At 35.5% G+C, this 144,179-nt stretch overlaps 8 protein-coding genes and 1 long non-coding RNA gene across 18 annotated transcripts; 6 read left to right on the top strand and 3 right to left on the bottom strand.

Annotated features, from left to right (window-relative positions):
• Positions 1–8,429: 8,429 nt before the first annotated feature.
• LOC100264929 (uncharacterized) lies at positions 8,430–12,942 on the bottom strand. Its single transcript, XM_002272626.4, has 4 exons — positions 11,945–12,942; positions 11,344–11,496; positions 11,034–11,239; positions 8,430–8,775 (listed from the first exon to the last, which is right to left on the bottom strand). Exons 1-4 carry the CDS (start codon positions 12,416–12,418, stop codon positions 8,568–8,570), a joined length of 1,041 nt encoding a protein of 346 aa, XP_002272662.1. The 5' UTR covers positions 12,419–12,942; the 3' UTR covers positions 8,430–8,567.
• An 11,255-nt stretch (positions 12,943–24,197) lies between these two features.
• Positions 24,198–41,301, top strand: LOC100249410 (ABC transporter B family member 26, chloroplastic). Of its 3 annotated transcripts, XM_002272024.4 has the most exons (18): positions 24,198–24,868; positions 25,401–25,528; positions 29,417–29,459; positions 29,911–29,955; positions 30,081–30,203; positions 30,291–30,394; positions 37,162–37,216; positions 37,307–37,377; positions 37,572–37,674; positions 38,050–38,260; positions 38,568–38,641; positions 38,737–38,793; positions 38,875–38,949; positions 39,855–39,929; positions 40,011–40,292; positions 40,364–40,428; positions 40,503–40,563; positions 40,779–41,301. In XM_002272024.4, exons 1-18 carry the CDS (start codon positions 24,404–24,406, stop codon positions 40,857–40,859), a joined length of 2,118 nt encoding a protein of 705 aa, XP_002272060.1. In that variant the 5' UTR covers positions 24,198–24,403; the 3' UTR covers positions 40,860–41,301. The 3 variants fall into 3 exon arrangements, with proteins under 3 accessions (XP_002272060.1, XP_010646763.1, XP_019073887.1); XM_010648461.3 differs by lacking the exon at positions 24,198–24,868 and having other exon boundaries at positions 25,402–25,528; positions 29,380–29,459; XM_019218342.2 differs by lacking the exon at positions 24,198–24,868 and having other exon boundaries at positions 25,406–25,539.
• A 2,408-nt stretch (positions 41,302–43,709) lies between these two features.
• LOC100259633 (uncharacterized) lies at positions 43,710–66,594 on the top strand. Its single transcript, XM_059736304.1, has 19 exons — positions 43,710–44,475; positions 45,735–45,783; positions 46,632–47,072; positions 49,943–50,319; positions 50,403–50,603; positions 50,686–50,883; positions 51,068–51,142; positions 51,231–51,297; positions 51,418–52,573; positions 52,668–52,724; positions 57,757–57,831; positions 57,996–58,031; positions 58,367–58,406; positions 58,544–58,840; positions 59,828–60,168; positions 63,149–63,401; positions 63,482–64,255; positions 64,389–64,635; positions 65,048–66,594. The coding sequence occupies exons 1-19, from the start codon at positions 44,077–44,079 to the stop codon at positions 65,491–65,493; spliced, it is 5,529 nt and encodes a 1,842-aa protein (XP_059592287.1). The 5' UTR covers positions 43,710–44,076; the 3' UTR covers positions 65,494–66,594.
• Positions 65,782–66,594, top strand: LOC104878311 (uncharacterized). Its single transcript, XM_010648459.3, has one exon. The coding sequence runs from the start codon at positions 65,782–65,784 to the stop codon at positions 66,385–66,387; it is 606 nt and encodes a 201-aa protein (XP_010646761.1). The 3' UTR covers positions 66,388–66,594.
• A 322-nt stretch (positions 66,595–66,916) lies between these two features.
• LOC100247658 (inorganic phosphate transporter 2-1, chloroplastic) lies at positions 66,917–70,599 on the bottom strand. Its single transcript, XM_002271840.5, has 3 exons — positions 69,640–70,599; positions 68,276–68,467; positions 66,917–67,965 (listed from the first exon to the last, which is right to left on the bottom strand). Exons 1-3 carry the CDS (start codon positions 70,345–70,347, stop codon positions 67,141–67,143), a joined length of 1,725 nt encoding a protein of 574 aa, XP_002271876.1. The 5' UTR covers positions 70,348–70,599; the 3' UTR covers positions 66,917–67,140.
• A 9,180-nt stretch (positions 70,600–79,779) lies between these two features.
• Positions 79,780–85,196, top strand: LOC100242640 (protein PAL OF QUIRKY). 3 transcript variants are annotated; one of them, XM_019218343.2, is made up of 4 exons: positions 79,780–82,029; positions 82,150–82,463; positions 83,211–83,278; positions 84,957–85,196. In XM_019218343.2, the coding sequence occupies exons 1-4, from the start codon at positions 81,861–81,863 to the stop codon at positions 85,174–85,176; spliced, it is 771 nt and encodes a 256-aa protein (XP_019073888.1). In that variant the 5' UTR covers positions 79,780–81,860; the 3' UTR covers positions 85,177–85,196. The 3 variants fall into 3 exon arrangements, with proteins under 3 accessions (XP_019073888.1, XP_010646760.1, XP_002271639.2); XM_010648458.3 differs by lacking the exon at positions 84,957–85,196 and adding an exon at positions 83,839–84,750; XM_002271603.5 differs by lacking the exon at positions 84,957–85,196 and adding an exon at positions 83,836–84,750.
• Positions 85,197–119,484: 34,288 nt separating this feature from the next.
• Positions 119,485–120,770, top strand: LOC100263052 (ethylene-responsive transcription factor ESR2-like). Its single transcript, XM_002271742.4, has one exon. It carries the CDS (start codon positions 119,524–119,526, stop codon positions 120,766–120,768), a length of 1,245 nt encoding a protein of 414 aa, XP_002271778.2. The 5' UTR covers positions 119,485–119,523; the 3' UTR covers positions 120,769–120,770.
• A 2,267-nt stretch (positions 120,771–123,037) lies between these two features.
• LOC100247775 (uncharacterized) lies at positions 123,038–124,096 on the top strand. The gene is made up of 2 exons (XR_009466550.1): positions 123,038–123,402; positions 123,612–124,096. It is a non-coding gene; the product is annotated as an uncharacterized LOC100247775 (long non-coding RNA).
• Positions 124,097–138,756: 14,660 nt separating this feature from the next.
• Positions 138,757–142,708, bottom strand: LOC100267978 (BTB/POZ domain-containing protein At1g67900). 6 transcript variants are annotated; one of them, XM_010652160.3, is made up of 6 exons: positions 142,515–142,571; positions 142,190–142,353; positions 141,777–142,039; positions 141,612–141,681; positions 140,212–141,477; positions 138,757–139,580 (listed from the first exon to the last, which is right to left on the bottom strand). In XM_010652160.3, the coding sequence occupies exons 3-6, from the start codon at positions 141,833–141,835 to the stop codon at positions 139,083–139,085; spliced, it is 1,893 nt and encodes a 630-aa protein (XP_010650462.1). In that variant the 5' UTR covers positions 141,836–142,039; positions 142,190–142,353; positions 142,515–142,571; the 3' UTR covers positions 138,757–139,082. The 6 variants fall into 6 exon arrangements, with proteins under 6 accessions (XP_010650462.1, XP_010650472.1, XP_010650467.1 ...); XM_010652170.3 differs by lacking the exons at positions 142,190–142,353; positions 142,515–142,571 and adding an exon at positions 142,580–142,708; XM_010652165.3 differs by lacking the exon at positions 142,190–142,353 and having other exon boundaries at positions 142,515–142,581.
• Between the last annotated feature and the right edge of the window lie 1,471 nt (positions 142,709–144,179).

The following is a 144,179-nucleotide window of genomic DNA, read 5'->3' as shown; positions in this document are numbered from 1 at the left end:
CTCTGTTTGGGTTTCTAGGTTGCTTTCGCCTTTCCCGTTTCTTAAATTTCGCCATAATTTTTCTAAACTTTCCTGGCTTGTTTCTTTATGGATTTGATCTGATTTTTACCCTTGATGTTCTGTTATTGTTTACTAGCTGATGGTTTTTTCATAATTTGGTTGGGGGAATGAGTTTGCAGTTGTGTATTGCATAAATGTATGTTGTTGTTGTCTCTGAGTGCTTGGTTATTGTTTTATATCATTGTTGGTGGCATCAATTTTTGGAAGGTTTAACATTGGATTGTTAGAAATATCAGTTTCTACTCTCATGATTAGAAATTTTACCAACTTGTTGATTCTTGAGTTTTCGATAATTTACAAATTGAATTTCAAATTCTGGACTTCTTCTTTCATTGATTTCTCTGATTATCTACGTTTTTGCAGCTACCAAATAAAGCACAAAGTTCAGTTTGATTGCCTCAAGTGCTTAAGGTGATATGTTTTGTATAGATAGCATTATGGGGTTGTGGAGTGGCACTATGTATAGTTGGCTAATTTCAATGGTTGGCTGCTGTTAGAAGTTGTGTAAACCAACTTAAGGATAATCAAATCTATAGTTACTTTTACCTTAGTTTTGATACCTATTTTTACATTTTTATCTAGTCCTTTTTGGTCATGTATCTCTACATTGATCATAGGATATATGTATGAATTCTGCATATTTCATTGAAGATAAATGAGTGGTTATTCAGAGGGCAGTGCACTGTAATAGCAGCCTCCATATCATCTTAGCTCATTCAAAACATTGAGCAATTTATTATAACATACTTTCTAGTGCAGGATTACTAGCTAGAGAGAAGAGTTCTTGATACTGATATATGTAGCACACCTCTGATAGGAGTTATTCTAAAGAGACCCTCTTCTTGTTTTTAGAGAGGAAGAATATGGTGTCACTGATATACTTTATGCTACTGCCAGGAGAAAGAATTGTGAGGTTTTTAGGCTTGTTTTTTATTTTGTAGTCTCCCCAAAGGTGGAGAGATGGGGGGGAGCAAATTGGGGAGATCCCTTCTGTTTTTAAGTGGGAGATGATAAATAGAGTTGTTCATGCTACTGCCAAATGAGGAAATTTGGAGATTTTGAAGGAGCTCCTTAGAGAGTTTTGGCCGAATGTAAGATCGAAATATGTTAAAATAAAAAGTTACTATTTTTTATTTTTACAAATAAAAAATATTTTATATTGTATATTTTTATTTTTACAAATTTAATTTTTAATTTTAGATTTAGAAAATCCTTTTTAATTTTGAATTTAAATTTTATATAGTAGTTTTTTATTTTTACATTATATGAACATATTTTATTTCTAAATTTTGATTCTGAAAATCCTTCTGAATTTTTTTAAGAGTTTTTTATTAGCTATAAATGTTCCCTTGAAAATAAAAAATAGTTATTACTCGTATATTTTATTTGTATTGCATGAGGAAAATTTTATACATAAATCTTATAATTATTAATAAAAAAAAATAATAGCAGAGACTTTTTATGAGCAATGTTTTATGTCGAAAAATTCACGCTTTTCAACAGTTTTTTTATTGGATTAATTTATTTTATTATTCAACAAATTGATAACCATTTAAGACAAATTGTTGATTTTATTTTCCTTCCATTTTTCCTTGACTTTTTTTTGTGATTAACCAAACAAAAGAAAATGAATTCTTTTTTTTTTCCCTTGAATTTTCCATGGATAACCAAACAAGTAAAAAAAATTATATTCCTTCCCTTAGCTTTTTCTTTCCTTCCATTTTTCCTCCCAATTTTCTTTCTCTCGCATTTTCCGGGAACCAAATATAGCCTAAGGTTTTTCATCTTTTCTTCATTGTTTCTTCTTTCTCTCTATTTCTTATCTTATAATTTTCTCTACCATAAAATTTATTCCTTTTTCATCCAAATATTTTTTATCTTTTTGTATTTATATTTTAGTTTAATTTTCATTTTTTATTTTAAATTTATATTACCCTTTCATTTATACTTTTCTCTTATTTTTAATTATTTTTTATATTTTCTACATTAACCATATTTTAAAAAATTTTAAAATTGACTATCACTTCACTTATATATATATATATATATATATATATATATATATATATATATATATATATATATATATATATATATATATATATCCTTTTAGCTTTTTAATTTTTAATGTTTTTATTTTAAAATTTTTTAAAAGATAAATTTATTGAAAAAAATAACTAAGATATAAAGTTCTAATATTATATTAATAATTTTTCTTATCTAAATAGACTAATACAAAGTATTTTGACTCACAACAAGAAAATTGTCAATACAATTTTTTAGTGAAACTTTAGAAATTAAATTTCAAATAAAATATATTATATAAAATTTTATCTATAAATTATTGAAAGTGGTATTTAATTTTTTTTTATTGACTTTTAAACTTATCTAATTTTTTACTTGAAAGGTAATAGAACATGTTTACAAAAAAAAAAATTTAGTTTTTTATTTTTTAAATAAATGAGTATAAATATATTAAAATAATTAAAGATAATTTTAGTAAAAAAATTTGATAAATATGATTATAATTTTAAGTATAGATTCATTTGGATAAAATTTCACCAAAAAAAATAGTGGAAAAAAAGAACATTACTAAAATTACAAAAACTAAATATGCAATTACAAAATTTTGATGATGAAATTTAAAAATAACATTCGAAACAATTCTTGAGTGAGAGAATTTGAGTGCAAAAAAATCCTTGAGTGAAAAAAAATGGGAAAGTTTTTCAAAATCACTTGAAATTCTTAACAAAAAGTTGTCTTGTACACCCTTGTACAATTAGTAAATTTGTCTTGTTATCCTTGTACAATAACTCAAATTTCATACATCATCTCATGAATATCTAACAATAAGTCGGTTAACCATGTTTGCATTAGTTTTGTTTTAAAAAATAAGAAAAATTGTTGTATAATTTTGTTTTACAATCATCATAAGTGAGGTACCTATTCAAATGATCATATACAAGTTAAATAAAGTGTATGAGATGAATGTATGTTTAACCAATGTGTATAAAGAATGTCATCTATCCTCGGTTAGGAGAAATAAACAAACAAGTTTTTTAGAATCACTTAAAATCTTTCACAAATAATAGTCTTGTACACCCTTGTACAGTTAGTATATTTATCATGTACACTTAGTGTAAATGCCTTGTACAGTGACTCAAATTCCATATACCCCTTATAGATTAGTTAGAAAATACCAAAGTTATTTATTTATTTCATTTTATTTTTGGAATTAAAGAAAAAATAATAAAAATTTTATTTAACCATAAAAAATATTAATATGAGATATGTTAAAAAATATAAATAACCCCAAATTTATTTACTTATTTCATTTAATTTATTTAAATTAAAAAGTCATTTATTTTAATCAAAATGTGCACAATTAATCTATTACTTTGTTAATTATGGATATATTAAAATTTTCTATTAGACAAAAAAAATAAAGAAAATAAAATTAAAAAGAGTCATAAATATATATAATTTAGTTATTTAATTATTTTTCATGTAAAAGATAGTCACACAAAAAACACATAATTGACAAATTCCTTTGTTTAATTGTAAACATACTATTTTTTATTATTATTATTAAAATAACTAATGGAAAAAAATAAAAATGTATTCAATGAATAAAATTTAATTCTTTTTATTATGCTCATATAAAAAATAGTACTAAACAAGGTTTTCAATTTTCATTTTTAAAAATAGATTTCATTTTTTAATTAAATGTTTTTTCAAAAAGAAAATATAAAAAATGTAAATCATATTACCATTTTTTTAGAAAGTATTTTTTAAAATAGTTTTTGAACATAATTTTTCTTTATTTATAATTTAAAATAGAAAATAATGCTGATTTTCAATTATTTATATAAAAACATTTTAAAAACAATGAAAAAGCCAAATTGTTAAAATAGAATTATTATGGTTGCATGAATAATGGTGTGAAAATTGTTAAAATCTAAATTTTTAAAAAACTTATGTAAAAGGTCATTGGGTATTTAAGTCTATCACTATTTTATATCCTTAAAATGTAATATATGGAAATTTGAAGGGTATATTGGTCTCTTAACATCTTATATCATTTCTATTAATTATGTAAGTTATATGGATCAAATGTTAATTTTTGGGGCCCAGCGAAAAAAAACACAATTGTCCCTATAAAAAATACATCGATTTGGTTATAATTGCATCTTCTTATTTTTTACTGCATACATTCTATGTTTTGCTTAACAATAAATGTGCAATTATTTAAGTTATGTTTGGCTCCCAAAAAATTTGAGGGAAAAATATAAGGGAAAAAGAATATAAAGGAAAAGTAGAAAGGAAAAAAACAAAGAAAAATAAAAAATAAATTAAAATTCAATAAATTATTTTTATTTGCTACACCAAATTTATTTTATTTGTTTTAACTAATCATTATAATGATTCAATAATTTTAAAATGTATAAATTTCTAATTAGTTTTAATTATATTTGATTTTCTTTAACATTTTTTATAAGATAAATAAACACGAGAAAATCATTTTTTATTAAAAAATGGGTCTCTTTGCAAATAAAAAAAGAATCCTATCTCTAATTAGTGATTCTACCCAACTTCGCTAAAACTACACAATATAGTTGGGGGATTATAGGATGCACACATCTTTACAAAGAGTTATGTTGAGTTTGCCTCATATGGCGCTTCCCATATTGGAGGATAATTGTAATTGTTTCATGTATAACTTTGACCTTAACAATAGGGTATTTTTGTCAAAATTGTGTGTAGTTCAAGATAATATGTTTTACCAATTTTTGTAACTATGGTCATGAGAGTGATTACATATGGGTTATCCTAATAAATTACTTCCATACGTACCACTCCCAAACAATTTACTAAGAAGTAGGTTGGAGGTTCTCTTATTTTAGTAAACACTCCTCTAACAAGATTGATTAACAAAAATTTAAAATCTAATCAAGTTTGAACTAATTAGCATTTTGTTCCCATAAGATTATTATTCACGAGTTTGATGAATGGAGGTATGAGATCTGATCAAGTTTGAACTAATTAGCATTTTGTTCTTCATGAGTTTGATAAATGGAGATATGAGATTGATTAAGTTTGAACTAATTAGTATTTTGTTCCCACAAGATTATTATTAATAAGATTGTTATTAACAAAATTATTATTATTATTATTATGTAAACTTTGTTCAATATATTAGGTGTTGTAGCAACTTTATGGCATTGCTTCCCTAATATTTGTTTAGTTGATCTAGATATTTAACAAACGATTGTGTCACTTTTATTTTTTGATATTATTAATTAGTATCATCTTGAGTATGTGTTACAATAGTTTGGATTCAAGCAAGGAATTCTCCCAAGATCCTCCATAGAGACAAAGCTTTACTTCATAAACTAACATGATCAAGCCCAGCATAATTGAAGGTAGTATCATTAGCACTATGTGGCACTGTGGGATGTTAGGGAGGATAACATACATTATTACCATTGAGCCCACAACCTCTTAGATATATTATTACGCATTGCACATGGCATAATACTATATTGTATTACATATCGCTTTATTACACCTATGAATTATGTTAGACCTTTGTATTACTAGGTTATTGTTTTATCTATTGACTCATTGGTATGTGTTTTGTTTAGTATTATATCAAATTACATATTACATTTAGTAGTTATTTCACCAAATATTGACATGTCATTTTATGTGATAGTTTAAGGTTAATAACATTGATGGTCAGTCATTAGATGACACTATTGATCATTTAAGTTGCACAACCATTCATAATATTTATCGAATTTTGATTGATTTTATGTGTCTTATTAGGGAGAATTATTACACCTTATGAGCATAGGATGGACGAGATAGCTAACTAGTACAACTAATAATTGCTCAATTATCATTTGTATTCGAGGTTGAGGAACATCTTAAGAGAGAGGTAGATATATTAGTCATCGGCAAGGTCATAAAGAAAGTCATCCATTACAACTTATTACCACTTCAAATCCATCCTCGTTATAGTTGGCCACCTCTATACATCCATCATTAGTATAGGTTGTCATATCTTCAAATCCACCTTCATTGTCTTAGTTAATATTACAATTTTAGGGATGTTTTTAAATGTACAAGTTATTATTAGCCTTTGGAAGATAAGTTTTACTATCTAATGACACCAAGAGATCATTAAAATGACCGTTTTATATGAAGTAAGATTAAGGAATGGAGTTATCACGTCACCAAAGTACAAATACTTATCTAACAACTTCAATCCCTTTCAACACCTACTCCTCATTATCGTGCAATTATGATATATAGAAAAGTTTGCATTTAATATCATCTATTATATAATGTTTTTATTGAGAATTAAACTTAAGCATTTACTTCTAATAAATTTGTTTGAGCTTCAATTCACTATTACACACAATACCTCGAAGGAGATTTACAAGAAACACATCCCAACATTGTCCTACAACTAGTTTCTCAATTAAAACTAAAGGTTCACGATTGTCTGGGCATCAATTCACTACTACACACAATGCCTTGAAGGAGATTTACAATAAGCACATCCCAACATTGTCCTACAACTAGTTCCTCAATTAATGTTAGAAAGTGTCTCAAATTCCTAATTAGTATAGATTCATTTTTTGTAAAGAATATTATATAGAATATTTCTAGGTTGATATATTATTGTAATAGTAAACTTCCTTATAGAATAAGGAAGGTTGTTGAAAATATCTCTATAAATATTCTAGGTCATGAGAGGAAAAAGTTATGAGATTGAGATGGACCTATAAAGACTATACAAGGTGGATAGAGATGTGAGGAAGAACAGGATGTACTCGGTAGAGCGAGAGAGCTCGTAGTAGGGTATGAATACAAGAAGTGGGGAAACAAAGGATGTTTCGGGAACCCAATAGTTGTATCTGGTTCTATCCTCTGTAATATTCTCTATTATATAGTAGAATCATTATCTCTCATCCCTGGACGTAGGCATGGTTGGCCGAACAACGTTAAAACCTTGTGTACCATATGTATAATTGTTTTATCTTTATGTTCTTGAACTAACATTGTTAGCGTCAAAGCTATCGTTGGCATAACAATTAAAACTAAAGGTTCGCCGAGCCATCCCCCAATAGACTACTTCAATGATAATGCTTATCCCTCTAAAGCTACAAATTGGATGAGGCTTTAAACAACTATAAAAATAAGATGACCTTTCATGTTTGAATTCATACTACAACTTCTAGATGTGGTTTTTAAATTTAAATAGAAGCCATAATTTTTAAACACCACTTCTAATTTAAAATTAAAATTGCAATTTTTTAAATGTAGTTTCAAAGAATCAATTTGAAGGTGATTTTAATTAAAAGGTTTTTTTAGTTTTTAACAATATTCAAAAGTGACTTTTGAATAAATAAATAAATAACCACCTATCAAATGATTCTCTAAATTTTAGAATAATTTTTAAAAATCTGTGAAATAGGTTCACTCTATAAGAATGCACTTCTAAGTATTTTCTAACTTTATCAAAATCACTCACAAAGAAGGTCTAAAACATTTTTAAATATATACTAAAATCATAACCATAAATACAATTATAAAATTTGAGCTGAAGTCGCGACTTATAAATGCACTTTTTTATAATAAAAAAATTCCAAAATTTAGATATTGTATTTTCAAAATGCTATTTTAATTTAATTTAATAATAATAATAATATAAATTTGAGCTGAAGTCATGATTTAATATAAATTTGAGCTGAAGTCATGACTTGTAAATGTACTTTATAAAAAAAAATTCTAAAATTCAGAAATTGTATTTTCAAAATGCTATTTTAATTCAATTTAATAATAACAATAATAATGTGACTGTTACGGCCATTAAAATGGCTATTTGATAATAAGTTTCAAAACATACTTACGTGTTATGATTTTTTGGCCAAAAGAGCCCATTTTGGCTGCAGCTCAAGTTTAGAAAAGAAGCACGAACTCCGCAGCATCAAACAATATTGCTTGTACCAAAGAGTCGAACCCAAATAAATCAGCATCATCCCACATTCATGTCGTTACTGCATTGGAGCAATTCATGGTGATACACTCAAAAGACCAAAATGGAACCCTGTCTAGGATCAGAATGCTAACTATAAGAAGCAACAGAATACAATGCTCATCTGTTCCCATACTTTAGCAGGCTGAAACATAAAAATACTCAGGCCTGCTCTATTCAGTTACAATCTGAGCTGTGAACTTAAAGAGTAACACAAAAACAGATGATCGAGCGAAGGAAAGAAACAAACACAAGGTAGTTGGAGGTAAGATGAAGTTCAGTGTCTCTGCTGTGCTAAGTAATAATATGAACACATAATAGCTTTATGAAAAACGAAACAGCTTTTTCTTCTTCATGCATACACTAATTTCACAATGACAACAATATTATAACAATCTAAATTTACAAATGATCATGAGTCTCAAGCTGGCAGCATAATTTCAGTATATATTTTCATGATTCATATTTGAAGAAAGACAGCAGCTCCTACTAAGCCCAGCCATAAAGTAAAAGCTACCCAGAAAGCTCGATTCTTCTCCCATCCAACTGGCGGTCGCCAAACCAGAAAGTCCCCTATATAATCTCTGGTTGATGGAAGCTGATTGGTTGTTGACCAGCTTCTCTTTTCATCCTTGTCCTTGTATTTATCAGTCCATGTAGCGGCATAACTGCAATATGCACAAACAGCCCTATTATGTTATTTTCATGTTGTTTTCTTTTTCCTTATTTGTACAGTATCACAGCAGACAGGATCCGAAATGGCAAATATATGTAGTGTAAACGCATACACAAAGTGCAGCAATAAAACAGAGAGCAATGCTAAAATCCAATTACAACATTGTGCACAACAGTTTTAGAAAATAACTGATATGGTAGCAAACAGTGGGCCTTTAGACAAGTTTCCTCATAACTTCTTCATAATAGAAGTAATTTCCAAAATAAGCCACTTCCCATTTATGCAGTAAATCAACCACTGTGGAGGACAAAAAAGAAATAAGTTACCTTGCAATTTATAACTTACAACAATTTCATGGGAGTAATTCCCAAAAGAACCCACTTTCCCATTTGTGCAGTAAATGAACCATCGTGGAGGACAAAGAAGAATCAATAAAAATTTGGCTTAAATTATTGGCACAGAGAATGATATTGGAAATATGCAACAGTATATAACAAAAGCATCCAATTTTTGGAAGTTGAGGCTTAAGTTTAACTAAAGGAACTTTCATACATTCTAGCAGCCACTGGAAAGTTTTTGATGCTTTAAATTGTAATGGTTTTAGTGTCTGTCTATGGACACAGGTACAGAAGTTGTTGAAAGCATGACTAATAGTGATTCATGCGGGAAAACCTCCAAAAGACACTAGCAATCTGATATTATCTAGTCGCAGAAATTGTTCGAGAGTCAATAATAACAGATTCTCACAGAGAAATGACAAAATGTTGAGGCAGTCAGTCAATGCAGAAAAAGTTCATTTGTGTTCTTCTCATGTATAGAGAAAGAGAAAACATCTAAAAATTGTCAAAAAAAAGGGCAGCCACTGTAGAAGCAAAACCAGCACAATAAGGGGGGAAAAAGGGAGTCCAAGTCAATGCTACACATTCAGTAATCCTTCTAAGGGGGTGAGCATAACACAATCAAAGGACCAGACAAGATCCTGTCAGGTGGTTTAGGCACTACATGACTAAATTTAGGAGGAATGCCACTGATGTAATCTAATAAGTAACACCAAGGCTGAGAAAAAGCCATCACTGATAAGATATGCAAGGTCCAGAATGTTCACATGGATTAAGAAGGGATTTAGGGTGAACACACTCTGCAAGCACCTCTCAAGTTCCATTGGCTTCAATGGAAAGCAAAATACAAAATATTGGGAAAAAAGGATCCAATTTCCACTGGATTAGATTCATATCATCATAAATTTCATGATGTATCATCATAAATTTCATGATGTGACATCAATGTCATGTTGTTGAAGTGTTAGAACAATACAGATGAATGAGACATGGAACAGCAGATGATTGCTTTAAAAGTATCTCAAAGATAAAGGCAAGCTGTTCTCCTTTATGATTACTTGCATTGTTATGAAGATGGTAGTGCAAATCCTCTGCAGTGTCCCCTGATGTAGCATGTAGCCTTGGTAGGAAGAAAAAGATCAGTGGGACTACCGTGTTACACTTACTAGTTAATATACCCCCTCAAAGGAGGAGAGGGGAAAAATAGAAAACAGGGGGACGATGGGGAATCTCTTTTCAGAGATTTTGCAGTTGAAATATGAGTTGTAAACATATAAAAACATTATTTTGAGTTTTAATATTTAACATAAGGATTTCAAATCATCAAATCATATTTAACTGCTGTTAATGCTCTACACTATAACTTTGCTCCAGTATTTCAATTAGTCGTACTAATCTCCCCCCCAAATGATGAATGTGTAATTGAAAATAACCATCCAAGTAATTATATGCACATAAACATAACCGCACAAAAGAGTGAATGGGAGTCAAAAGAGCACATTAAGCAGCCACCAACTCTCCTCTGACAGGGAAAATCCTAGGCAACAGAACCATGAACAATTCATGATATTGGAAGAGGGGTAAATAGCCTCGATGGTATGCAAACAAAATATGCATAGATGAGCTGGTGATTATTTTGTTAAATTGTTCTAACCGTGACATTATTTTCCAAATTCATCAACAGAACACTTGCATTCATAAAAAATGGTTTCATAGAAATCAGCTCTGCTATGCGGCTTCAGAATACTTGTAAAACCCGTCCACAGAAAAAAAAAAAGTCATAAGATTATTGATGCATATTTACATTTGAAAGTCTGTGTCATTATATTTAAATTATGTGATATACCTTAATGATTAGCTAAAGTAACAAAAGAGCAATCATTGCTTCACTAAAAGGCAAAACCAAATTTACCTGTCATAACTAGAACCAATCAGTGGTATGGTTACCATCTCCTCCTGTGTTATCTTGAGCTTAGGCGCTTGCAAGATATAGCGAAGGTCTGCAGCCTGCCGTCTGATACTGACACTGGGGTGCTTTCTCTCTAATTGTTGGTACAGGGCAATGCAATCTGCATGGCGGTTATTGGCCTCATAAGCCATAGCAAGCCATATTTGTATCTGACAACCATAACCAAGGTTTTTTCCATTAGTATAAAATCAAACATCTACTGGTAACAAAGCAAAATGCCTGAAACAGATCCCTTTCTGGGTAGCACACCAACCTCACCGCCAAACAATGTGGGCGGAGGAATTATCGTGAGGGCACCTTCAAAGAATTCAATCGCTCGGCTATAAGTGCCCTTTCCATAAGCCCTCTGACCTAAATCAAACATTAACTGAGCTGTCGCTCTCCGTTCTGCCTGCTCCTTGGCCACCTGCTCACCCATACCAAAACAATAGATAAGTACCTCGATTGTTCCTACAAGCAAAATAAGATGACAGTAGTAAGAAATCAACCACATATCCACTCAGCTCAATCATTCAGGAAACAATCATGTCCCAAATTACAACAACTGAATTGTAATTGACATGAAATAGCATCCTTGCGCCACTCAACTTACATCTCTTATAAGAAACCTTCAGATAAAATAAACATTATTCATATGTATGTATATTCGAAGAATCTATAAAGAAAAATGAATTCACTCTGGAAATAGAAACAAAGACCATGGTACTATGGAAGGGGCATTAAGGCTCTGTTTGCGTGCTCATGAAATACAGGAAATATATCATTCACAGTACTATAAGTAGCTGAAAAAAGAAGTTAAAATCATTACATCTAAGTATCCAAACAGAGCACAAGTGTAAAGAAGTAGAACAAACCTTTTCGAGCTCTTTTCTGACCCTCATCCTCTTCTCTTCCTCGCTCTCTTCTTGACCCTCCGCCACTCGACTCTGCAACTCCTCAGCTTTCATTTCCAACTCTTTCATCTCCTCGATCTCTTTCATTCTCTTTCTCATCGCCTTCTCCCAATCGAACGTTTCCTCATCTTCGTCATCGTTCCCATTCCCGTTGCCATTGCCTTCCTCATCGCTCGACCCGGCATCAGAATCCACACCATTAACCTTCGAATTCGCTTTTCCACGCGCCACGACTCTGTGGTTTCGAGCTTCTCCGTCCGACTCGAAGCTCTTGGTGGCGAGAGATGCGTAGGCGTTGGTGCTATGATGAGAATCTCTCTTGGATAGGTTCAAAACGACTTCGTGGCTCGCCGTTCGAGCCTTCCGGTCAGGAATTCCGGTGAGAGGCGAGGTAACGTCAAGTAACAGAGCAATGTTTCCGAGAACTACGGCCATGTCGCCGGTAGATGAAGGAGAGAGAACTGAGATACGGAGTTTCCACCGAAGAAACTCCTAGTGGAGATATTTTGTGGTCCGGAAAGGATAAAAGACCAAGATACCCCTTATTCATCTCTAATCGACTCTCAAAAGAATCATTATGAGAAGTAAATAGGAAAATAAACTAGGGGTGATATTTGTAAGAAAAATGTGAGCGTGGCGTTATGTGGGAGATGGTAGGTGTGGCAGCCGCAGAATCGTCTAGTCGTCTCACGGAACTTGAACTATTGAAGCTTGATAAGTTTGACACGTCATTGGAAGATCTCATCGACAAAAGGATGTCGTTTGCTTCCCGTTGGTCTTGCATTGTGGACTACTCATCATTCTCCACCGTCCAAAGAGACATCCAACGGTGTACAAGCAGTGCAATGTACAGCTTCTTCTTGTTCTTGTCACATAGGTGGCGTTTTTTTTTTTTTTTTTTCCTTTTATTTTTTATTTTTTCCTGTTTTAACTTTCTTTCATTTTCTTTCTTCTAAACACACGTGACCCAAAATTACATTTTCATGGTGTTTTAATTTGCAAAGGAACAGTCCCCTCGGACAGTGACTCTGGCGTGTTTAATTTGGGTCGGAGGGCTGCGTCAGAGATCGAACAGAATAATATGTATGAAAAAAAAAAAAAAACAATCCTAATTAATCAGTTTCTTGAACTTTTGAAACTTTTTTTTTCTTCTTTACTAAACATCCTTTCCTTTGGAAAGTAGTTTTTCTTATTAGAATAAGTCCTTTAATCGAAAAAAGTCACCATTATTTATTGATAAAATTAGGAAACTAAATTTTATAATTTATTAATATTTAGCCAATTAATTTAAAAATCTTGACTAGTGACTATATTTTCATTATAGAAATTTGTTAATAATAGATTTTTTTAAAGTTTTTTTATTGTTGAATATTTGTTTCCTTTATAAATCAATGAGAAAATACTTATTTATTTTTAATTCTTTTTTTTATATGAATTAGAATATTTTATTTTTAATATCAAATTTTATAGTCTTTCCAAATTTTATCGTATGTCACATTTTTAATAAATGTCATGTGTCACATGAGTGTATGTATCACTCATCAATTCCAAGTTTTATTGAATTAAGGAGCTAAAGGTCAATTTAATGATAATTTATTTCACTAAAAATTTTTATACCTACGATACTTTCATATAATCATTTAAATTTGATTATATATTTGAATGATTTAAATTATATATTTGATAAATACTAATAGGGTGCCTTAAGAATTTTTCTAATGATAATGTGAAGATTAACTCTTTTCATAATTATTGTTTTCGTGAAATTGATGCTTCTTAATGTTGGTTTATTATTGTTATGTGAAGCGTCGAACCAGAGTGAAATATAAGTTAGTGTGTTTGGTTTTTGATATTTAAATTTATGAATAAAAATAATATTTTATACATTATTTATATTTTTTTAAACATATGAAAATTATTTTTTATTATATTTTATTTTTAAAAATTATTTTAGAGAACAATTATTAAATCATACAAAAGGGACCTTTAATTTCTTCAAATCAACTCTTAATTTTTTTTTCTTGTCATTTTTTTATACTTCTTTTCTTTCAAGACTTAATACAAAAAAGGGGATGATGGAAGGGAAAGGAAAAAAGTACGCATAAAAGGTTGGGGTCAAAAGAGGTTAAGACTGGGTTTTACGGGATTCTTGAGATTTTTTGGAAATTAAGAGGTTAGGTTTCACAGGATTTGAGTTTTTCGGGATGAGAGGAAGATGTGGTTGATAGAATTCTTAAGAAAGAAGATTCTGAAGAGAAGATAGTGGAAAAGGTTATTGGAAGATTGACAGAAAAGCTCTGCTCTACACTCTGTTTTCTCTATTGTATTTCTGCAGCTTAAGTATTGTTACAATCTGTTACAATCTGTTAAGCATGAGCTGTCAAGGTTAAACCAAAACTAATTCTTAACTGATCCTAACTAATCTTCTCTAACATCCCCCCTCAAACTTAGGGTAGAAAGGTTTTCTATCCTGAGTTTGTGTCTGAATTCAATAAATTGAGTTGAGGAAACTGTCTTTGTCAATACATCTGCAAGTTGATCAGCTGAGGGGACATGGCGAACTTCTACCTCCTTCCGAATGACTTTTTCACGAACAAAATAGAGATCAAGCTCTATGTGCTTTGTTCTTGCATGAAGAACGGGATTTGCAGACAGCAAAACCGTGCTAAGGTTATCACACCAAACCAAAGGAGGCTTAGCTAGGGGAAGTTGCAACTCACTCAACAATGACCTTAACCATGTGATTTCAGCTACCAAACCTGCAAGACTTCGATATTCAGCTTCAGTGCTAGACCTTGAAACAGTATGTTGTTTCTTGGATTGCCAAGATATCAAATTTGGTCCCAAAAATACACAATGGCCTGAGGTTGAGCGTCTATCATCCAAATCAGATGCCCAATCAGCATCACAAAATCCAATTAAATCAAGGTTGGATGATTTCTTCAAATGCAAACCATGCTGCAAAGTGCCTTGTAAATATCTCAAGATTCGTTTCACAGCCTTCCAATGCTCCTCTGTAGGATTCTGCATAAATTGACATACTTTGTTCACACTGAAGGAGAGCTCCGGCCTTGTGATGGTCACATACTGAAGAGCTCCTACTGTACTCCGATAACCATGTAAATCCTCCACAGGATCACCATCTCCAGCTCTCAATTTTAGACCAGTGGGCAGGGGAGTTCTGGCAGGTTTGCAATGCACCATTTTTGTCTTTTGGAGCAAGTCTCGAATGTATTTAGTCTGGGATAAATGTAGTCCATTATTGGTATGAGAAACTTGTATTCCTAGGAAATAATGTACTTCCCCGAGGTCTTTCAAGGAAAATTCTGAGTTCAATTGAGCTATGAGGGAAGTAATTGCAGCTGTGTCACTACCAGTGACCAAAATGTCATCAACATAAACCAAGACATAGGTAATATGACTAGGAGTGAACCTTAAGAATAGTGACTGGTCAGACTTGGCGGATACAAATCCAAAGCTCAATAATGCTTGATGAAGTTTCTCAAACCAGGCTCGTGGGGCTTGTTTCAAACCATACAAGGCCTTATGAAGTCTACAAACCAAATTAGGATTTTGCTCATCAATAAACCCTTGTGGTTGTTGCATGAACACCTCTTCTTACAAATCTCCATTGAGGAACGCATTATTTACATCCAGTTGCTTGATTGCCCAATTCCTTGAGAGAGCAATGGTGAAGACAACTCTTATTGTAGAAGGCTTAACGACTGGACTAAAGGTCTCAGTAAAATCAAAGCCAGCTTGTTGGTGAAAGCCTTTGGCAACCAATCGTGCTTTATACTTCTGAACAGTGCCATCTGGATTTTCTTTAGTTTTGTAAACCCATTTGCAACCTATAGCTTGTCTACCAGCGGGTAAAGGAACTAGTGACCAGGTGTTGTTTCTTTGTAATGCATCATACTCAGCCACCATAGCCTTTTTCCACTCATCTTGTTGAAGGGCAGCTGAAACACTTGAAGGTTCTCTTACTGCAGCAATAAAAATTTTGGGTTTAACAATTCCACTCTTTGCTCTAGTAATCATTGGATGAGTATTATCAGCATCCTTGGCAATTGTCCTAGTCACACTTGCATCTGCAATGGAAGAGATAACATGCTGTACAGGAGTAGCAACTGGATTAGAAACAACTTGTGCAGGTGTTAGAGTAGTATCAGCACTATTAGGTGCATGTGGGTGAGTGGAAACAATATTATCCATTTCACTTATTGGTCTAGCTGAAGAAATGGGAGAAGTAGGAGCTGGCAGCATTGTTGGAGACAATATTGGAGGAGAGGCTGAAGGAGACAAATGAGAAGTAGAAGGGGAAACAGTGGAAGGTAAACAAGATGAAGCTTGAATAGTTTTAGAATAAGGGAAGGAGGTTTCATTAAAAATGACATCACGACTAATATAGACTCGACCATTAGAAGACATACATTTGTAACCCTTGTGTTTTAGACTATAGCCAAGAAAAGTGCATTCTTCACTCCTATATTGAAGTTTATGGGTGTTATAGGGACGTAAGTTGGGAAAACAGGAGCAGCCAAAAACTTTGAGGAAGGAATAGTCAGGTATGGACTTGAACAAGACTTCAATGGGACATTTGTGATGAAGTACTGCAGTGGGAAGCCTATTTGATAGGTAAACAACAGTCCTAAATGATTCATCCCAAAATTTAAGGGGAAGAGAAGCTGTATGGAGAAGAGTTAAACCATATTCAACTATGGTTCTATGCTTCCGTTCAGCAACACCATTTTGTTGTTGAGTGTGTGGACAAGAAACACGATGTACAATGCCATTTTCAGCAAGATAAGATTGAAAAGCACGAAATTCACCTCCCCAGTCAGTTTGCAAGGACTTGATTTTTAAATCAAATTGCAATTCCACCTGAGTTTTGAAGTTAACAAAGGTTTTGATAGCTTCAGATTTATTTCTGAGTAAAAATATCCAAGAAAATCGTGAAAAGGCATCCACAAAGTGAATATAATACCTATATCCACTATTAGATAATACCGGGGCTGGACCCCATAAATCTGAATGAATTAACTCAAGGGGTTTGGTATAAGTTGTATGAGACAAAGAGAAAGGAAACCTATGTATTTTACCCAAGCAACAAGAAGAACAGAAGTTGGAGTCCATTTTATTTATATGGGCAACATTACATTTGGACATAACATTTTTAATTGTTGCAGCCGAAGGATGCCCCAACCTTTTATGCCACAAATCAAAGGTAGATGACAAAGAAGCTGTACAAACAGAAGGAGACTTCGATAAGCTTTGAGTTGGTCTGAGAGCAAGATGTGAGGAGTCAAAAGCATACAATCCATCTCTAACCTTCCCAACCATTAGAACAGCTTGGGTTACCTGATCCTTGACAAAACAGGAATCAGAATGAAATTCAAAAAATACTTTATTATCCTTTGCAAATTTGGAAACTGACAAGAGATTTTTGGTAATGGAAGGTACATGAAGTAAGTGATTAAGTAAAAGAGGTTTAGATGAAAAAGGAGATAAGAATTCAGATTGACCAATATGCTTAATGGACAAACCTGTTCCATTCCCAACATGAACCTGATTTTGCCCAGCAAACTCAGCACTTTTCATCAGATTTGCAGGATTAGGTGTCACATGGTTTGAAGCTCCAGAGTCCGGATACCAATTGTCATCACTAAAAGCTTCAGAAGTTGGGATAACACCATTTATTTGGGGTGAAAAGCTGAAATAAGCCCGAGGAGAAGGGTTCCTGCCTGACAGATTCTGTGGTACCTGGAAAGTATGGTCAAACCTGTAATAGCACTGTGCTACTACATGACCTATTTTACCACATAGTTGGCATGCTGGTTTCTCATTCTGATTATCAGAGTTCCAAGGAGGTCTTGCTTGAAAATTACCTCTGTTTCCTCTACCACGAAAACCACCTCTATTGCTTCTTCCATTGTAATTCCAATTGAATCCACGACCACCATTGAAGCCACCTCTACGACCAAAGTCTCCACCTCGTCCAAAACTACCATTGTAACCTGAATGATTACCTTGAGAGTTAGCAGCATAATAATCTTGCTTAAAACGATTCCCTTTTTCTACAGCGTTAGAGCTTGCAACATGAGCAGAAGGAGAGAAGTCAAGAGAACTGTTGTTCTTCTCAACTCTGGATTCATGAGCCATCAAGAGAGCTTCAATTTCTTCAACTGAAAAATCATCATTCCTCAAAATGACTGAGGTAACGAAAGACTCATAATCATTGGGTAAACCATCAAGAATTGATTCAACATGATCTTTGGTTGACAAAGAAACACCAACAGATGCAAGTGAATCAACACAAACCTTGATCTTGGCAAGATATTCATCAATTGTTGAACCTCCCTTCTTGGTATGCTGAAGTTGAGTCTTGAACTGTTTCGCCTTGGCTCGAGTCTGAGACGCAAAATATTGCTCTAATCGTCCCCAAAGAAGAAAGGATGTATCACAGCCAACTAATCGAGGAAGTATTGACTCAGAAACAGATGAGAGAAGCCAAGAGAGCAGTAGTTGATCCTGTTGTTCCCACTCGAGGAATTCCTTAGTTGCTTTTCCAGATCTCGCATCTTCTCTGGTGAGAAATTGAACTGGTACTTCATCATCACTAAACACAAATTTCTGTAGCCCATAGCCTCGAATCGCAGAGACGATTTGTTGTTTCCAGATCAAGAAATTCTTGTTATCAAGCTTCACGGACAGTGAGTGATTGAAGTTAATTGGAACAAAACGAGTGGAAGACAAAGCATTAGGGTTTGCTATTGCAGGACTGATATTGGCCTCCATTGAAGAAGACTCACCGCTCTGATACCATGATAGAATTCTTAAGAAAGAAGATTCTGAAGAGAAGATAGTGGAAAAGGTTATTGGAAGATTGATAGAAAAGCTCTGCTCTACACTCTGTTTTCTCTATTGTATTTCTGCAGCTTAAGTATTGTTACAATCTGTTACAATCTATTAAGCATGAGCTGTCAAGGTTAAACCAAAACTAATTCTTAACTGATCCTAACTAATCTTCTCTAACAGTGGTAAAGATTAGGGTTTGAAAAGGAGATGAGCACATGGAGAATTATTTGTTAATTTTCTAGGTTCATTGTACGTGGAGAGAGTGAAGAGAGGGAGAAATGTTTTAATTTTTTTTTTTTTTTCACATGTGGCCTGTGGCTGTGGGAGAGTTGCCCGAGAGAGCTTAGGTGGCAACAGGAGGGCATGCATGTATTAAAAACCACATCAATTCAAAGCGCATAAAATCCAAATGGGTAACTTTGAAATTGAAAAAGTTGACTTCTCAATTTCATGATATTTACATTTTACATAGTAAAACTTTTATAAAAGAGTACTTTTTGGATTAATATAAATTATTATCTTAACTCTATGTTTCTACGTATGTGAAAAAATATATTAAAAATGTGTATGAGCACTGTCAAACATTTTTAGTTCAAATCGGTTTAGCACCCTACCATTTGAAATCATTCGGTGTACTTCGCTAGAAATATTCGAAATCAATATTATATTGATGTTAGTCATTCGATATAATTGAGTAGAAGCATCTAAAGTCGATATTCTATCGAAGTTAATCGTTAGCATCCAATAACAGTTATAATATAGGTTTTGAAACAAGAAGTAATGTGACACAATTATAGGGACATAAAAGTGAACGTGTCCCCAAAGCACACAATTAGAACATGCCTCTATATGTTCACTGGTGAGTCGAGATGATCAATTGTGTACACTAGTAGGTCGAAATGATCAATCATGTCTCAAGATGATTAATCGTGTAATCATAACCATTTGCCTATAAAGGGAATAGAATAATAGATTGTGGACAAACTAAATTTCATTAAGCATTGAGTGCACCAACAAAAGACATAATATGCATTTAATAGACAAAAAAGATAAACAACTTTAAATGCATAGACCAAAAAAAAAAAAGAATGGGAAAAAATAGAAATTGTAAAAAATTGTTCATTATTGTCACTATTTTTTTAAATATATTTTATTAGTTGTTAACTTATATATTTTGTTGGTACTTAAAAAATAAAAAATATTATCTTATATATTCAGTAAGATTATTAATTTAATACATTGACTCAAATTAAAATCAAAATATTTTATTATTTAATTATTATCTTATATATTTGGTCAATTTGTTAAATGAAATATTTATCATAAATGTAAAGTTATCATCTTTCATATTTTTGTTTGAATAGTGATCAATTTTTAATATAAATGTCTTTAATTATTTCAAATATTTATACCATATTTTAAAATAAATAGTTATTTTTACAAGAAAATAATAAGAATATTTTTATTAAAATGGAGTCAAAAAATGATAAAAGATTAGATTTTCAAAATTGGATTTCCAATAAAATGTTTAATTAAATAACTTTTTTTTTTATTGGATGTGCAAAGGTTAAAACAAACGAAAGCAATAATGATTTCATAAATTCATATGGCTTGTTCAAAAAGGCTCAAGACTTGAAAGGAGTGTATATTTAGTCAAAATGCAAGCAAAATAAAACTTCCCTTATAATATAAGATACAAAAAGTAGGTAGTGATTTTAAAAAGTGTTTATAACCTTTGTAACACTGAAAATTTTCATTATTCAAGTATTAAAAATATTAGAAACACTTATTTTAATTACTATCAAACGCACTCTAAGAGTATGATTGACAGTAATTTTATGAAATGTTTTTAGTATTTTTAACCATAAGAAAAATTTTATCTTTCAAATATTAAAGGTGTCAGAAACGTTTACTAAAGTGTATTTGATAATAATTTTAAGTACTTTTAGTATTTTTAACACTTTAAAAAAAATTAAATATTACACAAATTAGAAACACTTCCAAGAATACATGTGAAACACATTCAAAATCTTTCTTTTAACTTTGTAATAAATTTTTATCCTTGAGTCGTCGACAAGAAAAAGGAAAAAATAAAAAAGAAATAAAAGTTAGAAAGGAAGGCAATTTAATTTTCAAGGAACTTTGCCAGGAGCATTTCGGGAGGCTTGTCGTGAAATTAGGATTTTATCAGGGCCTCCAAACGTGACGTGCTTGACTACCAACACCTCTATTGATCCCAAGTTTTATTGAATTAAGGAGCTAAAGGTCAATTTAATGATAATTTAGTTCACTAATACCTATTGTAGGGACCCCTCCTCCTGAGAACACGTGCCACGCACCTCATGGTAACACGTGGCACGCATTATCATCCGGATCACCCCTATCTGGATACACGTGACGCGCCTCTCATATCCGGACTGCCTCAAGGAAGGGCAAACGACACTTATAAGCATAAAACATGCGGACGACTTTCACAATACATCCGGATGACTAACATAGGTCATCCGGATATGATTGTCCGGGTCATTGACTGAAGTAAAACAAGTCTTACACGTTATCACAACAGTCTGCCATGACCCACGTTCTGCCACCTGCAAAGTGAAGGGACAAGATGAAGTGACAACAAGTCACTTCCCGCGATCATTTCACATGATCACCTACTACAATCTCTGACAGTCGCATCACCTACCACGATCTCTATCAACCGCCCGTAGGGTGATGATGGCCCTGCCACCACCTAGTGTCATCATGACAACACAAAATATCTCCCCACCATTAAAGGAGAATCAAAGCTTCTGATACTATATATATCAACCTTTACACAAAGAGGAAGGTAAACTTGCTATACCTAGTAAAAGGCCAACTGATTTATCTCTCTCTCTCACCATGGCTGACAAAACCATCGGAGGGTGCGTCCGAACACCCCGTCCGGACGCCTTTTGCAGGTGGAACGACCGAATCAAGAACCTATATTAGTTGAGATTGTGCGTCCATCCATTCGGCAACTACGTGGATCACCAGCGACGCGAGGCCTCCACACCTATGATACTTTCGTATAATCATTTAAATTTGATTATATATTTGAATGATTTAAATTATATATTTGATAAATACTAATAGGGTGCCTTAAGATTTTTTCTAATGATAATAATAATAAATGTTAATATGAAGATTAAATCTTTTCATAATTATTGTTTTTGTGAAATTGATGCTTCTTAATTTTGGTTTATTATTGTTATATGAAGCGTCGAACCAAAGTGAAATATAAATTAGTGTATTTGGTTTTTTTATATTTAAATTTATAAATAAAAACAATATTTTATTTATATTTCTATTTTCTAAAACATGTGAAAATAATTTTTTATTATATTTTATTTTTAGAAGCTATTTTAGAGAACAACTGTTAAATCATACCATCAAAAGGGACCTTTAATTTCTTCAAATCAACTCTTAAATTTTTTTTTCTTGTCATTTTTTTTATACTTATTTTCTTTCAAGACTCAATACAAAAGAGGGGAGGAAGGAAGGGAAAGGAAAAAAGTACGTATAAAAGGTTGGAGTCGGAGAAGAAAAGATTAAGGTTGGGTTTTGCGGGATTTAAGTTTTTCGGGACGAGAGGAAGATGCGATAAAGGTTAGGTGGCAACATGAGGGCATGTATGTACTAAACCCACATCAATTCAAAGCGCATGAAATCTAAATGGGTAACTTGAAATTGAAAAGGTTGATTTCTCAATTTCATGATATTTACATTTTATATAGTAAAACTTCTATAAAATAATATTTTTTGGATTAATATAAATTATTATCTTAACTCTATGTTTCTAAGTATGTGAAAAAATATATTAAAGATGTGTGTACGAGCACTCTCACACATTTTTACTTCGAATTGATCTAACACCTTATTATTTAAAATCATTTGGTGTAGTTCGATATAAACATTCAGAATCAATATTATGTTGAAATTAGTCATTCAATATAAGTACGTAGAAGCATCCAAAGTCGATATTCAATCGAAGTTAATCATTAGCATCCGATAGCAATTATAATATAGGTCCTGAAACGAGAAGGAACGTGACGCAATTCTAGGGGCATGAAAGTGTTCCCCAAAACATACAATTAGAACATGCCTCTATACATGCACTAGTAGGTTGAGATGATTAATCGTGTACACTAGTAGGTCGAGATGATCAATTGTGTGCACTAGTAGCACGAGATGATCAATTGTGTAATCATAACCATTTGCCTATAAAAGGGAAAAGAAGAATAGACATAATATGCATTTAAGGATAAATTCAATTTATATAGAAAGAAAAGTTAAACAACTTTAAATGCATATCTAGACCCAAAAAAAAAAGGGAAAAAAATATAAATTGTAAAAAATTGTTATTACTGTCACTATTTTTTTAAAATATATTTTATTAGTTGTTAACTTATATTTTTTTTTGGGTACTTAAAAAATAAATTTTTTTAAAATATTATCTTATATATTTAGTAAGATTATTAATTTAATACATTGACCCCAATTAAAATCAAAATATTTTATTATTAAATTATTATCTCATATAGTTGGTCAATTTGTTAAATGAAATATTTATCATATTTGCAAAGTTATCATCTCCCATATTTTTGTTCGAAAAGTGATCAATTTTTAATATAAATGTCTTTAATTATTTTAAGTATTTATACCATATTTTAAAAGAAAACGTTATTTTTATATGAAAATAATAAAAATATTTTTATTAAAATGAAGTCAAAAAAATGATAAAAAATTGGATTTTCAAAATTGGATTTCCAATAAAACTTTAATTAAATAACATTTTTTTATTGGATGTGCAAAGGTTAAAACAAATGAAAGCAATAGTGATTTCATAAATTCATATGGCTTGTTAAAAAGGCTAAGGACTTAAAAAGGAGTGCATATTTAGTCAAAGCACAAGCAAAATGGAACTCCCCGTTCTAATATGACACACGAAAAATATGTTTAATATTGGTTTTAAAAAATGGTTGTAGTATTTAAAACACTGAAAATTTTCATTAAAATATTAAAAAGTTATAAACACTTCTTTTAATTATTATTAAATATATTTTAAAAATAGGTTTGACGGTGATTTTAAAAAGTATTTTAAATATTTTTAATACTTAAAAAATTTTATTTTTCAAATATTAAAGATGTTATAAACGTTTTGTAAAATGTGTTTGATAATGATTTTTTAAAATATTTTTAATGTTTTTAATATTTTTAAAAAAATTAAGTATTAGAAAAATTAGAAACTTTATAGAATTTATGTGAAGTTAAAGAAATTTTCATCCTTAGTCGTCCAAGAAGAAAAATGATTTAAAAACAAAAAGAAAAAAAAAGAAAAAATTTCGAGGAACTTTGCCGGGAGCATTTCGGGAGGCTTGTCGTGAAATTAGGATTTTATCAGGGCCTCCAAACGTGACGTGCTTGACTACCAACACCTCTATTGTCTCCTCTGCGCAAAATTACAAACATATGGCGCAGAAATTACACTCCACCGATTAGCTTTATCCGTTGAACCCTCTGCTTATTGCTATTGCAATGGCTATGGCTATGGCTATGGCTCTGGGTAATCCATCCATGGCTCTGCCCCTTCGCTCTCCTTTTCACCGCAAACACGCCTTCAACAATACTATCCACGGCATTTCCCGTTTCACCACCAATACCAAGCTCCCTTTCTTTCAATGCACTTCTCCCCCTAACTGCCGCCTCAATTCCTTTTCTACTCCCAAATCGGCGTCTGTCAATGGATTCTCCGTGCATAATAGCAATCCGGAAGGGTCTGAGAATGACCAGGTTGAGTTCCCCAAGAGGTTCCGAGAATTGGTCCATTTTATTCGATCAATTTGGCCCGGTGGAAGTTGGTGGAGCTTATCCGATCATGCGGACTTCATAATGACGGCAAAGCCGGTGACTGTGTTGCGTGCACTTCAACGGATGTGGGGCTTGGTTGCTAAAGATCGATGGATCATCTTTGCTGCCTTTTCCGCCTTAGTTCTCGCTGCGGTGCGTGTTTTTTCTTTGTTCCTGTTCCTTCTAGAGTGATTAGAGCATTATATTATGAATGGGAACTGGGAAATTGTTGTTATAGTAATTAGAGTACGAACGTCTTGTACATATTATATTTGAAAGATGAACATCACTACTTCTCGTTCGATGTGATGTTAGTTTCCTTACCAAACATACCCACTAGTGCAAATCATTTATTTCCAAATCACTGTCGGGAGCAAATCCTTCAAATACTCGGAGAAACTGGCAAAGCAACATTAAAAGTGAAAAGAAATACAGCCTTTAAAGTTAATTAACTGCGGTCGCATCAAAGTAGTGTTCTAGAAAAGAAATTTGGTTTCCTACTTCACTGACAGATCCATTTGGCACTAGGAGTAGGATGTAGGTCATGCCGAATGGTACCAGGCTTTGTGTCAAACTGTGTCGAAATCTTTTTATTATGAATTATATTAGCAGGAAATGAGCAAGAACTTCCTGCTCGTTTTCATACTCTTTACTAACTTGCTTAAATTGCCCTCTTCTGGTTCAGGTTTCAGAGATCTCCATACCTCATTTCTTGACAGCATCAATCTTCTCTGCACAGAGTGGTGAAATTGTGGTGTTCCACCGGAATGTTGGTCTCTTGGTTTTTCTATGTTTTGCTTCAGGAATATGCAGGTTAAAATTTTGTATGGTCCTTCTCTAAAGTGCAAACCATAGCCTGAATCTCTTTCTCTAGACTCCTTTTTCTGCTCATTCCTTAATTTGAAATTGATATGACAGTCTTGCATTCATCTCTTTGTATAATCAATATATAGGGTCCTTGTAATCCACTAATTTATTCTTAGCGTGTCACCATATAGTCCATACCCACTATAACCTCCAAGGATTAAATTATAAGACCCTTTAAATACTTGATTTACAATTTTCATCTACACCTAAATATTTATGCTTTCTTAGAACAAAGAAACTAAAAGGACACTCCTAACCTCATAACAATTTAATTTTGGGAGTAATTCTTATCTCTAAGTTTTGAAGAACTGAAGGGTATCCTTGTTTTTTAGTCTTCCATCTTCTTCCTTTTGCTATACCTGACCATGAGAGAGTAGGAAAAAGAAGATCAGAAAGAGAGAGAATAAAAACCAAATCAGAGAGAGATATGCATCAAGAGGGAAGCGAATAGATTTATTTTGAGGAGCTTACTAATCTTGTCTATTTGGTCTTCACCAGGTGGTCATTTCTCCCCTTCTATATTACTTTCATTATTTAAATTTGTGTTTGTATACATGTTTAGATTGACTTCACTTGTCTCTCTTTTGATTCATGTCAGGATGAACTCATTTCCATGTTAGTCTAAGATATCACTTGAGTGCGTGTTCTTCAACTTTGATCAAATTCTTTGTATGAAATTATTTGCATGACATGTGTGTGTGTGTATGTTAAAGTTTTAGCTGCATGTACATGTAAACATTTCCAGGCTTTATAAGTTTTTTAAGTGATATTATAAAAAATCGTTTTCCTTGTGTATGTTTGTGTATACTTGTTTGTTTTGATACTAGAAGAGGTGCATACAAGATTGCCATAGAATGATGTGTGAAGTCTAAATAATCCAACCCAAGTAAATCATCTAAAAGGAGTGGGGGTTGAATTGGGTGGTGAATTTTTTTTTTACAAAATCTAAATTTAATGAATGAAAATGACAAGAGTAGGTGATAATAAGCATTTAAATCAATAATAATGATGTAAATACAAAGAAAGGAGGAGAGATGTAAACACAAGTTTATTATGGTTTGGCCCAATCCCAGCCAACGTCCACTCTTTTCAATCCTTAACCAACCAAGTTGAGGGTTTCACTCCTTCAAGGCTTCAACCTAAGCCTTTGGCTTCATAGAATTGGATTGTGGTTCTAATGAACCCTTTACAATGCTTCCTTAAGTGCATCCTCACACATGAATTCTTTTCTCAAGGTTCTCAAATGAAAGAATAAATCTATTCAAGTTTTGTTCACAAATTACAATAGACACTAGGATTGAAATAAGGGGCATTATGGGTTTTCAAGTTGATGATTAAATGCACTAGAAAACAAGTTATGAAAGCTTTTTTGTTGGTAAACAATAAATACATAATGCTCTCTATATCAGTAAATGCAAGTTTGAGCTGATATATACAGGTGGGAAGCTCAAAATAGTTGTTAAGCACAGTCAAGGTTTGATCAGTTGAACTTCCAATTGGATTAGTTGACTAGTTGTTAAGCACTTAATACAATTTCAGGTAACCGTTAGGTTACAATGCTCGACTGATTAAGAATTCGGTTTGACCAGTTGAGGTTCAGGCCTCAATCAGTAAGCACTGCCAAGAAGTCCCATTTCAGCACTCTCGACCAATCGATTCCAATCGGTTGACTGGTTCCCTTGTTCCTTGAATATTTTATGATTTTGCAAGTTTAAGACCAATTTGTGAATGATGAACAATAACTATGCTTCCAACACATTTGATAAAGCCCTTTAGAATTGATTTTGAGAACTTTGGAGTTCAGGTTTCATTTAAAACTGAATTCATCCATTTTCTAAAAAATTGATTCTAATTTGAAGGATATGGATGAGTTAAAAAATGTTTAAGTGCATGGATTAAATAAAATAATCCTAGTGCACCATGAAACGTAATTACATAAAGTTCCTAGGGATCTTCAATGCAACCAGGTCTTCATCCCGATTCTAATTTGTCCTTGCTTGGCACTTGACTTGTTTTAATTTCCTTAAAAATTTAAACATTAAACTTAATAGAACCATTAGTACTTTAACCTTGTTTTGGTATCATCGAAACATGATTAGGGGAACCCTTGGGCAAACATGCCAAATTTGGGTAAGTGATGGAAGGATTATGCGTATGAGTAAACTGATGCAATAAGGCTATCGTGTACCATTTGATGAGAAACCCTAAATCCTTGAGCAACACCTCAGGTGTGGGGTGACATCTTGGTTGGTACAAGAGTGAGAAGAGAGGGGGTAAATTGGAAAGAAATATTATGGAATTAAAGGAAGCAGGGTTGCAACTTTTGCCTTCTTTGAAATATTATCTTGGATATTTTAGTTATGGGTTTTGTGTAATTCAAGTTTCTATTTTAAATTTTATTTTTGGGTGGTTTCAAGTTTGGTAGCTTAACATGATAATAGACTTTGATTAACTAGAAGTTTCAAGTTTGCGTCTTCCTCCCATTTATCTATTTGTGATCGCAAATTTGTGATTTGTCTAGCTGTGTGGTTGTCTCTCCATTTGGGACTGTGATTGCAAATTTGTGATTTGTTTAGCTGTGTGGTTGTCTCATACCATCCATATGAGGGTATGAGACTGCGTGTGAGGGTGATTTACCTATCTGTCAACGTGTCTTCCCATGTGTGGGTATGAGGCTGCACATAAACGTGGGTGTTAGCATGATCACAAATTTGTGATTCTCTTGGTTGTCTATTCATCTTTCCTCATGTGGGTATGAGACGACATGTAAAGGAGGATGTTAGCATGATATATATTATGGGTCCACTGCCTAACAATTGAAGCTCTAATAAGTGACTAGAAAAGTAGGTAGCTTAAAAATGATAATTCAAACATTTTGTGATTTGAATATTCAAAAAGTTTTGAGTTAATAATGATTTATGATTTGATAATGTTAAATATATTATTTTATTTCAAAGAGAGATCTACCTGCAACAAAGTGACATGAATATCTTTTATTCTAAAAATTGTTTGGATTTAATTGGAATGAGAACCAAATAGTTGTCAATTTTCTCTCTCAAACGCTTCTAGGGGGTTCATCTTTTGAAAAGGGAAAAAAAAAAATCCTTACAATCCATTTGCCTATGGGTCAAGGACTGAATCATTGGACATGGGTTGGACTGTAGGTAATGCTAAATTTGGGGTTTACAACCATTTCTTCTTGTATAGTGGCAACTTTACATATGTTTTTGGTCTTTTATTCTTCATGGCTTACCATTGCTAGGTAACTCAATGCCAGATATTTATATCTGGGGGAGCGTTGACATGTCTATGCAGGCATAGGATATTTTCAAGGCTGGGCAATGATTTGTCACCACTATTATTATCATGCTTTGAGTACTTAATTTACTTTGATTGGATAATAAAGTTGCATCTAGTAGAATGTTTAGGAATGAATATGCAATATGTGAATGATTTGCCAGTATGTTGGTTGATGAGTTTGGACGAGAGCATCTTATTTTTAATACCCATAATGGGAATTGAGAAATGGTTGTTTGGAGTCTTCAGGAAGTCAGTTAAGGCTCAATCTCAATCTCAATTCAAGGACCTTTCTATTACATAAAAATACTGATGAATGACCAAGTATGAGCTTTTCTTATTCCCATGCATATGTTTTCTTGCTGAAAACATGCATTACAAATATGATATTTCAAAGTAAATGCATGTCATTTTATGTTCATGGTTTTAAACATTCTTTTCATATCCAATTTTGTACATTTGTAAGTGGAATTCGGCCATCTGCTTGGACAATGTGACAGAGCTGCTGACCCCATGCTATGTTTATTTGAACTTCAGTGGTCTTCGAGGTTGCTGCTTTGGCATAGCAAACATGATCCTTGTGAGTTTCCATATCATGTTTTCCCCCCTTTTTCCTTTCGAGACTTTCATTATTTAGAAAACAATGATGTACCCCCATGATATGAGATGTGTATGCAGCTGCCTTTAGAATAGTGACTGAAGTATTTTATATTGACTCTCTACCTAGTCCACCTTTTGAAATTTGCTTGGATGGATTGAAAGAGTTCGAATGTGATTTGTCCTATACACTGTGTTGGGGTATGTGGATGTCCAGATTATTTGTAGGGTTCTTTCTCGTCCTAGAACTAACCAACATATGCCACTGTCATGCTTGTTTTATGGCTGTTGCATGCAAACTGCACAAAACTAGTGCTTTCTTCAACTGCAGACCCCTCTTACGAAGTTTTCTTGTGTAAACATTGTATTTTAAATTTTGAAAAAAAAGAAGGAATAACTTTGATACTGATTGCTGTTTCAATAACATTCTGCAGGTCAAGCGAATGAGGGAAACCTTATATTCTGCTCTACTTTTTCAGGTTCTGAAATATTTAAAGAGTACTCTTCTGATACATTTCTTTCTGTGTGCATTTTTATGTGAACTATATATAACCAAATTTCTTGGTGTCTTAATTAATTTATATTGGTGTTGCCTCCTATACAGGACATATCCTTTTTCGACAATGAAACTGTTGGTGATTTGACCAGTAGGCTTGGGGCAGATTGTCAGCAAGTGTCACGTGTTATTGGAAATGATCTTAATCTTATTCTGCGCAATGTTCTTCAGGTTGCTTTTCAAATATAATTACTAGTTCTACTGTTTAGTTTGCCAACAATTTAAGAAATTAACTTGTTTTTCTATTATCCTTTTTAGGGGACAGGCGCGTTGATATACTTGCTAGTCTTGTCATGGCCGCTTGGTTTATGTACAATGATGATATGTTCTACTCTGTTAATAATTATGCTATTATATGGCAGGTAAGACTTCATATAGTTCCTAGTTTTATGATTCATGCAAGTTTTCTTGTCCCAAACTTGTATTTGCCTTACTGAGAACTGTTTATGCATATCCTCAATTAGAAATGAATCAAACTATGGGAAATATTAGGCATAACCAACAGAGATGAGATCAGAGACCAGGTGGTTTGTTTATGTGTCTAAACTGGTTCTATTAGCAATGATACTTGAAATGGATGCACTGTGGGAAAGCATGGATAATAACAATTAAGGAAAAGATGAGAAAAAGTTGGAATAGATGCTTTAGTTGTGTGTTATGTCTAATGACGTTCTATTAGAAGTGTAGTTCAAGTTGAAGGCATTACACTGATGATCAGGAGGCAAAAAGAGAATAGGCAGAGGTTTAGTGAAAACATGATGTCTTATGACATTAGAGAAGATATTGAATTTGATAAGGTGGAGTGGAAACCTGTAAGATATTGAGTTTGATAAGGTGGAATGGAGAAACAGGTTCCTTATAAAAATTAGTGGACCCTAATAATTTAGAATCAGGGACAAGGCTGTAAGGATGATCAAGATAAAAATACCATTTTATCAATTTATATATACTTATATAGTAATATTGTTTTTGCTTTATTAATTACTATATGTCTTGAGATGGTTTTAAGATGACTATTTTACTAGTTGATGAAACTAGAGATTATTTTATCTTATTTTGTCTCTATTATTTGTGGATTACTCTTTGATAAGAGAATATTTTAATTTTCTTTTCTGAATTAGCAGAAATACTGTAATTGATTTATAATAATGGACAAAGTGTTAGAGACTCTTTAGGATAGTTTATTATTTTGAATATTGTGTAAATATTTTATATCATCTGTTTAGGAATCAGTTTATTATTCTTGTAAAGTAGCCACCATAATTATAGGAAGTGATATTAGAGAGTCAATTGTGTCAAGATCTAGACATTTCTTCGTATCAATGAAAAATTAAGAGAGAGAAACCTTTTTCAAACCTTGCATTCAACAACCCAATTTCTACACAAAGATCAATTATTTCTTTTAACATGGTAGCAGCGCAGGCCTCAAACCTAAGGCTGCTCCAAGCCTCCAACCACCATGCCAAAGCCACTGTTCCTAATCTCTCTATACACAGAGCCTTAAACCTTCATCACCTAGCCATCAGTTTCTAAATTCTCTGTCCTTTATCGGTGGTATCTTTCTTTTATGACTATGACATCTATGGTCTCTTCTGGAGCTGGCATTTCTATTATAGTAGTTAAACTTAATATAACCAATTATATTTTATGGTCAAAAGCTGTTGAGATCTATGTGATAGTACAGGGCAAGGAGAAATATTTCAGTAAGTTATTATTGTCTAAAGATTTAAAGGAGTTTACTTTTTGGTGAAAAGAAAACACGATGGTGATGACTTGCCTCTGGAATATTATGGAGTCTCATATAACATCTACTGCTATATTCATCAACAGAACAAGGCAAATATGGGATGCACTAAGACAAGCAAGGTCAGGCTCAGAATATTTCCAAAATTTATGATATATTCTGCACGCTTTGCTTGTCAATAGGGTGATAAATCTGAGTGAACACTATGGGATCCTAGAAGGATTGTGTAAAGAACTCAATGTTTTCCTAGCTGTCTTTCATTCTCTTATCAATAATCTTGAGATATTTTGTAAATGTAGAGAAGAGTTCAGAGCAGCAAAATTTTTGTCCAATCTAATTCTAGTATATGAAAGTTCCAAAATAGCATCCTTACAGAAGCAGAGTTGTCATCATTTAATGATGCATATGCTCGTCTTAAAGAACAGGGTTATCCTCCTTTGTTTTCTTAGCCTGTGAGACAATCTCTCAAAAAGGCTCTACACTCTTCTTTTACGGTGGTCTTGGAAGAGGAAACTTCTGACATGGTCAAGGATTTGGTGGAGGCCGATTTCTTTGCAATTACTATGGGTGTAGTAATCACCCACTTGAGAAGTATTAGGTGAAATTTTGTGAGCCAGATTGGACTAATCAGACTTATTATAATATTGGGAACGGTCCATCTATATTAGTGACTCCTGCATATGAGAGTACTGGAACTGTCTTTGTGCTCTCCTATGGAGATTCAAATCAATCTCTTACTCAAGGTAACCAGCTAGTCAATCCATCCCCCATTGCTTCTCTTGGTACTAGGACCATATTATTTTTCTCCTTGTGATTCTATGACATCCTTAATTGATCTTGGAGCCTTCTCATATATGACTGGATCTTTGTTGGAGGAAGATGATTGGTGGAGAGTGTGAGAAGAATGTAGCACATGTTTAGTTTGGTATCATATCCACAATATGTAATATCTTTAGCAGTATCCCTAACTCGGTGGCACTATAGATTTGGACATCCTCCTCTCTATTATTTATGATAGAATGACATTTATTTTTTGTAATATGTAATTCTTCTTTTCTCTTTCAGCTTTCTGATCATATTTCCTTTTAAATTAGGAGAATATTCTATTTTTCTCTTTATTAAAAAAATTATTGTCCTTTTCCTGAACTAAGAGAATTATTCAGCAACAATGTACATGATTTAGCATAATAAATGAAAATTAGTTCTTTCTTTCAGTGGTAACACCTCTTCATGACAACAGGAGCACCAAAATACTGTCATAGTGTTGTTACATGACCACCTATTTTACTATTACCAATTCTTGCATAATATCAAGGTGCCGGAATACTCCATGATTTTTTTCTCAGTGGTCTTTACCCATTTATGAGCAATTTCAGAGTTTCTCAATAACATCATTTTTGGTTCCAAAATTTTGTTGACATTGTGGTTGTATGGAAAAGAGGGGGTATAAATTCTTTTTAATGGTTTGAATCATGGTAAATCAAGAATCAGAAGTTCCCATCCTTTCTTCAAAATGTCTCAACTATGCAAGAATTATTCATTTTCTTCTGTTTCAATTGAATGACTTATGGTAACCATACAAAGCCCCTATCAATCATATAGACCATGCTATCCTTGCTTCACTTTTATCTACTGAGTTTTTAGTAGCTAATCTTGGTCGAATGTGTGTCTATATATACATCCCTTAATCTTACTTCGAAGTTTGGGAAACACTTAAAACAAGTTGGTCCATCATTTAATCCTGTCTGGATTGCTCTATAATAAAATCTCTATAATCAAGATGTTTATTATCTCTTAAGCACATTGCGATGGAAGTGTTTAGAGCTATTTTGACCAAAGACTTAGCAACTTCTTAGATCATTCCTAGATGTATAAAATTATAATCTTTCTTATGTCTTTCTATAAATCTGCTATTCAAAAGTTTTATACTTTGATTTTGTTCTAAACTTATGGTTTGTTCAATTGTCTTAATTATCTAATCAGAGAAAAACTTGGACGATCCTTATATTTTTCTTGGTTAGAAATCTTAGGTAGTTTCCAATCATCTAAATCCTTTTGGAGGTGAGAAAAGTTTACCTTTTCATCATTAACAATGGTATCTTGGGGATCTATGGATCTCCTAGACATAGATTTGAATATTGAACTCATTTCAAAACTTAATCTAAAGCCTATTCATGGATTTACAAGCCTAATTGAGTAATCACCAGAAATCCTACCCTCAAACACCTTTTCCTTCGTCTAAAACAAGCTCCTTTGGATCGCCTTTAGGCAAACCATTACTCTTAGGATAGATGAAATCCTAAAGCAAACTTAATAACCATTTCCATGGATCTGATACCCTCAAGCACCCAAGACAATGTGGTACATAGTGAATGTGGCTAAAAGATCTTTAAAGAACTTTAAAGAAAATGAAAACAAGATTCAAAACTTGAATAGAAAAACATCTTAATATATCATAAAATAACAAACTTACATGGAGAAATAACTTACACTCACACACATAGAACTTTTCTAGACCAAAAACTCCTTTGATTACATTTAAGGGAGATGGAGAAAGAAATGGGGATAGGGAAAAAGAAAGAAGGGGGGAAGAATTGTTGATGGGCTTTTCTAACCCTTACAAGAGTCTTAAATACAAATCTTAAAGATCACATGTGAGTGAATAGTGAAGATTCTTTTGAGATGAATGGTATGCATGTGAATGAATAGTGAAAATTCTTTTGACATGAATAGTACACATGTGAGTGAACAATTAAGATTCTTTTGACATGAATAGTGCATCCTCGAAATGAATAATGTCTTATTTATCCAAATGATTGAGTCACATCTTACTTTCGACTAAAAGGGTGAGGCGAATCTTCTTCCTTTTTTGATTTTGTAGTTTGTAAGATATTCCTTCAAAGTCTTAGTGACTACAAGTTGGACTTGGGTTTGCGGCTTCTTAATAAGGAATTGAGACATGGCTTCCAATCTTGGAACCTGAGGGTGAGACTGAAAATACTTCTAGACTATTGGTATTGAAGCATCATTTTTTAGATCATCCCACCATTTGGTCTGAAAAGTTCTTCTTAGGAAAGGGAGCACTACTAAAGCTTCTTCAATGATAGCATAATCCCATTGGATTATCTAGGCTAAATCAAATTCATTGGAAAAAAAAAAATCTAAGGAAACACTGAGAGTTCCTTGGGAGGAACAAAATTTTCTTGAAAGGCTTTAAAATCTCGAAGGATGGGTTTCGGAAGAATCTTAGTGGTTGGACCAAAATAGCACCACCAACTGTTGAACCAATATGGCAGGTTTAGCTTAAATTTGGATTGAAAATAGACCATCCATGAATGACAAAGGTTCTTGTTTTGAATGAAGAAAGCATTATATCAGGCTCTTTGGTAATCTCAGTAATTATAAAATCTAGGCTTATATGGTTGAGAAAATTCTCTTAGGGTGTTAGAATTTGGTCCCCACTGAGAGATTGTAAGGATCTTAAGGACATGACAAGTGGAGTATCCAAACTTCGAATTATCAAATTTATATGGGTGATGATTATTCTCGACAAAGTCAATATCAATTAAGATAAGTTCATAAAATTGCTAAGTTTTAAAGAGATCATTGGAGCGATAATGAAAATTTTTACAAAAGGTTTTCTTAGCAATCTCTCTTGGATCTTTGTTTAAAAATTCTCTCTCAATAACCATAATAGGCTGCTTAAAATCCTTATGCCAAAAATGAGATTTTTGGAAAATTGGGGTGGGGTTGGGAACCACTGCAACTTGATTCTTAAAACTTGATAAACTCTAAGCTACTTCCTTTTGAGACTTCAGGAAGTTGCTTTTCTTTTTCTTCTTTTTGCTCAACTTGAAGACTCTAAGGGAGTTTTTTGGTGCTTAAACCAGAAAAGGTTTCCTTAGGTTGCTCTAAAGAGATCAGAACTTTCTTAGAAGATTGGGGAGTTAATTTAGATGACTTGGTTGCTTTTTTAGGGTTTAGTCTCATGAATCCTTCAAAAGTTCATAGGTTAGGAAATTAGGCTCTGAGTTGTTTTCTCCTTTAATATATTCAATTTGAAAATAAAAAGATACTTAAAATCGTTAAAATAAAAAGATATTTAAAATCGTTTGTCATATAGCAAAAATATGTTTAAAAGTTATATTTTTAACATCTTTTTACAAAATTGATTTTGTTGATTTGTAGTCAACATGGATTAAAAACTTTTGGTTAGAAAGATCATCTTGAAATTTTGAGATGCATAAAACAATGCTTAAAATTTCCTTTTTGACTGTATTGTAGTTGAGTTGGGCTTGGTTGCATGTTCCTGAAGTAAACCTTACTAACCTTTCCTTATCTCCATCCTTTTGCTTAAGGATTCCACCATACCGTATTTCTAAAGCATCTGTTTCAAAAACCTTAAAAGCTTTTGGGTTGGCTATGTTTAGGCAAGGTGAAGTCTTAACTATAGTCTTGATAAGTTTAATAATTCTAGTATGCTTTGTGGTCCATGGAAGAGAATCCTTTTAAGTCTTTGTCTTAACAGGGCACATATCTTGCTTAGGACTTCGATAAAATCCGATACATAATTAAGACTTCCTAAGAAATGTTGTACTTTTTTCTTATCCTTAATCTCGTTAGGAAACTTATCAGCAAACCAAATTGCTCTTTGGATTGGGGTTATGGTTCCTTGTTAAATTTGATGTCCTAAAAATCTAATCTTAGTCTGGAAAAGATTGATCTTGGAAGCCAACAAACTTAAGTCATTATCCTTGACTGTTTGAATAAACCTGTTAAGGTGCTTCAAATGTTCTTCTATTGATGAGGAAAAAACCAAAATATCATCAATATAAACAATGAGGAAGTTGGAATAAGGGTTAAAATTTTCATTCATTATATTCTGCAATTTAGAGGGTTCATTATTAAGCCCAAAGGGCATTACATTCCATTCATAATGTCCACAGGGTTCATTAAAGGCTTTTTGAGTGCAGAAGTGTAGTTTTCCTTTACTACATGCTTAAATAATTGCATACAGGTGGAATGTTTTGATCAATCTTCCAGAAATTAGTCTTATGTGCTACGCTTTATGAGATTTTAGAATCTCATCTTCTTGGCTTGTTGCTTGAATAAATAACCAAGTTTTGGATAGTCTAACCACATCTGTACTCTTTAGTTTTCTTTCAAGATATAGAAACCACTTGCTCTAGGAAATCATGCTGCATCTGATTGTTTATTATATATGATATATTGTGGAGGAAAGAACATGTCTTTGTTTGATGTTTTGAAATACCATGTCATCTATTTTTTTTTTCCTTTTGTTTCTTTTTGTAAGTTTTAAAACTTTCAAATGTTCTCTTGCTGTGCCTTCTGGTATTTTCCCTTTTTGTCATTTTTCTTGTATAGGTACCAGAAGAAAGCAGCAAAATTAATCCAAGAGTTCACTGCTTCTGCTAATGAGGTAGATAAGACTGCTTATCCATAAGTAATCTAAGTGGATATGGAGGATTTGTGATTTTTATATAATGAAGAATTTTACTTCAATTAATAGGTTGCCCAGGAAACATTCTCTTTGATGAGAACTGTTCGTGTTTATGGAACAGAGGAACAAGAAGTTGGAAGGTAGCAAATGCCACTATCAGCAGTAACCTATATTTCTGCACTTTTGATTTCCTTTGCAGGGATAATCTGCACCAAAAAAAAAAAAAAAAAAAAAGGAAGAGGAAGAAGAAATCATGTAAATAAGCAAACACACATTTGTTCAATACCTAAGTGATTTTGGAAGGTATATATTACTTTCCTGCTATGTTGGATAGGTACAAGCAGTGGCTGGGAAAAATAGCTGACATAAGCTTGCGGCAAAGTGCTGCATATGGATTGTGGAACCTGAGCTTCAACACTCTTTATCACTCAACACAGGTTTCACCATTTCTAAAGTTGTCAAAACAATTTCATTGTTTCCAATATGATCTTTTTTCTTTTTAAGAAAATTTCTAACTACTGAATAGGATTTTCAGAGGATACCCGATACACAAATATCATTATCATTTAAAATGAACTGCCAGTTTTTGGGTTTGCATTTCACATTCAAACTAGATTTTATTTATTTTGTTGAAACATTTTTTCAATAACCATGCTTGCTAATGCATCTTTTGCTTACCAAGGTCAAATGGGTAACTCTATATCATCCTATTGACATAGCAAGCTATGTACAATAGTCACTGTAAAAAATGACCTCTTTGTTTAATACCTATAAGTTGACTTCTGCTTTAATTGGCATATTTAATTTTATAGGTTATTGCTGTGCTGATAGGAGGAATGTCTATTCTGGCTGGTCATATAACAGCAGAGCAACTTACAAAGTTTATATTATACAGTGAGTGGCTGATTTATTCAACATGGTGGGTGGGGGACAATTTGTCATCATTGATGCAATCTGTTGGGGCAAGTGAAAAAGTCTTCCAATTGATGGATCTCTTGCCTAGTGACCAGTTCATATCTAAAGGCAAGCAGTTTGTGAACCTTTTCTTTATGGGTTTGTGAATTTTAATGAAATGTGTTGCAAGCATGAGCTTTGCTTTTCGTGCTTGGTTCGATTTACTTCTGTTTTTGTAATAGATATGGGGATGAAGATTGCAGCCTTTAACTGCATATCATATATTGTTTCTATAGAATATTAACAGTAGCACTTTAATTCATTTGCTATCAATCTTTGTATAATCAATATGATTTCAGTTCATATTTCATGACAAGATTAAAGTTACAAAGAATCTTTGTATAATAGTATGATTTCAGTTCTTATTTCATGACAGGATTAAAGTTACAAAGACTGTTAGGACATATTGAGTTTGTGAATGTATCCTTTTATTATGCTTCAAGGGCAATGGTATGTTTTCTGTCCTGTAATTGTATTATTTTGTATTTGCTTACGATAATTCAGCACTAAGTTAAAGGAGGAAATGACATCTGAAATTTGAACAGGTACCTGTACTGCAACATGTAAACATTTCTGTGCATCCTAATGAAGTGCTTGCAATCGTAAGACTGTTTTCTTTTTTTGTTTTCTTCTTTAATTAGTGAGCATAAGTATTAACTGCCCACTTATGTAATTTTGGTTAGGTTGGTCTTAGTGGTAGTGGAAAAAGCACAATAGTGAATCTTTTGCTCCGTCTTTATGAGCCAACGGATGGTCAGGTGAGCTTCTTTTAGCCTTCTGTTGGTCTCTGAATTAAAATATGGAAGAAACAGGTGTGATGGTAATTTAGTAAATATATTAGAGAAAAATGATAAAATATTGAGCTAAAGATCATGTTAATCTGTGCCAGTTTGTCCACATTAAGGTCATTTGATGTCTAGTTGCTTAAAAATCTTACACATACCTGCAAAGTTGCTAAATTTATGTTTGATGAATGCAGAAATTGGAGCCAAGACTGTTACAGTTCATCTTGTAATTGATGGCATCCTATTAGAAAAGTAAAATTTTATTCTTTGCATTGAAGCAAAACATTCCAATCTCTCTAAGACTATTAATGTGGCTGCATTGAAATTATGCTTAGCTATATTTTTTCATCAGCTAAAAATTGAAGGAAAAATTTTGAGGTACCAAAAATATTTTGTTGGAGCAAGTTTCCAGATGTCTTGAGGTATCAAATATTTTTCTGTTTTTCTTTTGGACTGAGATTAGTTTGAAATACCTATTACCAACCATTAAAAGGAAAGTTTGAAGGCTTTTCTTCTATATGATCAGCATCAGGTTGTTTTGCTTTTTAAGTTAGTATTTTGTCTTTTAAATTTTAATTTTTGTTTTGGATCTTGTTTGTCTTAAATTTTCTACATTTTTTTTAATTATTAAAAACTATATGCATTATTAGACAGATTATGCAATTTTTCTTCTACGTAAAATATTTTGTGGGCAGTTGAACCTTTCATTAAACCTTTTTAATTCTTGATTTAGATCAACCGGTTCTCTCCTAGAGTGTTGGATAGCAAGTACTGATAATTGTAGTCTTCAATTACTTTCTTTTCTTGCTTCTAGTTTAAATATTTAGGATTTGGATGTTTATTATTGGAACCATTAAGAATTGTTATTTTGATTGTAGGTTTTGATTGATGGCTTCCCCCTTCAAGAGTTGGATGTCAAGTGGTTGAGGGAGAGAATTGGATTTGTGGGACAGGTTCTTCTTATTTAGTTTACTGAGTGGTGAAATTAATTTAATTTATAAGCTCATCCTTTCTTACTAAACTATTTTTAACAGGAACCCCGACTTTTCCGTATGGATATCAGTTCAAACATACGCTATGGATGTACCCGGGATATTAAGCAGAAGGATGTGGAATGGGCTGCCAAGCAGGCATATGCCCATGATTTCATCTTGTCACTCCCTAATGGTTACAAGACACTTGTTGACAATGATTTACTGAGTGGGGGACAAAAGCAGCGAATTGCTATTGCTCGAGCCCTTCTTAGGGATCCCACCATTTTGGTCCTTGATGAAGCCACTAGTGCACTGGATGCAGAGAGTGAACACAATGTCAAGGTAGCCACATTTGGCATTAAAAAAACACATGGAAACTGGAAGTTATTAACTCAATGTTTTTGCATATGTAGAATGTTCTTCGTGCTCTCAGAAGTGACTTGAAGACAAAGAGAACGGTCATAGTAATTGCACACAGGTGAGTTTTCTGACACTTCCTCTTTAAGCACATCCTACTTGCTAGTCTGAATGTTGATCACCCACTTTCAACAGACTCTCTACGATACAAGCTGCTGATAGAATAGTGGTTATGGATGGTGGCCGAATTGTTGAGGTATGTATTATAACTGTTTTATTTTGAACTTCCAAACATTGTCACTGAACTTCTGAAGTTGGTTTTACCTAAAAATGGTGGTCTCTCTACTTTTTCCTTTGGTTGGGATAGAGCTGGGAGTGTAAAGGCTTTTCGCATATTGTGATGCTAGATTGTGTTGTACATTAGCTCATCCCACTCTTGGATAAACTACTATTTCTGTTCCTAAACTGCAGATGGGGAGTCACATGGAGCTTCTCCTTAAAGACGGTATATATGCCCGATTGACTAGAAGGCAGGCTGATGCTGTAGCATGACATAGGGGCTAGTGGATGCAGAAGATATTGCCTTCTACTTTTTCCTCTGGTTTCTTGCTGATCAGCTCCAGTATAGAGGTTTAAGCAATTCTTTTTAGTGCTGACCCATATATTTCTACAGGTAAAAATTTGGAAACAGAAAGATAAAGGTATCATTGAAGTGGTTGGGATGCTGCCGACTCAACCCCTGTAAAGTATGCAATGCTGCTCCAAAAGGAATTTGCTGCACCAAAATATCTCATTTCTTTTGTTTCTATTTTGTAATTCTTTTATTGGTGGATGATCCTAAACTGTTATCCAAGAAGCATGGGGTGCATATAGATAGCAATAGCAGAGAATGAAATGCTACTTGGATCTTATACCAGTTGCTGATACATGTAATTCACTCTCTTACCTTGCTTAAATTCATTGAAATACTGGCAACGAAAGCCTCAAATCCAAATGTGTTCTGGTTTAGGGAGGAAAGTTTTATATAAATACCCAATACCGAATTTGTTTGACAATGATTTTAAAAAACGTTTTTGCCTAAAAAGTGTTTTTAATAAAAAATTAGTTATTTGACAAATTTTAGAAAACACTTTAAAAAAAATATGACAAGTTATTTGTAATATTAAAAAATTACTTATAGTGTTTTTCGGATAAGTATTTTTTAAAAATAGTTTTAAAAAAACACTTTCACTACAAACATCTAGAGTGAAACCACTGTAACTTGTGATTTCCTTTTTTATTTATGTAGCCTGTTAGGTCTAGTTATTTTCAGAAGGTTGTGGAAATAAATATTGGGTCAACCTTTTTACCATAAATTGAGACTTTGGGTCAACGGGTCCATGTAATGTAAATGGCACATTACTGGTGAGATGAGACCTGCAAGGGACTGTAAGTTATAACTTACAAATCACATAAAAGCCACATTATCTGCTCTGGAAGGTCAATGATCTCCCCAGCATTTTTCACATTAGAGGCCTCAAGGTTGATGCCGGGCCGTCGCTAGAGGGGGATGATAAGGCCTTCTTCACCAGTTCACCTTGTCCAGACAATAGGGGTATTTTTGGTCATATTTTAAAAATAGTTATAAATTGTTTTTGGGTATAAAATATTATTTTAGAATTCAACATTTCAAACACACAAATAGGTTTTTTTTTATCATTTATATACAATGTAAAAGTTTTTAATATATTTTTATATTTCTTAATTGTTTTCTAAAATATTTTATTAAAAAAAATCTAAAACATCTAAAAATTTATTCTAAAAAATAAAAAATAATTTATTTTTACTTTTTTTTTTCAAAAAAAACTATATCAATAAATATTTTTCAAATATATTTTTGGAATTAAAAAAAATTTGTTTGTGCTAAATAACATAAGACTGTTCACTATTCTGTGATGAAATTTTTATTTTTTTAATTTTTAAAGGGAGAATTGTGTTTTGGATCCAATTGGACCCAAAAATTGACTAAAGGTCCATATATCATGCACATTTAAACCCAAGACTCAAATAAAATGTAGAAATTAAGTTGAATGATATTATCCTTAATTAATTTTTAAAATACCCTTAATCACTACACAGACACATAATGATTGTAAATTTCAATTTTTTTTTTTGTGTTTTTTTCTTTTTTCTATTCTCAATTAAGTATTACTTATTTCTAACTTTTTGTTTTTTATTTTTATTTTTTAAATATATTGAATCTTTTTACTCTTATTATAAACAAATAAAATTTTATGGATAATCAATGAATGAAATTTAATTATTTTTATTATTTTCATATAAAAAATAGTACTAAACAAGTTTTCAATTTTTATTTTTAAAAATAGTTTTATTTTTTGATTAAATATTTTTTCAAAAAGAAAATATAAATCATATTACCATTTTTTAGAATAGAATTATTATACTAAACAAGGTTTTAATTCTTTATTGAACGTAATTTTTCTTTATTTATAATTTAAAATAAAAAATAATACTGATTTTCAATTATTTATAAAAAAAAGTTTAAAAAAAAATAAAAAATCCAAATTGTTTAAATAAAATTATTATGATTGTATGAATAGTGGTGCAATAAAGACCAAAAAAACTTATATGAAAGGTCAATGAGTATTTTGGTTTTTTGATATCTTATATCATTTCCATCAATTATGTAAGTTTTATAGACCAAACCTTAATTTTTGGGCCCAAAATACAATTACCCCATTTTTAAAAGTATGTTTGGGGTACCATGCTCACGGTTTGTTTGGTAGCTAATTGTAGGGATAATTGTGTTTTGAATTCGGTTGAACCTAAAAATTAAGATTTGACCCATAAAAGTTGTATAATTTATGAAAATAATATAAAATGTGAAGATACCAATATACATTTCAAAACTATTTTGAGTATTTTTTACCACAATATTTGACAAACTTTTTTATCTTAATTTTTTTTAATAATGATTCTGAAAATTTATTATTTTTAGAAAACTATTTTTTTTAAAAAATATATTCTAAAAATATATCATTTAAAAAAAAAATAATTTTGACATATTTTTAGTTATTTTTTATATACACAATTTTAAAAATATATATTTTTTAAGATGTTTGATTTTTAAATAATAATAATAGTTATTATTATTTATTATTATTTTTTTAGAAAAGAGTGTATTTTTTCCAAATCACTAAAGTAAATTAAATCTTATTGAGGTTTACAAAAAAATAAAAATAATATTTTTCTACTTTTTTTTTTCATAGTAGGTTATTTTTGGAAAGATAAAAAATTCATATCATTTTTCTTAATTTTCACATTTCTTCTAGTTCTTGAGCATAAACGATGAATTTATATAGATTAAAACTTAATTTTTGGAATTCCAAAACACCATTGTCCCTAACTGTATACCAGAGAGAGATAGGCGTAGATTGTTTGCAGACCGTATTAAGGTAGGGCAGCAGCAGTTTTAGGGCACCGCCACCATCTGAGACTGAGCGCGCGTATGGCGAGTAGTCATAAAGCATTAGAGGCGGAGGCGCGTGGATGTTGTTAATCTAATAGCCAAAGCAAAGGCGAGAAAGGTGTGTAATCTCTCCACAACAAAAGGCATGAGTGGGTCGCTTCTAAAATCCCATCATGTTGAAGATCACCATTTGCGAGTGGGTTTGATTGATTAAAACTTTTATGTAACAATTACTTTCCTTTTGTGCAAATAGGATCCATCAAAACCCCCAAATCCCAATCACAATTCACAAGGTAGGAGATGGATACGTACCACCAGCCTCACCGCTTCATGAGACCACCGCCACCCTCCATGGCCGACCACCATCACCACCACCAACAGCAACAACCCCCTCCCAGACAGCCAGCTCCATGGTTTCCCGGCCAGTTCCAGTACCATCCTTCCCAGTCTTCGTCTCCCTCGCCCTTGCCTCCTCACCAGCAGCAACAGCAACAGCAGTGGGCTCCGCCACCACCACCACCTCCTCCTCCACAATCCGATCATCTCCCTCCCCATTCTTATCCTCCTCCACCTCTCCCTCCTTACCCTCCGCACCCTGTCCGCAACCAGTTCCCTCCCCCTCCTCGCCCCCACTTCCCTCCTCCTCACCCTTCCCATCCTCATTCTCAGGTTCCCCAATCTTATCCTCAGCACAATCAGGTATTTTTAGCCATCTGCCTTTTTTATTTTTCTTTCCAATTAGGTTTAATTCTTGTATTGCTTTCCCTGTTCTCTAGGGTTTTCTTTTCTCTCATCACTGTATTTTGCATTTTTTTATTTGTCAGCATGCTTTGAGAAGAACTTTTCAGATCAAGAACATGAAATTAACTCTTGCTTCTACACACATAAATTTCTTGAACTCTGTATACTTCCTGTATGCTTCGGGACACCTTTTGGGGGCCCCTTCTTCTTACTCGATACTATCTTGATTTTACCTATCAAAAAAGAAAAAAAATAAAATTTGTTGAACACTAAACAGACAGGAGTGTAGTTTTCGCCTTGTCACTTGATGAACAATACCTTCTTTCTTGCTACCTCATGTTTGCTTTGACATTGTGGTGGTTTTTCATTATCATCAGTGAAACAGAATTTTTTCCTTTTTGTTTTGTTTTTTTCTTTTTTCTTTTGGTGATCTTCTGGTTGCTTATGTAATAGTTTACGTTGTTAGGAGTAATCTTATAAGATAGCCTTCTTCTCTGATCCCCTCTGTTATTTTTTTTTCTTAAATGTTAGTTTACATTCCAATTGAATTATGAGTCCTTTCTCATTCATGTTAACTTTTTCATAGGATGAGTGCATAGTTTTGCAATTGGCATTAAATTCTACAGTTATTGATGATGCTAGATCCTAGTAATGGTCTGGTTAGGATATTGCATGTGTTGTGACATATCCCTCGATTTTCTCTTAATCTTTTCACCTTTTTAGTTTTGCTGGATTGGATGGCTGTGTGCTCAAATCCATTATGATGGACGTTCAATTCGGGTTGTGTGCTCAAACCCTTTTGGGTTATAGGTTATTTTGGGTTGTGTGCTTGAATCCTTTAGGGTGCAGGTTCTTTTTGGGTTCTTAACCATTCTTTTTGCCTCTTAATCAACTTGCTTCTGGGGTAACCTAGATTATTCTGTATTAGTATGAATGATATTCCTTCCTTTGTACTTGTTTCTCCCTGATAAAATTCCTCTGGTACCAACCAAAAAGAATTTTTTTGTGCACTATTTATTTATTTTATTTATCTATTTATGTAATCCATTCAAAAAGAAGGCAGGATTATAATAGTGATGATATCAATTCTTTATTTTCTTCTGCTGCACACATTCATTCGGTAATTATATATGAAATTTGCCCAAGCACCATTGTGCTGGAGGATGGGTGAGACTTTGGTTCAAACTTCACGAGGATTTTCTTGTAAATACTTGTAGGAATGGGGCAATCCAAGTTGGGCTCATCACCAAGGTTGGGATTACTCTGGTGAGTTTTTTTGCAACTTAATATTGGGAAGTTGATTCCTCTTGTTCATATCAAATAGATCATTTCATTTTTTTACTTATGTTATTTTTATTTGGTTACTATTACATTTCTGATTTGTATTTTCTATTGCTTGATTGATTTGTGAGTACTTCAGTCTATGTATGTTTTATTTTGAAATTAAAGAGAAAAGTAACATGCATATAAATGGGAAGTTGAAAATTTGCACTGTATAGCATTGCTCTCATTAGATAGTTTTTTTTTTTTTTTTGATAGATAAATAACAAAATATATTAAAAAAGGCTAAAAAGCCGCACGTGCTCTCATTAGATAGTTTTCTTTTGTTTTTTTTTGATAAGTAGCATTGCTCTCATTAAATAGTCATCCTTGGGACAGAAACTGGCTAGATTTTCCATATGTACAAGCTACGATAAATTTAAAAAATTATGGTTTTTATTTGTATTTTTGTTGGGAATATTTATAAACTAGTAGCAAATTCCCAAGCCCCTTCAAGTTACTGTTTTGTTGCCTCTTTTGGAAACCTAGAATGCTTTGTAACATGATTGTTATGTCCAAAAGAAATTGTCTCAAGTGTGGCCTCTTTGGAGTTCATTAACAATTGATTGGACATTGAACTCGTTGCTCTTCTGCAATTTAATGAACAAATTCTTGGTGATGAGAGTCCAGAATTGTTCTGACTAAAGTTGATTCACAAATCCCACTTCACTTTTCTTTCTTTTTTAAATGATTTCTTTGTAAAGAATACTGCTAGGATTTGGTTTTAAGTCGAGTGTTGCTTCTTTTTTGCTAATGACCATGGGCTTGATTTTTCATTATTTGTGTAATGGCAGCCCATAGCAATGAGGAAGATTGGGCTGCCAGGGCAAGAGCATGGGCTGCAGCCAAAGCTGCAATGGAGAATCAGCATCTCCAATCACAGTTTACACCAGTTGGTAGACAAGAAGAACAGAATCATTATCATGATCAGTATCCACAAGCGATTGATCCTCATTATCCAGACATTCAACACCAATCATTTTCCTCATCAAGTTATCAACAATTTCCAGTTCCAGGTGCACCTCTTCACAGGCCACCAGTAGTTCATGTGCAGGAGTCTGCATCTATCAGCTCCGGACCATCTTCATATGTTCCAGATGGTCGTCCACCTTTTGCTGTCGGAGATGGAACTGCAATTGGAGATTCAAGTGCTGTATTTCCTCATCAAGAAAAATTATCTGCAAGTCCATCTATTCATCAGCAGGAGGTACCTTATAGTTATTCTTCTGTTACAGGTAATAATTCACTTGGCATTTTGAATTAGCATGAGAAGCTTGTGATGAAGAACTGCTTCTGTGGAATTTGTTTTCACTTATTAATTCTATTTCTGAATTTGTCAATTTTACTCATAGCTCTTTAAAACTAGTCAGCTTATCTGAAATAGGATCTGTATTGAATGATCACTAACAAAAAAGTTCATGATGTTTTATGAGTTTCCAACTTGTGCAATCTATAGATATAGTGAATGTGGTTGAGTTTTTAGTTATTTATTTAATTATTTTTTCCTCTTCCAAGAAGTAAACAAATTTTTATTGGCTGGTGATGATAGGGTTTGAAATTGTTTTTCATGTTATCTTGCAATAAGAGTGGTGTTTCCTCAGTTCTCAGGGTTGATGAAAACTCTTATCGCTTGAAGAATTTTAAGTCCTTTTGCAGCATATTTTTAATGGTTGCCATTTAATAATTATGAAGTGTCTTTCAAGTCCCTTTAGGCCTGGCTTATGTGGCAAGGGTTGGGGTGGATATGTGGGATGTTCCAGTTCAAGTCCTAGTATTGTTTAAAAAATGTTACATATAAAAAAATGCAGTCTTTCAAATGTTTGGATAATTTTTTAGGTTGATATATCTACATAATATTTTTTTATTAGATCAATTAAGGAATATAACAAGAAAATATATATATTTTTTTTCCTTTTGACAGAAAAACATGTGGATTGGGGATGCCAAGGAAGTAAATATCATTATTGGCTGTCAAGTTGATATCACCATTGAGGTTTTGGAAATGGAAATATCAATATCGAAATTGTTGTGTGAAAATTTGTAGCAAAACATGAAAATTTTCAATATTGCTTTGGGCATTGTCACTAGAGACAAGTATATATAGTTAGAACCAGAATGTTGTCAAATAAATGCAAATATGACAAGTTTGTGGTTCCTAGGGTTTGGGTTGGGAGAGGTTGATGGTGGGATAGGGAGGTCCCAGGTTCTATTGTTTGTGACCAAACAAACAAAGTCATCTGTCAAAAAATAAAATAAAATAAAATTACTAGTATATGATTTGTAGGGTGCAAAAATTGCACTGTAGTGAACATATAAAGATCAATAGATATGATTTTGTACCTTATGGAGTTCCAATAGAATTTAAAGTTATCATTGCTATCCTCACATGGAGGCTACTGGACAGATTAGAGCCCAATCTATAACAGTCAGTTCATGTCATATCAATACAACTATAAATTGCTACGTTTCTGCCATATTTATCTATTCCAGGGTTTGACATCAGGCTAGTGGTGTAAACTGACCAGACTCAGGCTGAGGGTTGTATATGGTTGCTCGTGTTCTTAAGGATGCTCTCTCATCCACATAGCTTCCAATTTTCCTTACATTACAGTTACTTGCATCCACATGCGTTTGGTACCGGGAGACATATGATGACTATGACCAGGAATATTTTGATTTCTCTGATTTCTCTATTGCCCCTGTTGTAACCTTTCAAGAATCACTTAATATAGCAACAGGTCATCATTGTTTTATCCCACAAGTAAAAGGTTACTTACACACTTAGTAGTGCATGTTGACATAAAGACAAATTTATGGACAGTAGGGAATTTTAAGTGTTGGAATATACAATAATTTTTTACATTATTACATAGAAGTAGGCTTACTGTCTTTTATTGATTTTGTAGATTGGGTGGATTCTTGGTGAGGGAGGGAGTGGTTGTTTTTTGGTTGTCCCACCCCTTTAGGGTTGTGCCTTTGGGTCCCTAGGATGGTTGCCTACACTCAAAAGTAGTAGATTGGGTGGATTCTTGGTGAGGGAGGGAGCGGTTGTTTTTTGGTTGTCCTATCCCTTTAGGGTTGTGCCTTTGGGTCCCTAGGATGGTTGCCTACACTCAAAAGTAGGTGGGCTAGAGTTTTGATTTTAGAGCATAAGGAGAGGAACAAAGAATAAAGTTTATGGTAGAGAAAAATAAAATAAAAAACATAGAGAGAAAAAAGAAACAACGAAGAAAAGATGAAAACCTCAGAGTCTCACTAAGGCCTTCTACGAGTCTTACCTAGAAGAAAATCAATGGAGTCTCACTATTGAGGGTTGTAACAATTGTAATGAGAAAAAAAAATATAATATATTTTTTTTGATAGGAAATATATATATATATATATATATAATATTATTAACATCAATTAATTCGTCCCTTTTATTTACATTAATTAGCTTATTTATAGGCTTCTCTAAGAAATCCAAAGTATACTAAGATTCTAATAATCTATTTTTTTTTTTGATAAGTAAGATTCTAATAATCTATTATGACTCTAATTCTTATTATAATATTCAAAGTCTATTAGGACTCTAATAATCTATCATGACTCAAATTCTAATTATATTATAACTTAACTAGCTAATACTAATTTGACTCCAACAAATCCTAATCTTAATTCAATTCTAATTAATATTAATCCTACTTAAAGTTTATTTATGTTTTCCCTTTCCTCCTTGAATAGACTTTCCCCCATCACTCTCTGTATATGCCTTATATACCTTGATGTATAACATCCTTGTTTATTATAATATTACCTTTTTACTTATCAAAAAAGGAATTTTTTGCATTCCTGTTTACAGAAATACATTTTTAGTTGCTGTCGTTTTATGCATCATGTCGTTGCTCTCTTCCTTTACTGTTGCAGAGATTACATAATTTGTTTTATCAGATGGTTCACAATTTTTCTTTTTTCAAGATTTACACATTTCTAAACTGTGATAGCAGCCTGATGTTTTGAAACTATACAACATTTATAATTTTCTACTCCTGTAGTACTTATTAGTAGTAGAATTTTTATTTGCTTTTCATTGCCATTGCTGTTTGACTATTTACTCAAATTGCAGGGAAAGAAGAGGTTGTAGGTAAAAATGAGCAGCTGCAGAAGGTATTACCTGTGCCTATATCCTCAGCTCAAGATGGACAACTTCATGTTCAATCATCACTGCCTGCTGTTGGTAGATCGGTTTTGTCAGAACAGCCCTTTGCATACAGCAATCAGACAGCGGATCCCATAGTCGATCTTAGTGATCAACCTTTAGATTTTGCACCTAGATTCAATCGTGACCATGATCCGAATATGCAATCCAGCTATGCTCATTCTGATTCAGTGGGACCGGGGAGAGGCATGGACCCTGTTGCAGCTGTGCAATCTATGCATACTTGGACTCCTCCTGTTGGTTCCGGGGTAGTTTTTCCTCCAGTACTCTCAACAGGGCCACAGGTTTTATGGTTTTGAATTGATTCATTTTCCTTAAATTCTACAGCCTTTACATGAATCTGGTAACATTTGTTTCCTTTTTACAGCATGATCCTTCAATAACCATGCCTTCCATTCCTGGACATGCTGCACCCATATTTGGAAGGATGCCAGGACCAAGCTTCCAGCAGACAGTTCCATCTGCCAGTGCACCCTTTGGCCTAGGTGCAGGAACTGCACTTCATCCCACGACAGCCTTTCCGGGTGATGCATACAATCTTTCTAGTGGTCTTGAACGCCCTAAAAAGGTAATTATTCTTTTATTCCCCAGGATTGATGCTTGACAGTTGCATGATTGTTGCTGAATTCTATATTGTGGAATTTTTTCAGGCTTCAGTGCCTAATTGGCTAAGAGAAGAAATAATTAAGAAGAAAGCTGTTATTACAAGTTCTTCTCAGGAGCATCCTAGAGAGGAAACTCAATTCATCGAGGAGGAAGGTGTTGATAAATCTTTTGGGAAAGGTGATCAGGCAGATAGCAAAAGTATTGATTCTTCTAGGTCAACTGAAGAAGAGGATGATGATGAGGTTACTTTCTTCTGCTTGATGATTATTCATTTTGATTTCATCCATTTATGTAGTTTTCTTCCCTCTGCTGAAATGTCTTTTCTTTGGTGCTCCAGTCAATGGGTTTGTTAATTTTACTGTTTGGTTATGTAATTATCTGGGTGCACTTCATGGAACTAAGTTGCTATTCATTTGCTCTATGTAGGATTATGTGGAAGCTGCTAGAACTGCAGCTATTAACCAGGAAATAAAACGAATAGTAACTGAAGTTCTTTTAAAGGTTGGAGCTGCTTAAATTCTTATGGTTGTATCATATAATTTCTTTTTGTGAAATATATATTTTTTTTTACTTTTTATGTTTTTAACAGGTTACTGATGAGCTGTTTGATGAAATTGCAACAAAAGTTCTTAGTGAAGATGATATGACGGTAGAAGGTATGTCCTCTGATTCCTCATATATTATTAATTTTTGTGGGAAACTACTGAAATAATCGTAATTACTTTCTGTGTTCTCTAAACTTAAATATTCAGTCATGTTACTTTTTATTCCTGCAGTTGACAACAGGACTGTCACTTCAAATCATAAGGTATCACAGATTTCTCCGTCAGTTCTAACTCCTAAGGCTTCTGCTAAGGTTCTAATTCCAGTTAAAGACAAGGAAACTGAGACCGAAGCTGTTAGTGGAAAATCCAGTTCCAGCTCTCCTGGGGATGTATTAGGTCTTGGAAGCTATGCTTCTGATGATGATGATGAAGATGATGAAGTCCAGAACTTCAGTGCACTCGATTCTCGGGAAAATAGTGTTTATCCACAGTCAAGCATGAAAAAATTTTCAGACAATGTACCTGATGCAGTTGAGAATGACAGTTCACAAGTAGAAATTGAAGACCATGGTAAAGGTCAAATAAACATAGAGGCTGGTCCTAACAGAACAAGTTTAATCGGGGCCAAAAATAATGGCAGTACTGTGGCTAGTGGGCTAAGTGATGTTGGGGCAGGTACAGAGTCACAGAATAGTAGTATTGGCCTTAGAACTGGGGCAGTCTCCGGAGGTAGGGAAGATGAGGTTAACGTTGATGCTGGAAAAGGCAGTTATGTTTCTGGGTCAAATGAATGTGTAGGAGAAAAGGCCATGAAACCTGAATTGCGTAGCCAGACTGCTAATGCGATAATAACAGATGGTTCTCAAGGTAAGGAAACCAAAATTGAATCAGATAAAAATAATAGACATGAAACTAAAAGGAGTTCTTCTGAGAAAAATTTTGTTAAGGAAGAGGAGAGTGTTAAGCTTAGAGCAGATGTGAAGAGGGATGAAAACCATCGGAGACATGATGAAAGAAATTTAAGAAAGGAAAAGACAGATGATCAGAATGGCTCAAAAGATAAAACAAAACGACAAGGTAGTAAGTCCGGGGAAAAGGCCAAGGAATCTGATTCCAGGAAAAGGTCTGCCCATCTTGATGTGAAGGAGGATAGAAAAGAAACAGAAAAGTTCAAAAGAGCTAATGTGAAAGCAGAGAGTATCCAAAAAGGAGAACGATCAAATGATGAGAAGGAAGATAGGTCAAGACATAAACTTGCAAATGAATCAGGCATGCATAAGAGAAGACGTTCCTCTTCAATTAGCAGTAGGGGTAGAAGTAGCAAGGACAATTCAGTGGTTAGTCATACCAATGCTTCAAGTGATGAGGCATCAGAGGATTCTAAGAGGTCTACTAATTCAGAACTTCAATCTTATTCTCTTTTCTGATTTCACTCGTCCTCACTTTCTTTGTGGACCCTCATATTCAGTTGGGTAATGCAGGAAGCTGCACTCAAGAAAACGTAACTTATCACCATCACCAACCAGGTCTAGAATAAGGTACTTGTTTACCAGTGCTTCATTACTTCTCTTACTGTTTCCTTTTGTGCCCTACTCATCTCAACATGTTTGAGGTCTGAAATTCTTGGTGTTTAGACATCCTCGATCCTGTTATAATTGATTGCATATCGTGTGTTTTACAGAGCATTGGAAAGAACTGGTTGATAATCTAAAGTGGAGATATCATGATATAAACCAATAAAATAGCAAGGAGATCATTTATTAAAGTTCATTTGAACTAAATGGGCTCACTTAATTTTTGTGAGAATTAAGAAACATCATGGACTCATTTTAAATCCTACTTACACTCGGTGGGCTTGGTTATTTTTAAATTATTTAAATAACAACTGGTGCTTTCTTTTTTTTTTAATTCGTTTTTTGGCCTCAATGGATAGTTGCGGGACAATGATTTGAGACCATGCAGTGAATTAGGGCATATGTTGGTTAGATGAGATTGCATTGATCTTTTTGCATCTTGTTTCTGTTTTTTGCATCTTTCTTTTCTGCATTGCCCTTTTAGTGATTTAAAAATTCTAGTCAAATTTCCAGCATTGAAGTTCTCAAATGCTTTCTTAACTGAGTGACTTGGCTAGCTAATGTATAAATAAGAAGAAAAGTCATGTTTTTGTTTTTTGCTCTGCAATTGGGTCTTGATCTAGGAGACCCCATTATGCAAGCGTGATAAACTGATAATAGAATCAGGAGTCTAGAGTTTGAAACATGTGTAGGATTCTGCTGTCAACATATTTGAATGGTTGTACCTACTTTGGATTTATTAAAAATTTTGTTCTCCATATTCCATAAATAAGTAGTAGTTCTTGTATGAAATTAAACATGCTGTGTGGCAACATCTGGAACACTTAAAGGATGGATGAGAACGAAGTCAAAACCCTTGCATTGTTCTATTATTATTATTTTTTCCTTTTATATGTCCTAAAAGATTTGTGCTTCAAGGCCTCGGTTTGTGGAAAGTTTTGAGGAAGGCATTGAGATGCAGATTTTGTTGCTTAAGGTCGATAGACCTTACAACACATAATCTTTTTCCGTCAGTGGGTGTTTATCTGAATGAGATTCTTTAGTATAATTCTTCCTCATAAGCATGTCTTCTAGAATTTATGTTACTGTGAAATTGTACTTGTGGTATTTTGCTACTTGCTTGCTGCTGCTAAGTTTATTTATTCTACGAGAGAGGAAATGTGTGTGATGCTCGTCTACCATTACACATTGCTGTTTTTTTCCTTGATGCAAAGTATCATGCATCTGAGGCTACTGAAGCACAAAATTTAGGCAGTCCTATGATAGATTGCCAAGCCTAAATTCACATATGTGGGAATAAGAGAAGAACAGTTTGCCTATGTGTTTTGCTGCATTGCCATGCTGAAAATATTGGAGAGGACATTCATTCTACAACTATGATGCTCTTTTGGAGATTGATCCTTGGAATGAGAGCATGACAGATGAAGCGATATGTGTCCCAGACAACAATGGTCGTTTATTCCAGAATCCAGCATGTGCCTGATGCGCACTGATCTCTGGATGGAAACAACCAATGTGGTCTAGGATTTCTTTTTTCCAAAAGCATTCTATATTTACAAAACTGCTTCTCATATGCATAGATGGCATTGCTTATCTATCAGACATGTTATTCTTCTTCTTCTTCTTCTTCTTATATTGGTTTCCTTAACATGTCATGTTCACTTTTGAGAACTTCTGAATTTTATGGCTTCTTTCTTTATAATCATACTTGTTGAATATTTTGATTATACACAATGCAAAAGCCAAATATTTAAAAAACTTTGAAGGCTTATGTTGAGCCAAGGCTCAAGAAAAATCCCCAAGCAACAACCTAGAGCTCTAAGGTCTGAGGCTTTCTTTAGATGTTTACCTCATGACTTTAATATACATTTTACTTTAGAATATGCACCTCATATACAACACAAGAAATAGAGATGAATTAGCAGTTGAATATGAATGCCTTTGTGGCTTTGAAATTTGAAGTCCTTGAAACTGCACACCAGTAATATAATTTCCAAACTTGGATTGGTTGATGGTCGATGTGAAGAAATATAATCTACCAAAAATTAGTTTGACACTTGGAATTTATGGATATCTAATATGGTCTTTTAATTAATTTTTATCTACTCTTTGCTTTTTTTTTTTTCCCCTGTATTTTTATCATTTTTTTTCTATACCCCTTACTTTTATTATTATTTTTTAAATGATAAATTATGATAAAGCCTTGGTTCTTTCTTTAAGATATGTTTAGGAGTCAAATTAAAATAGCTTTTCCATTCCATAAGAGAACTTTTGGCACACTGAGTCCAAGTATTTTTGTAAGCACCTATAAATTTTTTATTAGCTAATTGCATATTTGCAAGATTGCCAAACTGTTCTGAAATTTAAATAGATCTCAAATCCCATTCTAGTAAATCTGGTTTCTATGGAGATGGTTTGTTGGCTTCTTCCTGATATTCTTTTAACCAATTCTCAAGTTCTTTGTCCTGGTGCGAGATAAATCCCAAATCCCAGTGCCTCCGTCCCTCGCTCCCTCCTCTCTCTCTCTCTATATATATATATATATATATTTGAGCTGAAGTATAAACAATCTCACCAACTAAGGCTGCGGAAACTCTCACCTTTCTTATATCATTCTGCATGGGCATTGGCCATTCATTCTCCATTATTTTTCAGGGTAAGGATGGGAATTTTTGAATCCTATAACACGAGCACTTCAAACTCATCTCTCTCTCTCTCTCTCTCTCTCTCTCTCTCTCAAGCATTTGAAACGTGTATGGTTGTAAAACTCATTCATTTCCTCCATCTTCTTGACAAAAACTATTAACTAAGTGTCCATTTAGATACACATCCTATTTTTTGTTGTTAAAATTAGAAAATAGTTGTAACTTTTATGTAAGATACAAAAACTCTTAGAGACTTACATTGAAAAATGGTGGTTTTAAAAACTACTTAAAAAAATTGAGGTATCAAAAATTTTTTTATTCTTAAAACTTTAAAATTTATGAAAGTGATTTACAAAGACATAAGGTAAATGTACACTTTTTGTACAAGATGTTCTACTTTCTATGGAAATTTTTTATTTTAAAAATAGAAAACATGAAGTGTATGACACTTTTTTTTATTTGTATACTCCGTGTGTACTTTGTTGTGCCTTTTGGCAAGTGTGTTTAATATATCTTGCTTATTTACTTATCAGAAAAAAAAATAAAAAATCTGTGTGCTACTGTTCATGATCTAAATATGAAAATTATTGAATTTTATCTACTTCCAAATAGAAACTCTCACTACCCTCTTTAGTGGGCATTGTTAACTCAACAGAGCCTTGAATGACAGCTACATGGAGTTAGAGAAAAGAATCATTCAGCTTTCTTAAGCAATATTCTCTTTAGATGTCCTATCATAGGATAAAAAAGATTCAAAATTCATGTCCATGAGGTGTGACGAGGGGTTCTATATTTTCTGTGGTCCTAGTATTCATGGGAAGAGTAAAGAGATGAAGCTCACCATAAATAGGTAATGCGATAATCATAACTTAATTTTGAGGTTTCAAATTTGATACTAAATTTTACCTAAACCAAAATTATTAACCACAAAGAGAATGTTCACATAAGATGTCAATATCCTCATCCCATTGCTGTATTTTGATTTATTACTTGCTCAAAATTCATGTTTGGACTGCATAATGTTGGACTTGTTGGATGAGTGATTGATAAGCTCTAATGGCATCATTCTCCAGATACTTGGACATGTTTAAAAAATGATCCATAAATTAACAGAATAAAATCTAATTCTGTGCTCCGTGATCTTGAGGCTTTATTTTTGTCATACATATAGCTTGAATGCTTGCATATAGCACTGTAATGCCATAGGTTTTAGTACCTCTTATTTCATTTTCTTTGCAGTTATCCATGAAAAAAGGGAGGATTTTTTTAGTAGATTTGAGTTTAGTTTTCAATCAATGGAGTTGAAACTAATGCCTTTGCACTTAGTGTGCCATTACTTTTTAGGGCACTGGTAGTAGAATGATGCCTGTATTCTTGATATGATAGAATGGTACTATAGGTGAATCCAAGTATTGTTTGGGTACCCAATGATAACTTGGATAATTTTTGCTTGCTACTACTAATGGTGGCCCACATGGACTGTAATTTTGTTTCATGTTGATGTATCTTATTTTTGTGTAATGCCACAGCTGATTCTCCTCTTGAAAGGTGATATACTACATTCTTCTTTTTCAGAATACCCAAAGACGCCTTTGATAATTTCATTGAAATCAATGATGGTTCACATGGACTATAATTTTTTTTCATGTTGATGTGCCTAATTTCTGCGTTATGCTAGAATTGATCCTCTTTTTGAAATGAGATTTGATGATTCATCTTTTTCGGAGTCATCCAAGCATTACTGCAACGTATTCACTTATATGCATTTCTTTGAAAAACTGTGGATAATGAAGTATCTTTACATATGACCATTTTCTATTGCCAAAGATATTCTTAATTTTCATGGATTGCTAGAACCATTCACAAAATAGGTGGTTCTACCCAGTCAAGTTACTGTTAGACCAAACCTCTAAGTTTATTGAAAGGTCTTCTGCATCTCACCAAAAAAAGCATTTAGGATTTTTAAGATTAGGTAAGCATGAATTTCCTATTTATGATCCTGATTAGTACTTAAAATGGTAAAGACTCTCTTGCTGTGAATATTACACCAAGTCAATAGTAAAGATGGAAGAATGAACAGCTATCATTATGTTATCTGTTGAAGAAAGGCCAGAAAATTCTTTAGTGGATGAATCTTGGTGTTTTTTAAGATTTTGGTGCTTTTCTCTTTGGTTTTGGTTGATACATGGTGTTTAATTATATGGATCCTTTTTATCTCGTTAGAAGCAGAATAATTTATGCCCACAGCCCAGTACTTATCGAGTCTGACACTGTTCAAGGTTGAGCATTTCTCTCTTGAATTATGTATAGTCAACTCACCAAATCAGTATGATGGATGTTTTCATTTCTAGACAAGTTTCGAGGTCTCCACATAGCAAGCATTCTCAGCGCAGGCATTCTCCCTACTCTTCTTTTGAGACCACCAGGTATGTTGCCCTGCAGTCTGTAAGATTAAGATTGTGTTAATGTTTTTGAGACATACCCACCAATCACCATAAAACATTAAGCAGATTCAGGTGAAAGCATCAGATTTTGGATCTTCAGTTCTGAATGTTGCTAGTTTATAAACTCTATTTCAATTTCATTGTAGGGGAAGGAGGTCAAGGTCCAAATCTCCAGTCCGTCGGCAAAGATGACAGAGGATCTCTTGGGACGACACAAAGCATGACAATTTCTTGTCCAAAGCATTTTGAAGATCTGATGTGTCCTGTCAATGGGCATTTGACATGAATTTCGTGCTTTAGCCATAGCAATTGAATAATGGAGTTACTTGGACCTGTATCACTTAATTGAAGGGTAAAAGCATTTCTGGTACATCTCATAGAGGTTGAATGAAGTATTAAGGGTGGGTTGGCAATTCTTGAGTTTTGGTCCCTCTGCTCCCTTATTTTTGGATTTTGTTTTTCAAAATTATTTGTGCTTTCCAGTTGGGACCTAAAACCTATATAACTGTATTTGCAGCTCAGAAGGGTGTGCGGAGAGTGATGGACTTTGGTTGCTGGTTGCTCAGCAATTCTATTTGTTTTTTTTGTTTTGTTTTGTTTTTTTTAGCAAATTTTTTTTTTAGTCGTTGGTCATTTTGGCAATTTCATTTTCGTACTTAGATTCTGTTTTGGGTGGTTTAGTTACTGGGGGTAGGGGAGGGTTTCGGAGGTTAATGTTCAAGTTGGTTGGAGTTTGTATTTTGCCGTTGGGTTTGTTGTTTTTCGGGGCCGCAGAAAGTTCCCTTTGTTATATGGTGTATCATATGCAATGGCCAAGGAAAGAGGGGCAGATATAGACAACATCCATGAGGGAAATTTCATGACATGCAGTGCCCCATTCTTACGTCCAGATGGTCTTCCAGTTTTCTACTGGCCTTCTCTTTTGATCTATCACCTGGTCTTTATTCAATGTCGTGTTCAGGACATTGAATCGTTGGGGGACTGGATTCCTGTATGTACTTTGCCTCAAATTCTTGTGAAATTAAGAACTTCATTTGCTTTCAAACCTTGGCACACAAACGGACTATATCCGCCAGGTCATAGTTTGTGACTACGCGTGAACACCTGGTGTAATTTGAGTGTTTCGAGGGAATTCTCTGGATAATGTAGAAATTGAGGGGGTGTAAGCTCTATTTAGAAATTACATTGTCAGCAAAATTTGCTTTTTCGTTCCAATTTGATGTTCTCTGAGACGGCAGATATGCCGGTACTTCCAGTCACCACGGGGAGACCCATTGAAGTAAATTCATTCTGGAGGAGTGAGGGATGCACCGTCATGAGGCATTGACTTTTTTTTACGTTAAATAAAGGATGTGCAAAAGCTCCAAATCAAACGGTGCTGATCACCTTATCTCAGAAGATTGTAAAACCCAACCATTACGTCTCTCAAACATTATTACCACGTGCTAAATTAGTATATTAATGTTATTGGGTGTTTGTAATCTCTTTCTTCAAAGCATGAATCACAAATTCAACGTGGAGGAGAGTAAAGATGACGGGAATATGGTATTATTGAAATGCAAAGGATGTGGTAGAATTAAGATTCCAAGGCCGGGCTGAGGCCAAAACTCACATGTGTCGGTAATGGTGATGGTGCCGTTGTTTATCGTGCAATTTTTTCTTTCTTTCCGTTAAAGTTGCACTCAGCAGTCTGCACACTCATCACCGTCTCTCTCACGCATAAAAGAAATTTAAAATAAAGAAAATCGGGTATATCGTCTTCTCAAATCCAATCTCAGAAATACAGATACTGAGAAGTAAGGGCAGCGGCATCGACAAGGATGAAGGCTACCTGTTTTATTCTCGCTAGCTTCGATCACAAAAAGGTACAATCTCTCCCATTAAGACTATTAACACACAAACCCTTTTTCTCTTCTCTGGTCTTGCGTTTGTTTTTCATAATCGTTTTTTGGTTTTTATTTTTATTTTTTATGGAAAGGCCTTTCAGGTGGCGTTGTGGTCAATTTGGGTATCCGGGTTTCTGTTGATCGCTCTTTCCCTCTATGCCATGCAGAGTTTACCTTCTCTAGAGGACCATATCAAGATGCCCAAACAATTGCACCAAGGTTTTGCCAATTTGACATCTCCCAAAATTACTATTTTCTCCGCCCCCGATCCTCTTAATGCTCCTCCTGGACCAAGGCAGGTTCTGGCAGTTCGATCATGGCTTGCTTTATCTCCATACATCACTGTTGTTCTATTCAGTCGAGACCCTTCTGTCGTTGTTTTTGCACGTGCCTTCGGTTCGCGGGTTTCGGTGGAGCCTAATATCGATTTCACGTAAGCGTTTAAGTTTAATCTTTGATTTCTTGCCAAGCATTGATCGGAGTTGTTTGCCATTTTGGAGCAATTTTGCAAAATAATTATCAAAATGATAAACAAATTTTTTTTTTTTTTTTTATGTGATTGGATACAACCCTCATGAAAAAGAAAAGAAACATGTTGAAGTAATATGGAAATATTTTTCACATCTTTGATTTGAATGTGGAAAATATGGAAGGAAATTAGATATATTTAATCTTTATATAAAAGAGTGTAGTATATAAAAATATTTTATATACTTCATATATATATAGAACTTTTTTCACTTTTCTTTTTCTTCTATTTTTCCTTTCTATTTTCCAATAAGCAAACATAACCTACATTTTCTCCGGTCTTTCTTCTTTCTTTGGATTGGAAAGGCATGAAAATATTGCAATATCATTTTGAATTAAAGCTGCATTATTTAATGCAGCTTGACTAAAAACTAAAGCCATGTTATTTTAATGCAGTTTCACTGGAAATTGTCCATACCAAGTTGACTTCTCCTGTCCACAGTGGATGCAGACTAAACCATGAAATGACATTTTGAAAATGTGATTTTTCTATGCTGGGAAAATGTAAGCTACATTGGGAATGAATATTTTCTATCCATCAAATTAATATTTTTTTCATCAAATTGTGCCAAAATGGAAAAGAACTCTATTTACCAACAGTTTTTGGCTGCGCTTAAAAATTCTTGATCCGCCAGGCCTGAATTTCTGGTAAATTTTTAAGAAAATAATCTCATGGTGTTGTATTTATGTAGCTAACTAGCCCAAGCAACTTGCGATTGTAATCAACTGGTTTATTGGAACTATTATATATGACTGTGTAATAGATACAAGGCTTGTAACAAGGTCTCTTTGCTTGGAGCTCTGGTATCACTTGAGTGTACTTATTTGATAAATCAGGGCTTGAACCTTGTTAAACAATCATTTCAATGGTGAATCTAGAAATAAAAACTAATTTAAAAGATACTGAGAAAGGAGTTTTCTGTGCTTTCATATTCAAATGAGATGGCATTTGAGGTCAGCAAAGGGACAGAGGAGTCCTTTTAGAGTTGGAGCAGCATTTCAGAACCAAAGCTTGGGGAAAAAGAAGGGATGCATCTTTAGCCTCATCAGGGTTAGACATGTCCTCTAGGTAGTGGTGCAGCCAGGAAATTAATTTACAGGGGTGCAAAAGCAAGCAAAACTACCTGGTTTAGCTTAATGGTAAATGCAAGTTTGTTCAAGTAGTGGTTCAAATCCCCCACTATGCCCTTTTTTAAAAATTTTCACCTAAGCCTCAAGTGGCTTCACCATTGTTCCTGGCAATAGTATTGCTTGTTGAGGTATTACACTAGGTTGGCAATTGGTTCAATTGTTGAAGTGCTCCTTCATTAGAAGTATGTCATTATGAGTTAGGATGTACATAGCTAAAGCATCAATGCCTTTAATTTATTTTGTAGATTGGGTAGGATTTGGCTGAGGGAGCAAATAGTTTATCATGTTTGCCCTCTTACAGGCTATGCCTTTTGTTACGCATTGTAAACATCCTGTGTTTCTTGGTGTATGGTTCATTTGAAGTTATCAATATATTGTTACTGCTAAGTTATCAATATATTCATACTGTTAACTTATCAATATATATATATATGATTTTTTTAAGAATATTTTGTTATTTATTTATTTGTTTGTTTTAAGTTAAGGCATTTGTTTGTTTGTTTAAGGCTTATTTGCCTTGAGACTTATGCCTCGCTTTGTGTGAGCGAAACACCTTGAGATTGCCTTTGGCCTTTTAAAACATTAGGTTAATGGTTACTGAAAGTGAATGAAATGGAAATTTGGAGAAAAAACTGAAAATGAGTGAAAAAAAAAATGAAAAATAGGATTGGACGTTAAAACATCTTGTTAGGGGCGTTCAAATGCTCTATGGATGTTCAAATGTTCATGCATGGTTCAAATGCCCCCCTATGGATGGTTTGAACACTAACTCCTTGAAATTGCTTTCTAAACTTGAATTTTAAAATTTTTTTCAGACTTTTTGGTAAACTAACTATAAAACCTTATCCAAATATCCAATTAGGATTTTGGTATAAAAACCTAACATTTTAGACTATGAAATATGCACGTGCTTTCATAGCCATTGTTTTACCTTAGCACTCCTAACTCTCAAGAGTATTCCAGAACCTGTCTTAGAAGTCTTTTTAGCAGAAAGGCATGATTCATTGAACCACTAGCCTCAGCATGGTGTTGAGGTGATCCACTAAGGAGCATGAGGTGCTATGTCATGGGCGTGAAAGAAGAGTGTGTGTGCTAACCAGTATAAAGATCCTTAGGAGTAGGTGCATCCGGTTTAGGAAACCTTCTTTTCATATTTAGTAGATTGTTTCTGCAGTTGGTTCACTTGTGGTCTTTTTATATCTGCTAAGTTTCTAAGAGACTCTGCATATGGTTTTTCAACATATATTTGGAGTCGCTTTGTGCTGATTGATTTTCTATTGTCTCTAATCAATTCAATTGTTAACTAAGGATAATTTAGGTGATTTAACACATTTAACAGTGGGAAGCTTAATTATTTCAGTAATGAATTGGCCAGTGTTTCTTTTCCTTTTTTTCCTTTTTTCCACATATGGAGTAGTCGTATTTGGAGATGCAAATATTGATACATGGAAATAGAGAATGAAATATTAAAGTACTCAAGAACAATAAAATAAATACAGATTTACTTAAACGAGGATGAAGTGAGGGGAGACTGTGGAATAAGTGGAGATGTGGAATAAGAGTATACTTTGGAATGAAATAATAAAGGTGCCATATGGTTAGGATGTCCAAAATTGATCTAAAGAAGCATGAGGACATGTGGGAGCAAAATTTTTGGTTTCATCATGTGCGTTTATAAATATGTCAAAATATTCTTGCTAATTGTTAATTCACATAATCTATAAGTTTCCTGACTTATGCCTATCTCTGGTTAGGTTCCTGGGTACCCCATTCTTTCATTCCATGGTTGCAAGATCATGGGCATCCACATCAGACATTTCTGTTCTGACTGATTTTGAGACCATTCTTCTGCCAGACTTCATTTCCACTCTGAGTTATGCTCACAAACTTGACTATGATTGGCTCCTTTTTGCTCCTTTGCGAAGTGTTTTCTACTTCCCATTTCGATTGGATGAAGCTGGGAAGCATTGGTTAAGGAAGGATGGTAAACGGATTAGAACCCAGAAGGTATGAAGGAATTTAATACGGATTCCAAGTGAATGGAATATATGGGATGACTTCATTGAAATTGTGCTATCTTCCCTCAGATGCAGGAATTTCTTGCTCAGAGTTGGCAGTGGAATTGTCATGAAGGGAGGATGCTTATGGCATGGAACAACAGAGGGTTGCCGTTACATACTGGAGTCCTCCCTCCTTTCTTGTATGGAAAGGGACTCCACAACCATTGGGTCATTAATGAGGCCTTGTCATCTGAACTTCGGTTCATATTTGATGCCAGCTGGACCATCACAAGTTTTTATCTGAAAGATCTGGACCAGTGGTCTGATCGGTTAGTTGAAGGTTATAATTTTTCAAATATCAAAAATAGAAGTTGGGAGAATGTGGGGAATTCCCATCTTGGAGCACTTTATGGATCACTATATTTTCTTGGAGTTAACTATTCTAACTTGGTAAAACATTTCAAATGTGATGGCCAAAATCTTTTTGTCAACACAGCAGAAAGCATTTCTTATTCTTTTGAACACCAGAGTTCACTGAGGTTATGGAAGAGAAGGATTTTGCATCCCAGAAGAGAGAAGAAAACTATGGAATGTATTCATGCTATTACCTCTCTTGAGAGAAATATGGATTGCTCTGTGAAGCATCAGTTGGATTTCTCTTCACCATTGTACCTTCCATTTTCCTTGGAATCTCTCCTTTCAGTAATTGCTGACAAGAATAAGACTATTGTCCTTGCAGTTGCTGGATATAGTTACAAGGACATGCTAATGAGTTGGGTTTGCAGATTACGCAGCCTCCTGATTACAAATTTTGTGGTGTGTGCTCTTGATCATGATGTCTATCAGTTCTCCTTATTGCAGGTAAATCTGCTTTGTTGCTGTCTCTTGCTTCTGATTTTTACCCTCTTTTTCAGTTCATTATAGGTTTGCTTCAATGTATAATAGGTTACTTGCTTTGATATCTTAGTTCTGAATTTATGTATATATTTTATAGGGCCTGCCCGTTTTTGAGGATCCTTTAGCTCCAAGTGACATCAGCTTTGATGACTGTCACTTTGGAACAAAATGCTTTCAGAGGGTGACCAAATCCAAGTCCAGATTGGTTTTGCAGATACTGAAGCTGGGTTACAATGTACTTATGAGTGATGTTGATGTCTATTGGTTTAAAAATCCATTGCCATTGCTTTACTCCTTTGGTCCTGCTATTCTGGTAGCACAATCTGATGAATACAAAGAAACAGGTGTTATTTGATGCTCCACTCTGTTTCATTTTTTATTTTACATAGGCTCCTCTGATTGAAAATATCAAGCATTTTCCTTAATATAAAAGCATTTTTAATGGTAAATATTTATTAATTATATGGTTTTCAAGCATTTTGTCTCCTTTCCCTCATTTTCCACTGTCATATGAGGACATAGCAACATACAGGAGAGGCCCAGGGGAAATCGCTGCATGGCTAGAATAGTTCTATCTGATTGAATTTTGGTCTAATACACCCTTTATTTAAATTCTTTTTATTTTTGGTGTAATAAGAGAACTATTATGTCTCAATTATCTTACAACAATGGGTAGCATATTCCACGACTTCTCTATGTGGCTAGTCCTTGATAAAATAGTTCTTAACCTAAATTTGTCTGTACTTGGATCTGCAGGACCCATTAACTTACCTCGACGCTTGAACTCTGGCTTCTACTTTGCTCGTTCTGATGATACAACAATTGCTGGAATGGAGAAGGTAGTGAAGCATGCTGCAAGCTCTAATCTATCCGAGCAGCCAAGCTTCTATGACTCATTATGTGGGGAGGGGGGATCCTATCGCTTGGGTGATAACAGGTGCTTGGAACCTGAAACAAATCTGACTGTTCATTTCTTGGATAGAAACCTCTTCCCTAATGGCGCATATCAAAACCTGTGGGAGAAAAAGAAATGGAAATCTGTCTGTTCGAAGAAGGATTGCTTCATTCTCCATAACAATTGGATCAGTGGGAGGAGGAAGAAATTGCAGCGTCAGGTGTTGTCAGGATTATGGGGTTATGACATTAGCTCAAGGATGTGTCTGCAGAGCTGGCAGAAAACGAAATCGACAAGTTATTTCTGAAACCTGGTTGGTGCTTATTATTATTATTATTTTCATGGGTAACTTTGGTTTTCATGTGGAGGAGAATAAAATAAGAAAGTGATAAACCATTCTCTCCTATTAACCTTTGGTTTCATCACTACTTTCTCTGGAAAGTATTAAATTAGAGAGAGCCGGCAATGACAGACAAGGGGATAGAGCAACAATGCTTAGTAATATTAAAATCCCTCGAACTCAAGATATTTCTCCACTCCCCTGCAATAGGCTGTAATGCTTAAATTTGGATTGAACGAATCTTGAGTGCTGGCTATGCTGAAGAGATGCATTCCTTTGTTAGGGTTTGTGCGGTACCCCGACAGAGAATCCAGAAGAAAGAACGTGGGAGGAACTTCCACGTCATTGAACTTGAGCTTACAATCAAATGATTTCACTATAAGAATAGTTCATGCTGGTGGTAGAGAAGAGGTCTATCAAAATGCAGTTCTTGCGTCTCAATTGATGGAAAAGTATCCAGGGCTGTGTGTTGCTCGGCCAGAAGTCTTTAAGAACCCCCACAAGTCACTTTTATGGCCAGAAGAGAAGCTGTTGCCTGGTCAGAAGTATTATCTAATCCCATGTACTACTGCACAGAAACTGATGCGTAGACACCCGGAGAAGGTAAACAAAAAACAGCCTTCTGAAGGAAGCAAAGATGTGTCATATGGGAATATTATTGTTGATGTAGACGGTGATAATTTGTGTGAGTCTTTTTGTTCTGCAAAAGACTTCTATACCTCCAAGGAAAGGTGGTCTAGTTGTTTGCTGAGAAGATCTGGAGTGAAGATGCCTTCTTTATCACCTATTCTAAAGGAAAAAATGCACAGGGGATTGGGGTGGGAGCCCAGCCTGACTTCTATACAGGAACTGTCTCCATAGGTCTCTTTTTCACCAGATGTTTCTTGCTACTATATGCTCGGGTATGTAAATCCTGCAAAGCAGTTGAACTGCTAGTGTTTGTATGTTTGTTGTATAGTAGTAATCCGCAAGATGGACACGTTCATAAATATTGATGTGTACTATTTTATGCTACATTCTGCTTAGGACCTCATTTTTTGGATTTTGAAGGAACCTTCCCAACGATCATAGGAGCTGTTTAAACCTTTTCTTTCTTTCTTTCTTTCTTTTTTAGTGCTTGATTTTTTATTTTTTTATTTTTTTAAACTATCAGATGCCTCCATTATCTACTAGACGTGAGTGTCTTACTTTCTATATTCAAGTTATACTCTACATTTCTACTTGGCAGGGCTGTCTCGACCAGGTTACGTCTTGTTTTATCTTTGCGTATTCGATTGTGCGGGCAAAACATAGACGAAAACCTTCTCACTTGGGTGAACCATGGTAAATATCTCTATGGCATGCTATACAGAATATTAGAGGAAGAACATGTCCTTTTTTTGTTTCAAAGTTTGAATCGAAGTAGGAAAACTAATTTTATTTCCCGAATCCGAATACAATGATTTCAACTTACAGGAGATCATATTGGAGCAAGGAAACATAAACATTCAACAAATTATTCCCGAAAAATATGGTGATCACGTTGGAGCAAGGAAACATGAGCATTCTACAAATAATGTTGGAAGAATATGGGGGGTTTCTAAATAATCCCATACATCAAGCTGTTCATTGTGCTCATGGTATAAATGCCAAGAGCTTGGTCAAGATCCATGTGTAGAAAACAGACAATAGGGCACCAACTGGAATTGTCACAGCCCAAGAAACCACAATCTCCCTCACGGTTTCTGCTCTGACACTGTTAAGTCCCCTTGCAAACCCCACCCCCATGACTGCACCCACCAGAGTATGGGTTGCCGAGATGGGAAGTCCCAGCTTTGATGCAAATAGAACAACGGAAGCCGCAGCAAACTCAGCTGCAAATCCTCTAGTTGGTGTTAGTTCTGTGATCTTCTTCCCAATTGTTGATATCACTCTATAACCCCACATCATAAGCCCTGCAACAATCCCAAATCCTCCCCATGCAAGGACATCTAATGGAATCACAATCTCAGAGCCACCGGTGCCACCTTGAAGAATAGATAGTGCAGCAGCTAAGGGGCCTATTGCATTAGAGACATCATTTCCCCCATGGGCAAATGACATGAAGCAGGCTGACAGGATCTGCATGTAGCCAAACACCCCATAAACTATTTCCAGTTGGGTACCTTTTGGTCCAGCAATATCTGAGAGAAACCCAATATTTTTATTGTGGATGGTATCCTCCTTCGCCTCCAGCTGTGATGAATTCGACTTCACAAGGAGGTGACCAAGCTGTTTGTGGATAATTCTGTAGACTAAGAAAGCACCAGCAACTCCACAGGCTAAAGCCTTGGGCAGAGCTGAAGGAAGGCTGTCGCCAAGTGGAAACGCTGCAAAAGAGATTCCAGTCACACCCACAAAGACAGCAAGTGGTGCAGCAGCTGCTGCAGCTTGTCCTGGATTTGGAGCACTGTATACAAACTAGAAAGAGTAAAGGTGGTAAGAATAAGGGTCATATTCCAGCATTTCGTGAATTTCGGGAGTTTGGAATATGCTAGACAATGCTGAGAAGTGGCATATGCACCATACTTATGGCTCGTTGACACAACTGAAGCCTCTTTCCAAAGGGGGCTCTTAGGCATTCTTCTCAACTTCCAAGGAGAATGCTGTAAGCTACTTTCCACAAGCCATAAGCATGTGAGGTCTTGCAATTCACATCAAAACCAAATTAAACACATAGGATGTAAGGCTGAAAGCTCGTTCATTCAAATCCAAATGAGCAAGAACATACCCTACGGATGCATTTGTAGACTAAAAAAGACACCATCGCCCCCATCAAAGGTGAGATCACCCATGATGAAGTTACCCTTGCCAGCGAACTCCAAAAGACAGCACCATGTCCTCCATACACTAGGCCAAATCCAACCATGGATCCTACAATACAGTGTGTAGTCGAGACAGGCCAACCATAGAATGATGCAACCTGAATAACACATCAAGCATTAATGAATAGTAAAACATGAGAATGTAGCATCCAAATATGTTATGGATAGGCGAACAAACTAATCCAATGTAAGTGCAATAAAATTAGAAGAAAAATTGGAAGCAAGTGTATGAAAGAGTTCATTGATCTCAAGAAATCGCTCTCATGGCACTAGTTTTGCTGTGAATTTAACTGTCAAGAGACCTTTTCTTAACAGAAAATATTGCTAATCCACTCTTTCCAAAAATAACTATATGAAGAATTACTCTGATGGCACCAAAAGTCTCTCAGCAAATCTAAGTATCAATAGACGTTTCAGGAAAGGCATTCAGATGTTCCTTAAGTTAATGCAATTCAAGCAGAAAATGGTTGACTTATTTCAGGAAAACAAATTAACATGGGGTATAGATATCTGTTGCTATAAGTTACAACTAATACCTTGGGTCGCATTCTAGTTATTGATGTTCTGTATTCACGGGAGTGTGAGTGAATTTGTGAGGATGTTGCTTTAAGAAGATATCGACATGCAAATTTCCTTCTCTCATTCCTTAGAAATGAAGGAAAACTCTAGGGTCGCTTAAGACCTACTTGTGGATCTTGGAAAAATCATTCCTAGTTAATATGCATGAGGTCCAAAACTGTCAATTGTTATGAAAGAAGCCCATGAAAATTTCAGACTCCTAGTTCGCTAGGAAGTATGAAGGGGAATGCCAAAACTCAAGGTCTTGCATTCGTCTGACAGGATCATTTCTTATGATCTGCTTTTAGTTTTTGTTCAATAGTCTCTCAATGCAAGATTACTGGGAGTTCTGGCATTCACAAGATCATTGACTGAGTAATCTTGGCGGAACAGAAAATTATAATGGACAATCATTAGTCCATCCAAAGACATCATAAACTCTGAGGACAAGAAAAAACGTATGAAGTTACACAAACTGGGTCTTGCACAATGACAAAAACAGTGATTAGGTCATTTCCAAAGAAAGGCTTCACTTGGGAATATTGGAATTTGTGGGCTAGATCAGTATATGCAGATATGAATTCTACATTCTTCTTAAACAAGATGCAGTACTAATTAAACAAGTTTCCAAAATTAGCAAAAGACAAAATGCAAAAACTTGAAAACAAAACAAATTCCAAAGGAAAATGAGAGAAATCAAGGAGAAATGCACCTGCAACCAAGTACCAGCGGCAGCCAGAGAGGAAAGCAAGCCAGCAAAGAGCAAAGTGTCCTTGCCTTGAAACACATTAGCAACAAGTATGCCTTTCTGCATTGTGCTGGTTACATGGGTCCCCATCAGCAATGCCCCTGAAAACTCCAGCACCGCCGCCGTTAACACTGCCTGCCGGAGCGTCAATGCTCCCGAACCCACCGAGGTCCCCATGGCATTGGCCACATCATTGGCTCCAATATTCCAGGCCATATAAAACCCGAACAACAGCGTGGCGTAGGAAAGCAATTTAGTCTTCAAAGTCAGTCCCAGGCCCAAGGATCTCATGAAAAGTGGAAGAGACAGAGCCGCAAATGCTATGCATATGGAAATGGCAGAAGCAGTGTTGGATGATATGTTGAAGGCCTGAGCCATGCCGGGCAATTCACCTTCGGTCTTGGCAATCTCTTCTTTGGCATGATGTCCCTCTTCGCCTTCGGCTTCGGCGAAGGAAGATAAGGAGGCAAAAGGGTGAGAGAGTTTAGAGGTCTTGAGTCTGAGAAGGAAGAGAGATGACTTGGGAGGTGGGTTTAAAGGCTTGAGAAAGAGAGAGTCTTTCTTGGGGAGTGTGGAGCGATGTTTGGGAAGGTGGAGATGAGAGTTGTGAAGGAGAAAAGCCTCGGCAGTGGTGGCGTGTCTGGAGGAAGAGAGGCAATAGGAAGGAGTCATATCTTAAGGAAGAAGAAGAAAGGAGTGGAAAGAGAGGGAGAGAATGTGAGGGAGAGGAGGAGAGGAATATGGGATTATTCCGGTGGATTCTGTGCCATGAAAGAGGAGAGAAAAGTAGGTGGAGGGGGAACAATGGAGTGTGCAAACTTTTCTCAATTTTGCTTTAGCTGGATTCAAATGAGTGGTGGATCTGTTTCTTCAAGGCCTCTTCATCCACACCCCCCACTCATTTCAATTTCCATACAAATTAAATGCATAAAAACTATATCCATACACGGCCCCTTCCAAATACACAGAATCCAATTGCGGGGCCTACTTTTATCTTCTTTTCCCCATCAATTCATCAAACTTTTCTTTAGTCTCCCTGTAATTCTATTCGATACAAGAGTATTTGCCTTTAAAGCATGAATTTCATATGTTTTTCTAATGTATTCTCTATTACCTCTACCTTGTCTTTTCACAATTCTAACGAGGCCTGGAAAGACTGAAGGGGTGAGAAACTGGGCTGGCAATTTGACGCTAGGCCTGCCCCACTCCTTTTCCGGACTACCTTCCTGACCACTCAAAGGCCTGACATCAGGCCAACCCTAGCCCGACATCCCCTCAGTCCACTCGTTTCCCTTCAACTTCCAGTCTCTTGTTTGTTCTTTTCCAATTATGAACAGCCCCCTTCCCGTCTGCCATTATCAATTTTTCCTCATGTCTCCGTCAAGCTTCTTTCTTTTGTGTATTTTTTATCTACTAAAAAGTTCAGGACTAAAAGGCATTACGCCCGTAGGCCACATTTGATCTTATTTTCTAAACTAATCAACAACCGTTGCTTTTATGTCTTAAAAGGCTTCAAGGCATTTAAGTCGCAATAAAAGCCTCATATAAGCTTCAATCATTGTCTTAAATCAATAAATTTTCGGGTTATTATATTCCATATGCTATAGGGTGCATAAATTCACTTCATCCAAAATGAGGATCATGAAGAGTTGAACAGTGAGAATCATGAAAAGTGACTACTATCAAACTTTTAGGTTAACTTGACTCACTGACATGCAGTTAAAAAGTAAAACACAATTACTGTGCCCAAAAGACAACAAAGTACTTAGAAAAACCTACATAGTTTGCAACAACAATAAAGTAATGACTTATATAAAGCCCTCATGAAACAATGGGGGCATTTGATAGCTTTGCTAATCACAAAAAATTTGTGCAAAATTTCTCATAGAGGTCCTCCCCCTGCAAGAAATTCCTCTATATCTAGAAAATGATGAAATAAAATCTCAGTTATTCTTGAAATTTTTTTAACTTCTTCACTACCCAACACCAAGGTGTTAAACCAAAATTAGTCATCATTACCACATTAATGGCTCGATGAAATAGACATGTATGTGAGGATGCGGATTACCTACATCTGGACATAAAGACCCTATGAAGCTTCACTATTCCCTAGGATTGGCTTTGGGCCTTTCTTGCACAGCTTATGTGGAGGGCGAAGAAGGTCTCCTTCCGAGAGGGCCCGAGCCATCAGTGAGATATCACTCTAGAAGAGTTAGAATTTTAACCTTATGTCAAGACCTACGGGTCAAGAGACAATCTCAGGTAGACAATTTTTATGGGGCGTAGGCCTCCCAAAAGGTAACGAAGGCGTGCAAAGGTTTCCTTAGGTCGGACGGAGATTGACCCTCGAGTGCAAAAGCAAAAGAGAGTTTGACTGTAAGATCCCACTCATTGAGCAAGGACGAAAGTTGGCCTTATTGATCCGACGATGCAAAGTGGAAAGATCGTCGCTCAACGAATAAAAGTTACTCTAAGGATTCGATCCTATTTCTTTCGGTTTCTCCATGTATTTTATATATACTAATTTTGTATTTGCATTTATGGTTCCTTATGCATGTTATTTTTATAACATTAATTAGTTTACTTTTTTATATTAAAAAAAATCTAGTACATATGCTAAGGATAGCATAAAAGTCAAAAGTAAGAGAGTGAAGATCAAGATTGCTATCATCCAAAGTTTAGTATTATAAATTCAGATCCCTAAATTTTCTTTTTAAGCTATCATAATATTTTATATCCTCTTATAATAAGATGGTAAGCATAAATGAGTTAATACAAAGGTTAGATCACATCATAAGTGTTATGAAATAACAAAAATAGGTAATAAAAAATAAATAAGAACACAGATTTATACGGAAAACCTTAGATGAGAAAAATTACGTGAGCTTTTTAGATTGGACCAAATAAAAATCCGGTTACCAAACTCTAACAATATGTAACATTTTTTATTTATAGGTTTACCGTCAGTTTTGAACTTCAGTTCATGGCGTGAAATGTAAAGGCCGTAGGTGGGAGTGTAAATTCAAGCCGTCGCCTGACCCAATCCCGAAAATTCAGTCCTTGGTAGGCTCAAGAGATGATTTCAAGTCAAGTCGGACCAGGTCCACTCTCCCAAATCTAAGGTCCAAAGCCTAGTCTTATGGGCCTCAGACTTTGCCCTCAACTTGAGTATTGGAAGTTGGGCTTTGGGCCTACATATAAGTCCAACTTTTTTTTTTCTTCCAATTTTAAGTTTCATTAAATATTAAATCTTAAATTAAATTATAAAATATGAAAATTATTAAATAAACTAAAATATTTATATAATATAAATCAAGAAAAACAAGTATATGTATAATAAATATTTTTCCTTTATATTTATTGTGAAACTTTAATCTAACAACATTGTACAACTTTACTTATTTGAAATACATCGTTAATTTTATTATAAATTGAAATTACAAGCATAAGCTTTTATCCTATAAATCGTTATTGCTTTGTCTTTACGGTACATCTCAAATAATATATTAAATTATACACATTAAATTAAATTATAATAACAAAAGTACATTTAATGACATAGCTATATCAAATGTATATGCTTATACTTCATTATGATCATTGTCATCATCAAGTTGCATTATTAAAAATTGATTTGTTAAACCCTATCCATGGGTTTAACAACTACTCTATGCTTAATTTTAGGTTAAAGAGATGAAAAAAGTTCATTTTAACCAAGGTAGAAAAAATGGGCCAATCATGCATAGAAGAAGATTTGAGACTTGTGAAGATGATGAGACTCAAATCAAGGCCATAAGGAGCATGTTATAAGCATGAGAGATCATAAATGAAAGCTACTGAGAGAGTTTGAGAGTAAATAACCTTGGAGGAAGGTTTGAATTTGAGGTTACAAGTTCAAATGGAGAATCAAACTCAACTTCAAGTGTGTATAGCATACTTGGATTAAAGGTTTTAAAAAAAAAATCATAAATCTAACCTTTGAATAGTGAACAAATTAGAATTGAAATGAGGAGGATATGATCATTTGAAGTGAAATTACATGGAGAAAAAAACAGACTTTGAAATTGACTGTCTCAATTTGAAATAGTTTTTTTGTCATCTTAAGGTCAAAATAAGTCAAGGATTTAGGGAGAAGATGAATAAAAGCCCAATTCGAAGTAGAAAACATCAATTTGAAGTCAAAAGTTGTAAGAAGGAGGATAAGTTGTTTGTTTTGTTTTTAACTTTTTACTAAAAACTTGCTTTTCAAATTTTAGATAGTTTATTTATTTATTTATTTGTTAACTTATTACTTATTTAAAAAAAATTATAATTGTGATAGCTAAAACCTAAGGATTCTACTTAAAAAGAGAATGGGTAAATAATCATAACTATGAGATTAATGAATGTTTTAAGCTACAATTTATGAACCTTTAGTTCTTTCCATATTAGTTAGAGTAACAAAGGACATGTAGAGTATTACTCAATACTAATGATTCTTTGTAACCTTTGATCACTAGTTATCTCAATTTTTCCTTATTATAATCTAACCTGCCAAGATAAAGTTATAAAGAGTAGGAGGGGTTAAAAAGTCAAGACTTAAATATGCAATCAATTTCATTCACTTGATGATATTTAAGAATCCAATTTTAAAAGGTAAAATTAGGTTTTAAATACAATTCTAAATTATTGAGCTCAAGTTTATCACAAACAAGGATCCCAAAAACCCTAAGACCACCTTACTTAAAGAAACCTTTATTCTCTCTATCTTCTATTCCTAAAGTTGGATTGCAAAAACTTTTAGGTTCAAATCATTTGTATTAAAAATAAATATTTGCACCATTATTAATTAATTTTTTTATTTAAACATATTTCATAAAAACCAATTTATATATTGTTTTCATTTTTTATTATTTAAGTGAAAGTAACTCATTTGACCTGGTATTGACAATTTTCATAGGTTGATCATAAGGATAATACTCGTAATACAACAAAAGCTATAATAGTTCTCTCTTATTTTTCTTGATCAAAGTTATTGTGTTAATAAACCCAGGTACTTTGGTAAAATAAGGAATTGTGTTCAACTCATATATATGGACAACTCAACTCCAAGAAAGACCAACATATTTGTATCCCTTGTAGCATTAACTTGTCTCCCACATATAGCTTCACACTCGTTGCCAAAGTTAAACTATCAAAGCTTAAGCCAATCATTTCAAGTAAAATTGGTTGTAGAGCTTTTTATGGACTTAATTGTTGAAGGGGTGTAGTTGGAACCCCCTAACTACACTTGTTTGCAAGAGTTCATCTCAGTAGAGTATGTCAACTTAATCACCAAGTAAGGAGGTGAGGTTGTTATTGGGCTTGCCCATTGATTGACCCACACTAGAATCCCATGCTCTCTATATAAATAAACAAGAAACCATCAATCTTTTAGGTAAACACAGGGGATCCAAACTTGATCACCAATTAGGTAAAATGACAGAGCTTTGACCAATTAAGGCTAATCATTAGTACTACCTAATACGTTGACTTATGTAGAATGACAAGACAAACATAGCTAACCCTTAGCATAATTCTATATGTCTAAATAAGCACACTTCACCAGCAATGACCTACAACTCCCAATGGGGTAACAATGCCACCACCATGGGTATGAATGTCCCCCTACATAACCTATTAGTCATGTCACCATATTGCAAAATCACATGCCTAGCTAAAATAAGCCATACACATATCTTGTATAAGTAACGTAAACATTGTTTATAAACTATTCTTTAGAGTATCTATACGAGGGACGAGAAAAGAGGAAGAAGGTAATTGTCGCTTTACATATTTTTTTCTTTCTTCTACTCAAACCTTAATTATTAAAAGGGAATTCTCAAGGTCCTCTCGAGTCTTCTTTGTATGATAGGGGCATGGTCTTCACTAAAGGAGCCACTCAAAAGCACAAGTTGGATAATATTTTGATGATTGAATTAACACATATTCAAAGTTGCCCATCCTTATGCATACTCACATTAAAGAAAAAAGAAAACGAAAAGTATTAATTTGGGTTTAATATATGAGAACTTTAAATGTGTAAATGTTATTTCTATTTAGTGTTGTGGTTTTTCTATTTTCTAATCAAACAACAAAATTTGTACCCATTTCTCTCCCTCCATTACTAATTGAATGTCAAGTGTCATGCATGTATTACAAAAAAAAAAAAGCCCTATAAAATACATTATATATTTTTAAATAGTATATATATATATATTAATTTATTCTTCTTAATTGCACAAATTTAAATAAAATTAAAGATATATTCAAAATCACATTGACTTTTATATAATAAAAAACTTTTCTTGTTTATTTGTTAATTATAAAATATAAAAATAAATAAATACATTAGAAATTATATAGAAGTTATTCATTGTGTATTTCTATCCATATGAAAAATACATTTTTAATAACATCTGCATGTAAGTGGAAATGAAGGGGAAAAAAATTTGATATTGTACTTTTTCATTATGATTGCTTTCGAACTAACAAATATGTCTCTCTGATGTTATTCATATGCATGGTGATCAACATGTAGTGCTTGTGGTACTTTTTCTTTTTACCATCCGAGGATCTTTCAATATTTTTGTACTAACATCTCATAATATTTGATGATGATATTTGATTACTCCTCAGAAAAAAAAATCTAAAAATCAGCTCGGTCTTCACCCACCATGGATTGCTGCCACCTTCATAAATAATTATCACCACCCACCTCATATACATCGCCATCAAAGAACCGCCCTTATGGCTTTATGAAGGCAGAACTTGCTTCCACTCTCCGTTGTCTCTTCTATGCATGGTGAGGTCAAATGGGGATGTGAGAAAGTAATGGAGATTGTGAGAGAAGAAAAAAGGGTGCTCCGGGCTTGAATAGGAAGGCCCTGTTTGGTTGTTTGCTTTGTGTGGTTTTATTTTGGTGCCTTGTTTGGACTGTTTTTATGGGCATTCCTTATTTGTCGGATTCAATGGATGCATTATTCTTGACTACGGATTTTATTTTTTATTTTTAACTTTTTATGAACATCGCATATATATATATATTACTTAAATGTGTGCCATTTTCAAATCCACGGGAATATTCAAAGATAGGAGACTTGACTTTGACTACCCTATTCTGAAGCCCAAGCCCATATTCCCATCTTGTAACTTGTAAGAAGGGTTGCCATTCCGTTCAAAGGTGGTGGGCATGCTCAGGTCTTTGTACCACATTTATACTGGGAGCCACCATTGTTTCATTTTGAAGGGAAAGCATAAGAGTTAAATTATTTCATTCAAGGGCGGGGGAAGCATCTCCCTCATTATATAATAGAGGAAGGTATATCCACGCCCACCCATGACCCATCCAAATGCTCCTACTGCAGCAAAATTGGAATCAGTCCACCAAAATCGTACACATTATTCTAAGTTTTCCTCAGCTACGTACAACTCAAGAAAAGAAAGATCCCAAAAGAAAACTCCCTAGAAAGACTAGAAAATTCCAGGGCCACCGGATCTTTTTTTATTGTTTATGTAATTCAAACTTTAAAAATTCAAAAGCAGCGAAAATTCAAGAAGTCATCCGTGGCTGGTGAGGACTAAGCATTCAGGGCCATATTCTTCTTATACACGTATACAAGATAGAGAATGGGTGCGATTGTTTTGGTCCAAGTTTTGCAATTTTTAGAACCTACAGAGTATATTCCATTGCCCAACACCTCACATCACTCGACCCATCCTCCTCTCCCTCTTAAGTTGACATTCAAAGAGTTACGCATCACCTTCCAAACCCTACTTCACTTCTTTCACACCTCAAAATTTTATTGTTTTACTTATTATGCCTTCCATCTTTATCACCGTTTTCCTACTCCACCCAAATGAGCCCCCATATAAAGAAAATAACTGAAAGGAGCAGTGTAGACTTGCTGCCAAACCATGTACATCAGTTTTACCATTTTTTTCCCTCCTTTTTGGGTAACGTGGCATGAGGCAACTGATGGAGCGAAGTTGGGAGTCCACATCCAGTCCCATGTGAAGGGAATCGAGGCAACCATATATACAAGCCCACTTGGGGCTGTTTGGCATATAATGAAGACATGAAAGTCAGTGGGACCCACCCTCCCTCAAGTAACAAAACAGTAGGATCATTGGTATGGCCATGCTAGATATCTTCCCCTTCCGGGGTACTCCATAATCGACACTAGGGTTGAATTTTAGGCTTAGAAATCTGATTGTAATGTAGCTTAATCAAATCTTGGCGCATTTACCAAATCCCTTAGTCAAAACTCAGGCCAAATGGATGCGTGAAGATATGATGTGGGCGCAAAGTCGGGCCAATCATGATCGGACAGGCAGGTGGAACCACCCACCAAAGAGCTTGGGGTACTCATCATGCACACACTACGTGTACACCTTTGCACATGGGTCTCTCATCCAAATCACCGTCACCATTCAGAGACCCAGGCATCAAGTTGCGCGCCACACTGTTGTCAAGTGTAGGTCACGCGCTTTAGAAAATCCCACAAAACAACAACCGACCCTCCCGCACCCGCAACTTGGATGGTTGCGTGTGAGATCGCTCAGCCACCTCACTGGGGCCCATGCCACGTGTAAAGAGCTCTAAGCTCTGGATTTTTAAAATCCATTTCCGGTCCTAAATGTACCGAAAGGTAGTTTGAAGTATTGTGCCAATAGAAGTGGAAAATGAAAGCATAAGAAGGAATTGCTATTGTCAAGTGCAGTAACGTTACTCCCACTGCACCCTCTTTTGTCGGATAGAGTGAATGACGCAAACAAAGCCTAACTATTCTTGGAAGTAGCAATTGAACTGAAAGGAAAGAAGCAAAGTGCATGATTCTCCTATTCAAAAGGATAAGGAGATAAAGGTGGATATGCTCAGCATCCGCATCCCCCCTCTCCGAAATGCTTAAAAGAAACAGGGTGGGATATCCTGTAATATTATGACCCACTTTAGCATGTTCATGGGAGTCGGCTTGGCTTATTGGCTGACATAATCAATGAAAAGGACAAGAGCCGGGGCCTAATTTTAGCTTAAGAGTCCCAACATAATGTTTCTCCTCTGGATAGGAATGGATGTAATCCTCATAAAGCAGCCAGACTACAAACGGCCTTACACAATGAAATGGCCAAACCCTTCAAAAAAACCCTACCCAAATCAAAGTCTCAGACAAGGAAATGACCAAACCCTTAAGAGCAGCCTACCCAAGAACAGTCTCCCAAAGGGAAATGTCAAAACCTGTACCATACATTCTTAATCCTAACTTAGAGAACACCCATTCTATTTTGCCTTTTGATTGTCTACTTTACTTTTTTTTTTTTTCTAATAATTAGGTAAGAGTGTGATGAGGTCAACTGCAAATTCTTCCATATATAGAGAATAAATATAGATATTTATAATTAGGTTTGCATTGAACCAAGGCCAAACAAGATAATGATTGCACTAGCTAGTACAAAATTGGTAAAATCATGAATGAGTTGGCTTCCAATTTTTTATTTTGCTGCTAATCCCTTCTTATGAAATCTCCCTGTTCCATGTATGGAGCCGGCGACACCATATATTTTTTTGCTTTTATTAAATTGATCAAGATAAAGATGATCATGTGGGTGGCTGACAACCGAAGGAACCTTTTCTATTAATCACGTTGTAATCTCTTCAATTTCCTCATATTAATAATATGCGTCTAAGGGCATTCGAATTAACCATGCATTTCAAATGTTGTCGACAAGATTAAGATAAGCCCACCAGTAGTGACGTGTGAAACAACGATTAGATATTTGTAATCAACTCTTATGGTGCAAAAGAAGGAAAAAAATAAATATGAATCATTAGATTTGAGAAACTACTTTTGATGGTTGAGGTTTTTCTGGCATCACATCCATGTATTCAATTACAGAGAGTGAAAGTGAAGATTGGTTTGGCAGAATAGAGAAAATTTCAATCATATACTTCCACAAATTCAGCCTTACTTCCGTTATCATGGATCCAACCAACAAACTGTCCATATACACAAGTCAAATCCCATACTGTCCATAGAAGAAGGAAAGAAACTAACACAACCCACGAGACTACAGGTAGATTATTCAAATTTCGAACTTCCCATATATAAGGAGGATCAGAAACATACAAGGGATTTTGGAGTGCAGAGAATAAAGAGCTAGGAGCAATAAAAGATTATCTAGGCGTTCAGAGGATGGAGCTAGCGGGGGCCCAGAGTCTCAATCTTCTTTCCAAACAAACCGGCGCTGGGTCCCATGCGTGGGCCATTGAGTACAATGCGTGAATCGTTGGCTGCACCAGCACCATATAAACTTTGTGATGGGTGAGGTTACAGTTGGTGGGATATGGAAGAGGCCGTTAGGAGATAATTTCCTTTTGCTTCTGGAAAAGGGCTTGTTATGGAGAGTCGTGGTTGTGAAAATATCACTTTCTTTGTAAATTCAAATTTCTCACGTAATGCCCTTTTTGATGGTTTCATGGCTCAAACAACTGCTGGAGTTTTCCCATTCAGTTTATATGGACGGAGATTCTTTGGACGATGGAAGAAGTTACAACCCACAAAATATTTCCCAAAAAAAAAAGGAAAAAACAAAGAAAAGAAGTAGGAAGTCGTTGTTGCATTTGAAAAAACGATTCTTCATTTTGAGTAACAAGTGAAAATAGAAACACATGAAATGGAAAGTTTTGTTTAGTTATGAAGAAAATATCAAAGCCCCTCCGAAAATAATGGTCAGATTCAAACAATGAGTGGCAAAGACCCCCACAACGGACCTTAAAAATTCAATTTCCAAATGGACCAAAATGTCCTTGCTCTCTGGATCTCCATGCTCAGAGGTTACTGATGATGGGCCGGCACACTGGTTGTGAGTCCACTCCCACAACTCGACGCCTTACTCCCTCTCTTTCCAGTCGGGTAGATGCTAAGTCCGAGGTTTATCCTTTTTTCATCCTGTCTCTCTGGCTCTGTCCCGTGTGAAGATTTGCCATATCATAAAATTACAAATTCTTCAGAAAAAAAAAAAAATGATATGACCATGGTCCCAAGCAGCCCTCCGGAGTATAGGGCTGGGGAAACTGGTTAGCAGCAAGCCAAAAACCCTGTATTTAAAGGGTACCTCGGTTTCAATATTTCTTTTCCTTCTCATTTGGAAATTAACAGGGTTACAGGTTAGATATATAAACTTGGATTTGGATCTTACAAAAACCTAATAATGAAACAATTTTACTATGTGTATGAACCCATACAAATTCAACAATATTCATTTCATTAAATTTTCAGCTTTTGAACGTTAGTCCGAGCTGCTTTAAGGTTTAAAATCTTTCAAAACGACCATATGTCTGCAGAGCAATGATGGGATCAAGGAGAAATGCAAAGCGCTGATGTATCACGGACGGCTAAAACAATTGCACATTCTTCTAGAAAATAAAAGGAATTGTTGTCCAAAGTTGAGGTCCGATCTAACGCTGGTAGGAGTACATGACATCTCTTTGGAACAGTCGCCGTCATGTTAAGCATCAGCCGGAGAGAGGGATGGCGGGTGTGAGGGGCATTTTTGTCACAGTCAAGCCTCCTTCCAGTAAGTGGTGATAGAGACTCTAAGATGTATGCGTTTTAGTTTTTCCTATGTATTTTATTATTCTATCATTTTCAGATTCTCTAAATAATTTTTTAAAAATAAATTAAAATACATTTAATAGTAATTATAAAAAATATTTTTAATCTTTTTAATATTTAGAATGGTAAAATTTTTTAAATATTAAAAATATTAGGAATTTTTTTAAAATTACTATCAAATACAAAAAGAAAGAAAGAGGAAGAGAGGACGTAATAAAACCACAAAAGCCGGAATAGTGGAGCGGGAAGAGTGGAAGAGGGGAAGAGGTAATAATTTAGGGGGAAGATTTATAATTTAATTTGGTCGGGCCAAGTGGCAAATTAACCGTGGATGGTGGGTATCGGAATCTCACTGACGCAAGGTGGCGGTCTCTCTCTAATTTCTACCGCGTCCAGCCCCACCCCCAATCCAACCCCGACCCTCAAGGAAAGAAAAAGTCTATAAATATGGGATGAAGGGAACCATACCTAGGCTTGAAGGCGCTCCTGAAAGGATCTTCACTAATAGCTTTCTCCTTCAGAGTCCCTCCTTTTCATCCAAAACTGGACCCCATGTCTTCTCTACCCAAACCCTCGCGAAGCATGGTCACCTCCAACCAAACCATCAAGTTCCTCTGCAGTTACGGCGGCAAGATTCTTCCTCGTTATCCCGACGGAAAGCTTCGTTACCACGGCGGCGAAACCCGTGTCCTCGCCGTTGACCGGTCCATTTCCTTTGCAGGTTAGTTTTATTATTATTATAAGCGTGTTCCTTGTGTTTTCTGAAAAGATTTGTATTTCGGATATGATTGTTTTCCATTGTTGGGAGGGTATTTAGAGTGAAATTTATGATATGGTACAGAGCTGTTGGTGAAGCTGGGAGAGTTGTGTGGGAAATCGGTGTGTCTGAGGTGTCAGTTGCCGACGGAGGACCTAGACGCTTTGGTGTCTGTCACCTCCGATGAGGATCTCGCCAATCTCATCGAGGAATACGATCGAGTCGCATCACCACCCGCGTCTCTAAAGATCAGAGCCTTTCTTTCGCCGCCCAAATCCATCAAAAAAATCTCTCCTCCCCCGTCATCGGCTTCCTCCTCACAATTGTCTGTCGCCTCTGCTTCGCGGTTTACCATGCCGGCGGCCGTTGATCTTTGCCACCACCAGATCTCGCCGCAGGTACCGTTCCAGAAATCCTCCCGAAAGGTTCCTCACTATGGTTACCATGTCCATGGAAACCCTAGCCATGTGTACCTCATTCACAACGGGAACCACTGGCAATAGCAAGACTCAAGAACTAAAACTAAAAAAAATACTAATAATAGGCGAACAAATTGAAGAACAATATCAAGAAAAATATCGGTGCGAAGCTATGTGATGATGTAATGGGACTGTAAATGGATGAGAAGGATTGGTTTGATCCGTGGCCATTAATGAATTTCAGTCCAGTTTCGTTTTGGATTCATTCAAATGTGATGGTGAGTTTGTTCACAGCATTTCTTTCCTTTGCCCCTTCCCTTCTCATTGCGATTCCGTTATTGCTCGTACTGCCGTTAGGCTTACCTCAATTCGCCGCCGTAGCCACTGTATTTTTTCTGTTTGTCCGATTCGCGTGTCGCCTGCCACGTTTCACCTGTTATCCTTGTTGTTCAACACGTGTATTTGATCTCCTTATGTTCATCGCCGCACCTACCGCCGTTATCCTCTGTCCCATTCCTCACGCTTTCCCATGCCGTCTGTTTTTTTTACTTCTTCTTTTGTTCCTTTCCCTTTTCTTTTTTCTTTTTTTTTTTTCCCCCTTTTCCCTTTTCCCTTTTCTCTTTTCATCCTCCTCCTCCTCCTCCTCCTCCTCCCTCTCTTTATTTTTTATTTTTTTAGTTGTGGAATATATGTTTTAAAAATGTCGTTCGCTTTTGTGATTTGCAGGTCAATGAGCGGATTAAAGTTTGGCTGGCAGTATTCGGAAGACTAGGGCAGCAATTAGCACTGCATAAGTAAATTCCTTTTCACTCTTTTTCCCGTAAACGTATACTTTTTAAAAAAATGATGATTTTTGGGTTATTTTTCATTATTCTTTCAACTTTTCGCCAAATGGAGTATAAACCAAGTTCTCTTTTTTTCAAAAAAAAAAAAAAAAAAAAGTTTGCAAAAGCATTTGAAATTATGCAGCATCGCCATTTTTATCTTATCCTTAGCATCAGTGTTGCAGGGTTAATCTACCAGAGCAAATGGCATTTGATTTGCAATGAATTTCGGTTTGCGAAACAAATATAAAACATGTAATTTTTGGTGAAAAATGGACCGACCCCTCTTTAAAATATGATTTACATCCATCTGTCACCTAGTATATTCACAGGGTGATTGCATTGCCCTCTCTAATTGTTTGGAACAGAGTCTAATCTGATTTGATTAGGTTTGTTCATGCTTACTGGGAATGAGTCCTTCAAAAAATGGGTTCTGAGAGAAGAAGGAAGAATCATGATATTTAATTGCATATTTTTGTCCCCAGATTATTTAATGCTCTCATGATATAGTTTTTTTCTTTGGACAGAAGATATGGACGATGACTACAGGTGAAGTGTGGTCTTCAATTTGACTAGACTTCATTAACATACAAGGCACTTAGTTGGAGCCATTAATGGCGGTTCCCAACAAACAAGTAATTCTGGATGTGGCTTCATACTCATGGTAGCCCCCCTCTGCCGAAATTTATTGAACATGGAAAGAAGCCATAAGCCATATGGTGTGTCCCACGACAGCTGGAATTGAAGTGGGGTTAACGAAATTAATACAGCCTTAGAAAGGAGAGAAGTACAAGAAAAGAAAGAGAAAAATAAAGATAAAGATAAAAATAAAAATAAAAACAAAACTAAAGGAAGAAAGAAGAAGAAAAAAGAGATCCTCCTTACGGCCTTGCCCGAGGAGGGCCACGAATTTGGTCACTGAGGTGGGTGTCCACTCACGCAGCATTCAGGGGAAAAGATTCCCCTTAGCTGTCCTAGTTTTGAAAGGAGAGGAGATGAAATCATTGGATTAAATTAAAACAAATAAAAAAATAAAAAAAAGCCAATTAAATTCAAGTAGGCTGATGGCAGATGCTACCCCACAGGACATGATATTTTTTATTTTCCTTAAAAAAGAAGACTGATGGAAAAGGAGAGGATGGTATCCACATCAAAGAATCAACATCAAGAGCGCTCCGTGTGTAATCCGCGTTTGTGACTGTAAAGTCGTGATTTAGAAGCAGCAAAGATTCATTGGCGGCCAGGCCCAGGCTTCATTAATGAAGGTTGTTTGATTTTAGGGTATGGGGCCTGCTGTTACATCCCACTCGGAGTTCCACATTCTTGCTGTGTTGGTGACTATAGGCCCTGATATCAAAATCAAACAGGAAAAAAAAAATGCATAGTATAGAACTGGAGATACAAAAACTTCCCCTTCATAAATAAAATTCCTTTTATTCAAATAGTACAAAACGAAGATAGAAAACATATAGGAATATTATTGTTGAGAACACATCATAGCAGAGGAATGACTTCTAATCTATCAAATCTGAGAATTATATAATTTTTTTTTCTTATAATGGAGCGAGCTTTTATTGTAGATCATGACTGTGTACCTGTACCACACATCCCAACATTCACCTTCGCTAACTAAATTCTTTGATTGTAGATCTCTTTGGAATCTCCAAAAAAGACCCCAACCATCCCACAGCCAACACCAGATAATTTATTCTTTGACAGTCAAGCTCTTTGAATTTTCTAAGAGGACTCAAATCATCGCCTCAACCGACACCAGATCATATTCGAAGAGCAAGGCCGTGTGCCTGGCAATGGACCTGCCAGGAATTTTTGGGGGGACAAACATTGTAATAACCATGGATGAATTTTAGAAATAGATATTGTTGAGTAATTTGTGCGATTTTAAACTCTAATCCTGAATAAATACAATTTATCAAATTTTAAAACTTAAAAACCAAAATAAATTTTAAATTTCATAAAAAAAATTATTAAAAGAAAATAATTCTCTTTGTTTAATTTTTCAAAATAGTAATAAAATAAAATATCTCACTGGGTACTTTTAAATTATTTTAAGTAAAAGGAATTCTAAAATATTTTTTTTTCCAAATAACTAAATATAAATTAGTTGAAAGTAATTAAAATTTTTATTAAATTATCTGAAGTTAATCTATAGAACCATCATTTAAGCTTAACAGAAATTTTCTAAATCTGCATAATTGAATAAAATTTTATCAAAAGTTAAATTATTAGTTTTAAATTATATTGTTAAGTTTAAAATTAGTTTTTATTTAATTAAATTTTAAAAGTAAAAATAATTAAAATTTTCAAAATTAAAATAAAAGACAACCATACATTAGTAAATTTATTTAATGGGATCAAATAATTTTTTTAAAAAAAAAATCATGAAAATTAAATTAGGATAACGGTTGGATGAGAAGAAAAAAAAATTATGAATATTAAATAAAATTTATGACAATTTTTATTTCATTGAAATCCTAATATACTATTAGCACTTAAAAGATAGGCTTTATTTATTTTAATTAAAATTTAGTTATAAATATTTAATTTTTTTAGTTTTTTTTAAGTCCAAAGGTTTTTATTTCATCTTTTATTTTTTAAATAATTAATTATCGAAGCAATTTTTTTATAGGCTTGCCTTAGATCCCTCGGTGTGTGTGTCTCTACCGCATATCCCAACATTTGCCTTCACCAAACGAACACTTAATGGGCAAATATGAAAAATATAGGATAACCAATTAATAGACATGAAATATTATCCACTTTGAAAAACTAATCTTTCAGATTTTTTTAACTTAAAAAATATTTATTTTTAACTAAAATATTCTCAAAAAGTAACTATTTTTTTTATAAAATACACATATAAATAATAAAAATATTAAAATTTTAGATATTTTCATATTTTTTAATCAATTAATCAATATTTAAAATTATATATATATATATATATATATATATATATGTAAAACATGATAATAATAATAATAATAATAATAATAATAATAATAATTATCCACATGACTCATTTCTTGAAAATTTAAAATAATAAGATTGGCTTTGGCTTAAAACAAGGTTTTAGTTTTTAAAAAATAAATTTTTAATTTTTAATAAATAAAATATGTAAAATCTTATTTGTTTAAAACATAAAACTTAAAAATAAAAAATAAAAACTTTCTAAACCAAAATGTAACCTTACTCACCGTTTTGAAAAACAATTCTACAAAATTATTTTTAAATATTTTTTAGAGTAAAAATTTATTAAAAACTCTAAAATATTTTTAAGTCTATTTTTAATATTTTAAAAATAAATTTTATTTTTAATTATTTTATATGTTTATATAATTATTTTTTAATTAAAAAGTTTTATAAAACATTTTGATTTTTGTTCTTAAAAATAAAAAATAAAAAATTATTTATTTATTTATTATTAAACGCGTTTTATGTCTCGTTCTACGAAAATAGTTTCAACCATGCACTTATTGTTTTAAATTTCCAAGAAAAACATCCCCGAAAAGGTGTTTTATGTTGAGTAGTAAATGTCTAAATACACGATATGATATACATAAGAGCTTTTTTGAAAATAATTTGCTCATAAACCCTAAACCCCTGGTTGGGAGTCGGGGACGACCAACGACTACGAAACAGGGTAGAAGAACTGGTGTAATTGAAAATGCAGGAGGACCAGGTGGTATGGCTATCAGGACGGTAGTCATTTTTGTTTGCATTTCCTTTCTCTTTGTTGCTGATTGCCCTCTTCTTTTCGTTCTCTTTTTATCCTTTGAGATTGTGATTTGTGAGTGCTTAGTGTTTTCTTTACAGTTTTTGGTCTCTTTGCTGATTCTTTGGACTTTTACTATTATGAAGGAATGCGTGGAAACGGGGAAGAGATTCCTTATTCACATTTTTCTTGTTGATGATGTATTGGTGTATTTTGGTAATGGAAGTTGTGATTTCTGAACTTCATACAAAAATATGAATTGAGTTATACAAAGGAAACAGATAAACAATATTCCTAACAAAAATATGTGTAGGAAATATCCTAAAATTAAGAGAATCAAGTATTGTTAATATTTGATTTCCTTTTATTTCTCTAGATTTATGGAAAGACTGATGGGAGTGTCTTCCTGCTCTTTATGCACTTGATTTTGTGTATCTCCTTGAATATTTCCTTTTTCTGTATGTACTTGAATACTTCCTTTATGCAAAAAGGCTGAGAGTATTGAGCTTAAGTTAAAAGAATTAATTGGTTAAAGGGATGAAAATAATTCCCAAATTTGTAAATTTAATCCTTCCCATGTTTTTACTTTAAAAGTAATTTATTTTTTATGTAAATTTCCTTCACCATTTCGATTATTTATGTATAGGTTTAAAAGAACAGGTTATTTTTACCAGAAATAATGAGGGCATTTTTGTCAAAAAGCGGCCAAAACAAGATGAAGGGATGATAATCGACAAGCTTAATAAATTGTGGGAAAGAGTTGAATCCCTTGAAAATCATGAGAATGCACTTGACTCATTGCAGAACCTCTGGAATTGAAAATTGACCATACCCTTAGCAGTGTGATATGAGTTTCTACCAATTCATGTTATCCCTCTTTTGGTTCCTGGATTGCTCAATATACCTTCCATGTCTAAGTTTCTTATATGAGAGTTTATATTTGTGTCCACCTAATCTCTTTATGTACCCGCCCTATTTACACATCCTCCCTAAAACATAAAATCTATTAATATATCCACCGAAGTAATTTAGGTACCCTCCTTATTCTTCTCTTCCACACTACACCTTCTTCTACCTTATTATCTCATTTTTCTTCTTCTTAACAAAACCTTAAGGTGAAATCCTATTCTCACATGCCTGTTTTTCACCTGAAAAGTGTTTGTAGTAAGTTCAGAGCTAATTCTAATCTCTTTTATGCATTTTAGTTTGTATGCATGCCCACGCGCGCGCGCGCACACATGCATATATACATATAAATGAAGGGGTTGAGAAGAGTATATGCGGTTTTAGGGTTGGATGGTCTTTGAAGTGTTTGGAAGTACAATGCTAGACACTTCAAAGGTTGTTTTACCTGAAACTGAGGACACTTTTCTCAACTCCATTTTTAAGTTCCAAAAAGTGAAAAAAGAAAAAGAAAAAAGAATGGTAAGAATCATATTTTTGCACTTCTAGCATCATTGAAGATGGTTATTTGTTTATCCATTGTTCAAAAAAAAACTTTCTTCAAAGATGTCATTAGGGTTATAAAGAGTAAAAGAAGAAATGGAGGAAGAAGAAGAGGAAGATGGGCGTATACTAATTTGAATGGGTATTTTGGTCTTTAACTAATGGGTATATTTGTTCTCAAAAAAATCATAATCCAAGTGGATACATAGAGGGCTTAAAATATAAATTCTCTTCCCATACAAAACAATGATCAACCCACAACACTTGGGGACAAAAGTGAATTAGGAATTGTTTCTTGTTTTTACCAACAATGCTTGCATATATGATGATTATGCTTTGTAACTAAGAAGGTGTGGCAAATGCTTTTAACGGGATTCTTGTTTGAGTTAGGGGAATGAAGATTGAGCATTAGTGGGCTAAACTTTGACTCCTTACCTAGTGTGGAATCAAAAGTACTGGAGATCCCTTTTTCCAAGGAGGAGGGTCCTAGTTGCCTTGTCTAGCTTAAGTGGGAATAAAGGCCCTGGATCAGATGGTTTCACCATGACATTCTAGCAGTGTTGTTGGGTTTTTGTGAAAAGAGAGGTTATGGGGTTTTTCAAGAATTCCATGAACTAGGGTATTTCCAAAGGAGTTTAAATGCTGCATTTTTAGTTTTGGTGCCAAAAGAAGGGGGGTAGAAGACCTAAAGGATTTTAGACTGATTAGGTTGGTAGGAGGTTTATACAAACTCCTACCTAAGGTCCTTGCAAGGTGGTGGGCAACTTAGTCTTGGATTTTCGGCGTGCTTTTGTGGCGGATAGACAAATTTTAGATGTTGTTTTGATAACAAATGAAGCCATTGATTCTAGAATTAAAGGCAACTTGAGAGGAATCATTTGCAAGCTTGACATTGAAAAGGCTTATGACCATGTAGATTGGAGTTTTGTCCTTGCTCTGTTGGAGAAAATGGATTTTGGATCCAAGTGGATTAGTGGGATCAAATGGTGTATCTCTACAGCATGGTTCTTTGTCTTGTTAAATGGATCCCCTTTAGTCTTCTTCCAAAGCTCTAAGGGGATGGGACTAGGAGACCCCTTCTCCCCCGACCTTCTTTTATCCATAAAAGTTTGTACCTTCTAGTTGTGACTCTTCAAAGGTCCCTCTTGTACCTATTGGGTGTAACTCTTTAAAGGGGCCTATTTGTTATCTATAAATTCCGAACATTATTTCCTTAGAAAACATCAATATGCTAATCCTATTTATCTTTGGTCCACCTAGTTGATATTTTCTCTCCTTTATCTATTGTCTGCTGTTTAGAATTGCATTTTGCATGTTAGAATTGGGCTATATTGTATGCTTATGGTGCCTGTTGGAAAACTTAGAAGAAATTTTAGTGGGTGCCAATAATTATCTCAAAAATGAGCCTTTTGTATTGCGTTACAGTCCATAATGTCAATTACCTCTCAATATTTCTAATTCATATCACCCTAGTTTTCAACATCCAATATTTCTAATTCATGTCACTCTATTTTCCAACATCCAATATTTCTATTTCATATCACTATAGACCTCCATTTTGTCCCCTTAGAACATGCCTTATTAACAGTTTTTCACAAAAAAAAATGAGTCTCACTGATGAGTGGGGACGCACATGAGAAATGCGGGTCCACAATCATCCTATTTTCCAACACCTTTATCCATTCCAACACTTCGCAACTAAGATTAAGAGATTGGGGTTGGACACTTGACATAATTTGCATTTCCATGCTGAAGAAGTTGATAATTTGAATTAGGCAGTGGATAGCCTAACTTAATCTCATGCCTGAGTTATGGTGGCAGTTCAATTCTCTCATTTGTATAAATTGTCAGCAAAGAACATAGCTACTTTGGCTGCCAACAATTAGATTAGCAAGGCTTTGATGTTCAGGTTGCACTATGTCAGAGACCAAACAAGAGATGTTGAAGTAAGGTTGAAAACCAAGAGACAAACCTTTCTTTGGATATTTAGCTATTATATATATATTTTTTCATCAAATAATAAAATAATAAGTGATGATCCAATGGTTTGTTTATAAATAAGAAACTTTCTCATTGCTTATGTCCATAATTGCTAAATGAAAAGATCACTCGTATTTGAAATATGGTTGATTTTGGCTTATGTTTCTGACACACAGTAATTCGTTTTAGTCTTCAATTGCTTTTCTTTCTTTCTTTTTATTTTATTTTATTTTTTTTACTATTATTTATCAGTCATTTTGTCTGTACTTCAGAAATGTTTGGCTAGAAATTTTTTTTTCTGCCTTCTTAACATTTGTTAATTGGCAAATTTGTCTTGTCTTACAGGTGGAAGATAAAGGTAATAACTAGGAGAGAGAAGAGCAGAGAAGCTAGAGGAGAGGAGGAGGTTGAAAAAGCAGCAATTTTGAATAAGGTTATACCTCTGTTTCATGCTAATGATGTAAATTAACTGTGTTTGATCTTAATAACACTCATTAACGTGGTTCATTCTTTTGCAGAGTACTGAGAAAGGATTGCTGGAATGTGCCAAGACTGGAGTTTATGGTAACATATACAATCATCCTCTGCTCAGTGCGCGACTCTGAATAAAAAAAGTTCAGTTTAATCTTTCCAGAGGGGAAGGGTCAGTCCCTTGGTTGGAACTTATTGGCTGTGAGGTTGAGAGATCTTGGTGTGGCCCCTTCAGGCGTTTTTCTGGTTCCCAAAGGACCAAAGGACTTGTCGAGGGAGAGAGGAGGATCGAAGGTTCAGTGGCGGAAGAAAGGGGTGGAGATGAAATCCTTTGCAGATGTTGTTAAGATAAGTCCGAGAAGGGTAGGACAGTCTGTCTGGTTAGAGGTGGGAGATAGAGAGGTGCGAGAAAGGATTGATCAGTTGAGACAGTGCTTGGTAGGTTGGTGGGGTCTCAACTCAGCTCCAGTTCCTGAGTTGGAGTATGTTAGGAGATGGGCGTCGCAGCAGTGGGCTCTGAAGGGGATTCTTAGGGTGGCTATGTTAGGCAGAGGCCTATTGTTGTTTGAGTTCGAATCTTCATGGGAGGCTGAACGTGTTTTAGCTAGAGGTGCAAGGAACATTAAGGAGAATGTTATTGTTTTGAATAGGTGGAATCCAGAGGTGGGGTGTCTCTGTAAGGATTCAAGCGCTAAAGAAGTCTGGGTAAGGGTGGTTGGGCTCCCCCTTCATCTGTGGAGCCCGGAGATTTTTAAAAGAATAGGGGATGGGTGTGGTGGTTTTGTAGCTATAGATGACTTTTTGGTGTCTGAGATGCAGTGGGCACGTATCCTTGTGAAGTGTGTGGGAAGAGAGTTTCCCAGCTCGGTCCAAATCGTAGTGGGATCGGGATGTTATTCCTTGCAGCTCTGGTGGGAGCTTCCTCCTGGGTTTTCGCAGGTGGTGCCGGCGGGGAGTCTCAGTGGGGAGGGTGGCGTAAGGGGTGGAGAAGATGATGGAGGAAGTCAAAGGGAGAAGGTAGAGCAGGGGAGAGTACAGCAGGGTTGGCTTGACGTGTCGCCCTCTGGAGATGTTCCTCCTGTGGTGATTTCTGTTGCAGGTACGGCAGTGGAGGGTAGGGTAGGTTCGGCTGATGGACGTGTGAAAGGGGACATGCAGGCTGCTTGTAATATGTTGGATGGGTCAGTTTTTGGGCCATGCTCTGAGCCCAATGGAGCGGGTATTGGGGTGCTTCAGGGCCTTTCTTTTGAAGGAGGGAATTGCCAGGGCCCTTTTATCGTTCCTTTAAAGAGTATGGGCCATACAGCCAGGCCCATTATCTCTTTTGAAGAGCTGGGCTGCAGCGAAGGGGAGAAGGGAGCGGGCTGTGGGCTCGATGGACTCGCAGCAGTGGTTGGAGAGGCTATATCTAGGGAAGGGCCTCTGGATTCTCGTCCTAGGGCAAGTTCGTCTAGCTTGGAGGCAGAAGAGATGGGAGTCGCCGATCCCCTTGAACCAGGTGATGATCTCTCTCGTCCTAGGGCTCAAGTGAGAAGTATGGCGAGAGGCGTTTCTGGAGATGTCGACCCTCTTGTCGGCATGTCAAGAGATCCAAAGCCGCCGGAAGTCTCTGAGGTGGGTAGAGGGGAGATGACCGACGAAGCGTTGCGTGTCGAAGCTTCCAGGTATGTCGACATTTCTTCGATTTCTGTGGGGGGGCGGGTGCTCTCTTCTTCTTCTCTTTCTTCTGGGTTTGTCCGGGCTGGAGCGAAGGTCGCAGCCTCGTCTGGTTTGATCGCGTTGAACGAGGTAGAGGAGCAGCTTCCTTTGAGCATTATTTTGGCAGACGGTAACATTGGGGTAATGGATACCGAGGGGGAGAAATCCTTGGGTGGTGATGGAGGGGGGGGGGGGGGGGGGGGTGAGTTTGAAGTGTTGTTACAAGAGTTGGAAGAAAGAGGAGATCGGTGGGACGACAGTTGTTTGGTGAGATTCAGTAAGTTCTTGGGTTTTTCGACGGATGGAATTGAAGGTGAAATATTGAATCTGCTCCTAAGGACTAAGAGAAGGAGGGAGCAGAACATCAAGAAAGAGATTTCAGGAGCCACGAAGTTTGATCGTGAGTTGAAAAAATTGGAGTGGTCCGTTAATTATAATGGTGCGAAGAAGAAGAAATCTTTGGTCAGAGTTGGCGGGGTTAGAAATTCGACTATTAAATGAAGATAAAGTTACTATCTTGGAATGTCAGAGGTGCCAATGACAGGGCCAAAAGGAAGGTTATTAAGGCTTTGATCAGATCGCAAAGAGCGGATTTGGTGTGTTTGCAGGAGACCAAAATTCAAGTTATGACCAGGGAGATTGTCCACAGTCTTGGAGTGGGGAGGTTTTTAGGTTGGGACGCTATGAGTGCTAGGGGGGCTGCTGGTGGGGTTGTAGTGTTTTGGGACAAGAGAGTCTTGGAGCTAGTAGACATGGAGGTGGGACTATTCTCAATTTCGTGCCGGTTCAAAAATTGCGAGGACGGCTTCTTGTGGGTCTTTTCGGGAGTGTATGGGCCCACTGTGAAGCGTTTTAGGGAGCTGTTCTGGGAAGAATTAGGTGCCATTCGAGGGTTATGGTCGGATCCCTGGTGTATTGGAGGGGACTTCAATGTGGTCAGATTTCCCAGTGAGCGTAGTAGAGAAGGCAGAATCACTGGTTCCATGAGAAGGTTTTCGGAGGTGATTGAGGAGTTGGCCTTGAGAGATTTGCCTATCCAGGGGGGGCCGTTCACGTGGACTGGAGGGCTGAATGGTCAATCCAGGTCTAGGTTGGATCGTTTTCTAATTTCGGAGGAGTGGGAGAATCACTTCAGTGGGGTTTTCCAGTGTTCTCTTCCTAGACCCGTGTCTGATCACTTTCCCATTCTGATAGATGGGGGAGGGGTGAGGAGAGGCCCAACTCCGTTTCGTTTTGAGAATATGTGGTTAAAGGAGGACGGGTTTAAGGATTTATTAAAAGGCTGGTGGCAAGGATTCAATTATAATGGGTCCTACAGTTTTATTCTGACAGAAAAATTAAAGGCTTTAAAAATTAAGCTGAAGGAGTGGAATTCGGAAGTTTTCGGCAGAATTGAAGTGAACAAGAGGCTGGCATTGGACAAGGTGTCTCATTGGGATATTCAGGAGCAGCTAAGAGTTTTAAATGACTGGGAGTTAGAAGCGAGAAAGGAGGCTAAGGAGGATTTCAAGAAATGGGTGCTTATGGAGGAGATTTCGTGGAGACAAAAGTCAAGACAGACTTGGCTGAAGGAAGGTGACAAGAACACGGGATTCTTTCACAAGATGGCAAATTCCAACAGAAGGAAGAATTGCCTGAAGAAAATTAAAGTCAATGGCAACTGGCTGTCTGAAGAGCAGGAGATTCAAAGGGGTGTGGTGAGGGCCTTTCAGTCTCTTTTAACGGATCCAGGTGGCTGGCGCCCTAGTGTGAACAATCTGGAGTTTGACAGCATTGGGGTAGAGGAGGCAGCTAGGCTGGAGTTAATGTTCACTGTGGAGGAGGTATTCCTGGCTCTTTCAGAGTTGAATGGGGACAAAGCCCCTGGCCCGGATGGGTTTACCCTAGCCTTCTGGCACTTCTGCTTGGACTTCGTCAAAGACGAAATTATGGGATTTTTCAAAGATTTTTTTGAGAGGGGAAAGTTTGTTCGAAGTCTGAACACCACCTTCCTTGTCTTAATCCCAAAAAAGGGCGGGGCTGAAGACTTGACCGATTTTAGACCCATCAGCTTGGTGGGAAGCCTCTACAAGCTGCTTGCAAAGGTCCTAACCAATAGATTGAAAAAGGTTGTGGGAAAAGTGGTGTCTGCTACCCAAAATGCATTTGTTGAAGGTAGGCAGATCCTAGATGCAGCGTTAATAGCCAATGAGGTTATAGACTCACTGATGAAAAGGAAGGAAAGTGGGGTTTTATGCAAATTGGATTTAGAGAAGGCCTACGATCGTATCAATTGGGATTTTTTGCTGTCAGTGATGAAAAAAATGGGCTTTGGGGAGAAATGGGCCGGGTGGATCAAATGGTGTTTATCCACTGCGTCGTTCTCTGTTCTGATCAACGGTTCTCCAACCGGTTTTTTTCGCAGCACTAGGGGGTTAAGGCAAGGGAACCCCCTTTCCCCTTACCTTTTTGTTTTAGGAATGGAGGCTTTGACTAGCCTCATTAATAGGGCTGTGAGAGGGGGTTACCTTTCAGGATGCAGCATAAGGGGAAGGGAAGGAGCAGAAATTCGAGTCTCACACCTGCTGTTCGCTGATGACACGCTGGTATTCTGCGAGGATTCCCAAGAGCAATTGGCCTTTTTAAGTTGGCTGCTCTTGTGGTTTGAAGCCATTTCTGGATTGCGCATTAATCTGAACAAAAGTGAAATTTTGCCGGTGGGTAGAGTGGAGAATGCTGAACTACTAGCTGCTGAACTGGGCTGCAAAGTGGGCTCTCTTCCTTCTACCTATTTGGGGCTCCCTTTGGGTGCTTCGCATAAGTCGGTGATGGTTTGGGACGGAATGGAAGAGAGGATGGGCAAGAGGCTAGCCTTATGGAAGAGGCAATTCATTTCCAAGGGTGGAAGAATCACCCTTATTCGGAGCACTTTGGCGAGCATACCAACCTACCTTATGTCCTTAATGCGTATGCCAAAAGTGGTTAAATTAAGGCTTGAGAAAATTCAAAGGGATTTCCTTTGGGGAGGGGGTGCGTTGGAGAAGAAGCCCCACCTAATAAAATGGGGTATTGTTTGTTCTCATAAAAAGAAGGGTGAGTTGGGGATTAGAGATCTCACTATTCTCAATAGGGCCCTTTTGTGCAAATGGAGTTGGCGGTTTGCGGTCGAAAGGGATTCCTATTGGAAGCTTATAATTGACACGAAGTTTGGGGTTGGTAGTGGAGGTTGGTGCACTTGCGGGGGTAGGGAGGGCTATGGGGTGGGGCTTTGGAAAGAAATCAGCAAGGAAGGGTTGTTGTTGCTCAACAATGTTTCTTTTTCGGTGGGGGATGGTAAGAGGGTGAGGTTTTGGAAAGATAAATGGTGCGGGAACACCCCTCTTTGTGAGGCCTACCCCTCCTTGTTTGATTTAGCGGTTTCTAAAGACGCGAAGGTTGCGGACTGTTGGGACTCTATGGGGGAAGTGGGTGGGTGGAATCCCCGCTTCCTTAGACCTTTCAATGATTGGGAGGTGGAGGAGGTGGAGAGTTTCCTTCTGATCATTCAAGGAAAAAGGCTGAATGCTGATTTGGAGGATAGGATGGTGTGGAAGGAGACGAAGGATGGGAAATTCTCTGTAAAATCCTGTTTCAACTCTCTTGACCACAGCAGTGCAGTCCCGTTTCCTTGGAGAATTATTTGGAGTTCGTTTGTTCCTTCCAAGGTGGGCTTTTTTGCTTGGGAAGCCTCTTGGGGGAAGGTGCTCACCCAAGACCAACTGAAGAGGAGGGGCTGGAAATTAGCTAACAGGTGCCCCTTGTGTTGTGATGAAGAAGAGACGATAAATCACATCCTTATTCACTGTCCTAAGGCGAAGGTCTTGTGGGATCTCTTGTTCTCCTTATTTGGTGTTAATTGGGTTATCCCTTTTTCGGTTAGAGACACTCTTTTAGGTTGGCTTGCTCCTTTAAAGGATAAGAAGCGTAGCAAGGTTTGGAGGGCAGCTCCTCTTTGCTTATTTTGGACGGTTTGGAAGGAAAGAAATAGGATAGTTTTTGAAAATGAAGTCCTATCAATTCAAAGATTGAAAAATTCCTTCTTGTGTAATCTCTCATCTTGGGCTAATTCTTCCATAGTTGAAGGCCCCTTTTCCTTGTTTAATTTTGTGGACTGGGTGGGTTCTTGTTGAGGGCTGGTAAGGGTTTGTCCTCTTTTGTTTCTGGTTCTTTTTGTAGGTGATGCTTGTATACTCCCTGTATACTCTGGGTCGCCTTTATGCCCCTTTTTAATATATTTTTGTGTGTTTATCTATCAAAAAAAAATGAAGAGGTACATTCATATGAACTTACCATCATTCACTCTCTCTCTCTTGTCTGTCTGCCTCTCTTTTGGGTGACAGTAAATGGTAAAAGCTGCTAACAATTTCAGTTGTTTTAGCAATTCGTCATCAGAAGAGAGTAAAGGGAATCAACCTTCGCTTTAAGGAAGCCTGAGAAAGAGGAAATGGGTGCCAAATTGTAGAAGAAAGCAAAGATACTTCTTGAGGTAAGCAGTTTCCTACAAATAGTTCAGTCAGGCTGGAAGATCAATTGTGTTTATTATTGACCATGTATTGTTTTCTGATTTTATAAGAATTTTACTTATAGGATTGGGCCAAAATTTGATGCCTATAATTATTTTTGGAAGTTTCAGAGAAAAATCATGGTATGTTCTTTGTTCCTTGTGATTTTGGATGCTGCCTAAAACCTTAATGAACTTGTGATTTTGGATGTCACCTAAAACCTTAAATGAATTTGTGATTTTGGATGTTGCCTAGTATTTTAGATTTATTATATCATGTTTGTGATTAGATGGGATGTAGGTGTTTTATTTGCTTATGTTTTCCTCACAGCTGGATCAACAAAGAGAGAAGTTTTCTCAAATAGGTGACATTTTGATGGTTGAGTCATTTTATTATGTTCTAAAAATATCAGGAAATGAGATTCTAGTCTTCCCTTTTAAACTTTATCTGTTTCTGTATTTCTACACTGCCTTTTTCTCCCTGTTATGGAGAAGCAGGAATATTAAAAATGCATTCTAATAGAACCTGTAGCTCCTTTGAGGTTTTTGTATGTCTTTCTCTGTGGTCAGTTTCTTCAGCACTCTTCTGCATTTGAATTCCACTTAGGTTACTAGGTAAACAGCTTGTTAATTCAAAATGAACAATAGTGTTTCCAACCTGAGTAAAATAAAGGTGTAGAAGATGTAGAAGCATGTATTTGAATGATTACTACTGGAAAAGTGCATAATGTTGGTGGTAATTGATGTATATTTCATACCTTTGGGTGGTGATCATTTCTTAAACACTCAATTAACATGTTTGCACACTTACAATAATTGCTAACAATTCTTTTGAGTTGTGGAGTTGGTTTTAAGGTGCAATTGATGCCAACTGGTGCAAAGAAGGGAGATGAACATACTTGTGAAGAATAGGAGTGAAGTTGGTGAGGAATAAGGATGTGGAAGATGGTGAATGGATGAGCTTTCAATGTGAAAATCTGGGAGAAATGTTAGGAGCTATCTTGTGGTGGAATGCCTTGAGGGAAGGGAGAGAAATGATGATACATGAATGGCAATGACAGCTTGTAAATGTTTTGAAGATCAATGTAGCTATGTTTATTGCAATTTCAGACTATGGATGGATGACAGGATAGAAGATGTTTGTGAAGTTGCAAATAGTATAATTGGATGCCAATTCAAGTGGTGACAACATTTGAATGGTCTTGGCATTGTGGAATGGGGATTTAAAAGTGTATTTGAGGAAGACAAAGTTGAATTTGTATATCTATGCAAAGGAAGGATGAAGGTGAAATTGACCACTCTGCCTTTCTTTGAATGCCTATGTGAATATCAATGCTATTTTCGCATGGCCATTCCGAACTTATCAGAATATGCAAGAGCCCAATACTTTGCTAACTTCAAACACTTATGCGACAGTGAGATGTTTGGCTCAAATAGCCAATCTAATGACACCATAGCTGCATGTTTTGGGGAATTAATGAGCCATTTTCTCATGGCTATTCAAGGAGACTCATGTTACCTTAGAATTCCCATTCGAAGCTGCATTTGGAAGAAGAAAGATGATGATTAAGGCTGCTATGCTTATGGACAGCTTGTGTAAAGCCTGATTTATGCTTGAAATGGCATTCAAGCTTGAATTTTATTCCATGGACGTTTGTGATGCCTTTGGGAGGTATTTGGAGAGTCCTAAGGGTGATTATGGCAGGGGATGATGAGTTTAAGGGTTTTGGAGAGAATTTAAAGATTGATTTTTGGAAGGAGATAGGGAATTCAATTTGGATTGGAAATTACATGCATATAAAGTTGTTTGAGGATGAAAATCTTGTAGTTGGAAGCTTATATGAGGTGCTTGGCATGATCAAAGGAAGAAGAGCCTGTTTTAGGCTTTGTTGCAGTGCATTTGGAGGTGGAGTGGTAAGCTTTGAATGCTCATGCGAGCTGCTCAAATACCTGTGCAAAGAGACACAGCAAGCATGAAAAATGGCAGCATTGGTGCCCTGCTTGCCCACCTATGCAAAACATTCACAGAGCTGAAATTCAGTTGCAATTTTATGCATTTTTTGAAAACTGATGCAAAGTGTTGCATACCCCTTCAAGCCCCACCAGGCTGATGCAACGAAGCTGCAATTTCATGCCTCCTTTGCGTAGCTATGCGTATGTTAAGAGTACCCATGCCAGTTCCATCAATTCTCCGCATCTCTGAGCTGAAATTCTCCATGCATCTTTGAATGCCCATGTGAGAAGGCTACAACCAGGCATTAATTCCTCAGTTTTGAACTTGAGAGATTCTTCCAATGCTAAGGTGGCAAAATTAAATGATTCTGGAAGGCTTTAAGATATTGACAACTGTCTATCATTGTAATTTGCCTATAAATAGGAGTTGAAAATTCTCATTTAGGAACTTTTGGCCATTTTTTTTATAGGAGAGATCATTGTAATTTTCATTTGGAAAAATACAAATTTTCTTTTATTTTCTTGAGAGCCAAACATGCTTTGTGAAAGCAACTCTCCAAACATAAGTGACTAATTTTCATTTTTCTTGGAGGAAGAAGGATCTAAAGTCAACATCTGTGGTGAATTAGTCATTTGAAGCTAAAAGTTGAAGGTATTTTTGGTCGAATTGGTTGAATAATGATTTAAAATAATATTTTCTTTTACTTATTGTAAATAGGGAATATAGTGAAGCCTTGGTCGATTCATCGAATGCTTAATGTTATATTTGGTGAGATTCTATAGTTTCATTATAAGATTCATTGGAAGAGGATTTAAGATGAATTATGCTAATTGTGAAGATTGATCAATGCAACTCGATGTTATTAAAGGTGATCTCCAAGGTTGCCTAGGCCACCAGGACAAGCGTTGCATATATAAGTCCCCTCTTGAAGACCCATGCAAGTTGACTTCAAAAGTCCGATGCCTAGGTGATCGCTTTGGGATCTGATGCAAGGCATAGAGGCGGTCTCCTTTGACCATGGGTTAAGGTTAAACATATTTAGATTGTAATTTAATCCAATCTAATATTATATTAAACAAAGTATAAGATGAAATATTATATCATCAATCATAGTGATATTGAGATAGAGGGCTATCAATCTAGTCTTGATGGAAGTGATGATAATTTTAATTTCAATGATGATTATGATAATGATGTCCAAAACTTCTTAAGGATGTTCATTTATCTTATTTTGTCTTTTATTTTTATTTTATTTTTAGATGTTTAGAAAATTAGAATATGCATTTTAAACAGGATGAATTTCTCTAAACAATATGATATTCTTATAATGTGGGATATAATATTTAACACTTTGAATAATTATTACTATTTTGTTAATATTAGAAAACACCATGAGGGATAAAAAATTAACAGTGTTGATTGTTGAAAACAACACTTATATTGGTTAAGTATAGAATAGGTAAATATATGTATATTTTTTATCACCTCACTATAGTCAGACTATTGCCTTGTTTTTCGTCTTAGGCTAAAATGAGCCCTATTGCCTTGCCTTTTGCTTTTAACAACACTAATGCAACTAAGAAGCCTAATTTGATGATGAATTTGACCTAGACCTAAAGTTGAATCAAATGCTGATTTAGATAAGATTTGAAGGTCTATAACGTAATTTGATGAAGAGCAGATCATTATGACCCATTCATTATAGTTATTAATCTCTAGTGAACTCCAAATCCTAGAATTTTTCGTTTGCTAGATTTTATTTCAATTTTGGCCAAATTTTATTTCTTCGATGTCAATCAATTTTATCAACTTTTAGCTACATTTTTTCTTTACCTCATCATTTGATCATCATCATCTCATCAATTCACATCATTTCTTTATCAAATGTCTAAAACCTTAACCATCCCATTAGACAACACTTGGTTCCACTATACTATTGTAGTTTCTTGTTTTTACACATTTTTGATCTAGCTAGAGCTACTACCATATAGTGAAATCATTATAAATTGTTTAGAGACAATCATTGAACAAGAGAAACTTGTCCATCACAATACAAAATGGCATGTGTGGAAGTGAATTGACACACTATAAAATCTTCAAAATCCTATAAGTGTGGTGCTCGAATTTTGGGAAATGAGAAATCAAGAACATATAGAGAAGACTATTGAAGGAATTGATAATGAATTGAATGTTGTAGCAAAGAGTTAGAGTGATGGTACATCCATCCTTCCCATTACCAACTTCTCAACAACTAGCATTTTGAAACTTGCGCATAGCAATTGCCTTGCTTGTTTGCTTCCCAACTTCTCCACAACTACATATTGAAACTTAGGAGAAACCTTTTTTTGTGATGTGTGACACTTAGAACCCCTTTAAGCCAACTCTTTTCAAACCCCACGAAATTCACACACCAACAAGACAACACAACAATACGAAAATTAATAAGGAAAACTAATGCAATGTACAACACTTGGAAGCCTTCTAAGCCAACTTTGTCCAAGCTCCACAAAATTCACACAACAACGAGGCAACATGACAACTCAAGAAAATGGGCTAAGGCCTTCTCCAAGCAAGGCTTCCACAACCCTCTTTGTTAGTTTATGCTAAGAATGACCTGGTTTTGCATGCTTTACAGGCCTCTAGTTACGACCACATCTAGGAATCAGCCTACTAACACTATATATAACCTTGGTTTTTGCACACTTTATAGGCAACTAGTTAGGAATCAATCCACAAACTATCTACAACCTCAATAGTTTTCCAGCCTGTGGCATATGCACAGGGTAGGTAGTTAAGCTCATGTCCTTTGACATTGCCACATGTCACAATAGTTGCTCTTCATGGCTCTTGCTCATGCCCTATAACCTTGCTCATTGTAGACTTTAGACCCTGCCACATGTTCTAGCACTTTAGAGACTTGTTGGGTCTGTGCACATGTCTTGTAGCCCACCATGTGTTCCACATCTAATGCCAGGTGTCATTCTTATGATGCACGAACATCTTTCTTCGGCTTCCCCAATGCCAAGGTGTCACACTCTTATTGTGTGAGCAATTCTTTGCTTGGTTTTTCACTAATATCAAGTGCTAGAGCTATGTGTTCCAAGCCCCCTTACTCAGTCCACACATTGCATAGGTGTGCCAAGCCCCCCTTACTCAGTCCACACACTGCATAGGTGTGCCAAGCCACACTCTCAGCCTGTATATATGTTACAAATTGGACCAAACTTGCCAAGCTTCCTTCTCAACTCATATCTATTGCATTGTTGGCCCATGTGTGTTGAACATTGTTTAGTCCTTCCATCTTAGGCTTCTAACTCTCCTTTTGGTTAAGGCAGATACATGTGCTTACTATGGACTTAAGAAAAACAGTAGCCCACAAAAAACCTTTTTTTGTTGTGGAAACTTCTAATAATTTGTTGTATTTTGTTGGAAAACCACACTATTCTGGAGTGCATTTGCTATCAAATTGTCCCTCTCTTGAAGACCTCCCCTTAGCTTAGCAAAAGCCTTTGTAAAAATTCCTCTCTGTAATATATGAACTTGTGTGTTAATGGTAATAACACAACTTGAAATGAGGCAGAATGAGTTAATAATATGCTAGGAATTTGTGTTGTGTGCTCGAGAATCCAAAAGTTTTAAAGGAAAAATAACAAAATCAAACAAAGTTGGAAGATCCCGAAGTGAATAATATGCTACGAATGTGTGTGGTGTGTTTGAGGATCCAAAAGCTTCAGAGGAAAATGGCAAAATTAAACAAAGTCGGGTGCGTTTTTCATTTTCTCCATATATTATTGTAGAAAATTATACATAGTCCTTCATTTTCTGGAATTGGTGGTGCTTTAAGAATTAGGATAGCTGATGTTGCAATTCCTACAGAGATGAAAGGTATGATTTCTGGTTGAGATTTGTAGATGCATGCAAGGTGTGGGTATAGTTTCATTGACTTATTTGTTCAGCATGATCAGGAATGTGGGTTTCAAAATGCTAGATGACTGAAGAATAAGCATTCTGGTATGAGCAGAGAAAGCATAATCAATCACTTCATTATCAGCGCAGAACTGTTTCCATCACCAAACAAGCCATCTATCACCCTGGTGGAATGGTGATACTGGCATAGTCTTTTCCATAATTCAAATCATGCTCTGAGACTGCTAGAGTCTTGCTGAAACAGCCATTGGAGAAGCAAAAACTGTTTGTTTAAGTTATAGTGCCCATTGTTTTTGACCTGATAACTGAAAGTTTGGAATTCAGGTTGTGTAAGATTGTCATCCCTGTTGGCAAAATAGTGGGACTTGATTGTGAACGATATGATACCTTGACTAGCGTGAGTGTCCTCTAAATAATTTTTTTTTTTCTCAGTACTTCTTTAGTTGCACAGATATTGTTCCTCTTTCCAATCCTTTAAATTGCGTGGAAACTGCATGTCCATATCTAAAAACTATAGAATGTCTTGTGCTAATGTCCTTTCGCTCAGAAGACACACTTAGATGCTTTACTGTTTATGTTGATGAAAATGGAATTCTGGATCTTGACGTGGAGTTGGACATCCATTATGTCACACTTAGTCTAGTGTTGCTGAGGTTTTGAATTCCCTATGAAAGCCAATATTCAAATTTCTGTTATGAATTGGCAACAAAGACCACATATCTAGTACTGGCTAAACTTGAGGAGTATTTGTCAAACTTGGAATTGTCCTGCCTAGATCTGGTTTCTTATTGTCAGAATGGTGCAAAGTTGGTGAGAAACACACTTCTGAATGGCCCATGGATCCCAAATTGACTGAGGACCTGGACTTATCAAGAGACATGGCAGTGCATGAGGAGTAGAACTTTAAATTGCTAGATCCAACCTCAAATTTTCAAAAGGAGTTTGAGACAGGCAGTGTGGCTTAGAGTTGGAGGAACCTCAGACCTTCCTAGCGATTCTATTGCGTCTGGATACTGAAATATTTCCTTCTCCAGCGTTGAATTCTGTTCTTTCATGTGAAAGGGGATCTCATGCAAAAAAACTGGGGCTGAATGATGATTGCATCAATAAACTTCCTAACTTAAGTCAAGCAGTCATTTGTTTCACTATAGGTAATTTGAATATTTCTTCTCCACTTCTGCCCTGTGTTCCTCTTTTAATCCCATTTTAGTGTCAGGAACACCTCTCACACAAAACTCAGGACCAGTTGCTGATAATATCAAGAAACCTACTAGTGAATTTAATTAGTCATTTGCCTCACAAGTTGGCTTTATTACCGGAGACTTTCTTCAAACAACTGGCAGTGGAGTGCAGAGCTGTAATGTTGTGCCTTATGAGAAGAGTCATAATTGCTATGGCAGAATAGTTTGCATGGGGTATTCAGTTTGATGGCTGTGGGGTTTATCCTTGGTTCGAGTCCAAAATGTAAGAGCATTAATACTGCTATCTTCCCCTTAGCTTTTATTGAGGTTTTATTGATTTTATTTTCCACTCATGCGACCAACTTGATTATAATTGATGCAGTATTAGCTTCTTGGATCTGGGAAGTGAGGCTTAATAAATCAAGTTGGATGTTGTTATTCCTGCAGCAATTCCTAATGAAGAAGTTAGAGAAAACAAAGAAAAAAAACACATAGATTTAACGTGGTTCGGTAGAATGCCTACATCCACTAGAGCAGGGTTGAAGACTTTTCACTACACCAAAAATTAATGTTACAAAAATTTGGGTATTTATACTAACCCTCAGGTATTGAAAAATTCTTAAAAATACCCCTTGAACCGTACCGTGGGAAGCGTTGCCCCCTCGCACCCCCCCACCTATCGTTCGTCCTTAACAATAAAAATAAAAACTTGAATGGCAATTGTCGTCGTTCCACTCCAGCATTTGCCCCTTCTTCTCCATATATGTCTTTCACTCGATATGAACCACATACTACAACATTGGATCATCCTATCTATCTATGCTCACTGAGAAAATTTAAATCATCCTATATGGAATTACTTGATCAATCTGTCTGGGTGGATATCTTGATGATGGTAGGTATGAATGTGTCTTTGGCTGAACCCCTATCAGTTTCTTCTTTTCTCTCTCAGCTCCAACATCAGTATTCTTGATTGTGGTCCTTATTCCTGATACCTATCTTAGAGGATCGTGAAAAAAGACTTTGCAGACTGATGCTTGATAGCCATTTCATTCAAGTTGTGAGTATATTAGATGACACTTTGATGATGATGAATCTCTAAGATATACATCAATAAAGGGATTTTGTATTAGTTACAATTGAAGCAAGATTAGTATTACTTGGAATTAAATTAAGATCGATCATAGTTGGAATTAAATTAAAATTAGTATTAGTTGGAATTAAAGTAGGATTAGTATTTGTTAAAGTCTAATTAGGATTAGCTAATTAGGATATAAGATAATTAAAATTAGAGTCATAATAGGTTATTAGAATCTTGTTAAACTTTGGATTTTTTAGAGAAGCCTATAAATAAGGCTAATCAATCTAAACCAAAGGAATGAGTTGATTGAAATTAATAATATTATGTTTTTTTCATTGCAAGTGTTGCAATCTTCAATGGTGAGACTCCATTGATTTTCTTCTAGGTGAAACTCCTAAAAGGCCTTAGTGAAACTTTAATGTTTCCATATTTTCTTTGTTGTTTACTTTCTCTCTACTTTTTTGTATTTTATTTTTTCTTTACCATAAACTTTATTCCTTGTTCCTCTCCTTACATCTTAAAATAAAAACCCTAACCCACTTGCTTTTGAATGTAGGCAACAATCCTTGGGTTGTCCTACATCACACTTTGATGCCTCAAATATTCCATTGTTCCCCTGAGCCTTCTTTTCTCTCTCATTATCCACTTCTCTTTCTCTTTTTTTTTTAAGATAAGGCAATCCATCATTGTCGTGTGTATTTTGTTTATTCTTCAGTCACCTTTGTCTTTCCTTTGGACGACAATTTATCTAAATTTTTTAGTTGGGCTATCCTGACTCTTTTGCTACATCTTGTTAGATCCCATCTGTCACTTGGGTTCAAGTGAAAAAAAAATGTCTGAATTTGAGTTATCCTGAGTTATTCACTACTTCTTGTGAAACCTATGTTACTCCAATTGTCACTTACAATATTCATTCACTCCAAGCTTCTTTTTTTAAGAAACACTGGATTGCCTAATTCTTTTCCAGATTTTATCCTTTAATTAATATCAAAATGCACTAATTTTTTTAAAAAAAATTATTTATAGCCAAAAGAATATCCTGCACCTGTGTTTGTGAGTATGGTTTTATTGAAATTTGTTTAGGATCTTTCCTTTGGTCTTTTAGATAAAGTTGTTGCTAATGGTTCTTAAAATGCACATGATTCTAGGGAATGGCTTCCCTGTGTGGAAGGAACTTGACATTGCAGTTGGTTTTTAAAGCACCTGAAGAATCTGATTGGTTTACATATACTACTGGAGAATGTCATTACCTACAGGCTCCCGCTATAAATCTGGGCAATGCCTTGGGGGCCTCATCCAGGTTGTTATTTATGTACAACAACCTCTGAAACTATTAATAACAGCAGAAACTGACATTCCCTCATATTCCTACAGGTGGATCATTCTCCTCAGAGCTCAGATGAACATGGATTCAACCTGAATTTCCCCTCTGAGACCTGCTGGGCAGAAGCTAAGGAGATCATAAACTTGAATCTCGATCCTGTGGAGTGTGGACAGTAGTCGGCCTGATGGTCAATCTAAGACCGCTGCTGAAGGTGGCAAAAGCAAAAACCAGGAGCTTGACTTTCCTGTCAATAATTCATGTTCACAAGAAATGGCAATTAAATAATCCCAGAATGATTTGTCCATGGTCCTGTCTGAACCTTTCCCTGTTACTGCAATGCTCCAGAGATTTCATTACACCACATTGCATCTATACTGTTGTTGGATATGTTTTGTCAATTTTCATTGTCTCTCTCATGTGGATTTATAATTGAGACTGATACTGAACAAAAGTTGTACATTGTGTGCAGGGATTTTGCTTGCATAAAGAAACAAGCAATTAAGTGTCTTAAGAATTACGATGGACTCCATTACAGATGAGAAACCACAAGCTTCTGCCCTGCACCACTGTTTTAGACAGCAGGTAAAGATGTGCAGTGTTGGCTTGGATTTTATGCATGAGAGTAAACACCGCTGATTCATAATGAATACGAGTGGAAGGTGTAAAGTCACCCTGTGGAATCCAAGACAAGTGTCGAGGCTATGAGTACAAAGCCCATTATTATGTAGCTCTTCTGTAATCCGGATGAACCTCATCTCTTGCAACATATGTTTATTACAATGCTGTAAGCTTTTTTAAATCTTGAGCAGCTGCACACGTCTTTTGGGTGTTTGTCATAAGTTGATACCCAAAGGAAGTGGGATCTCTATGGACATCTCCAATGTGTTTGTTGGTGATTTTCTTGATGATCAAATATAAGTTTGATTCAAACAATTTAACTCAAGGTGAGCTGAATTTAGTTGGAATCACCTTAAAAATTTGAGGTTAAGGTGGTGTTTAATTTCTATTTTAGGTGTGTTTGATAAAATTTAATGATTTAAGTTAACTTTAAGTTAAATTATACTTAAGTTATTTACTTAAAATTTATTATTAAATTTTTATTTTTTATTATTATTGTTGTTTGATAAAATTAATTTAAAATTTATTCTAAATAATTAAATTGACATTTATTCTTATAAATGATAATTAGTGCAAAGTCAAGTAAGAGTGAAGGTCATTCGATAATAAAAGAGATCCTAAAGATAATTAGGGTAAAAGAGAATGAAAATATAAAATAAAAATATGAGTTTAATAATAAATTAATGTTTTTATTTATTACTTAAAATTATTTTTAATTTTAAATTATACTATTAAGTTATTTTATCATATATATATTTAATTTATCTAATCACTTAAATTAAATTATTAAGTTAATTTAAGTATTAAGTTACTTCACCAAATACCCTCTTTTTTTTATCTAAAATTTGAATAGGTTGTATTTGACTTAAATCTAAATAAACTTAATCCATTATGTGCTTATATTATTTGTTTTTTCTTGATACTTGAATGCTGAGAAGTGTTAATATCACAATACTATTAACTATTAAATCCATTTAATTTTAAATGTTAATAACATCTATAAAATTAATTATTATGTTTATTTTATTATTTTATATAATATTCAAAAACTAATAATTAAAAAAATAGTAATTCTACATACTTCAAAATATCCTAAAATGCTAAAATTTATAATAATTAATTATGTAATTACTAATTAGTTAAAATTTTAAAATTGTATAATAATCAAAATATTTAGTTGCTAAGAAAATGTTAGAAAAATTTTAAATTAACTTTGCTTGATCTTGTTAGTTTTTACATGTTAGTATTTTTGAATTTAAGGATGTATAATTGGAATATATGTTACATATTTTTTTTAATAGATTTTCAATTTAAAAAAATAATAAATTAAAAGACTTTTTTTTTTTTTTGTTAAAGCATTTTAAATAGGAAAATTATAAAGGATCTTTTGTTAACGCAGTATAGCAAAAGCTTCGATTGATGGGATTGGGTACGCTTCCAAAATCTCACCCTCCCCGTTTCTCGATGGTGGGAAAATAAGTCAAACATCAAATCAAAAAATGGTTTCTGTGGGCCATCACATCCGTCTCTCATAAATAATACGAAAAGACGCATATCCTCTGAGATCTCTGTCCCAAGATTTTATTGACTTATTATTATATGGCGCCGAGGCGTATCGAGTGATGGGTGGTGGCCGGGTGCCTGGTGCCTGGTGGGTTTGAACTTTGAACTTTGAATATAGATTTACGTATTCCTCCCGTCCCAGTTCCCAGTTCCCAGTTCCCACCCAGAGTCCCAGACCCAGATGCATTCCAAAAACAGCCTCCTCATATTTTCTTTTCCAAGAGCACGTCACATGACACATCCATTTTTCAGAAAATCGATGCCGTCCATTTATGGACCAACGTATCAACTGATTTGGCGGCGTATCCACTCCCTGTTTAGCAAAACTGTTTTGATTTGAGGCACAGGTGACGGCTGACCCGCTCAATCACGGCCCAAGCCCAAGTGACAAGTTGTTATTTATGTTGAGCCCATATCCATGTTGTGGCAGGGGACCAAGGATGCATGGAATCAGGGTCGAGGGAAGGGCATATATAGCCATGTAGGGAGCAGTGAGGGGGGGTGTAAGTGGCAGGTGGCAGATTAGGCTGATAGGGTTATTAGAGAATAAAACCACCCCACTCTATGCATGCACTAATGCCGTAGCTCCAGACTCTTTTGCACGCCTGTTTCTTCCCGTTTGTTTCTCACCTCACGAGGCCATGTCGGTATTATTTTTTTTTTAAATCTCAATGATTTAAATAATAATAATTATTAGGGTCTGATATTGTTTGCTCCTCAACTTACATCTATCTTATAATTTATTTACTCTCTTGGTGCAACATGCCTAGTAAAAATTAACTCCTTTTTTAATTAGATGGATCCGTACGTGGCATATTTTGTTTTCAATTGTTTATTCTAAAGATAATACTAATGTTTTTATGATAGCTACACTTTATGTCAATTTTTTTTTAGAATTCATTCATTGGGCAATCAACAAAAGAAGACGCAGTCATAAATCTTTAGAGGATTGCCCTTCCAATGATGAAATTAAGAATATCATTGCAAGAGTACATATGAGTATTAATATTATTATGATACATATCTTTTTATGTCAATTCATTCATAGGGCAATTTTCTAAAAGGAGACACAACGCAAATCTCTAGGGTATTACCCTTTTTAAAAAAAAATAAAAAATAAAAAATAGCTAGATATCACTTGGGAAACTACAAGTTGAGAAATAATAATAATAACAAATACTATAGATGCTCCAATATTTTTTATTTTTTCTTCTAATAGGATTTGCTTAATAAACAAATGGGAAGAAACAGGATAAAGACAATGAGACAGACTGCGGGACATTACTACTCTTTGTATGACTCGTGAGTAGTAGGGTGAAACTTTTCAGTAGATGAAGCGTGGGAGAAAGAGGGCAAAAGGGAGTGCGCTGAGAAGGGCGGTGAGGACCGTGGTGTATGATGTATCCATAATCCAAAATCCAATATTGAAGAGGAGAGAGTGAGAGAGGTTGGGTTTATCAATAAGTGTGAAAATGAGTGTGGTCAGGGACGTTAATAAATGAGGTAATGGCAAAGAATGAGAGAAAGTCAACAAAAGCAAACGGGCAGCTCTCTCAGCCGCAATAAAAGGAGGAGGGAGGAGGAGAGGAGAGGCAGGAAGAGCAGCAGGAGAATGAGGAGGAGTGGGCTACATTCATGGGGAGGAGGACTGAGGAGGAGGGTGTGTGATACGGTAATAGTAATGCAGTAAAAGCCTAAAACACGCCCAAAGAGTTATGATTGCTCATGCTACCAGACAATAGTACACACGTGGCGCATGATTGGTGGTGGTTTATTGGAGGCAATATCCAGATTGTGGATCCACTTGATAGCTACGTGTCCTTTCCCTCTACTCTCTCCATCCGACATGGTTTTTAATAGGCATTAGCTTTTTTTACTCATTCAACCTCACGCCTCTGGACGCTGGAGCCTGGAGTCTGGAGCTTCCACTCCACCCCTCCCTTTGTCCAATCAAAACCTCCCCAACCTACTTATTTTCTGTCATCAGCTCATAATAATTATTCTCCACTGACAATTACAAAACACACCTTTTGTTAATCTCTTTGGCATCCGCTTTGCCCCTCCATTTTGTCAAAGCCACATCTTTGCACAGGTGGGTATTCAGGAGTCCCAATTCTACTATCTTTAGCATCATTTTATTGTACGCGAGATAAAAATTAAAGTCGTTCATTGAATCATTTTACATTAGCGGGCTTGGTTTTGAATGGAATTAGGAAGGGTTGGTTTTGAAGTAGGGTAGGTGGGGGGGCCATGGATTAGGGACAGAGAATTCCATGTGGCTGGCTGGAGGGATGGACAGCTTATGGAATAGGTAGGTGGGAAGTGACCTTACTGTGGGGAGGGCGTACCAAGTGTAGGATGACTGACGAGGAATGATGGGTCAATGGAAGGGTGGGGGCTTAGCATGCACATCAAGTTTAGGGCTTTTAGGATCGATATTTTAAAGAGCAGAGAAGTGTAGTACGTAGAGAGAGGGCAAGGCACTGGGTGAAGCTGGGTTTTCTTTTCCTTTTGGTGTGTGTGTGTCCTTTTTAAGGCAAAAGGAGGAGAAAGCTGGGGGATAGATATGGCAGGCTTTATGGGCGGAGGTTTCAGTGGGGAAGGAAATATTAGAGCGTAGAGTGGATTAGTTTAGGGAACAAAATGGTCAGGAGAGATCTGACAGACTCTCAGTTTCCAGTTGCACACATTTCGCGACACCTTGCCAATATTTGCTCGTGAGCCCCCTGCTCCCCCTCCCCACTCTCTGGTTTTATTTTTTTCTCCTCACCGCGGCTCTATATGTTCCCACTAGCTACACTGTATTTTGCTTCTTTTCCGAACTTTTCCACAGCAAACTTTTGATTGCATACGCCTGTTTGCCTTCACTTTAAAGTGGCCCATCAATTCTTTAGCCAATTGTTCTCAAAAATCTTCTATGATGATTATGATTCGCGTATTCCATGATCGTCACATTCTTGACTACAAGGAAATGTTGGTCAACCCCTACTTTAGAAGAAAGTTAATAATATTTATTAATTTCCATCTATGCGTAGCTTTTATACAAAAGAATAAGTTCATGCACGACTTTATTTAATTTTTGTTGCATTTTGTGATCTAGAATTCACGTACTGTTCCATTGAACTTTCTTGAAAAAACTATGATATGATTGTTGGACGTCGGCTTCGAAAATGGAGTTTTAGCTAGGTTTAATTGCAGCTGAGAGTGACTTTGTGTTGAATTATAGTACTGGGGTAATAGCCTTCGATTTGGAAGCATGACATATATGCTTGTCGATGTTTAATTAAAAAAGATAAAGTCATTGACTCCCAATAAAATTTGTAAAAAGTACAGAAGAAAAGAAATTAAGGAAAAACAAGGGCACATAATACTTGGTATGCATACGGTTAGACTGGGGGATTTGAGAATTGTGAAATAGGAGGACAGCAAACAATCCTATAGGCCTAACCCATATGGGAGGAAGATATGACTAGCAGTGCATGTCCTTCCATCTCTCCACACTGCACAGTTTCAGTATTCACTTTCCATGCGTGCCCTCTCTGTCTGCTCTCTCACACTGAACTTTACAGTGACACACAACATCTGCCTTCCTCATTTTAACATTCTGAAAAGGTGGGATCCCAGATAAAATGTTTCGAGAAATTGTGAATGAACCACAAACTCACGAGTTTTTTATTTTTTTATTTTCTGAAAACAATGAGAGAGAATGAGAGAGATGTGTAGAGAGAAGAGTGCGTTGTAGGGTATTTGGTTTGTAGTTTCAAAAAATGGGTCTGAAGCCGACAGGTATTTGACAATGGTCTCGTCCAAAGATCTTATATCCAACTCGTAGCTTGCTAAACAGTCCAAGAGGTACCCTTAGAAAATAATAGCATACAACTTTAAAGAGGGCCCTGTTGTCAGTCTCCTTAACTAAGAACCAAAGGCCCCCACACTCACACCGCCACGCGTTCATTTCCCTTACCCATTGATTCTGACCACCCAAACAGGAGATTTCCCAAGATGCTGTGCTTTTTCTAAGTCGGGCATAGCTACCCTCCTTTAGACTCCTAGGGTGGCCTGGACATTTTTGGATCTCGAAAAGGTCGGACGTTGAAGGTGACTGGGAGAGAGCGGGAGAGAAAGAGAGAGATCGAGTTGGAGAGAGCTCGTCTTCTTGATTAGGGCCTGCAGTTTCCAGTTTCCAGTTTCCAGTTCCCACCCGAATGTTTCAACAAATCTGGGACACACTCTCCACTATCCTCCATGGATTCAAGAATCCCTACTACAAAACCTTCAGTCACATGTCATTTTTTTTCTAACAAGGAGGCTTGGAGGGAGGGGACTTTTAGTAAACCTACTACTCCACCCACCTTTTTCTTCTTCTTTTTAGCATCGAAATCTTAATCTTTGATCTGTAATGTGAATATATACTGTCACGTCTGAAAATAAGGAGACAGTAGAAAATTAAATAACTTGAGCTACAAGGACGAATCCATTTGCATTAAAATCTTGGAAAGAGAGATGACAATGTAGCAGTGGACATGCTACGGACATAAAGCTAAGCTAGGTAAGTATTTATTACAGGTTTTATGAAATCCAGATCACTCACGCATGTTAATGTTCGAATGGGCTATTCATCATCCAAAATCTTAATTAAAAAAAAAAACAAAAAAATAGTTGACCTAGTGGATGGAATTACTGGTACACAGAAGAAAGGTAGAGTAGTGAGAAAATTGGAAATAAAAGTTGCTCATAGAGATTGGGGGGGTAGAGGAGGAAGGACCCACCTGTAGGTTTGTCCTGTTTGGGTAAGCGTATCTGGATGTCTGCCAAAAGGAATTGATCCAGATATGCTATTGTACGACGCATAACAAAAAAGTTGCAGTTTGAAACGTAACGAGCTCATCAGCTTCCAACACCAGTTTTCTATCCATTTCATCATTGCTATCTTCTCCTTTTGGTGCAACCACGCTCGCACACCCTAGATATTTTAAAAAATAACCCCTCTTCTTAGTTCTTACCAGCATTTAGAAAGTTATCTATCTTACCTAATGTATTTTCTCACATATCTATCTTATCATTTTTAGTAAAAATGTAAAGCTTGAACTTGATTTGCTTTTGGTTCTATTAATTTTCAAGCACATTCTCTCTTAGACTAATAGCCTGTACCCCACATGTGGGATAAGCCAACCATCCAGCTATAGCTTCCCTTCCCATTCATATCTAATAGGGTAACGTTTAAATTCATTGTGCAAATAATAAATATTTCAAACTGTTAAAGTTAAGAATAATCATGAATATAAACATATAATTTTAATCTTAAAAACTATTATTCACATGACCAATTATTAACATTTAAAGTATTAAAGAGACATGATATATTACAACTCTATCAAAATAAAAAAATCACAAGATATTGAAATTTAGATATGACAAAAGTTTCCTAAAAAATCATTAGTTTCTTCTAAAAATAAATTTAACCTTTAAAGACGTATTCAGAAAAACCATCCAAACCTAACTTATTGCATCTTATAATAATAATTTTCGTTTGCTTTGAGAAAGTTGGTAAGAGAAAACATTATGGACCTTGTACCAACACCATATTGCTAATGAAAATGATTATTATAATTATCACTCATATTATAACACTTCATAAAATATCCATCAATTCAATAGAAAGCTACCTAATTAATATTTGCTTGAAATTATTTAAACTATTCAATTATCCATCAATGATATGTGGTACGAGGGACGTTAAAATGTACACAAATCTATTTTTTCAATGATTTGTGCACTCAACTCTTGCAAATTAAGTAAATGAATATATATATATATACTTAAGTTATTATAATTATTCAAAATTTGTTATTAAAATACTTCATTTTTATATTTTGATATTAAAAATTAATAAAAGCTTTGTTAACTACAATCAATAATATAACTAAAAACAAATATTTATATTAATAATAGTAAAATGTAATAATAAAATAATGGAAAAAATAAATTTAAATTGTAGAAGTTATTCATTTTTATTCTAAATTTATTATTTTTTCAATAATAAAATATGAAAATAATATAAAGTTTGGAAAAAAAACAAATTAAATCTAAAATAAAAATAAATTTGAAAATAGAAAATAATGGTTTCAACTTTCAACTCAAAAGCGATCATTTTTATTTGAATAATAAACCATAAATAAAATAAAATAGAAAAATAAATAAAAATTCATCATTATGTCAATGCAACCTTTCACTTATTTTTTTTCCCGCTTTCTTCTTTCTTCTTGTACGTATTTTCTTATATTAGATTGTTAGATAATATTTTTAATCACAAAAATATAATATTAAAAGGCATTCCATCTTGAAATTAAAATAATCATGATTATTTTATTTTTTACTGTTAAAAAAATTAGACTAATCCAACTTATAATAATCACCATAGAGGGAGGGTGAAAAGGGTGATGATTTTTTTTTTACAAATTTAAACTGTATGAATATAAAAGACAAATATAAATAAATATATAATAAAATAATATAAAGACAATTGCATGTAAAGCAAAAAAGTAGGAAAGAGATAATGCAAATACAATATTTTATAGTGATTTGGCACAACTCGGTCTACATCCACTCTCTTTTAGCTTTAATCCTAAACTTGAGGTTCCACTAATTTAAAACTTTCAAATCAAACCTTCAAGCAATACAATTGGATTATAATTCAAATTCACCCTCTTGGACTTTTGACTTAAAGCCCTCTTTACAATCCTCAAGAGATGCTCTACTATTGAACAACCTCTCAAGTGATACCTCACACTTGAGAATCTTACTCTCAAAGATATACAAATAATTGATCTCACAAAATCTTAGTATAAAAACTTTAAGTTCAAATGATACAAGAAAACTATGATTAAAATGGTGCACTAAATATATGCAAGTTTTAGAATAATAATGCACTAAAAAATATTATTCCAATGCTCAAATATATTCAAGAAAGATTTGGGAAAATTGAGTTATTAAACAATGAAGATTTGAAGCCTTTTTATAGAAGAAAAAAGTCAAACTAGCCATGGGAGGTTTAATCGGTCGAGTTGGGGGTTGATCGATTGACTAACCATTAACATTTAATGTTTGACAGGTAACCGTTGGACCTTGACCGAATCTTGACTGATTGAGGTGTGGGTCGAATCTCGACTGATTGAGGTGTGGGTCGACTGATTCCTCATTTGGTTGAACAACTATTATAGAAGAGAGAGAAGGTTGTTTGCACCCATCGACCGGCTGAGTTGGCGGTTGATCGGTTACTCATCCGGTTTAACCGATTGAACCGTTTTTTGCTCAAAAACCAACTTTTTCAACTTAAAACTTTTTAAATAAGTTTGAAATATATTTGACACAACGTTTTAGTTGAAAATATGAAATCATCTAATTTTTGAAAATTTAAAACAAATTAACTCTTTGATGATTTTAGTGCATAAGTAAAAAATATAATGCATCAACAACCTTATAAAGAGATCTAATGAAGCTCGAGTCTTTAAAAACATTTATCTTTGAAATGTTCTTTTTTTTCATGATTTCTCCTTGACTTGATTTGTCTTTGTGATTGCCATTTTAGAAATTGTCCTACCTAATCACACTTGAAATATAATTATTAGTTTTAAACCTTATTTTGTTATCATCAAAACCGAGATTAACTAAATTTTGGTTTTACATTTTCAAATGTTAATTTATTCATATATATATATATATATATTTTTTTTTTTTCTTTCTAAAAATGATAATATTTTAGGTTTCTTTTTTTTTTCTTTTTAAAAAATCTCCCCCAATTATACTATATTAAGTCGAACAAGTTAATATAATGTTTATAATAATCTTATATTTAATAGCAAATTTTTAATATAATTAGAGACCTTAACTAAAGTTTAGAACCACCCTATAATTATCATTTTCATAAAACAAAATATTCAAAAAATATTGAGGTTAAGAAGAGCTTGTATGAAAATTAACCAAAAATATATATCGATGTATAAATTATGAAAGTTAAAATTTATGTGAAAAGAAAATAAAGATGAACTAAAATTAATAGAAATAAATTAAGTGTTAACAATTATTTATAGATATTAAAAGAGTGATAGTTAAATCCAGATAATAATTTTATAAAAATATTTTAAAAAGGAATAAAAATACAAGGAAAACAAGATAAGTATAAAATGAATAAAATTTATAAAAATAGGAGAGATTTTTTCCTCAACTGTGTGAAAAATAAACTCACACTTTAGTGATAAAAATATTTAGTTATTAAATAAAAATAATAAACTCATTACTCTAAAATAATTAAAAACTAAGAAAATTAAAGATTTTTCTTATTATTTTTATATTTTAGTAAAATAATATATAATATAATTATAAATAAATAAATAATGTAGGGTTTATTTGAACTTTAACTAATATTAATTCGAATATTTTTGAAGGATTAATTTTATTTATCTTTGATTTAATATATTTAATTTTTATTGATTTGAAATTTGAAAATTTTATTAAAATATAAAAAATAACAAATTGAAAATGATAGTGAAAGTAGTGGATTGAATTTTAAAGTAATTTAATTATTTTATTTTAACACATACCTTATCCCAAGGACCTACCTCTTCCTATCTTGACAATGCAAATCCGAACACGTACTGGATAGAGCCGCGGAAGTCATAGTCCCCTAATCATAACATTTGAGCAAGAGAAGAGAGAATCAAGTACCGCGAGATCAGAGTCTCAACCAAGCCATAAAGGCATTGACAAGTGACATTAGAAAGAATAAATCAAATACAGAGGAGTGAAAATATGTCGACAAAAATTTTAAAAATTATATAGCAACATTTAACATTCCATGGCAGCGTCTGCAACTGAGAAATGGGTGGCACCCAATTGATTCTATCTGGTCTGACAGGATCTTCTCTTGTCGTTGTTTCTCTCCTTTGCCGTCTCCACTCTCCACCGCCATTTGCAGATCTACTTATCAATCTTTCTAAATTATGATATTTTATTTTCAAGACATGAGAGACACCTACTGGTTTAATCACACTCCTACATGAAGTGACTTGTTGAAAAGGATTATTAATTAAGTGCTTACCCATATGCATGCATGAAATGAAACCTATCACCATGTTTTGATACGATGGAGTAGACGCCAGTGGGTTTAAATTCATCCCATTTATCTCATCTTCTGCCTTGCGTAGAGACAAAATTAGGGATATCATATGAGTAGTATTTTGGAAAACAGTCATAAGGATGGCGAGTGTGATATGTTCGATGTAGTGTTTGAAAAAAGAGGAGGGAGGATGGTTATGGTTGCAATGGAAAGATCAGTTAGTGGGGCAGAGAAGGGAGAGATGGGAGGGAAGGAGATTTGTGTGGATGGTCAGTAGACATCTTTCCTCCTTTTTCTGACTTGGAGTACAACGCACTGCAAATTTAGTCTCCATCTGCCAACAGAACCTAAACCCCCATCCCTTAAAACCTATCAAACCCTACTAGAGACAAGTCCATGTGACCATAAAAATCCTTGGTTTTCAAACCCTCACGCTGCTGTAACTAATACCCATTAACTCCCTCTCCCTCCCAAAAGAAAAATAGCGGATACAAATATACACATGGAATGGAGATGTTAATTTGTAAAAAAAAAGGAAATAATTGAATTTATTTAAAAAGATAAGCACCAAAGAGGGAGGAACAAGTTCTGAGCGCCGCCAGTGTAATCATTCAGAATGATAAACACAAGGACCCAGACCTCTCTCTTCAACTTCCCAGAAAATAATCCCTACTTGCCCGAAAATCCCTACTCTTTTATTACATGTTAGATGGAGATGTTCAGATTCAGAAATGAAAAGATATTTCCAATATTCTTTTTTATTTTTTTTATTTTTCTATATATATATATAAAGGTTTAAAAACGAGAAGAGGTTGATGAAAAGAGACCCATAATTACTCCAATTTCATTAAATCTTCAATCCACATCAATCAAATTCTTCCAGCCCAAAAACGACAACCTCTCTCCCACCTGTTTTTTGCTTTCTTTCATTACCCTCGGAAATAGCCGAAGGCAATTACTGTCCAATAGAGCTCTTAGCTGTCAAAGCCCCCTCACACCATTTTCCAAAAGTTGATGAATTTATAACAATACCAGTAACCATGATTTTTTATTTTATCTTTATTTTTCAAATTTTATTTTATACATACATACACGTAAAGTATGGAATTTTTATGCTCAGTTGGTTTTATGTCTCTTTTGGGGTAAGAGCAAGCTGGACTAGAGGGAGGGTGCTGAAATGAGCGGGCACTTAATTTTGATTTTTGTATAAGGTCCCTTGACAGATATAGGACCAAAAAAAAATCAAATACCAAACTATGCATGCACATAGAGCTCCAGGAATAATGACCAAAAAAGGAGGAGGAGAAGAAAGAAAGCTACAGATATTGAAAGCAAGTGGACAAATATGATCACAACCCTCTAATTTGAGGAGGGTTGGCCCAGTAGAAGATCCTAGTCGTTAGAATATAAAGTGACCTTTTTTTTCTTCGACTTTTGTGTTGCGTCGTGCATGAATAAATCAATCACTTCTCTAGCCATGTGTTATATACAACTATAAATACAACCACACCCACTACCCTTTCAAACCCCAGGTGCCAATTCTGCTTTATACTATTCTCACTGCCTTGTTCCTCTGTACCTTCTTGTTGAAGCCCTGAACAGGAAATGGAGGAAGCCATGAGGAGGCTAAATGGGTTGACACAGACCCCTGAATCAGACCCGAGGGAAGCCTCTTCCGATCACCAAAAGAAGTGCAACAGCAGCGCCACCAACAACGCCGCCGCCTCCGCCGCCACCACCACCACCACTAACAAGAGGTGTTTGAGAGATGGCGGTGGTACAGGTGCGACCATGAGATACCGCGGAGTTAGGCGGCGGCCATGGGGTCGTTATGCTGCTGAGATAAGAGACCCTCAATCGAAAGAAAGGCGGTGGCTGGGAACCTTTGACACGGCGGAGGAGGCAGCGTGTGCCTACGACTGCGCCGCCCGAGCCATGCGTGGTGTGAAGGCCAGAACCAACTTTGTGTACCCTACTTCACCACCTCACCCTGCAACAGAGCATCTCCTCCCTTCATTTAATTTTTCAAAACAATCTCAGCCATCCATTAGGGATCTACCAGCTCGCCACTTTTCTCCCACTAATTGGTCATCTTTCTCCAACCCCCATGCGGCTGACTTCTCCGCCTCGGCACCCCACCCAAGCTCTTCTCTCAACATGCTTCTCCTTCGTGATTTTCTCAACTCGTCTTCCACGTCCTCGCTGTCTTCACCTCACCTCCCATTTAATGACCACATTCCATACGCGAATGCCTCTTCTCCATCTCTTGCTCCATCTTCTTTCTCGGGTTGTTCTTCGGTGAACCCATCTACCAATGCTACTCCACGAGCCGGTGATGCTACTCATAATAACACTACTGCTTTCCCCGGTTCTTGTCCGAGTCCATCGCATGTTGAGGACCATCTAACTTATGGTCTAGGAGGTTCCACTGGAGCAAGCCAGGGAGATGATATGGACTTCTTCCCATCAGAACCGTCCGACTCCGGGTTGCTGGAAGAGATAATCAGTAGGTTTTTCCCTAAAACATCAACCAAATTTTGCCACCCCACCAAAACCCTGAATTGTAACGAAGAGTCGGTGGGTGCAGCGGCGTCGCACCTTGGCGTTAATCATATACTCCATGACGCCAGGAGGGGTCTTGATCAAAATGATCGTGTTGGTTGCTGTTTCGATTGCCAAGGAGCTCCACATCAGTTTGAGAATTTTAATGGGACTAGTGGTTCGCAGGCGATTCCAGTACCTAACCAGCTGCCTATGAACTTCCATGCGGCGCCGGACTCGATGTTGGATGATATATTCCAGTATCCAGAACTTCTGAACGTTATTGCAGCTAGGGTGCAGAACGCTTGAAATCTTACAGATTTATGTCTCCCTTTGTGGATCATGAGACGTAACTGAATCCTGTTTTGAAAAGATTAGTTAATTAGCATTTTACTTTGCAATCCTCCATTAGCATCCAAGCTTTTAATTTCCATGTTATCTGCTTACAATACTTGTGATGGTATCTAAGTTTCCTTTGCATGACAGTCTCAACCAGTGATTCCTTAACATAAATTTTTCCATTTTCATCCATATATACATCTAGTCTCCACAAAGTGGGTGTTTGTTTACACTGCCCTTTCTCCCTTTTGAAACTGAAAACTGAAAAATTCGATTGATAGCTTTTGAGTTGACTTTCGAGTGCAAAAGCGGATGTGCTTTTCCTGCTTTCTGGGCTATATGCTAATTCTATATGTATTCTAGCTTTTGTTTTGGGTTCCACAATCCAAGGTAAAACCCAGAGCGTACTTGAAACTTGAAAGTGATGCTGGCAGGACGAAGGATTATTCTTGATACATATGACAAAATGAATATCAGTTCATACGGGCCCATGCTCCATTGGCGTCCCATGTGAACCCTAGGGTTTGGTCCAAGAGGCAGTTCAGCAGCCTCTTAGGGTGGGGGCCGTGCCGAGCCTAAACTCAAATTTTACTTCAAACAGACTGTCAAGCGCTGTGATTCAGAGCTGTTCATCTTACTATCAGATTATCCACCCGTAAACGAGACAAATTTAAAGATGCAACTTTGGTTCTCTTATTCCTCAACTCAACTTCATGGAGAGTGGACCGCTATAAAATGATAAATAAATAGGGATCCAAGCACGGGCTTCCTGGTTATAGGGCTATGAGTTACATAGGCTCGGCACTTTAGCCTAATTTTATCAAATTGTAGCTCCTATTGGAGTCTAAATTTCTTGATGGGGCCTAATCATTTTGCGTCTAACAAACAAGTATACAAAAGCCACAAGCAATCACATGACATTGCTCAGCACTGAGAATAGGTCAACAAGCCCGTAACGGACGAATTTGGGCTTTAGTTTCAACTCTACCAAGACATTGGTGGCAGGCCTAGTCCAGGCGGGAGCCCAAATCTTGAACTTTTGTAATCCAGGTTATTGGACCTACTTACATCAATCTTCACCAGATTGCAATTGATTAAAGTTGCAGTCCTATTTGGTATTTTCAGTTGTTTGATAATAATCTCTTTAGGGGGTGCCTCTAATGTTCTCATCCACAACTATGCAAGATGTGGAGAACTGCTCCATTGGTCATTAATTGTGCCGGATCCTCAATAAAATTCCATTTGTTGGATTCACATCGACGGATGCTTTTCTTTTCAGTCTCGGTGAATTGTGGTCCATCAAGTAGTAGATGAAAAGATTAGGATATATTGAGAGCGATAAATCTCCCTTTCAAAATTGATTTTAGAAAATTATTCCGAGACTGATTGAAGATAATGGTGGGGCATCCCTAGAAAAAATAGGCTTTAGTACAAATTTAGATATTGTATTTTGAAACCGCCTTAATTTAGGTGGTCTTTAGGCAATATATTCAACATTAAAAGATGGGTCATATGGCAAAAATGGGTCCATTTTGAACATTTATTTCAAAAGTGACCTCTCGTACATTTCAATGCGTCACTTCGAACCCAAACTCCATTTTCATTCTCCTATGCGTATAATAAGTAAGAACACTAGAAGATCCAAACTACCCCGTTACACCACTTAGCCATCAAGCCGGGGCCAGAGTTGACCACAGCTCCATCATATTTACCGGACCTTTCAACTGATTTCGTATAATACGGACTGCTTAATCAAACATACGTAAGACAAGAACCCTAACATTTTTCCTATATGGGTCTATATCTTTAGTGCCCAATATCAATATACTTTCTTTCATATTATAATCAGTAATAATTACGTTAATTATTTTTTCTATGATAACCCCCTCAATAATTAGGCAGATTGAGATACATATATATATTCTTGTTTTGGTGGTTAAGATATAATGAGTGGCAAGAGATTGATGTTGCACCTCATCTAAGCCACCGAGGGAGACCTGGAAAGGCAAAAGCAAGCACCTAAAGTTATTCCTCCTTTTTCTCTCATGCTGCCACCTAAGATTTTCACAGATATGGCGAATCAATGGTATTTGAATCGGGGATTTCATATGTGACCCACAGGAGCGAGTAATATGAAGAGATTGTGGACGAAGTGATAAGCTAATTGACAACCACGAGAATGTCTGGCATGATAATGCATGGCATGGGGACCCATCTAAAAAGAGCTTTCAAAGTTATCAACTCTCATGATTCAGCAGCAAACAAAAAAAGGGGAAAAGAAAAATTAGAAGATAAAAGAAAAGCTAATGGTGGTCTTATTGATGATGAGTTTTGCTGGAGTGGTTGAAGCATTACTTAAAGTGATCGGTGTAGGTGGGACGTTTATGGAGTTGATTATCACACCCGTGAGCGAGAGAAAGAGAGGCTTAAAGATACTGCCTACCGACCATCAAGGTTTAGAGAGATAGCCCAAAACCCATGACCTTTCTTATAGCCCTACCCCCAATTTCATTCATTCCTCTCCTTATCTTCGTCTAAAAGAAGGTTTAGATTCTCTGGGCAAGTTCTTTGTGGAGTTGCAGGTCATTCCAGAGCCTCTCGGAGGTACCAAGATTGTAACCATGCCTACTTTTCCATTTTCTTTTATTACTCCTTTAGAGGTTGGATTTTCTAGCTAACTCACAGACTTATGTACATGTGATAAATGTTCAACACTCAAATCTCCATACTTCGGAGACATGTGGTATTCTGATCAATCATGGAGGCCTCTTTTTCTTTAGTTTTATAATTTTAGACATAACGAATGGTTGCAGGACAGACAGAGAAACAGCAATGGAGACTGAAGAGATGACAAACAAGGATATGAAGGTGGAAATTTCAGCTGTAGCAGAAGGGTTAGGTGTGCCAGTGCTCACAAGACAGCCAAGTAACGCGAAGAGCAATTGCCTCTGCTCTCCAACTACACATGCAGGTTCATTTCGGTGCAGGCTTCACCGTGCGCCTAGCCTCCAACGCACCAAGAGCATGGATTCAGCTTCACAACGGGAGTCATTCCCCAAGGTTAACTCTGCCAGTGGGAATACTACTAATAACGCAAACACAGTAGAGGCCCAGTAATTCTAATAAATAATTGTTCCATATTTTATTTGTTCTGGGTAAGTAACCAGTGTTTGTTGTTGCTGCTACATTTCTGTTTCCCTTGTTATTATGCATGTAAAGAAGTTCCTTTCGTTTTACCTCTCAATTCTGTATCCACTTCTTTGTTATTACAACTAAGGCCCCCCTCGTTCCGAGATTATTGCAAGCTTGTAGCTGCAAATCTAGGTGTATGTTTGTGAACTGAACAAGGCAATAAGGAAACAAGATGTGCTGGAATCTGGCCCGTGTTATCTTTTGGGTCCACCAGTACTGGGAATGGCTTGGAAGCAATATCGTCGTGCCCATTATTGATCAACACGACCAGGGTCCTCAGGGCCCGGTAACCTGCTACGAACCGCAATAATTAATCTGAGTGTAGTAAACAGTGGAGAGTTCAGTACATTGTTGCACCAAACAGGCTGAAAGATCATTTAATAAAATTTTAAATTAAGTTATGTTATTAAATTTTATTAAGTTAATATTAATTAAATTATTTTATTAAACATATTTAATATTTAATATGCTTAATAAATTAAATTAAATTATTAAATCTCAATAAATTGATTTATCAAATATCCTCTCAAACGCCACATGTAAGCGTGTTCACTTGATAAGAAAAGGTCCAAACTTGGCTACATTCGTTACAAAGAAACTGAGTTGTGACTTAACCAAAAGTGATCTCACAGAGCTCAGTTCATGTTTGTTAAAATAAACAAACTTAAGGCTTGCAGTCTGTTGCAAGCTCTACAGGCCAGATGTAAACAGGCTCCACTTGTTGATGGCACTAGAATTGATTGACATGGAGATGTCTGAACTACCGTGGCGGTAGAACCCACAAGTGGTTGTCATGCTGACATACTGGATAGATAGAGTAAATACCCAGATCTTATCCTTGGTTGAATGTTTGTAAAGTTTGAGAAGGCATAAAGATCTAGAGTATAGTTTCTTTGTGCAAGTAGAACTACTTCCTAAAGTTTGAAATGAACCGTATCATGAGATTTGAAAATCAACATACTTGATTTTAATAGTTCAAATTTTAGACAAATCGAATCCTAGTCTTCCTTAATTTCCCTTTCCATATTATTTTAATGATATGGTGAGCAACAATAAGCAGTCCAATAGTTAGGCTTAATGACTAAGCTACTGTGTGATGGGATGTATGGCCAACACATGATTCCTCTTGATCGCTTAATGGGCAGCAGGGTTTGCTGTTTCTCTGATTCCAGGATATCATTTACAGGCCAGACTGAAGCCTGAACAGACACAAAGGACTTGCTAAGGCAAACAAACAGAAATGTTGATATGAGAGATTTATTGGTACTCCCTAAAAATAATAGGATGATTCATGATAACAAAAAATTTGTTGCTAAATCAGTAAAAGGCATGTTAATTTAAATGGAAAGTTTTAATAGGACAAAGGAAAAACTGTTAAGAATTTGAACGAGACCAGCAAGAAAGAAGAAAGAAGCATCACACACATGCATTATGTAGGTAATAGAGTGGAATGGCAAAATGGTATCTGTGCACCTGCATGCCCTAAACACCACGGATCTATCAAGGATGCTTAGGATGCCTAGGATGACAATGATGATGATGGTGCAACACGTCATAAATGCCCCATAGAAAATCTTGAATAATTCATATCACCCCTGTTGGTTTAGTCTTTCTATGTAGGTTGATCAACAGGCCATCCCAACAGCACCACTCATACCTGTTGATTGATGTTGCACTAATTAATCAACTTTGTTCGAACTTCACGTATGTTTTTTATGAGGTAGAACATATTAGTTTATCATATAATAGGAGGGTATGTAATTCAAGAATGGTAGGAGTAATATTAAAATATTAATAAAATTCATTTTATTAGATTATATAAATCAGTTTATAGAGAGATTGCATATAGTGGATACTAGGTCATAAACCTGAATACTTATGTTTCATTGTTATATATATAGGATATTGAAATGCAATTAACTATTTATAGTGAAATGTTAAGTCAACTTTAGAATTAAATTATGAAAGAAATAATATTTTTTCATGAGTCTTAGTGGTTCTTGTTTGAACTTATATTATTTAATGACACGATTTATGAAGGTTATATGAGTTCTTAGTTTACTTGTATGTATAAGGGTATTTTAATAAATATACAAGATTATGTAGGAGCTTGTGAATGGTCTCTTTGGATTGGACTTATTGATTAATTAGGATCTAACTGAGTTAATTAAACAATTATGATTTTTTTTAGGTTAGATTAAGAAATCTAAGTCCAAAGTAAGATCAAGTTACTTAAACCCATAAAAGCCCATATATATACCCCATTTAGTATTGAGGGCTTTAGTTTTCTTACTTCCTATTCACTTAAAAGAGAGAGAGAGAACTCTAGTCTCCACCCTTTTATGAGATCTCCACCATTTTAATGTCTGGATTCAAGGACTAGCCATTGAGCATAAGACTTTATGGTTACGAGATCTTCTATAAATTTGGTGCTTTTTACTCCAATAGAAATTGATTTAAGAACATCTAAATCTAGGTGAGCACTTAAAAATCCTTAATCTTTAGATCTTTTAAAGTTTTTATTACTTGCTTGCTTTTGTTGCTAAGATCTAGAAAGCCCTAAGAAGATTGCCCACACTTAATTGATCTAGGGTTAGGGAATAAAGTGATTCAATTTTTCCTTACAAATGATATTAGAGCCTTAACTCACTATAGGTTATAGTCAAAAACTTGGTTTTAGTTATGAGGATATATTTTCATTGGTAACCATGCTCAAGTCCATTACAATGCTCTTATTCATTACAACATATCTTGATTATGAGATATGACAAATGGACGTCAAAATTGCATATTTGAACAACAATCCTGATGAGAGTGTCTATATGTGATGCAACTAACCAAATTCATAGTAAAGGGCTAAAAGCATTTGGTATGCAAGTTTCATAAATCAATTTATGGATTAAAACAAACATTCCACTTTTGGAACAAATGTTTTGATTAGATAGTCAAGACCTTTGACTTTAATCAAAATTAGGATGAACCTTGTGTGTAAAAGAAGGTGCAGAGAAATATGATAGTCTTTATGATTTTGTATGTTGATGATATTCTACTTATCAGGAATGATGTAAGGTTGTTATCATTAGTCAAGATTTGGTTGTCTACTCAATTCCAAATGAAAGATTTGGTAGAAGTGTAGTGTATTCTTAGGATTCAAGTCCTACGAGAATGTAAGAATAGAAAATTGGCATTGTCTCAAATCACATACATTGACAAGCTCTTAGTCAAGTATATGATGTATGATTCTACGAAATGTTTCCTACCCTTTAGCTGTGGAATTCCTCTTTTCCAAGGTTGGTGTCCTAAGACACTTGAGAAGAAATAACACATACAAACTACTCCTTATGCATCAACAATGGATAACCTAATGTATGTGTGCTATGTATTTGATTTGATATTTGTTTTGTAGTAGGCATGGTAAGTATATATTAGTCAAATCTAAGCCCAAAACATTAGATAATTGTTAGACATATACTCAAGTATCTTAGGTGAATGAGATATTATATATTAATATTCTAGAGTGATGAGTTAGTACTTATTGGATACACAGATTTAGACTTCCAGTTTGATAAGGATTTTCATCAATCTATCTTTGATTTTGTATTTACTCTTGGTGGTGCGACCATTAATTATAGGATCATGAAACAATCTTGCATTGCTAACCCTACTATGAAAGTCAAGTATGTGAAGTTGTTTAGCTTAGGAAGTTCCTCATGAGACTTGAGGTAGTACCCTTGGCTATATCACCCATGACACTGTTCTATGACAACAATAAAGAGGTAACACAGTCTAAAGAATTAAGAAACCACCAAAAGGGTAAGCACATTGAGATGAAGTATCATTTAATATGTTAGATAGTTTAAAGGCGTGATATAGTAGTGGTAAAGGTACCTTTTATGAAGAACTTACCTAGAAATTTAAAGAGAAATTTAAAGAGAAAGAACCAAAAAACTTGTTAGTTCATAATAAGCTTAAAATCGACCATGTAGGCGGTACAAAATAAAAAACATAAAACCGACCATGTAGGCGGTACAAAATAAAAAACATAAACTTAAAAATAAAGCTTAATTAAAACCATCCATGTAGGAGGTATAAGAACATAAAATAAAATGAAAATAAAACTTAATTAAAAACCATCCATATAAGAGGTAATCAAAACATACTTATATTATATATAAGGAAAAATATCTTACAATGAACAAAGGTAGGAAAGCTTGAAGAAAGCTTGAAAGCTTGAAGATGTTACATGATGAGAGAGAAAGAAGAGAGAAGGGAGAGCATAGGAGCCTAAATTTAACGTGCTTACAAATGAGGACTGAGCCTCCTTAAATAGGCAAAAAGGAATCTTGAATAGTAACCATGAATAGTAGACCTGTGCTTGAATAGTAACAGTGAACAGTAAGAGGGAACTGTAACACTATTGACTTTTGACCCGGAATCTTGCTTTCGGCTGAGAGGACAGATGACAGGTTGCTTTTGTTGCTGAAAACTGCTTGGCTAGAAAATATTCTTGTTGACAGGCCATCAAGAGTAATCCTTACGATGTTCATCAAGAAGCTTGATATCTTCAGTAATAGTCAAGGCTGGAAAATGGTCTAACTTTTTGCCACAGAAAATTTGATGACAGGAATCTGCAGCAATAAGATGTCCCATATTTCCTGGAAAAGCCTCAAAATCCCTGCAAATAGTTCTGGCTCTCCAGTGTTTGATTTGCTTAATAATGGGTTCAGCACAAATATCAGAAAATAGCAGAGGGTAAGATAGTCGAGTAGGTCTCCTATTCTGATAGTGAAGAGAAACAATGTGCTGAGCTGGAATAAGCTTGCCACTAGAAACCCACTTAGGAGCTTTGCTGATGATGATGGCGTCCGCGAATTTCTTGTTCATTTTAAAACCTTGGGTTAGACCAAGAGCAATTTTTCTTCCAAACTGGGAAACTTGGTTGGGATCAGAATAGATGATTTGATGAACCAAACCATGGTCTAGAAGCTTTTCTGGAGTTAATAATAAATCTTCGCCCTTGAATTTGATGCTAATTGGCGAATAGTATTGTAAGTCCAAGCAAACACGACTGATTGTGAAATTTCTGTTGCAGTTGCAAATCATTTTCTTGATGCCTTGTTGGTACTGGAAATGTTCTTCAATCATTCTGCAAATTTTTGAATCATCAACTTCCTTATCAGTAACCAAGCTTAATCCTGGGACCTTAAGACCAATATTGGTAGAAAGATAAAGATGAAGATCCTGGAGGTATGAAGAGATGAAGATTTGTCTTTCTTCTGCTGAGGACTTAGCCTTTTCCAAAATTAGGAGACGTAGATCTGGCTTAAGAGAGTATAGATTCTCTGTCTTACGATGATACATTCGTAGTATACGGTAACCCAACTCTTCCTCACTCAATTTATCATTCACCAGTGGGGTAGAATGCTTATTCTCACCATTTTCCAGTGGGGAAAATGAGGCTTGAGCTTTTAACATGAGCTTATGAAAGTCAACTAATTCAAGTTTCATTTCAAGAATCTCATACCTTCCCTGCCATTCAAAAATGCAATTGATATAATCAGATAAAGTGTTAGTATTGTTAAAAGATGGATTTGTGGGGAAAGAATCTTCCACAAAAGGTAGAGATTCCGAGCTTGAATCTATATCCTTACTAGGGGATGCTGAAGGAATGTGATGATTGAAATGGCTGGAAGAACCTGCTACTTCAAAATGGTCATAATAAAGTGGCATGAATTTTTCAGAAAGAGCTGAATGGGAATTCTTAGAATCTGTAGGTTTAATGGACCTAAAAGGTTGTTTGTATTTCTTGGGGGCCATGGTCTTGTGAATCCTGCAAAAATTCACGAGTTAGGAAATCAGGGATTGAGTTATTTTCTCCTTTAATATACTCAATTTGAAAATCAAAATTGCTTAAAATAGCTTGTCATCTAGCAAAAATATGTTTAGAAGCTATATTTTTAACATCCTTTTGTAAAACTGATTTTGCAGATTTGCAATCTACTCTTAATAAAAATTCCTGATTTAAAAGATCATCTTGAAATTTTGAAATGCATAAAACGATGCTTAAAATTTCCTTTTTGATAGTGCTGTAGTTGAGTTGGGCATGGTTCCAAGTTCCAGAAGTGAATCTAACCAACAATTCTTGATTATTACTTCTTTGCTTAAGAATTCCACCAAAACCTATGTCAGAAGCATCAGTCTCAACAATCTTAAAGGCTTTATGATCAGCTAAGGCGAGACATGGTAAGGTTTTGACTCTAGACTTTACTATTTTAACAATCTTGGTATGATCCTCATTCCAAGGGACTGGATTTTTCTTAAGTCTTTGTCTTAAAGGGGCACATAATTGGCTTAAATCTTGTATGAAATCTGACACATAATTAAGGCTTCCTAAGAAACGTTGCAATTGTTTCTTATCCTTAATCTCATCAAGGAACTTATCAGCAAACTCGATTGATCTTTGAATGGGGGTGAATGTTCCTTGGTGAATATGATGACCTAGGAATCTTATCTTAGTTTGAAAGAGGTTAATCTTAGTGGCTGACAAGCTTAAACCATTGCTTTTAACAGTTTCAATAAACTTATTGAGATGTTTCCAATGCTGCTCAACAGAATCTGAATAAATCAAAACATCATCAATGTAAACAATAATGAAATCAGAAAACTGGTTAAAGATTTCATTCATTATGTTTTGAAACTCAGAAGGTGCATTCTTAAGGCCAAAGGGCATTACATTCCACTCATAATGACCAAATGGGACCACAAAGGCTGTTTTGTACCTATATTTTTCCGCAATCTGGATTTGCCAAAATCCTGATTTCATGTCAAACTTAGAGAAAACTTTGGACTTCCCTAATCTTTGAAGGAGGTCTTTTTTATTTGGGATAGGATACCTGATCCATCTTAAAACATCATTGAAGGGCTTATAGTTGATGACTAGTTTAGGTGTTCCTCTTTCAAGTTCAGCTTGTTTCTGAACATAAAAGGCAGAACAACTCCAAGGGGATTTAGACTTCCTTATCAACTTCTTATCCATGAGATCCTGGATTTCTTTTTCACAATAGCTTAACAAATCCTTGTTCATTTGGATTGGTCTAGCTTTAGTGGGAATATTTTTCTCACTAAAATCAGGCTCATAGGGTAATTCTACCTCATGCTGCTTCCTGTGCCAAAAAGCATTAGGAATGTTAGAGCAAATTTCCTTAATAATCTTATTCTTAAGGCTTTCTATAGCATCTTGGGTTTTCTTAACCTTCAGTTGATCTTCTATTCTAACCAGAGCAATCTCTTGTTTTAAGAGATTAATATGATTTTGCTTAGCCTTAATCACCTGATCTTTTATGGTGTTTATACTTCTTTCTCTAGGTGGATTGGCAAATTCAAACAGAATTTCCTTATCTAAAAGCTTAGTTCTTATACCTTGATCATCTACCCACATAGGGAAGATGGAGCTTAAGAAAGGGACTCCAAGGAGAGCTTTCTCCTTGAGATCTTTAACAAGAATGAAGGTTTGCTTAATGCAAATGCCTTGGTTACAAATATGGGCATTCGATAGCTTGTACGATAATAAGCTTTTTACCATTAGCACCAAAAAGGGCTTGCCTGGTTTTCTCATAAAATTGGGTAGGTACAAGACCTTCTTGTAGACAATTCAAAGCTGCACCTGAATCAATTAAAGCAATAATATTAAAGATAAATTTATTCTTAATTACTATAGTAAGGGAGACTTCCCATCTTTGGAAGATAACTTTACTAATAGTATTTAAGTATGTATTTATCTTATCATTATTGTCTTGTGAAGATTCAAGAACTTCTTCAAAGTCTTCCTTTTTAGGACTACTGTGGTAAAAACCTACCTTGTTGATATAATCATGAGGGATAGGGAATTCTGAGTTTGTAGGTTGTCTTAGGTTCTTAATATCCTTTTTATACTGCCCTATTTCTTCTTGAAGATCTTTAATAGTCAGGGTATTAAGGATAATCTCTTGTTTATCACTATGATCCTTAAAAGGGTTTTGGATAGAAGGTTCTCTGGTTAACCTAATTAGTCCATTATCCTTTGCTTTTGGACTAATATCCCTTTTAACCAAAAGGATTCTCCTATGGGAAGGTAAAGGTGTTTCATGGATAAAAGTTTGAGGTGTTTCAGGGATAACAAGATTATCTTTAACCTTTTGGCTTATTCTATCAATGAAAGCTTGATCAATTTGAGGATTTTCCTGGAATTTCTTAGATAATTCAATAGGCTTAAACAAAGGCTTATTATCATTCTTAACAAAAGGCTTCTTAAGGTGATCCTGAGTTTCAATAATCTCCTCAACTCTGTTGACTTGATTTCCAAGGGTTATGAGAAACATATTAGTATAATTGATTTGTTCCATAATCCTTCTAATATCGGATGCACTAGCAGTTCCTTTATCCTCTGGCTTAGTCTTAAAAGGTGAAGCTGTGACTATGGTTCCATTAATATTCTTTTCTATCTTAGCTTCAGGAGGATGAATGGATTCTATAACAATGTTGTCACTGGTTTTCCATATCTTAGCTTTTGTAGAGGTGTTGTTGATATGCTTACAAGGATAATCTGGATATTCCTCTTGTTTGAAGAGTTCAAACCAAATGCAAAACTTAATATTTTTCTTTTCTTGTCTTAAGTAGGCATAGAACTCTTCTTAGTAAATGGTTCTAATGACCTTAGGGACAGTGCTAAAGAACCAATCATTTCTTTGCTTATTGACTTCAGAATAGAAGTCCTTTCTTAAGAGATCCTTGTTGATCTCAAAGTCCTCATCACTTAGGCTTATAGTGTTAATCATCTGGGAATAGGTAGGAGACATAACAGGTGACTCATCTTGTTTGGGATTCCTGAGTAGACTCATTTTCCTCAGAGTAAAATGGTCTAGCCACATTGGTGTAACTTCTGACACCTGTTAGCTTAACGTTCGTAGGATTTCCTGAGCTGGATCCTTCTTCTTCCCTAGTGGTTCTAACTGGGATGGAAGAGCTTGAAGCTCTAAAGGGTTCATAAACAGAAACTCTAGGGCTGTTAGAATGTCTGAAAGATTTGGAAAAAACGAGTTCTCCTCCTCCATCTGGATATTGAACTATTTGTTCAATACTTTCAGAACGCTGTGCTATGGCTGGAACAACATTAGCAAAATGCCAATTTTCAGGGAAATCAACATCTTTTCACAAGATCTTCTTGGGGATGATGAAATCTGACTTATCTAGCATATCTGAGTGAAAGTAAGTGGTCTCACCTTTAGGACTGGTGCAAAAAGCCCTAGATCCAACGCTTGTGTTCATGCTCTTATAGGCAAACCTGGTTATGATTGAAACATGACTATTTCCTGGTTTGATCTTAAAGCCATGGGTCTTAATATGCAGGACAACGGAATCTAAGATGTCTGCATCTTTTAATCTAACTGTGAAGTTAGGATAGCACTGAAAATAAACTGGGCCATCATTCAGTCCAGCTTGGACTGCACCTATAATAGAATCTCGATATTCGAGATGCCTATTATCCCTTAAACACATGACAATAGCGATGTTTAAACCTAATCTTGTCAAAGGCTTAGTTGCTACTTGAATCGTACCAAAGTGTATGAAATTATAGCCATCTTTCTTATGCCTTTCAACGGATCTGTTATCTAGAAGTCTTATGACTTGGTCGTCTTGTTCTAAACTGACTTTCATTTCAGAGGTCTTAATGGTATAATCTGTGAAGAACTTAAAGGTTCATTTCTTATAAATTTCTTGATTAGACACCTTGGGTAACTTCCAATCATCTAAATCATTTTGGATCTTAGGATAATTGATCTCTTCACTGTTTACAACAGTATCTTGAGAATCACTGGATCTCCTAGACATGGTTCTGAAAATTGAACTCATTTTAGGGTTTTTGATCTAGAGCCTAATAGCAGATTGACAAGCCTTATGAGACGTCACCCCAATCCTCTTACAGCCTAACAAACGCCTATCCACGGCTAACAACGGCTCAACCGGCAGGGCTCGCGCTCCTAGGCACACTGCTACCTATCCTAGGATAGGCCAAGAACACCCAAAACAAGACCCAACTTCCCTCCCACATGGCTCTGATACCATAGACACCCAGGACAAGGTCATGTGGGAGGAAAGTTGGGTCTTGTTTTGGGTGTTCTTGGCCTATCCTAGGATAGGTAGCAGTGTGCCTAGGAGCGCGAGCCCTGCCGGTTGAGCCGTTGTTAGCCGTGGATAGGCGTTTGTTAGGCTGTAAGAGGGTTGGGGTGACGTCTCATAAGGTTTGTCAATCTGCTATTAGGCTCTAAATCAAAAACCCTAAAATGAGTTCAATTTTCAGAACCATGTCTAGGAGATCCAGTGATTCTCAAGATACTGTTGTAAACAGTGAAGAGATCAATTATCCTAAGATCCAAAATGATTTAGATGATTGGAAGTTACCCAAGGTGTCTAATCAAGAAATTTATAAGAAAGGAACCTTTAAGTTCTTCACAGATTATACCATTAAGGAGTTAAGACAATTCATATGTCTAGGTCTATCTGATCTCCAAGATCAAATCAATAGAATTGGCAACCAAGAAATCCATATGGATATTCCAGAATCTTCTTATGTTAATGATAATGAGACAGATACTTTTTTGAATACTGTGAGTAGGGTTATCTTCCAGAGGTGGGAAGTCTCCCTTACTATAGTAGTCAAAGATAAATTTGTCTTTGATATTATTGCTTTGATTGATTCAGGAGCAACTGAAAATTGCCTTCAAGAAGGTCTTGTACTTATTCCTTTATGCGAAAAGACTAGTCAATCTCTATTTGGAGCCAATAGCAAAAGACTTGCCATTAAGTATAAATTAACAGATGTTCATATCCGTAACCATGACGTCTGTATTAAGCAAACCTTTATCCTTGTTAAGGATCTTAATGAAAAAGCCCTTCTAGGAATACCCTTCTTAAGCTCTATTTATCCTTTGTGGGTAGATAACCAAGGTATAAGAACAAAGCTTTTTGATAAGGAAATTCTTTTTGAATTTGCTAATCCTGTTGAAAACATCACTCGATGTGATCAAGAAATTAATCTTGTTAGAATAGATGATCCACCTAAGATATTTGGTACCCAATTCATTTATAATCTCATTATAAATGATATTTTAAGCATTCCTTTATGCATTTCAAAATTTCAAACTGATATTTTGAATCAAGGAATTTTAAAAGTTGTTTTCACAGCTGAGAAAACAATTAAGTATATAGCTTTTAAGTATGATTTAATTGATTGGATTATTTTAAACCTTAATTTTCAAATCAAGTTTATTAAAGGAGAAAGTTCCATTCCTAATCACTCAACTCATGAAATTTGCAGAATTCACGAGACCATGGCCCCTAAAAAGAATACCCAAGCTCCTAGCCAGAAAACCCAACCCAGTCAAGCTCCTTCTCCCCATAAAATGCTATGGAGCCAACAAGTTGAAGAAGAAGAAGCAAGGCTTCATTATTCTAAACCTGTGCCTAATAAGATGATGACCTTGTACTATGATCATTCTGATCCAGCTAATCCAGTCAAGGCCACCCAGTATCCAACCATTTCAGGGTCTCAGACCTTCAAGCAAGTCATTAAGGCTAATCCCTCTCAAAAGGAATTAACATCAAGCTCCTCTTTTTCAAACAAGCAAATTGTGGTGGTTGCCAACCCCACACCTCTTTCAACAAAATCAAGATATTGACAAAATGATTTAAATCAACTTCTTTTGGTTATAGAAAGAGAAATTTTCTCTGAAAACCCCAGAGAAATTGCTGCAAAAGCTTTTCAAGAAAATTTTCATTATCCCTCTGGTGATATTTTAAGAACAAGAAAGTTTTATGAAGCAGTCCTTACAGAAACTGGTTCTGTTAAAATTAAGCATCATGCAGACAAATTCAGCAAAATAGGTTTGGCATTCTTTACCTGCCATATCTATAAGATTCTTACTGTCAAGCAATGGGGAGGAAATCCTAATCTTTCAAGGGAATTTTCTGAACCATCAAAGCCAAGGTTTTTTAATTATTGGGATTATCAGAGAGCATGGTTTAATGCTTTTCTGATCCAGAATAGGGACTTCCATCATTCATGGATGTTCTATTTTCCATCTAAAAATCAGCTTTCCTCTTTCCCATTTTGGTTCTACAGTTGGTGGAATTATTATGGTCCGACTATTAAGATTCTTCCCAAGCCCATCCTGGATGGCTTTGAGCTATTCAGAAGTTCTTTTGATATCCCTAGAGAACTTTCAGCTTTTCCCCCTTTACTATTCTTCTTCAGCAAATTTGGCCTTACTTGGATAGTCCAGTGGGACTATATTATCATTACTGATGAATCAGCAGCCTTTCCATCTCTTGGAAGAACCTTTAAAACTAAATGGTGGGATGCCTTAAAAAATGATGCATCTATTGATACAGTTAAGCAGTATTTCCTCCAGAATCCCACACAAGTCTCAGCCAGTGATGATATGTCTCAGTTTCTCCTTAAAAAGCAACAGTTACAAGCCATGCTCGCAGCAGCTAAGACCCCTCAAGATTTCCAGAAAGTTCTTGAAGAAGGAAGCTCAAGTTTCTCCCAAGAAAATTCTTATGCAGAGTCTGATGATTCAACAAGCTACCTTCTAGACAATGGTGATGACTGTGAAGGAATCCTTCCTCCAATAAGAAGATCTAAGTAATCATCAGCCTTTTGTCTTCCATCAAGAATACTATACAAGCTTTGCAGTTTCTGTTACAAAAGCAGCAAGCATGTGTCTACACAGTATAAAGCAGCCTGCCAGAAGTCTTCTCAGTCAAAAGTAGGTTTTTCGGGGGATTTCGGTATAAATGTGAATCTTACTATTCACTATTCACTATTCAAGCACGGGTCTACTATTCATGGTTAGTATTTAAGATTCCTTTTTTGCCTATTTAAGGAGGCTCGGTCCTTATTTGTAAGCACGTTCAATTTAGGCTCCTATGCTCTCCCTTCTCTCTTCTTTCTCTCTCATCATGTAACCTCTTCAAGCTTTCAAGCTTTCTTCAAGCTTTCCTACCTTTGTTCATTGTAAGATATTTCTCCTTATATATAATATAAGTATGTTTTGATTACCTCCTATATGGATGGTTTTTAATTAAGTTTTATTTTCATTTCATTTTATGTTCTTATACCTCCTACATGGATGGTTTTAATTAAGCTTTATTTTTAAGTTTATGTTTTTTATTTTGTACCGCCTACATGGTCGGTTTTAAGCTTATTATGAACTAACAAGTTTTTTGGTTCTTTCTCTTTAAATTTCTTGTTGGATATCCTTTGTATTTTTTAACTCTCTTCTTTGTTTTGAATCATGACATAATTCCTGTTTTCATTGCATATATATATATATTAAAAAATAATTTTAAATATCTATTTTCACTTTTTATATAATTTTTTAGATTTTTTTTAATATATTCAAAATTTTTATTAATTTTTACATCCATATTTTGTTTCAAAATATCCACCGATATATCCAATATATCCCCGACATATCTATAAAATCGAAGTACCAATATGTCCGTGATTAGTGATATTTTCATCCTTATTTACAAGTTCAAATCTCTCTCATAACTTTTTCCTTCATAATCTAAAATATTTATAAAAATATTTCTATCAATTTTCTTTAATATGTGAAAAATCTAATTATAATCTAATATGAACTTTGAAAAATATTTTACACAATTTTTTTTTTTTCACAAAAAAAATATTTTAGGAATTTGAGACACTTCCAAGAGTTCCGGTACAACACTTTGAAGGTGGCTCCACTCAGGTAAATGAAGTAAGATGGCCTTGGAGCTGTGAACTTTTCTTGCGTGGTCCCTTGAATCCCGACCAACCTGGCTACCCTGGTCAGACAACTACGCTCGGGAATGGAGTTATGAGCATTTCTTAGGCCAAGATGCTCTCAAGTTGGAGTGTCTGGGGGACGGCGTCTCTCTGCCCGGCTGTAATGAAACGGACTCATGGGTGAGGCTTTGGACATCCAGAACCACCCAGGAAGACCTGGGCCTTCAACCCCCATGCAAAGTAGAAACGTTTGAGATTCACCCCAATGATTGAAGTTTGTACATAAGCTGAAGTTAATGCAATGCACCAACAGTGCAATCTCTACATCGAAAATTTACAACTCATCAATTATTGATGAGACAGAGTCAGAATTGTACAACCTTTGGACCGAGAATGAAGGTGAATGGCATCACTGTATGTTGGTAGTGATAATTGAGTCAATTGCGGTTCTATATGTCATAATCATTGCCTCCCATTATTCGACCTGGGTAATGCTGGTAAGACCTTTTCTGTTGAGTATTGATTACTCACTGCTGACATGGTAGTTAGGTTTGACGTTATAAATTTGGTTTCAGAGTTAACGTATTTTTTTGGTGGCTCAACATCAGGAGAACAGTACGCTTTAATTTGCCAGGTTTTTGGAGTTCTTATCGTTGAATTTTGCTAGGTTTTTAGGGTTCTTGTCATTGAATTTTGCAGAATAAGAGTGTACTTTCAGGTTTTTAGAGTTTTCATCATTGAATTTTGCTAGGTTTCCAGAGTTCTTGCCATTGAATTTTAGCAGGGCAAATTGGTGATGCATCTGGTAAAGCAATTTATAGTCCAAGAGAGTGAATGAATACCTGGTTGCATAGCAACAGAAACACAGGAAGAGATGTCATGGTATTAACAGCACGGTTGTATGTCAGTCACAAGAAAATACCAAAAAGAAATCAAGAGGTGAGGATCCAATGAACTGCAACAAAGAGACAAAGACAGGTGTATTTTGGTCCCCAATTAGTCATTTACAACTAAGAGCCGTGTTCCCTTTTCTATAAATTGAGGCTGCTCAAGAAATTTACTCTCCTGTGTCCCCAAAAATCTTGTTTCTTATTAGAATAGATTACACCCACAATGCACATTGGGATCCTTCCCCCCCCCCCCCCCCCCCCCCTAAAATTACAAGGCATTTTTCAAGAAAAAAAAAAGGGAAAAAGAAAAACAAGAAAAGGAAAACAAAGAAAAGAGTATTGTAAGTTACCCCTCAAATTACCATCTCCAACCCAAAGTCAACAAAATTCAATCAATTCTTTTCGCTTGCACTTCTATTGATGGACCACAACTTACTGAGCATTCTTTTAGGCCGAGTAGGAATTGAGCAGAGAGCTTTAAGCTTAGAGGACCTCCCAATTCCATCCGGGTGGATATCATTTTCCTCCAGGTCATCATCTTCCGCCAGCTTCATCCTTAAAGTTGAAAGGCTAGACTTTGGGGATTTGAGGCCAGAGATGCTCCACTGGTCCTCTGCCGCAACTGTAGTTGTGGTGCTTAATGGCGCTGGAGGCCTTGATGGATCAACATTGTGTGTGGCTAGAAGTGCCTTGATATTGTTAGGCAGCTCTGTAACTTGGCCACCGGCCATAGCCGCTCGAGCTTGCTCAAAGAAAAGGACTTGCACCACCACCCTCAGTGGCAGTAACTCGTTCTGTGCTGCATGCATGCAGGCCTCCACTGATAGTTTTTTGCAGTCTAGGATTCGGCACAATCGTTTCCTTTCACTCTTGCTGAGGTCTGGGTGTGCCTAGTTGTTCAGCCATAAAAATTTTCGAATCATTTGGTGTTTCGGTGCCAGTAATAAAGTCAGGGTAAATCTATGGCATAGTGACTCTTAAAGTTGGACACAAAAGGAAAAGAAGGCATGCAATTTTCAAAAATTGTTCAATGGAGAGATTGTGAAAACCTGATAGGATATTTGCAACTACAAATTCTTCTCATGTTTCCAAAAATAAAAGAAGATATATAGCCATAAACATCAAAACATTGATTGTCATACTAACTAAAGGTCAACAAAATGTTATATTTTGTAATCCCAGCATCCACATCTTCTTGTTTTGGACATTTTATCAACAGAAATTCCAATTACAATAATCAGGATTTAGATTCATCAATGAAAAATTGGTAGGTCTGCCAAGTCCCAATTGCTAACTAATCTTGGAAATGAGAACACCCAAGGGTCAAGGGAGTTGGTTATCTACTGAGATAATGGTGTCCCACATCCTAAAGTATGAGCGGTGCGGCACATATTGAGATTAATTTATTTTCATCTTTCAGTGCAAAAGATGACAATTGTGGGAGTCCAAGAAGGAAGAAAAAAGGGGAACTAAGAAAGCATAGAAAATTATCTTAATTCATCACAAGATATGTAATGTTACCTTGAGATAAATGTCAATAGCTCTGTATAGATCATCATGGTCTAGCCTTGCAAAATCTGGTACAGCCTCAGCAAGTGCTATCATCTTTGAAAGAGGCAAATTAACATCACGGGCTATCTCTTGAAGATACCCATCCACAAGCTTTGCCACCCTCAATTTTGAGCTATGGGAGGCGGAGGAAGACCTCCTGCTCTCCTGAAACCCAAAATCAACATTCTCTGCAGACCTAGACCTCCGCTTCTCAAAACTCCCCTTGACTCTCGGTGGGGTAATAGGGGGACTCTGCCCCTGCAACATGAACTGCTCCAGTATGATCATGACTATATCTAGGTCATATAATGTATCATTAGTATATGATAAAGAAGGTATTAACAGATCATTGACTGTTGCTTCCTCCAATTGAATTCCTACTCTTCTGGCCAATTCCATCTTGGAAGAAGAGGAAGCTTTGAGTATATTGGCTGCCTTTAAGAGTTTAAGCAGGAAACTACAAGAAACAGCACCCTTTTCCGCCGGGAGTAGGCTTACTATTGATTCCAAGAGAAACCGATGCTTTGAAGTTATCTCGCCTATTGAATCAGAATCTGGGTCAGACGCAGCTCGTTTCATGATGGTTCCATCTTTAGAAATGTTGGGTAGCCATCTAGACGCATAAATTTTTAATGCATCACCAATGAGATTAGATGGTACCTTCCCACCGGATTTAATTGCTATTATTGTTCTCCAATAAAGGTCTATGCCCAATTCAGCTATGTCTTCAGCCCACCACCCCTTACTAACAGGTCTATGTCTCAGGCTTTCTGTTCCATTACAGGACGACAAATCATCCCTGCCCCTTCGGGAGTAACTATGTGACAAATTCACCTTTGAGGGATGGCTTAGGACCCTTGAAGCGATTGCTTCGATGCAACGGCTTGTGATTCCAAGGTCTTCTGACCACAAAGGGTAGGATTTGGTGCTCTGCAGAGTCACAATTGAGTCCTTCCAACCATGAAGGATGCAGGAATTGAAGAAAACCTCGAGCTTGTATATGAGGTTTCCCTTCTCAACATCCTCCGTCATCTGGAGGTATTCTGCAGCACACCGAGCGGACACAATGTTGAAGGCGCTGAGAGTGATTGTGATTCCATAGCAAAACTTGGCGCACAGTTCAAATGCATCTACCCCACCTGGGAAATCGGGCAGTTGGACTATTTGGGGTTGTGCGGATTCATGGAATTCAGAGCATAGCCTCTGTAGACGCAAGCACTTGGAGAGCAAAGGAAACTGTGTGCCAAGAACTCAAAATCAAACAACTTCAAAATCAAACACCACCAAAAACATCATTCAAATGACAAGCATCAAATATCAAAATCAATATTCTCAATCTGAATTTTCAGAAAGTTTTTCTGGCCTTTTACCTTGTGAAGCATATATCTGCTTCCTTTCACTTGAACTATGAGATCACTAGAGATTTCTGAGGAGACAGACCTGCATTTAGGAAACAAAATCCTTGGAATCTCCCCTAAAAGATATAATATTATTGAAGAATAACACCTTATTCAATCAGTGCAAGCCCTACTTACCTCACAGCCTCGGTGGTATAGAAAGTATCGGGCCGTGACCCAAGTTTCATAAACTTCATGTCTGATCTTTCTTCCTTTTTATCAATTCTCAGCTTCTATATTCATCAGATGCTGCTCATAGTTGTTCTCACTTAAATCCAGCTTCAGGGAAAGCTTCCCCTTTCAGCAAGCAGCAACACCCAGGAGATTCCCCCTCCAAATAAATGTTCTCCAGACAAAGGAACAATTAACAGCAACCATTCCCTGTATTCAACTTTCCCCAACTGAGAAAGACGAATGGAAATCAATCCAAGAACACTTGTCAACAAAATAAAGTGAAAAAAAGAAAAAAGAAAATCCTTCAAACAGAAAAAGAAAACAGGAATGGAGAAAGAAATAACACTAGGAGCTACTGTTACTGGGTTTATTACCACCTCAGTGTTATATATGAAATTCAGAGCGGAAATGGCCAAAATATGAGAAACCCAGAAAACCCAGCACTCCAAAGTCCATGTCCTTTCAATCAAATTCCATACCCCATTTTGATTGGGACATGCAAACAAAGAATCAAAAGCACTCCAATCCCATCAAGATCAACCTATTATCCACACCCACCGGGTCAATTAAACTAAAAGCAAAGTAAAAAATTAACCCAAAAAAAAAAAAATAGCACTAATGCACATATCATAATAAAACCGCAGCATTACTCAAATTAGCAAAAAAGAGCAATAAAATAAAGAAACATTAAAGGTTATACACCTGAAAAATTCAAGAGCTTTTGATACTATCTATAAAACTGCCAATCATACGCCGGAAAATGTTACCTGAAAATTAGAAACCCTGATGCTTTTGTAACTTCAAGAATTTGGTATGTGTAGTGCCAGCGTGCAATGGGAAAGGTGACGCCCACGTGCTTATCCTGCGCCCACTTGTCCTCCTCTCCCTCATCATTGCCACACCATTTTTTTTTTCACTGTTCGCCCCTAAGATTATTTTAGTCAAACTCTATTTTATACCCAACATAGTACGCCTCTCCTTTCCATTATTATCATCGTTATCAAAAAGGGAATATTGCTAATTCCTTTTTTTTTAAACAAATATAATAATTATTATGAAAAAAAAAAAAAAGAGAAAAGAGAAACCCCCAAAAAGGGTGTTGCAGTTGGCTATAAAAAGATGCAAAAAAGGAGATATGGGATGTGTGTGTATCACTATCATAGATGATGGAGGCCTTTACGCCTTTACCCATTCCCACCTACACCATCCAGCCCCAAATTTTATATTCGTCTCTAAACAGACCAACCCTTTTGGTTTCCAAGAATAACGGTGATGCCCTCTCTTGCATTTATGGCCTCTGGTCCATGACCATGAAATTATCTGTATTATTGGTGTGAAACAAAAGAAGCATGGTTTACTTGGTATGGGTGATGTTTGAACAGCCAGGTGTGGGGTTTTTTTAGGTGGTGAAATGCTAAAATGCATTAATTTTGGCAGTTGAGGGTCTTCTTCCACCAGTTTTGTACATTGGATTCTTGGGGTACCTGAAATTTCCTTTACCGGTGTTTGAAAAATGTATCAAAACTGTACTGAGTTTGACGGAAAGGTGGGTCCAAATTGATTGATCAACAAACCTGCGGGTGATGAACTTAACTTGGTAGTGGGCGGCCCCCTGATGGCTCTGCCTAACCAGACGCTAGTACTAAGGTTTGTGGACGAGTTTTGAGGTGAAACGTGTGGCATGGGACCTTGAGTTCCATAAACCAAAAGCTTAATATCCACAAGGAAGGGTATGAAATACAATGAAAATTTTGAAGCCATACATCATCGGCTCACACTCACTGCGTCAAATAGAAGGCAAAGTAATTTATGTGGGTGTGACCCAAGTTGAAGTTAACCCAAACAAGTCTGTTTATTGTCGATTAGGGGTAGACACAGCTTTAAATGATTGGTTTTTTCCTCCCAAGGGCTGTCTGAGAGAAAGTCAAGAAATGGGCCATTTGACTTGCTCTTGGTCTGAAAAATCTCGCAAAAAATGCCAACGCGTCCTCATCGCATTCATGAACCTTGGTACGATACGTTCCACAATTATGCAAATAATTTGAGATTATTGTCATTCCGGAATGAGCCCATTTTGGGAACCCTCAAAACTCAAAGAAGGCCCATAACTAGTATTTCGGGTGCCCCTCAGGACTATTTGACAGGCTTATTGTCCTACTTCATATTCATTTCTATCCTAATCAAATGGAGCTTACCTGAAAACAATCTTAACATTAGCTAAAAATGATGATGTCCAAGGGCTGTCCACCTAAATTGCAGCAAGTCGGGCATGGTCACCAAGATAATAAAACCCGAATCTGTCGTGGTTCGATCAATGATGGGCAGAGACTGCGACCTAAGCTTGTGTTGGCCGCATCAGTGTACCCA

The sequence above is a fragment of the Vitis vinifera genome, chromosome 1, assembly GCF_030704535.1.
Source record: "Vitis vinifera cultivar Pinot Noir 40024 chromosome 1, ASM3070453v1".
NCBI lineage: Eukaryota > Viridiplantae > Streptophyta > Magnoliopsida > Vitales > Vitaceae > Vitis > Vitis vinifera.
The sequence above is the reverse complement of the archived record's forward strand: the minus strand, read 5'-3'. Positions and strand labels throughout refer to the sequence as shown.

Coding starts and splice junctions, on each gene's coding strand:
- LOC100247658 (XM_002271840.5), bottom strand. CDS start 70,347: ATGACTCCTTCCTATTGCCTCTCTTCCTCCAGACACGCCACCACTGCC. Junction 68,468..69,639: donor CCGCTGGTACTTGGTTGCAG/GTGCATTTCTCC, acceptor TGTGTTATTCAG/GTTGCATCATTCTATGGTTG. Junction 67,966..68,275: donor TCTACAAATGCATCCGTAGG/GTATGTTCTTGC, acceptor TACTCTTTCTAG/TTTGTATACAGTGCTCCAAA.
- LOC100249410 (XM_002272024.4), top strand. CDS start 24,404: ATGGCTATGGCTATGGCTATGGCTCTGGGTAATCCATCCATGGCTCTG. Junction 24,869..25,400: donor CCGCCTTAGTTCTCGCTGCG/GTGCGTGTTTTT, acceptor CTTCTGGTTCAG/GTTTCAGAGATCTCCATACC. Junction 29,956..30,080: donor ATTCTGCTCTACTTTTTCAG/GTTCTGAAATAT, acceptor CCTCCTATACAG/GACATATCCTTTTTCGACAA.
- LOC100242640 (XM_019218343.2), top strand. CDS start 81,861: ATGTCTTCTCTACCCAAACCCTCGCGAAGCATGGTCACCTCCAACCAA. Junction 82,030..82,149: donor CCGGTCCATTTCCTTTGCAG/GTTAGTTTTATT, acceptor GATATGGTACAG/AGCTGTTGGTGAAGCTGGGA. Junction 83,279..84,956: donor CAGCAATTAGCACTGCATAA/GTAAATTCCTTT, acceptor CTTTGATTGTAG/ATCTCTTTGGAATCTCCAAA.
- LOC100259633 (XM_059736304.1), top strand. CDS start 44,077: ATGGATACGTACCACCAGCCTCACCGCTTCATGAGACCACCGCCACCC. Junction 44,476..45,734: donor CTTATCCTCAGCACAATCAG/GTATTTTTAGCC, acceptor AAATACTTGTAG/GAATGGGGCAATCCAAGTTG. Junction 50,320..50,402: donor TACTCTCAACAGGGCCACAG/GTTTTATGGTTT, acceptor TCCTTTTTACAG/CATGATCCTTCAATAACCAT.
- LOC104878311 (XM_010648459.3), top strand. CDS start 65,782: ATGCTGAAGAGATGCATTCCTTTGTTAGGGTTTGTGCGGTACCCCGAC.
- LOC100264929 (XM_002272626.4), bottom strand. CDS start 12,418: ATGGCCGTAGTTCTCGGAAACATTGCTCTGTTACTTGACGTTACCTCG. Junction 11,497..11,944: donor TCAGAAAAGAGCTCGAAAAG/GTTTGTTCTACT, acceptor ATGGGTGAGCAG/GTGGCCAAGGAGCAGGCAGA. Junction 8,776..11,033: donor ATTGGTTCTAGTTATGACAG/GTAAATTTGGTT, acceptor TGCATATTGCAG/TTATGCCGCTACATGGACTG.
- LOC100263052 (XM_002271742.4), top strand. CDS start 119,524: ATGGAGGAAGCCATGAGGAGGCTAAATGGGTTGACACAGACCCCTGAA.
- LOC100267978 (XM_010652170.3), bottom strand. CDS start 141,835: ATGAAGTTTATGAAACTTGGGTCACGGCCCGATACTTTCTATACCACC. Junction 141,682..141,776: donor TATACCACCGAGGCTGTGAG/GTAAGTAGGGCT, acceptor TCCTAAATGCAG/GTCTGTCTCCTCAGAAATCT. Junction 139,581..140,211: donor CTATTGACATTTATCTCAAG/GTAACATTACAT, acceptor CTGAACAACTAG/GCACACCCAGACCTCAGCAA.